The sequence below is a fragment of the Leguminivora glycinivorella genome, chromosome 1 (genome assembly GCF_023078275.1).
Source record: "Leguminivora glycinivorella isolate SPB_JAAS2020 chromosome 1, LegGlyc_1.1, whole genome shotgun sequence".
Taxonomy (NCBI): Eukaryota; Metazoa; Arthropoda; class Insecta; order Lepidoptera; family Tortricidae; genus Leguminivora; species Leguminivora glycinivorella.
In genome coordinates this window covers 10,794,725-10,938,458 of record NC_062971.1, presented here as the reverse complement: position 1 = coordinate 10,938,458, position 143,734 = coordinate 10,794,725, and the positions used below count along the sequence as shown (strand labels likewise).

Genomic DNA, 143,734 nt, shown 5'->3' with positions numbered 1-143,734 from the left:
TCTCGTTTCTCGATTCGACACATTCTCTGTTTAGTGTTTTACAATATTTCTATGAAATGACAGTTTTTCCGATGATTACCTAGATAAAGATACGTGTCAAGAGCATTCATTGAAGAGGGCCTGCCGTGAACCTTTTGACACATTTGTCGCACTTGGGAATCGTAAGTGTGACAGGGAAGCAATACGTCACCTTGATGCACCTACATTATAGAAATAACTTTTCAAAAAATTGGTTAAGGCATACGAACTAACATAATAAGCTACTTTTGGTTTACTGCCACTGACGTTGAGGAGGCGCGGCGCTAACGCGGCGTCGACGCCGCGCGGACGTCACTGCGACGTCGACGTTCGAGAGGCGCCGCAACGTCGCGTCGGCGCTGCGCGAGCGCGGCGTCAACGCCGCGCGGGCGTTGGAGAGGCGTCGACGTTCGCGAGACGCTAGATGTGGGGGACCCTTACATGTAGGGGGGGTACCCTAATGAAACATTTTTTTCCATTTTTTATCTGTGCACTTTGTCGGCGTGATTGATATACATATTGGTACCAAATTTCAGCTTTCTAGTGCTAACGGTTACTGAGATTATCCGCGGACGGACGGACGGACGGACGGACGGACAGACAGACATGGCGAAACTATAAGGGTTCCTAGTTGACTACGGAACCCTAAAAAGGGCCAAGTAGCCTATTAGGACACCACAGAGTAAACTATAATTATGTGCTGACTTTTCAGTGTTGGATAGTCTTTGACATAGTCACCTATAATATTTCATTACACTTCACTTTAGTTAACTGGGAAAAATTCAAAAATAGTGCGTCATACAAGTTCTATGCTAATTTTCGGTACCTGGCAAAATTTTTCGCATCTGAAACACATTTATTTTTTATTTATTTATCGACCAATCAGATACGGTTTTTAACCGCCGCCTCAAATCTCTCAAGGAAGGAGGTTTTCAATTCGTCTGTATGTTTTTTTTTAATGTTTGTTCCACGATATCTCCATCGTTACTCGACCGATTTTGAATTTTTTTTTCTGATTGAATGTATATGCATACAGATTGGTCCCATTTTTCTCAGAACCCAGTTCTGATGATGGGATCCCGGAGAAATCGAGGGATCTCCTCAAATCTGAAAGGCACACATATGATGGTTTTTGTGTGTTTTAAGAAACAGCATTTACGTATGGAACAGTGACATTTGGTGCAGTGGAACTGCTGATGAGGGTCAGAATGGAACTCCTCAAATCTGAACGGCACGCTTATAGTGATTTTGGTATTTTTATAAGAACAGCATCCACTTATGTCCAGAACAGTGACATTTGGTGCAGTGGAACTGCTGATGATGGTTACAACGAAACTCCTCAAATCTGAACGGCACCCTTATAGTGACTTTGGTATTTTTAAAAGAACAGCATACATTTACGTCCAGAACAGTGACATTTGGTGCAGTGAACCTGCTGATGATGGTCAGAAACGAACTCCTCAAATCTGAACGGCACACTTACAGTGACTTTGGTATTTTTATAAGAAGAGCATGCACTTACGTCCAGAACAGTGATACACTTATAGTGACTTTGGTATTTTTATAAGAACAGCATGCAATCACGTCCAAAACAGTGACATTTGGTGCAGTGGAACTGCTGATGATGGTCAGAACCGAAATCCTCAAACCTGAACGGCACACTTATAGTGACTTAAGTATTTTTTAGTTTTAGTTATGTTTGTTAAGAATATTGAGTCTTCAAGTCAAATTATGTCAAGCTTGGATTTCTTACAATCGGATTCATGAGGAATTGTTGAGGAAACTCCTCAAACCTTAACGGTATACGTATATTCATTTGTGTTGCCATCAAACAATTAAAGTATTAAAAGCAGTTCTAAAAAATACCTACACATTTCTACATAATCCAACATTCGCAAGTAGCTTTCACCAGAACCCCAAAGGCGGCGGTGTTTTTTTCTTAAAAATTATTTCAAACAATTGGTTGCCAAGTAATTCGATGTTGATACAACGGTGAACGACGCTATTAACATTAATTTTAACTTGAATGATGATATTTTTCGTCCATTGATGATGAAGATGATGACTCATACAAAAAATATTGCATACAATAGTGATATAATTAAGCTTTTCACTCTCGTAACTTTTCTATTAGGCCACTCAGCAAGCTTCGTGGCCTAAACATGGTACTCGACTGAAAAGCTTTGTATTAGGTATATCATGATTGTATAAAATACTATTGAAATCTGACGTAATGTGCTTGAAGCTAAGCGTAGACGTATGAAAATAATAAGGTTTTTTGGTAAGAAATCCGAAGTTTGGAGTATGGAAGTGCAATCTATGTTTACTTATAGTTATAAGTAGGTACCAATGGCAAATACGACGTCGATATTACAACTATTACTTTATTACTATAGATACTATCATTTGTAATGGCAAATATTTTACCTATTTAACCGCTGAATGCTTGGTATTGGCAAGATGTCTTATTTTTGATTGGATGACGCTCTTATATTTAATAAAAAGAATTGCCAAGCGTTAAGTTCTGTATATTTCATTCAGTAAAAGCAGAGGGCTACACTTAACAGATAGCTGTGTGCCACATTTTAAAGAATTAAATATTTTGACTTTTCCGTGCCTATACATTTTTGAAATTATGATGTTTATTAAAACAAACCCAACACTATTCAGGACGGTTTCCGAGGTATTTACTAGAGATTCCAGGTACCCTCAGAATCTATTTCCTGTTTTCGCAAAAACTGCCTTAATGCGCAAAAGTGTATTCTGCTTAGCTAGTAAGATTTATAACAAATTCCCTGTTAGTTTTAGAATGTTACCCTTAAATGAATTTAAACGTAAACTATTGACATTTTTAATTGATAATAATTGTTTTTATTCTATTTCTGAATTTTTGCTACATAATTTTAATGCCCACGGCCTGATATGAATTTCAATATTAATTATATTATAACTAATTATTACTCAATTTCCCAATTTATGTTGAATATAGTTACGTAAAATCAATTTCGCATGTTAGTATGTAAGGACATATAAATGAAGTTTTTGTACGCCATCAGGCGGAGTATAGTAGTGCTACATATATCATATTGTTTACCACCACTGTAATCAGTTTGACATATACTTACAAATAAAACACTTTGGACTTGGACTTAAAAGTTAAAATTGTTAAGTATGATTTTACTTGCGTTTTGTCAGAGTGGAATACCTACATATTATTATTACATTGAACCACTTTTATCGGTTTTATAAAATTGTGAATTGTTTACTTAACTGAAATTTATAGTTGTCATAAAAATAGTCACAATTGGTTTGGAGCATTTACATGAAATAATAAAAGAAATGGAGTGAAGTCTTGTAAATAGATTATTTGGTTTTGATATAATAAAACTATGGAAGGAAAACATGAAAACGATACTTTTAATTCGTAAGTGGAAGCCTTACTTTTATTTAATGTTATGTCTAGTTGCCATATTTATTCAATTAACCTTTGATACGTGGTCTGACTTAATATTTTTATTTCAGTGTATATTATTCGTACAAGTAGACCATCTTGCACACACTTTATACAAGTAGGACAAATATAATTATTAAATTTATTTTTGACTTTTTTAGTTATCGGATATGCATATAAAATCATTATTTGTTTCCAATTTTAGCCCGTTGATGCTTGCGTACAATCCGAAATTTGTAATCATACGTGGATTCCTATTTGCGGACAAAATGAAAAGACCTCAATGAGACGAACATTCGGTGACTTGTGTGATATGTTGGAACACAACTGTGATTTTAAAACAGGTTTGCCTCTTTTCAAATCGGTAAACAAAACTTAAATTTTCATAATATACTTAATATGCCCATAATTACTTTTCAGAATACAAGGAAATAAGCCGAGAAGAGTGTGTAAAAACAACCACTACATTAGCGCGTAAATCAATATTAAAACTCTACAGGGATATAACTACAGCTACATATACGAATGACGACGATGATTACCTTACTAATCTTCCTGTAAATGTTACAACGATGTCCACATTTTATTTGAGAGCGCCTGTAGAATCGACAGAGGCTATCACAGTTTTCAGTACAATCTCAGAAAGCCCACTGATTAACGTTCTCACACATGGGTCCGAATATCGGCGTCAAATCACAGATCCATCACCTCTTTCATTTAGAAAAAATGAGCCAATAGTTAGTGGAATGTGTACCTGTGGTGCACCTAGTACTACTACTCCTACGACTACGGTTATTTTGCCTACGGAGCCATATAAAGCATGCACTTGTTCCACGCCCACTAATACACCGAATTCTACTAAAACTACTACTCCGACAACCAATACAACTACTACTCCGATAACCAATACAACTAGCACATCGACGTCCGCTACAACTCCCATTAATATAATAAGTATTTTGCCTACGGAGCCATTAAAAGCATGCACTTGTTCCACGCCCACTAATACACCGAATTCTACTACAACTTCTACTCCGACAACCAATACAACTACTACTCTGATAACCAATACAACTAGCACATCGACGTCCGCTACAACTCCCATTAATACAATAAGTATTTTGCCTACGGAGCCATTAAAAGCATGTACTTGTTCCACGCCCACTAATACACCGAATTCTACTACAACTTCTACTCTGACAACCAATACAACTACTACTCCGATAACCAAAACAACTAGCACATCGACGTCCGATACAACTCCCATTAAAACAATAAGTATTTTGCCTACGGAGCCTTTCAAAGGATGCACTTGTTCCATGCCCACTAATACACCGAATTCTACTACAACTTCTACTCTGACAACCAATACAACTACTACTCCGATAACCAAAACAACTAGCACATCGACGTCCGATACAACTCCCATTAAAACAATAAGTATTTTGCCTACGGAGCCTTTCAAAGGATGCACTTGTTCCACGTCCACTAATACACCGAATTCTACTACAATTTCTACTCCGACAACCAATACAACTACTACTCTGATAACCAATACAACTAGCACATCGACGTCCGCTACAACTCCCATTAATACAATAAGTATTTTGCCTACGGAGCCATTAAAAGCATGCACTTGTTCCACGCCCCCTAATACACCGAATTCTACTACAACTTCTACTCTGACAACCAATACAACTACTACTCCGATAACCAAAACAACTAGCACATCGACGTCCGATACAACTCCCATTAAAACAATAAGTATTTTGCCTACGGAGCCTTTCAAAGGATGCACTTGTTCCACGCCCACTAATACACCGAATTCTACTACGACTTCTACTCCGACAATCAATACAACTACTACTCTGATAACCACTACAACTAGCACATCGACGTCCGCTACAACTCCCATTAATACAATAAGTATTTTACCTACAGAGCCATTCAAAGGATGCACTTGTTCCACGCCCCCTAATACGCGGACGTCTACCACAACTAGTACACCAACAACCACTAGTACATCAATGACTACAAAAGAATCTAATTTAGTCCATGGTAGAGCATGCACGTGTTCAACATCTACTCCTACAATAACAACGGGAACACAACAATCTACAACCTCTACAAGCACATCACCTAACTCTAGCGTGTCTACAGAGGTGTCTAGTGTAACGACAACAGATTCAACGCCATGGAAAGGGTGTGGACATCCTGGATGCGATATTGTGGCCACCTGGGCGACCACTGTCAAAGGTGAAACGAGAGACTATTTCCAGATTCTTAGAAGCAAATACGGCCACGTTCCTTTCAGAAGAAGGAAACATATTCAAACATTGAAATATGCCACTCGTTATCCTCCAGGATTTCGCTTTTCAAGGCCTCGACGTCGTTATCGCTTTCGTCCTTTGGGTCCTTATAAACGATTTTATGGACAACAGGTTGCAGGCTAGCTTTCATCTATCTATCACAGAATATATACTTTATGACGCAGATCTTGTGGCGTGGCCGCGTGGGAGCGGTAATGTCAAGGTGGGTAAATTAACTAAGCTCCGATTTTTATCGGATGAAACCTACATTAAGAGCCCAATTGCAACATAGAGATGTTGATATTTTAAATAGTTAAAATATTCATGCTTGGATTTTCATGCGTATAAATTATGTAACATTTCATTGTCAACTAATAGTGCTATTGAAAGTATATCATACAATCTTTAAAATATGCTTGCCATAAGAAAGTATACATAGCTTGTATGGCATAAAGAGAAATTAGAAATAGTAAGATGCCGTAAGATGCTTTTATATTCTGTACGATAATATCCGCGATTAGAAAAATATGTAAGAGTATCCGGTTTGACTGATTTAATATATAATGTGATCACTTTTTATGGGTAGGTTGCTTACATTAAAAAAAAAAACGAGGTAACATAGTTATTTATTTACAATAAAATAAATTTACGGAACATTCGACACTGTGTTTATTTTACTAAATCAATTCCCATCGGGTATTTCAAAATGTCATTCAACTCAATACAAGTTTTCAATTTAGACCACTGACACGTTTTCTAATCTGAAGAAGTATTTTACGGAACATATTATTTCTAAACGATTTTATTTAATACTGGGTGGTTTATGCACGCTTTACGATACTACAAGTGGGTATAAAGTATACTCACATGATCTTAGCCGTCTGACCTCGTTCGCATTACATTGAACTTGGTCAAGCATGTTGCCGGTTTAGGAAGTTCATCTCGGAGAAAACATCGTTGCGACGTGTTGACGCCACGAACTATATATATGAACTGGTGACGGACTAAGGGCCACTTGAACCAACGAAATTGGAGGGTTAACCCACCATTTTATATGGAATTCGACAGAGGATAGTTCACTAACCCTGAGTTAAGTGGTTGGTGCAAGTGGGCCTAATAATATTTATAAAATTCATGGAATCTTCTTAAATATTTGGCACTTAGGTAAAGCCCGGCGCAGGTTATGGTGTAATTTATAACCAGAGATCGGACGGATTTGCGACATTCTTAGTGACTTACGTCATTTTAATGACTTTTAGTATGAGATGACACACAAAAATCCGATCTCTGTTTATAAGTAAGTTGGTACCTACAGTTAAAGCTGCGCAGTTGATAGCCTCGTCTGTGCAAGGATTGAATTATCGTCATAATTTCTTAGACCTTTGACGTTTATAATAGTCCATGCGTCGGCGGGCGGGGTTTTTCAAATCGTTGCTAATATAACTTGGAATAACACCATAAGATTTCGCAAGTACAATACATAGGTATTCATATTATTTAGCACATACCCACCATGTTATATAAGTAAAAATAGAGTTATGATTATACATATATGTAGTTGAAATTATTGTTCGTGAGCAAAATAATACGACTACTTGGCTAAATATAACAAAATATAACTAAACTCATATAACAAAATTGGTTGCAGATAATATTCAATATAAGTACCTAAGTGACGTATAATGCATAATTTTATTGGATTAGCAAATTGGTCCATTAACACGCGTCTTTCCGGGTTTGATTTCCGATCACAACATATTTCAAGGTCTATTTGCGGATACGACGTAAATAGTACCTCCATCTGCTAAAAATTACTTAACGAAATCGATAAACGATGCTCCACGTTATTTGATAAAAATTTGACAGCAAAAGTACGCCATGCCAAGTTATAAGAATCAAGGGAAGAGGTCATACTTAATTCAAATGACACCTTACAAACTAAACAATCTAGAAACGATAACAGAACTTGCAGTTTTAAGCAGCTGTTTTGCGACATGCGATTTTATAATAAAAATGGTAACATACTTCATACACGCATTGTGGTCGTAGTCACTTCTAAAATTTTATGAATGAAAAAAACTCATGTATGCTTACTTATTTCTTTATGATCAAAAAATATTAAGGCAGCAGCGGAAAATTAAATTGTCGTTAGGTGAAATTAGCAGATTCTGTGCCATTAATTAAGCCTCAGACAAGTCAATATAATAAAAAAAAAAAACCGGCCAAGAGCGTGTCGGGCCACGCTCAGTGTAGGGTTCCGTAGTTTTCCGTATTTTTCTCAAAAACTAATAAACCTATCAAGTTCAAAACAATTTTCCTAGAAAGTCTTTATAAAGTTCTACATTTGTGATTTTTTTCATATTTTTTAAACATATGGTTCAAAAGTTAGAGGGGGGACGCACTTTTTTTCCTTTAGGAGCGATTATTTCCGAAAATATTAATATTATCAAAAAACAATCTTAGGAAACCCTTATTCATTTTTAAATACCTATCCAACAATATATCACACGTTGGGGTTAGAATGAAAAAAAAAATCAGCTCCCACTTTACATGTAGGGGGTACCCTAATAAAACATTTTTTTCCATTTTTAGGGTTCCGTACCAAAAAGGTACAACAGGAACCCTTATGGTGCGACTCTGTCCGTCTGTCTGTCCGTCTGTCACATTCCTAAATATCTCGAGAACTACTAATGCTATCAACTTGAAATTTGGAATAGTTGTGAACATTGTGAACCTGTATAAATAGAAGGTATAATTTTTTTAAATTTATTAATTTTAATTGTAGAAAATGGCCAAAATGAAAGGGGGCAAACTGTAAATTTCAAGTTACTAGGTCAAGTGGGGTATCGTTAGAAAGAGCTTAAATTGAACGTTAATAAACTATTTTTTATAATTTTTTTGTTGTGGAAAAAAAAAGAATTTTGAAGGAAAATGTAAAAAAAAATACCGTTCCCCCCCTTATCTCCGAAGTTTACCAACGAAAAATTATGAAAATTTTAGGAAACATTGGTTTTATGCTAAATATTACAGGAAAAATATAATCGTGTTTGTATCTTGAAAACTTTTTTTTTTATTAAAAAAAACTTTTCACATTTTTACTTTTAATTTACCCACCTTTGCGGATGTATATAATACTTCAAATTAATACGAGATGTTACGTAAATCATCTTCTTTCCAATAAAGTAAAAATTGTTTAAATCGGTTAACATTATAAAGAATAATCCCTGAAAAACCAACATACTATGGTCGCGCAAATTAGTTAGCGAATTCACCGAGAGATGGCGCTATACACAATAATGCTCATTAGTACCTATACTTTTGTCTTCTAGTCAAGTCGTTAGAGTTATGTGAAAACATGAGATTATTTTAACTGGGGAGTTTGAAAGTTTGTACGGAACCCTCGGTGGGCGAGTCCAACTCGCACTTGACCGGTTTTTTTTTTTATTTTTGCACTTTGTTGGCGTGATTGATATACATATTGGTACCAAATTTCAGCTTTCTAGTGCTAACGGTTACTGAGATTATCCGCGGACGGACGGACGGACGGACGGACGGACGGACGGACGGACGGACGGACGGACAGACAGACATGGCGAAACTATAAGGGTTCCTAGTTGACTACGGAACCCTAAAAAGGTACCTATGTCTCTTCTCAGCCGTAGTTGGCCTAGTTCACCAATCGTGCGCCGCGCCGTGCATCTCTTAAATACATCATTCACAATGACCTCCATACCGTTCAAAGCTTCGATACATTTTTCATTTTAATATAAACAAGAGATAACTTTGTTACATGTATATTGTCATATAACAAAGCAATGGTCATTCGGAAATTTATACAGATTTCACAGAAGGCTGCATCTACTGCCTCAGCTTAAAATAAAGCAACTGCAGCGTGAGGCTGCACATGCGTTTGCGCACTTGCGCAGGCTCACGTGATGCCGGGCAACGGCCATGGACCACATTCCCTGTAAATTGCTCCCGTTATCACCTCATTATTACTACGTTGATTACGGTAATTGTTATTATCTACTCTTATTAGATATCTGATAAAATAATATTTTAATAATAGTCCTTTCCAATTTGTATAATCAACTTCTGGGACTACATGCAACACAGTGTAAACTAACGCAGTCTCCAGGGCACCAATTCATATTGTTACCTACTCATTGAATAACGGTAATTAATTATCATTTAATACTAACCTATATTCATTAACATTAATGATTAGATTAGATTAGATTTCTTTATTTCATGATAAAAATTACACTATAAATTTGCTACATGTCAAAATTATGTTTATCTTCTCATCATGATCGTCAAAAATTACATAATAAATTCCAAATAAAAATAATTGTGTCTCCCATGTCATGGATGCTTTATAGTCTATACTGCACTGATGTAATAAAAAAATAATGGAACTACTCCTGGTAATCGTGTCATTGTATCAGTTGATTATGGTGCTCCCACACTGGTTGTTAAATGCTGTTATAAATGTTATACAGGGTGTAAAGTAAACCTAATACGGGCGAACCTCTTAACGGTGGTGAGTATAGGACGTAATTAGATAACACTGTAATTAGATAACACTGTGTGAACTGTGAGTGACCGCGATGGCATGCGGATCGCGCTGTACCTCTCACATTTATAACAGTCAGTGTGGGAACACCATTATACAGGTTGGTCCAAACCATAACTTAAAAAAATTTTTTTTAGATTGCTCACATCATGGGCTATCAGAATATACCCCATGTATATTAGCCGATTTTTTGTAGTTATTATTTTTTGTATTGACGTCAAGGTTTGGACCACTCTGTGTGTATTAGTTCTATCAGCGGAAATGGCATCGGCCATCAGTTAAAGTAAGCTTGTAAAAGGGTGTACATTTTAGCTTGGAATCGGCAAATACGACGTTTTGTCCACTAGATTAGTTCAGATCAGATAGCAAGGCGAACTACAGTGACCCAATTGTGAGATTAATCGAGTGCCGGCATTTTCTAATTGGGTTCGGAAATCGATTGCATGATAAATAAAAAATAAATTAATTAGGGCATGGGTACAGGTGTTGTGCTATTTGAAATTCATAGTTTCGGTCACTCTTTACAATCTTAAACAAAGGCCATGCCAGGATAAGCTAAGTGAATCTGCCCCAGAGAGTTTTGGCTTGAATTTTTTTTTATTGATTCGGCTTTGTATTAGTATCTAGTATGCTAAATTTCAGCTCCCAAAACTTTACAGTTTAGTAATTAAAAAAAAATGAAACGAAATTTAAACTTTCTTCGATATTTTTTTTTCTGGGCAGCCGATTTTGACGTTCGTCACGTATATTGTGCATGTAGGTAGGACAATTATATGATATTAATTTTGTGTTATATTGCCGTACAAAAACTTAAAAAAAAATCATTTTTTTTAAGTATTATCACGCAAGCGACACCTCCAGATTTTTCATCAAAGTAATCCTCTTTAATAAGCTACCAAATGAATATAAATACTTAATTTTATCTGTGGTAGAACAAGGTGTTTTTTTTAAATTTTACTCCCATACAGGCATACACGCTCGTTAAAACGAATCGCTGACAAACTCTAGAGAAACGTGCACGTTCGTCATAAACACTGGCCACTAATAAAAATTTAAAAAAATATATGATTATGTTTTTTTTTATGAAAAAAAGTCACAAATTGCGAAAAACATTTCTTATACAATTTGTATGAAAAAAAATTATTTTTTTTCCCATGGTGTTTTACTCGTACTGAAGCCAATCGATTCCATTCCTATTCAGTATCGAAAGTTTCTTTGAGCTCAAGTTGCGGTAATGTACTAAAGAGCCACAAATTGCAGAAAACTTTTTCTACATTTTCCCCATAACACAATGTATCCGTTGATTTGTGGGTTTTTAGTGCAAAGCTCGACGGTTTTTAGTGAAATGACGACTGGTCTGGCTCAGTCGGTAGTGACCCTGCCTGCTAAGCCGCGGTCCTGGGTTCGAATCCCGGTAAGGGCATTTATTTGTGTGATGAGCACAGATATTTGTTCCATAGTCATGGATGTTTTCTATGTATATAAGTATATATTTATCTATTTAAGTATGTATATCGTCGCTTAGCACTCATAGTACAAGCTTTGCTTAGTTTGGGGCTAAGTTGATCTGTGTAAGGTGTCCCCAATATTTATTTATTTATTTATTTATTTATAAAGCAAGTATTGATACTGGATAAGAATGGAATCGATTTGCATAAAAACAACTGTTCGTAAAAAATAGTTTTATTTTTGTAGATATGTAGGTACATACATTATACTATGGGTAAAATGTGGAAAAAGTTTTCTGCAATTTGTGGCTCTTTAGTACATTACCGCAAGTTGAGCTCAAAGAAACTTTCGATACTGAATAGGAATGGAATCGATTGGCATCAGTAAAACACCATGGGAAAATAGCTTATCCTGGCATGGCCTTTAGAGCATGAGAAGGTTAATTTTAACACGGTTTCACAAAATTTTGTTTCGAACAGTTTTTGAGTTACAAGCATTGGCATAATTCATCTTTCGCATAATCTGTTATAGCATAGTATAGTACGCATAATTTGTCTAGGCATATATTTGTTTGTACGAATATATTTCATGCATAAAGGTTATTCACCGAATGGTTTTTATGCATAAAGTATTTCTGCATAACATGGTTTGTCGAAATTTACCGCGCAGAATTTTCATCATAGGTTAATACTACTTACTGTTGCAATTCTAACCTAACCGAAATTCTTGACAAAATGTATTTGTTGAGGTCGCAGTTTTAACCTAACCAAACCGACTCTCTTGACAGCATTTAGTATCAGTGGATATTCTGATTTTAAGAAATATGCCAAATACAATTATGCGAATTAATTTTATTCATGAAAACAATCGGGGTAAACAGAATTTTGCGAACTTATTTTCGGACAAAGTAATATTCGTATTATTTTAGATTATGAAAAATAAGTTTTCTGCCAAATTAACATTCGGCGAAAATCTAAATGCGAAGTCTGTTATGCGAAAATCGTTTGGGACAATTAAAGTTATGCCAAATAGAGGGAACCCGGGTGGTCATTATTGGTCTATTTTCTTAAATTACTTTCTCTAAAATTACTTGACTAAATTTATTAAAAAAATATTTTTGAAATACTTATAAAAAGCTCTTTCATTTGATATGTAACACAATACATATACTTAGCTCAAAAAAATTTGATTTCTAATTTTCACTTTTACCCCCAAAAGTGGCCCTTCTTGATTAGGTTTCTTGATTTAAATACGTGTTCGTCTTTGGGTCACAGATTAACATACATATACATGTATGCCAAATTTCAAGTTAATCGGTTCAGTAGTTTTGGAGAAAATTGGCTGTGACAGACGGACAGACAGACGCACGAGTGATCCTATACGAGTTCCGTTGTTCCTTTTTGAGGTACGGCACCCTAAAAATATGGAGCGAACTCGGATTACACGCAATTAGAAGCTCATTATAATTTGAATGTTACGCGTGCATATCGTGTGATGTTTTCTGGATAGTGTTAATGTTAAAGTAGCAAGTATGTAAGCCAAGTCTGACTACTGTTCCCATCATATGGGCGGTATAAATAGCGGACCATGTTTAATAGGTTATATAATTAGCAATAATTGTTATTAAAAACATCCTTGCAAAGAGAAGATTTGTAGAATTCCCAGTAGGTAGAAGTGGTCCCGGAAGCTCGGCAGAAGGTTACCGCAGGCTATATAATAGTCGCGAAGCAGGCGCGGGCGCACTCAGTACGACTCGCGTTGTGACCGTGACTTTTGTTTTCAAAACGTAAGTGTTGACTGACGGTTTTGTTATAAGTTTGTTCGGGTGCGAAATCGTGAGTTTTGTTTGTATATTCTTGCAGTGTTCTATTTGACAGTGTTGACAACAGCTAAATTAGAAATAATTCCACTGCCTCTAGGGCACCGTCGTGACTGTGTTATATCTACATGTGTAAATACTCGTACCAGTTTAGGTCTAGTTTTTTATATAAGTAGCTATATCAATTCATGAAATCCTCATAACTATTATCTTGTTAATATTAACTGGCCAAAGAAAACGTTACTAATGAACCACAAACCCTTAAAATAAATTATGTATTTAAATAACATACTTTCAACTACGAATTTGATGATCTAATGATATTTTCCACTTATTCAGAATCATTCAGCTTGTATTTTGTATTTAACTAGAAATTTGAAAAACAAAACAAAAATATTTAATAAAATAATTTGATTTGTTCCCTACGTCGATAGAAATTTTACATTAGTTTTTGTAATTTTAGACAATGCGCTGCCTAATAGTCCTTGCCATCGTGGCCGCAGCGCACGCGCACCCCGCGCCCGTGCTCATCTTCACCCAGGCGCTCCAGCCAGTCGGCGTGGAGTACGCGGAGAACGCCGGGCCGCTAGTTCGGCCGCACCCCGCCGTCGCGCGCAACGCCGCCCGCGACGCTCAGCTGCCGCGCGAGCTGCTCAAGTCCGCGGACTTCTACGACAACCCAGCGATCGCTGAAGGCTTGGCCAGGGAGTCGTGGTTCGCCAACAAGGAGATGCAGGTCGTTGAGAGGGAGTCCGAAAAGATCCCTAGGGAGAGGATCTATAAAATTGTGAAGAGCGCTGGCTTCTTAGATCAGTAAATATTAGTATGATCGTGATTACATCGCTCTTAAGCTCATTATTTATGTTTGCCATGTTAATTACTTCCTTCACTAGGTTTGAAATATTGAACCTTACGTTAACTCACATGTCGACTAATGAGTTAATGAAGGTATCAACACTAATCTATCGTATTAAAATATCTTTATTACTTAAAGCAATCATTTGAATTATTTATCTTTTAGAATAATTTTAGTGCTTATTGGTTTTTGCCAGATATTCCTACGGCATTGAACATTTTTTTTAAATAGCCAAGAGTCAGTAGATAAGTAGTACTTATTTTATTTGAATGTTCTTTGTATTTTGTAAATATCGTCACCGAAAATATTTAGTAGGTTCGTAAGCTTACTATAGTTATAATGTATGTAAATATAATTACAAGATCATTTATAGAGACTATATTCTAAAGTAGAAAAAAGTATAAAAACTATTAAAATTAAATGTTATGCATTTTTACACTCCTACCAGTACTATACAAATACTTGATTGCATGCGCGCATATAATTTAAATGTTTATTTATAGTTTAGAAGTGTGAAGGTAACCATGCCCTTATGTTATTTGTTTGTCAGTTTCATCGTTGTATATATTTAAAAATGTAATGCGTTTTTATTTATATTGATTGATTATTGTGTATGTATAATTTAACCTCGTATTATGCAGGCATTGTAGAGAAGGTTGATGTGGATTAGAGGTATATTTTCAATAAGTCGTTATTAAATTTTTCATATGTTTTGAGAGTACCTACTATTGTGTTTAATTATGTACCTGTAGGTAGTCATACTAAAATATAATTCTAGTGATGAAAATGAAACTGTGATCTCGAGTAATAAGTACATTCATGTAAGTTATTGCTCTTAAATGAAATAAAACATTTTTGTGATAAATCAAATTCGTTTATTTATTTGTAATAGTTTGATTTTATTAAAAATATACATTCCTAATACGAGATATGGAGCAATACGAACAGGTATTACACAATGATTTTAAAAATTAGAAAATTGTTACAGAAAAAAATAATACAGCTGAGATATGAATTATTTGAGCTGCGAACTGAAACGTTTTTCATAAAATAAGTGATATTTTCCGAAATTCTGATCAATTGTCTCGTGTTTCCTGAAGTACCTATATACTTTTTTTTTAATATACCTTACTGCCTCATTTTAGCGTTTAGCATATTAAATTTTTTAGCATATTATTTTTTTTATGTTCCTTTGCGTTTACTCTAATCACAATGCTACTTACATATAGGTTCCTCTTTGAGCCATAAAACTACTTTATACTTAGAATTTAGTAGACCTATTCGTTCAGGTATGACGGATAAATTCATACTTTATTGATCCCGTCGCAACCCTCGCCATAGGTAGGCCTCTTGAAGGACCTGCCCCTCTTGCAGGTAACCCAACATTCATGAACTGGTTTTTGAACAAAATCTGAAAGAAAAATGGAATGAAAGACAGTTATAAATCGCTATAATACGTATGTAGATGATATTGATTATTTAGCGACTCGCGGTCCAAGTAATTTTTGTACTTGTTCTTCACATTTTACTAATTGTAAGGTAATTTACCTAGGTATATTGCTTATAAAATGTACCTACTGGTAAAATTGTCCTATTGGCCTACTTTGTGGAAACATTTTTTTTTATGAAAAGTGTTAATGGAATATTTTTTTAAAGTTCACATGTCAATTAATTGCGAGCAAATTATATTAACCAGGCACAAGGACATGTAACCATTATAATGAAGTGTAATCACACCAAATACAATTGAGATTCGCAAGGGCACAAGCTATTTATAATATTAAAGGGCAGTTGTACTACGGACCACAGTTAAATTTTATTTTTAGATTTTTAGACTTTATGACAGTGACTTTAATAAATATGTAATTTCTTGAGATTATGCCCATATTTTTACAACAGAATCTTTAATCCTTTGTGTACATACAAATAATGTCGTTTAACTGATACTATTTTGTAATTATAAATATTTATCTACTGGATTCGACTTTGAAGAAGATAATGTGTTGTGAGTAAATACGCAGCATTTCGAATATTTGTTTGTAGAATGATGTTTGCTTTTATTCTGCTAGCAAAACCTTGCATTACGTTAACTTTGTGGCAACAAACGATTTCACAATCATAGACATAGCATAGAAAATTTTTATTCAACATCACATGAAAATGTTACAAACAATGAAGTGTTACATTAGGATTTAATAAAGTAAAAAAACTTAAATCTAGACTAAGCATCTAAGAAAATGAGTTATACAGGTGAGATTAAAATATTCATGTGCGTTAAATAGGAGCTTGCCTCAGCATAATGTTGCAGCATGCTAACTACAACGCTGGTTTTCAGGCAGACCCTTGATATATTGTCACCTTACAGCTGTTAGTCGAAAACCGATTGGCTTGAAAATTGTGCTGAATGTGGAGTTGTGTGTAAATAAAGAAATGGTAGAATGGCATTTTGGAGTAGTGTTCGCAATAATATAATATATATAGTCACAAGATCGGAGTACGAGTAGGAAATAAATATAAAAAGAGAAATATTTATAAAATGGCAAAAACATATAATAATTTAATATTAATTTTAAGATACAATCAATATAAATATTGTTATAAATATGTCGGTCACATATTTAAATAGAGTGCCTGTTGCAAGATTTGCAATTGGTTTTAATGCTTTTAATTTTTTTAATGAAATCAGTACCAGCCACAAAAGTTGATGGCAAAATTAGCAAACGAGGATCCACAAGCGAATAACGCGAATGTTTTAGTATAGGTAGGTATATCATGCACAATTGCACATTGTACCACTTTATATAATCATATGATATAATTATGGTAATGAGCTTCAAATACTTGGACTCTTTCAAATAAATAAAACAATTTGTGGTGATTTAAATAAAAACTTACAAAATTTGTTATTTTTACAAACTTACTCGAAGAAATAATAGCAGGTAAATAAAAAAGTACACCTTGCCCGTAAAACGAAACCAGAGATTTATCTTAGTACGAAATTCTTTGCTTACTTGTGACGCGACTGACGCGAGTACAAAGAAATAAAAGCTATTTAATTTTAATCATACTACTGACGAAACATCACCGGATTATTCAGGCGTTGGCGCCAATGTGGGCGTCAGACTGTCCAGTATGAAATGAACTTAAAACCCTCTGTGAGTGCGTCTTACAAACACCGTATTTCATAGAGGTTAGAAATATTTTATGGCGGGCTTGAGGTCTTTTTACATCAGCTCATGGAACGGTGAGGAATGGGAGAGGAAGATATTATGATATTACAAACTACGACGTCATTCCTGTAACTGTATATATTGTAAACTCAGTTGAAAACCGAGATAGCTCTTCATTAAAGACGATATTTATAAACTTACTTGTTTGTTGGAAAATCTTCAAGGCTTCAATGGAAGTGAGTTTACTTTAGAATTTATCAAGAGATCGATCGTTTGCTTCTGACAAGTTTCTGGTTAGTACCCATCCATTCATCAGACAGTCATATATCTTTCTAGCTATTATGCGTGTATGCAAATATTAGGTAGGTAGGTACAGATGTAGTACGAAAAGGGTTCGTCCTTCATATTTTTCATATATTTATCATGCTAGTTCAGTCAATATCAGTACATCTTGTACTGAGACTGACTGAAATAACATGACACGTTCGTACGTATCCGTAACATACAACATATGAAGCCAAATCCTTTCGCACTAGATCTGTACCTATATTAAATACACCTATAAGTTATATATATACCTATGAAATACTTATGTTTACCAAATTGCTGCGACCTTCCCTGAAAACCCTAAAACACACGGTAGTAAATAATCAATTAAGCATACGGCCTGCCTGATGTTAAGCAGTCACTGTAGCCTTTAGACGTCTGCAACTCCGGTCATGCGCGTTGCTGACGCTCTAGAAACCTATCTCGTTCTTAAAGATGATTTGAACTAGGAAAAAACCTCGGCTGGGACCATACCCAGTCGGAGCGTCCACGGGAGGGAATGCCTCTTAAACCTCACAGTGAGCGACCATTGGGGCTCCAAGTCGTGAGGATGTCGACGGCGAGAGATGCAGTGATAGAAAGTGGCCGTTGGCATATTGTCAAATAGTTCTTAGTAGTTATAGCATATTATATTACCTTTCTTGCTGTCGCAGTTGAACTCGTGCATGTCGCAGGTGTCGATGAAGGTCCGCAGCTCGCCGCACGAGTCGATGCCGCACATCGGCACCTGGTCGTGACGGCAGATGTCCGCTATCTTACACTCCTCCTCCAACTGCCAGACAATGTTGTACATAATTAAACATTTTAGAGTAACACTGTAACTAACGTGGCTCAAGGTCACTACTGCCCAAAGAGGGTCTTGACCTCCTAAATAAAAAACGCCACTTTTCCGATCCTACGCCGCATTCTGCCAATTGTCGGATCGAAGCTGCCACAGATCAGCTTCAAAGCCCACCGGGAGTCACTAGTCGATTTTCTCAAGTGAAACATATGCAATTGGCTGTTATTAATGAAATCGAGTTGGATTCATATTAATGCAGTTTGAGGTCTCAAGTGTTTTGAAACCGTGGTTCATCCGAAGAGAGCGCTTCGGGATGAATCCCAATGGAGTCGATGTGTCTAGACGAGGTGCTCTATATCTATCTATAAATCTCTAATAAACTTCATAATTATTGTTTGTTCTCGTCAGGCAGACGACATTCTCAAGATTGCGGGTCATAAGATTGGCTAAAGGGACTGTCAAATTGTCAATATAATTGAATCGTATAATACTGCCAAATTGTATTTATTTCTATACTTACTAAAAATATTACGCATTATTCTATAAAATAACTTCAAGTATTAAAAATACTTATAGGTTTTGTACCTTAGCTTTTTCAATATGTGTGTTGCAACGCTGAATTATCAATATACAACATAACAGCTGAAGCAAAGCTTGCATTTCTGCTCATGTGCTCTTCATGTTTATTTTTCGTTTTACAAATGTTTACTTTTCCGTCGCGGTCTCAGTCCGATCATGGCGGTGAAGTTATCGGTGGTAATAAAATATACTACTTCAAAACTTTTGCATGTGCTAACTGACGTCGCAATTTTATATCAAAAATATGTTATATATGCAGAATAACTAGAATTTGCCAGCGTCATGCCATACATTATTGGTATTCCAAGTTACTTTTGAGTACCGATTGCCAAACCAATACACCTAATACAATATAGGAAATTTTATATCTTACCAATTTGATGATAGTACATTTCGAAGCTGCTGGTGGAACAAAAATATTAGCAGGGTCCATGGTTTTTGTGATCTCAGTATGACCTACACACACACACACACACACACACACACACACACACCGTAATTTATTGTAGACCATTAAAAATATTTTTCACCTCACTAGCTCGGAAAGGACTTTTTTATTCTTTAAAAACAGATAGCAAAATCGCATTTTATCCACAAGAGTGCAAAGAATATTTGAAATCCGAACGTGTCATTAGTTACTTTTTTAAAATATAATTTCTTGTAAAGGCATGTCCCAGACAGGACAATTTTCTCCTGTGCTTAAATTGTCATATCATAATTTATTGTAGCAAATTGACTTATTTCTGTGCAATTACCAGTTGTTTTTATTAAAAATATTTTGTATATTGAAAAGCCTTGGTTTTGCTCTATTCAATAAAATAAAACGCGTTCTAACTATTAGCAATAGTTTACATCCAAATCATCCAATCATAATATCAGAGTTGTATAGAAGCAGCCAAGGTGTATTCGAATATCTGAATATACCTCTTTGATACGTATCTTTTGTAACTACCTAATTCAATTATTTTGATATTGATATCCAGTCCCATGATGGTTTAAATTTACTAGGCGTTGGCTTTTTTAAACGTTTTCTCAGGACTCAGACAAGTAGTATTTAACAAGTTGTTGCGTTCATGGTGAGAATAAAAGTCAAGAGGATTAAATTCTAGCATTTTTATTATCTATATTGCAGTTGGCGTTAAACTCGGGTTTCTTGAAGGAGCGTCCGCGCTTGCACGTCACCCAGCACTCGTGGATCGGTCGACTTTTGTAATCTGGAACGTTCGTTTTGTATTTAGTTATTTTATTATTTATATTTTTTATTTTATTTTAAAATGGGCTTACTCTTGGCCACAGACTAGCCAAAGGCAAAGCCGTGGCCTACGATGGACTGAGATCGCCCAGAAGATGCCTGGCCCCGTATTCGAATGGCATTTCTACGACGCGAAACGTAAATGAAACGCCGCGAAAGATAGTCTGGCTCAGTTGCACCAATACGCAAGAGCGATAGAGATAGATCTACGAGCGTTTCGTTTCGTGAGCGTTTGTGCATTCGGCTACGCACACAGTTCACCCTTCACATACTTTATAATTAATTACTGCAACTGTAACGTAGAGAGTGTATAGTTTCGATCTAAAAATATTTTAAGCATATGCAATGGCTTACGACGAACGTCTTCGTAGCATTTCACGAGTAGTCGATTCTAGCGTTATCCCCATTTGTAGAGGTATCTATAGAGGTACAATACAAACAGAGGGTCCGGGCACGGTACGTTGAGCATTTACATATAAACTCATAGATAACCTACGTAAATGAAAGCGATTTTAGGTGTTAAAGGCCTTAAAATTTACCTTAAACAAGTCCATGGGAAAAGTGGATATAAAAGGCGATGAAAGGCCAGTCCTACTTAATTCCTTTGGAAAAAGACAAAGCGCGATTTCAGACCAGACTGGGACTGGGAAAAGTAGTGTCGTACGAATACAGAACTGCAAATTTTATGCGGAGAAAAGAGTCGTGGACTGTACCTACTAAGTTAATGTTACTGGACTTGTTTCTCTGCACAGAATTTTGTTGGAACCTACCTCTCTTGCTGTCGCAGTTGAATTCGTGCATGTCGCAGGTGTCTATGAAGGTGCGCAGCTCCCCGCAAGAGTCGATACCGCACATCGGCACCTTGTCGTGGATGCACAGATCGGCGATCTTGCATTCTTCCTCGTGCTATATGAACAGGTATTCGTTAGCCTGTGCTGTATTGTTATTAAATTCAGAGGTATTTATTATTTACTCTGCAATGGTACAGTTAAGTGCACAACACAAATAATCAGTGGGGAGTTGGATGAATTCTATGGTGTAGAAGACATGGGATTTGGCTCATTACTTAACTAACGCTCGAGTCTAAGATATTGTGCATAGTTGGTTTGGTATAGGCACATTTCTCGATATTTGTTAAAATTTACTTGGCAAAAAAAAAAAAAACATTTTTTTTGCATGTTTTAGTTCATTGCCGAGGCATCTATGTCCTAAATAGATTTCATTTAAATCGGAACATTTCATTTTTTGCGCGTTTGCATTTGTGACGCGTTGTAATGAAATAATGTGTCCATCTATTATTACGAGAATTATATGATATACCTACATTCATAGTAAGTAGTTGTTCGATCTCATCCAAACTTAAATACACCTAAAGAAAATTCTTTTCGTACCTTTATAGTTTCACTGTGAGCGATGACAGTAGGAGCGAGATATATTATTATTGCTGAAAACAGAAAAACACTTCTGACATTAAATTCTGCAGTAAGTTCGTCGTACTTCAGGTTACCTACTTACCTAATAATATGACCATAGCTCAGCTTCATAATATTATTGATCATTAAGTTATAATGCCCATACAACACGTACAACTCATAACTGTAGTGAAAAGTTGCAAATACAAGTTTATTCCATTTCAGTGCTAATAAAAACTTACGATCTGCAAGTAAATCATTTTCTATTGCGTTATACGTCTCTATTTCACTTCGCATTTTTATTGCATTTGAAATCATAGACGGCGATAGCTGCAAGGGTGCAAAGATTGCACGTCTATATTGTCAATCGATGAGTTTGTTCGAGAAAGGGTCCCACTTTACTCGTCGTCTTTTATTTCTATCTAGTTTATTTGCCATTCTCCGACTTTTCACAGATAAGGGAGCAGGAAGTATATTAATTTATTGAGGGTTATTAAAACTCATTTCATGAAATCAGTCAATTTATCCGTTAACTGAAAACAGATCGGAATGGAAAGACATTAGAACAGCCAGCAGTATCAATTGAAAAGCGAACACAGTTTTCCGATATATTATCAACATGAGTTTATATTATCTCTAATAATTTTAGACACCTCATCTGCATTGTTAGTACGTGTAGGTACTGCTGCTGGCTGTACCTACGGTTGTCACTGTGAGGAAGCGTAGCGAAGGCTATTATACTCGCGGCAATTTACTAGAAAAGCGTATCACCGCTCCTAATTTCATCAGGAGCGCTTAATAACTCTAAATCACATTCTATGATGCGTACGAAGACTTAATAGTTTTGATCCTTGGCTAAACCATTATCTTTAATTTTACAACTAAACGGATCTTTATCTTCTTCTTCCTTGCGTTATCCCGGCATTTGCCACGGCTCATGGGAGCGTGGGGTCCGCTTTGACAGCTAATCCCAAGATTTGGCGTAGGCGCTAGTTTTACGAAAGCGACTGCCATCTGACCTTCCAACTCGAAGGGTAACTAGACCTTATTGGAATTAGTAGCAATACAATTTTTAGTTAGACCTTATTATATAAGTAATTTATTATAAATAAATAAACGTCTGACGTAATAATACTTTATTTTTAACTAAAGTATACCTAAAAGTTTTTTGGATGTTCTTCAGCACAGTACTCTTGGATTCTATGACCTATTTACAGATAATGCAAAGACAATAAATAATGCGTCCCGGGAAGACTGAAGTAGGGAGCTTTGTCTTCAGTTATCCGTAACCCTTGAATCAAAGTCAAACTGTAAAGTTATTAGTTAGGGGTCACGTGTAATTACTAAAATCGCTGTCAATAGAAATTGTCAACAATGTAAACAAACCATTATATAAAATATCAATATTCTAGCACAATTTTATTATTTTAAAGGTTGAGGATCATAATGTGATATGAATTGATTAAATAACACATGGATTTAGCCAGTATCTGATGAGTTAGAATGGAAATTAAAGACATTTTGACTGCAAGGTTTGTTTACATTGTTCACAAGTTCTATTGACGGCGACTTTAAATAAGCACGCGCTCAGTCACGTGCGGCCTAGGTACAAGTGACCTTTGAATTTCCCAGGTTTTCATTTGATCCAGCTCTGATGTGGGCGTTTCTGTTTAATACAGTAGGTAATTCAACTCGAGCGTTAACCTGATTTAGCAAATGTTAACAGGAAATGTTATTGTGTTGTTTAATTTTATACTAAATATTTATACCTATTTAAGTAAAGACAGATAACTTTCTCAAGCTTTAATAGAAATGGTACGTATTATAACTTCCAGTGACATGCGATTTCGTAACTTAAAATGAGCCATATGTTTTCTCCCATGAGCCGTGGCAAATGCCGGGATAACGCAAGGAGGATGATGATGTTTTCACGGATTTTCAGAGGTGTTCGGGCGTTTTCAGAAACAAAAATTGAAAACTTTTTCAAAAATCTGCTACTTATAGTCATACTTGTTAGGGAGAATTTTTGGCCAAAAGCTGCACTTTTGGATGGAAGCAAGCCGCTTTGCATGGTGATAGTAGACATCATAGTAAACGATTTTTTCCGAGGATATCGAAATTTCATCCCTTAGGAAGCCGAGCGTAGCGAGGTGTTTTATGAAAATGAAAAAAATTCTATCTTTTTATTGTATCGTCAGATTTTGACAAAACGTATCTCAAATGAAAGGTATTGATTTGTGTAATTAAAAAAAAATACAAAGAAAAAAAATTTGAAAGAAAAGTAAGAAAAAAATAAAAAAAGTAAATTTACGTCTCGCACTGAATAACTTCAAAGAATGACAGACAAAATGTACAATGTCGATATACGAGTTTTTTTCAATCGAAGACAGATAAATTTTTAGTTGAAAACTGAAGACCGCATCGAAATCAGATTAGCATTTTTTAAGATACAAGTTGCCAAAGTTGGGGAAGATCGCTTTATATAGCCACTTTGAAATTCCTTTGCCAGAAAGTCAGAAATAATATGTTTTTCTGACACAGAAAAATACATAGTAACAGTACACATCAAAATAAAATTAAAAATTCCGAAGATATTATAATTTCATCCCTTAGAACGTCGAGCGTAGCGAGGTCGGTTACGAAAACCGAAAAAAAAATGTCATTTTTTTGTACGTCGTCCGATTTTGACAAAACATATTTCATTTGAAAGGTATTGCTTTATGTAACTTAAAAAAAAATATTGAAAAAAATTGGAAAAAAAATGTAAGATTTAAAAAAAAAAAACCTTAATTTTCGTATCACACTGAATAACCGCAAAAAACGGTAGACACGGTGTATAATTTCGATATATGATTTTTTAAAATTAAAGACAAATAAATGCATGATTATAAACTAAAAACCGAATCGAAATCGAATGAGTAGTTTTTAAGATGCAAGTTGTCAAAGTTTGCTTAGTTTGTTTATATGGTCGCTTATAAATTCCTTAGGCAGAAAGTCAGAAACATTATATTTTTCTTACAGTTAAAAGTATGCATAGGTAATAGACATCATTATAAACATTTTTTTACAAGGATATAAAAATTTCATTCCTTAGAAACCCTTAGAAAGACGATCCAATAAAAAAAAAACTGCCTTTTTTTGTTTTTCGTAACAGACATCGCTACGCTCGGCTTTCCAAGGAATGAATTTTTTATATCCTCGCAAAAAATTGTTTATTATGATGTCTATTATCTATGCATACTTTTAACTGTAAGAAAAATATAATGTTTCTGACTTTCTGCCTAAGAAATTTATAAGCGACCATATAAACAAACTAAGCCAACTTTGACAACTTGCATCTTAAAAACTACTGATTCGATTTCGATTCGGTTTTTAGTTTATAATCATGCATTTATTTGTCTTTAATTTAAAAAAATCATATATTGAAATTATACACCGTGTCTACCGTTTTTTGCGGTTATTCAGTGTGATACGAAAATTAAGGTTTTTTTTTAAAAAATCTTACATTTTTTTCCAATTTTTTTCAATATTTTTTTTTAAGTTAATACTTTTCAAATGAAACATGTTTTGTCAAAATCGGACGACGTACAAAAAAATGACATTTTTTTTTCGGTTTTCGTAACCGACCTCGCTACGCTCGTCGTTCTAAGGGATGAAATTATAATATTCTCGGAATTTTTAATTTTATTTTGATGTGTACTGTTACTATGTATTTTTCTGTGTCAGAAAAACATATTATTTCTGACTTTCTGGCAAAGGAATTTCAAAGTGGCCATATAAAGCGATCTTCCCCAACTTTGGCAACTTGTATCTTAAAAAATGCTAATCTGATTTCGATGCGGTCTTCAGTTTTCAACTAAAAATTTACCTGTCTTCGATTCAAAAAAAACTCGTATATCGACATTGTACATTTTGTCTGTCATTCTTTGAAGTTATTCAGTGCGAGACGTAAATTTACTTTTTTTAATTTTTTTCTTACTTTTCTTTCAAATTTTTTTCTGTGTATTTTTTTAATTACACAAAACGACTGAGCTTGACAAATCCAAATAGGCTACTAGACTCGTATCGAATTTAGCACATCAAGTTATTGTTTTCTGTAGTATTTGACTTAAGAAATCAATATTTATAGCTTGCGGGCATTAAAAGTGCGTGATGACTGCGTATTTTTAATTAAAGATGTGTGTATGTTTTTTTTAAATTATGGAGTCCGAAAACGGTGTTGGCCAATGGAGTGACGTCACATAATTCAGATCAACTATGGAAATTAGAGGTAGTAATCTGATCTCCATAGAAGCAACCTCTATTGTATTAAAATTCATAGTTCTTGACGGGTGTGACAATGTGAAATATTTTTTCTAAATATACTGACGTCATGTCATAGATATTCTATAAATTAATATGGCTGATGTTGTTTTTGCCTGATCACGTAAAAGTAAACATTAAATAATTTTTTTGCGGGTTTTTAAGTCGTAATAAAATATGGTACTATTTTTTTTCGTTTAATTAGACAGTAATTAATAATATAAGACATACTTTGAAAAAGGGTCAAGTAGCCTATTGCATCTAGTTTTCATTTCTGTACTATGTGGGAACGGCAGAATCTTTCATTCAATATGCTTGAAGCGTAAAATAAGGGGTGACTCTATCACAAATATTCAACGTGTTCTCGTATTTCTTCCATGACTGGTTCCGTCGTCACCTAGATATTGTGTTTCATGACATTTATGACGTGGCATTTGCCCGCGGCTTCGCTCGAATTAGAAAGAGACAAAAAGTAGCCTATGTCACTATCCATTCCTTCAACTATCTTTACTCAAAAAAACACGGTCATTCGTCGCTCGGTTTTGCCGTGAAAGACGGACAAACAAACAGACACACACACACTTTCCCATTTATAATATTAGTATGGATGTTTAACAAAGAAATGTAAAAGGTAAAAAAGGATCAAAACTAAACGTGGTTCAGATAAGTACAACGGCCGACACTATAAGTGGAGCAGCACTCTGCTGGCTATTCTTTATGCGACAAGCGCCATGCTGCCCCTATATCTTAGTAAGTTACACTTTTTCTGAAAATTCGTAGAATTTAGTTCCCTACGCCATTTTTTTGTGTTATCACATTTTACGCACACATTCTGTAGTGTCTAAAGGTTAGTCTGTAAAATATTGTTTGTTGCTGTTCAAATAATCTGTTGTATTGTTATTTATTCTATGTATTAAAGCAGATCTAAGTAATACAATGTCTCCAATGAATTATGGGTTAGCTGTATTTTTCTAAATTTTAATATTTAAAGTACCTAGGTTGGTAGGACATGAACGTTTATTAGTCTCGCTTTATTATTTATGTTGTAAGTACATAAAACATTTTTTTCAGTAGTAACATTGCTGTTGTTAGCAACGTCGTCTAACCAGGAGCTATTGGAAGAATCTGAGACGAATGATGAATATCTCGAGGACTTTCTGGTCTATCCTATAAAACCGCTGGTAAGTACGAAACTGAACAATATCCATCTCCACCATTACACTTCTTTACACGTTTAAAAATTTCGAACTATCCGTATTCGTATTGCTAGTAAGTATTTAATTGCTTTGCCAGAAAATACATAAGCGAGATGTGTCATCTCGGGGATCCCACGCTGACCATGACGCGTTTGTCGAAGAAAGTTGATACAGCACTCACAGGCATTGGAACAACTTCTGCGGATGCTCACAAAGAGTTCTTCAGTGACACGGCGATTGGTGGAGCATTTGAGTAATCATGTAGACAAACCATCATTGCCTGAAGAAATAAAGGTAAACGTTAATGGTAGACGGTCGCTCTCAAGTAAAAACGATACTCCTGTACTCGTACAGACCGAAAGCCCTCTTTGGAGGCTGGGCAGAGTGATTCCATTGTACGGAAATTATGTGAAAAATTTAGCAGAAAAGGAATTTAGTCATGATTCAGAGCCTCAAGTAATCGTCCAGAAACGATACGAAGATGAAAATGACACTAAATAAAATAATTTGACGGAAACGTCAAAATTAAAACTGGAGTCAGGTTATTAAATAATTATTGTGATATCGCAATACTTTTGCAGGTCATTGTATTTTGTTTGATATATCTTTAGGTATATCAGACGGTAATTTTCTTTAATGTTATTTTTAACACTGCTCTATTAAGTACCTAGTGCATACTTTTGAAGAGTTCTAAGTGTTTCAACAAATATTTAAATTTTTAAATAAAAGTTAAACACAGATTTCTTATTTTGTTTATTTCTTGACCTGTCGTAAACCCTTCATAATAATATTTAGTTACCAACTATGTAATAAATTGTCATATATATTACTCTATTGAAAGTATCTAAACTCTACTTATAAAATAGAGGTCATATATTATGGGCAAAAAAAAATACCTTAACTGTAGCATCACTTTTATAGGTCCCGTGTCATGCAGGTGTAAAAAGTTTGCAAGGAAACTTGATAAAGAATTATAATATTTTGGAAAGAAATTTCACATTAGTGCCATAATTTACACAGTAAATTATTTGCCGAATCATCATTTAAGTACACCAAAGGTATTTCATCGTTTCAGTTTACTAGGCGTTCGTCCGATGGCAAGGTCGAGTTGGTACAAAGCATCACGCCTACGGCTAAAAGCCATTGGTGCGAGCTTTCCGTGCTTTGTGCGCGAACTCTGAAGCCTATATGTGCCTTCGACGATAACTTTGGATACGGGAGGTTCTATGACCTCTGTCACATGTTCCAAGTTAATTGCTATTGGAAATATAGTAAGTACAGACTTGATTAAGCTGTTTTTGGATACAAATCAATGGTGAAAGTACTTAGTCTTTATCATTCCCTTCCCTAAAGCTGACATACTCAATACGTGTACGTAGTTCTAAGAATTTTAAAAAATTATTCTTTTTTTTTTTCAATTTTTTTTAAAGGACCTTTATAATATTCTTATTTGTTTTGTCCTATTCAAAGATAAATTTATCAAGATAGCATAAAGATCGTTTGAGAAGAATTTTGTTAGGTTTTTGTATTATAACGATACATTTTGTATTTCAGATTTCTCTATCGTGAAAAATTGCAAGCCAAGTGTTCTCGAAACATGAGGATTATTATACATTATGAATAAAAACATCATCATAAATTGAGCTTTTTAATTATAAAATATTTGCGTGTCATAAAACATTTTTAATGATAATTAAAACTCGTTTTCTTTATCTCAGCCCAATCGCCCTGGGTCAGGACACCGTGGTTCAGAGTCTGTCTCCTTAATCTTAATGTAAACTGAAAAAGAAAACAAACATAAAATGTATTATTTTTCCTTCTTGGCTAACTACCTACTTACTACATATTCATACTTTTTTTTTAATTAGCCTACATATTTGTGTCCCAATGCTGGGCAAAGGCCTCCCCTCGCTTTCTCCAGCTCGAAACACGTGTTTTTCTTTTCTTTAAAAACGCTTTGATATTCATAGTTAAAAATTCGAAAATATAGTGAGCACAAAAATAAATAATAAATAAATAAAAATTATAGGAATTCTTAATAATTCTTACATGATTGACTGAGAACCACGGTAAGCAGTGAAGAAGGCATTTTTTGTGTTGTGGGTACTCAGACAACGATACATATAATATATAAATACTTATATACATAGAAAACATCCATGACTCAGGAACAAATATCTGTGCTCATCACACAAATAAATGCCCTTACCGGGATTCGAACCTGGGACCGCGGCGTAGCAGGCAGGGTCACTACCGACTGCGCCAGACCGGTCGTCAAAAATATATGATATAATTGATTTTTTTGTACAAGATAGGCAACTATTACTGCAAAGGGCCTAGCGAAAAAAATTATCGTTCGCGCCGTAGCCAAAGCAACGGTCATCTTTCTCTACTAGCCTCTTTAGCACAACTTGCCATGTCGCGCGCGAGTCCATACATCAAGCGCGACTTCGAGTATGGACTCGCGCGCGACAAGGCACGTTGTGCTAAAGGGCCTGTTTTTTTCCATATTAATGCAATAGAGATACAATATTTGATATTTTACTTAAATTTGATGATTTTGTCGTCGGTATCGGGCTAGTAGATATGAAAATATAATCAATACTTTGTCCCTTAAACCTTAAATTTTAGGATTGTTAGTCGGAGATGATTTCATAAATTTTAGGTCCAGTTTTAGCCGATGTGAGTAGTGTAAAGCTAAAGCTAATGAACCAGTTGTTACGCACTTTGGTCTCACATAACAAAGACGTCTAGAAAAGTACGTATCTGCATGGCACCGCGTCAGCACACGTACACCTTGTTGTGGAAGCTTGAGTATGCGTACTCGCACCCCTTCTAGCTGACATGAGTAGTGTAATGAACTAGTTACATACTCTGGTTGGTCTCGCAGGAGTACTCGTACGGTCAACTGGGGTGACTTTAAAACTCAGGGGCTACTTTGAAAATGTAGTTTTAAAGTCATACTGTAAGTAAATTCGGGATTTTCTATGGTACATTTACAAGAATATTTATTGATCTAACTAGTTATATGAACAGTTTCAGTAAATAATGAATAATGTTAATTTTAAAGCCATTCAAAGATCATCAAAGTAACCCCAAAATTTCCTAAAGCCACCCCGGTACATATCGCAGACGCCGAAAAAAGTACGCGCCTGCATGGCGCCTCGTCCACACACATACACCTTATCGTGGAAGCATGAGTATCTGTACTCACACCTTTACTAGTCTGCTTGAGTATTATAGTGAACCAGTTGTTACATACTCTGGTTGGTCTCGCAGGAGTACTCGTACATGTCGCAGACGTCCAGAAAAGTGCGCGTCTGCATGGCACCGCGTCCGCACACATACACCTTGTCGTGGAAGCATGAGTATGCATACTCGCACCACTTCTTTAGCTGATCGTGTCCTTCCTGAAATGTTTATTCATTTATTAAATCTGACTTCCATTTTTCCGTCGGTGTAAACTAAATCAGAAAAACACATATCACATCACATGTATCTAGAGAACACCAAATCGTACTCCGGTTATTCAATAATGAAAACCAGAGAGAAATATTACAATATTTTTAGTATTCAATGTTAAAAAAACCTGACCGTTTCCTCCGGCGGCACTAGATGAGATTGAACGGATATAGCACAGATAAGAAACCAGAGCGACTTTCTGGGATACATGAGGTCCAATAAACTCATATTAAATACGTTGAGAACGCTCTGACGACGAGGGACTAATAACACTCGAAACAAAATACAATTACCGGATATTGTTCTACTTGGAAGAACAATATTGACTAAAGTCTGCGGATGACCTTATTTATTTATTTATAGTTTATTTTTCACGTACAAAAAGATTATTTCTAAAAAGAAATTTCTTCCAGCACACCTAGTAAGTGAGACTGCTTAGGTCTTTTATGGTACCTACTAGAGATATTTTATATCTAGAACAAAATACCTCTTCTGTTCAAGGCCGTGATTTTTGGGATACAAATTATTTAAAGCAAAACAATCTTTTGGAAGGTAAATACTCCTCGTAGGTGATGTGAAAAGCAGTGTGTAGGTACACGCGGTAGCAAAATTATTTCCACCTTGGGCGTTTCCACTTCAAACCCTCAAATAATTCAATAAAAGGCCTCGCCGTAATTATATCATTTTGCTCCCTCGTCACACAACCTACTATTCTAAACATCAATAGGGACGTCTACATCTACAACGAAAAGCTAGTCTTTGCTTGTAGGCGTTTCAATTTCCGTCAGTTGTGCTGAAGGATGTTGTTAATTTTGTCATGGAAATTGCTTCGTTGTTGAGGAAGAGACAATCTGCATTAAATCTAAATTATAGATTTACTTTTATTCATTCAAATAACAGTAATGGGTGTCAACTTTTATTCACGATGAAGACTGCGCATCACTAGTTGTCACTAGTAATTAGATATGCAACGAATAGTTTCTTGTATGCCATTTAACCATTCTACGAAACAAAGTTATGCTTATTATACTTATACCAATTCATCGTTATAACAATATACATTATGCGCATTAGCATTATACGAAATATGTTATGCGAAATAATGATATGCGTATTTAACGTTATGCGTAATAAACGGTATGCCAATTCATATTAGGGATCATCCACATATTACGTCACACCAAATTTCAGGTTTTTGGACCCCTCCCCCCCTATGTCACGCTTTTTTGTATCCCTTTAACAGGGATTGTCACATTTAGTATGCCCCCCACCCCCCCTTACACTGTGACGTAAAATATGGATGACGCCTTAGGAGTATTCAGTTATGCGAATTAATATAGACCCTGTTTGGCCGGATACCGGATACCGAATATTCGGCCTAACCATCGGCCGAATATTCGGTATCCGGCCGCCGAATATTCGGCCAGCAGAATTTTACCTACAATACCTACAATTTAAACAGTGAGCGGGCGCGTCGTGCAGGTTTTGACTTGTTTCGTAGTGAACTTCGCGCGGAGTCCGTTTTTGTTTAAATGTTTATTTTTTTAAATTATAAGTAGTATAACCGTAACTGTTTTTTTTTTATTTAATTTGTCTACTCCAAAATCATTCAATCAAAAATAGCACATCCGGTATCCGGCCGGATAGTACGTCACTATCCGGTATCCGGCCGAATATTAAAATAAGGGCCGAATAGGCCGGATACCGAATAGTAACCGAATATTCGGTGCATCTCTACTAGTAATAATGACATTATGTCTAATCTGTGCGTCACATTTCGTAGCTAAAATGGCGACACGGTACTGATTGAAGATCGAGTAGAGTAGGTATATTTGTCTCTTTCAGTATATGGCATACTTCACGAGAGTGTACAGGATGGCATAAAGTTAGATCTTGCTTAAAAGAATAGTCTACCTTAGTCTATGATTGATACCGCGTGCTTTACATATGTCACTTTGACGTTTATTGTGAAAGGTCCACAGTGGCCTAAGATTCAAATTAGTTGACTGTAGCTACTCTATAATCAAAAAGAGATTTATATTTTATTACTTGAGCCTGAGAATAGGGTACAGCGGGGCAAATCTCGACTGGGACCAAATTGTAACTAATCCATTTTTTCCATTATTACACTATGATGTTGAGATCTACATCTATCCAATGAACACGCCTACCAATAGAACCGGTGGACACTCTTTTTAATAATGCAAATATTGCAAAACGTGGAAAAATGGACCAGTTACATTTGCATATTTTCCACTTTGTAACCGCTGTACAAAGTGTTTTAAAAATGGTAACAAAGTTACAATAGTAAGACCAGTTACATTTTCCCCCCAGTCAAGATTTGCCCCGCTGTACCTTATTCATTATTTTTATCAGATATTGCTCATTACATGTGAATGACTAATTAATTTACGTTAAATGTTAAATCTTTTTCTCCCATGCATAGGGATGATTTTATTAATAAATAATATGTCAAGAAGCACATTAATCCCGCAAAATTGAATGGTCATTTTATAAGTCCAATGTGTGTCCATGACATCCTGTAGTAATTTTCTTTCTCGGTTAAAATTTACTTACTGTAAGTACTTGTAGTATTATAATATTATTATCAGTTAAGAAGATATGTAAATGGTAGGATAATATTTATTAATAGCCTCAGTTTAATTTGTATCATAAAATAAATTAGTTTTAATTAAAAATAAAACATGCTGCAGTAATATTTTTCAAAAGTACATTGACGAAATACAAACATTTCAAATGAATAAAGGAGTAGCTTCAACACTGCTATTCATCGTAATAAATGTTGGTGGGTTTTCTGGACGCGGTCAGGAAATTTCTGTCAGCTGGGCAGCTAGTTTGCTTGTAGTCTGAAAACAAAGGAAATTGGTAAAAATACATAGAGTTGTCGCAGTATAGAGGTGAATTGGGGGAGGAGATAATGACCGAACAAGATACTGTTCTGGAATTTTCGGCTGGAAAAGCAGTGAAACCTTCATTAAAGTTTTTCCTTTTCTCTTTTTTTATTATCCAACAAAATTGTATGGATATCGGGGGAGGATACTTATTTATAACCAAACCAAATAATGTATGTTGTTGGGAATCTCTACAACATACATTATTTATATCTATTTTTAATTTCGTCGCATTGTGTAAATTTTGTCCCTTAGGTACGATAATGGCACGTCTATATGAATTTCTTGGTCTATGTAAAATACGAGTAACTTTCACGATTCAGTATTTATATACCTACTGTTGCAGGCAATGTGTGTGTTCAGTCAATCAATATGTGTCCATCCTACTTTGCTTTATTTTCTTTCCATGGCCATTTTATTCTCTGGTTGGTTTCGACATCCTTTTAGTTTTATCTGCGCAACAACGTCAATTCGTTAAGTTGAAGGTTATTGCCGTTGTTTTATTTAAAGTTAGTTTTGTGTAGTACTGGTACTTGGATGTTTACATTCGGTTTTTAAATAAAATTAAGTTGAAACAACCGAATTTCATAGAGGACACTGCTTCTGAGATGTCCATTGGCGTATATTCTATAATTTTCAAAACATTTTTCTGATGGGAAATAAACATTGTTTTCTGAGATCTTTCCATTTTTGGAAGGTTTTGAATTAGATAGGTATTTGATGATATTAGTTACAAACTCCGCTTCTTGATGTGAACATAATAGCAGAGGTCTGCAAACCTTAGCCATCCTGTATCAATTGGTGCCATGTTAGAACTCTTAGTAGTAGTAGTAATCATTTTACTGTGGTTTATATACAGTTTACAGGAAAAGAGGTACAAAGGCGAACTTCTCCCTTATAAGGGATCTCTTCCAGCTCATCATCATCATCATCATCATTAGGCCTTATGGATCTTTACAGATGATTTAAGCAGCATCTCTAATCGAGCGACAGCGCCGCTTGTGGCTATATAATCCAATTCGTGATCGGCATAATCTAGCACATCTGTCACAATTAAAACTTAAATGGGAGTCCGCACAAAAGCGATCCTCGTTGTGCCTTATTGTTATTGCCCGTTTTCGGGCTAAGATTTGAAACCAGGACCTATCATGTACCAGCTACCATCTTCCAGCTAACCTTACAGATATTGATGAAGTGAGATACAAATTCCGTTTCCAGCCGGCGTATCATGTTTCTAATTTTATCACTTATCCACGTGGATAAGACTTCTGTCACGCTTTGGCAAGTATGTCAGTGTGAGAGTGACAGATGTCTTATCCACGTGGATAAGTGATAAAATTGGAAGCATGGTACGGCGGCTGATGCTGTTGAAGTCGGACCCCGCACACCGGCACGCGGTCGTGGTTACACACCTTGGCCGTGCTAGAACGTGTACACATGAGATATTGATGTAGTGAGATACAAACTCCGCTTCCTGATGCAGTTGAAGTCGAACATGTCGCAGAGATCGCGGAAGCCGATGATGTCACCGGCGTGGCTCACGCCGCACACCAGCACGCGGTCGTGGTTGCACACCTTGGCCATGCTGCACCACTAGCGCCCTGCTAGAACGTGTGTACATGAGGTATTGATGTAGTGAGATACAAACTCCGCTTCCTGATGCAGTTGAAGTCGAACATGTCGCAGAGATCGCGGAAGCCGATGATGTCACCGAAGTGGCTCACGCCGCACACCAGCACGCGGTCGTGGTTGCACACCTTGGCCATGCTGCACCACTAGCGCCCTGCTAGAACGTGTACACATGAGATATTGATGTAGTGAGATACAAACTCCGCTTCCTGATGCAGTTGAAGTCGAACATGTCGCAGAGATCGCGGAAGCCGATGATGTCACCGGCGTGGCTCACGCCGCACACCAGCACGCGGTCGTGGTTGCACACCTTGGCCATGCTGCACCACTAGCGCCCTGCTAGAACGTGTGTACATGAGGTATTGATGTAGTGAGATACAAACTCCGCTTCCTGATGCAGTTGAAGTCGAACATGTCGCAGAGATCGCGGAAGCCGATGATGTCACCGAAGTGGCTCACGCCGCACACCAGCACGCGGTCGTGGTTGCACACCTTGGCCATGATGCAGAAGCGCCCTGCTAGAACGTGTGTACATGAGGTATTGATGTAGTGAGATACAAACTCCGCTTCCTGATGCAGTTGAAGTCGAACATGTCGCAGAGGTCGCGGAAGCCGATGATGTCACCGGCGTGGCTCACGCCGCACACCGGCACGCGGTCGTGGTTGCACACCTTGGCCTTGCTGCACCACTAGCGCCCTGCTAGAACGTGTGTACATGAGGTATTGATGTAGTGAGATACAAACTCCGCTTCCTGATGCAGTTGAAGTCGAACATGTCGCAGAGGTCGCGGAAGCCGATGATGTCGCCGGCGTGGCTCACGCCGCACACCGGCACGCGGTCGTGGTTGCACACCTTGGCCGTGCTAGAACGTGTACACATGAGATATTGATGTAGTGAGATACAAACTCCGCTTCCTGATGCAGTTGAAGTCGAACATGTCGCAGAGGTCGCGGAAGCCGATGATGTCACCGGCGTGGCTCACGCCGCACACCGGCACGCGGTCGTGGTTGCACACCTTGGCCATGCTGCACCACTAGCGCCGTGCTACAACGTGTGTACATGAGGTATTGATGTAGTGAGATACAAACTCCGCTTCCTGATGCAGTTGAAGTCGAACATGTCGCAGAGGTCGCGGAAGCCGATGATGTCACCGGCGTGGCTCACGCCGCACACCGGCACGCGGTCGTGGTTGCACACCTTGGCCATGCTGCACCACTAGCGCCCTGCTAGAACGTGTGTACATGAGATATTGATGAAGTGAGATACAAACTCCGCTTCCTGATACAGTTGAAGTCGAACATGTCGCAGAGGTCGCGGAAGCCGATGATGTCGCCGGCGTGGCTCACGCCGCACACCGGCACGCGGTCGTGGTTGCACACCTTGGCCATGCTGCACCACTAGCGCCCTGCTAGAACGTGTGTACATGAGATATTGATGTAGTGAGATACAAACTCCGCTTCCTGATGCAGTTGAAGTCGAACATGTCGCAGAGATCGCGGAAGCCGATGATGTCACCGGCGTGGCTCACGCCGCACACCAGCACGCGGTCGTGGTTGCACACCTTGGCCATGCTGCACCACTAGCGCCCTGCTACAACGTGTGTACATGAGGTATTGATGTAGTGAGATACAAACTCCGCTTCCTGATGCAGTTGAAGTCGAACATGTCGCAGAGGTCGCGGAAGCCGATGATGTCACCGGCGTGGCTCACGCCGCACACCGGCACGCGGTCGTGGTTGCACACCTTGGCCATGCTGCACCACTTGGCGCCGTGCTGGAATGTTTTTACATTAGCTGTTTAGAGGTAAACCAATACTGTTCTTGTCTCGCCTTCACACAGTATTAACAATGTTAATTTTTACACCCTTAAATTTAAAACAAGATTGAAATAGATTTTATTGTTTCTGCGTAAATATACAATGTGATACATAATTAAACCGAAATGGTGTTGTTAGCGAACACACACAAGCACACACTTTTAAAAATAAATATCAAATGGTTTTTAATAAAATGGTAATTTACTATTATATTGTGCTCAATTTTAAACAGATTCTACATCCAGCAAATAAAAAATCCACTGAAGTTTTTTTTTTTTTTTTTTTTTTTATACTACGTCGGTGGCAAACAAGTATACGGCCCGCCTGATGTAAAGCGGTCACCGTAACCTATGGACGCCTGCAACTCAAACAGTATCACATGCGCGTTGCCACCCCATTAGAAACTTGTACATTCCCTTTTGCTGTGTTAAGTACACAGCAAAAAGGAGTGTACAAGTTCCAAGGAGGGTTCGGGTTGCCGACGACTCAAAGGACAATAAACGGAACAAGTTAGTTCCGTAAGTCTTCCCGTCATCAGCACACCGCACCCTCGTTGAGCTCTGGCAGCCTTACTCACCGACAGGAACACAACACTATGAGTAGGGTCTAGTGCTATTTGGCTGCGGTCTTCTGTAAGGCGGAGGTGCTACCCCAGTTGGGCTCTGCTCTAGATTCGAGCGAGACGATATCCGCTGTGCTGTGCCCTACCACACAAAGCGGAATATCATTCGCTATGCCCTACCTCCTACCAAAATTAAATACTTATAAATTAAATACTTATTAACCCCCTTATTCATAAAGGTTTAAAAAAATATCAAGCCAATAAAGTTCGTTTGTCCCTTTCCGTCACCGTGCCGTCAAAAGTCCGAGGTGAAGCCGTCTGCGCGATGATTACCTCTTGTGGTTTAGATGTGCCGGACCCCATTTTAACAGTAGGTAACGTCGTACTGCATTATTGATGTGACATTAGCTTATAACGAATACACTGCCACTTCGCCCAAATGGGGTATAGTCCCACAGACATTGTTCAGTCTTTAACAAAACACTGATTGTTCTGCCACTTTAGTCCACAAATTGTTTAATTTTTATTTAATTTAGTTCCTTCATTTTTAATTAATTACAACCTTGCACTCGCGAACACGAGGCCGCTGCCTTAAAAGGCAGGGTCGCCAAACGAGCGATGAATTTATCGGCTTGATACGTACTACTTAGGTAAATACATACTACATCACAGGGCAAACGAGCTTTATCGGCTTGATAACTTTAGTGTACGTTTATGAATAAGGGGGTAAGTAATTAATTAGTGTTTTTGTAAGATACCTTTTTCCCCATGGCGATGTCTTCTTGATCTCGCTCTTTAGGAGGGCCATGACTGGCTGCCAGTGACAGCAAGTAGCAGAATATAACAACGACTGGAACAATTAAGCCACATTTAACTCTTTTAGCAGGCGAATACAAGTGACAAATTTAATTTTTGACCCTTTCAGCGCACAAGACACTAATGAGCACTGAAAATGTGTTGTGCGCCCTAAAAGGGTTACGTCTGAAATTATTTCATATATATTTTTTGATAATATTAGAGCGTTTTACATATCCCATCCGATATCGGATGTAGAAAGGATGTCAAAGATGGCGCCATTAATATATAGGAAAATGAGTAGGTACTTACATAAGAAACACTAAGACAGATGTCTTGTTCAACATACGATACCTGTAATGATGTTGATTGATGGCATCGTGACAGCTTCTGCCAATGGTCCCAGTTGAAATGAGTCCAGGGCTTCAAGCTATTTGGTAAGTTGCTTAGTGTTTATGTACGAAAACCCTGTTGTCTATCCGTGATATAAACTTCCTCTTTGAGACTATGTACAATGGATTGTTGACGAAGTAAATACTTTTCATACATATTAATGACATCCGCCTAGTGTACAATTTGTAACAATAGGTTTTCCCTTTATTAACATTGTTTATAAAATATTGTGCCAAATAGTACCTACTGCGTTGCCCCATTATCAATCTATCAGAATGTATATACATAGTTACACTCTATAAGTATCGTATCTATGTAATGAGATGATTGAAGCAATTAATCTATAGGTACAGTGAACTGTAAAAATGCATAGCGAATTTATCAATGAATTTATTTCTAATTTTTCTATGCAATATCACAGTTCACTCTATATTGTAAAATATGTAGGTACATATTACACTAAATAGGCACTTATTCAAACTAGGAATAGCTAGAGCCAATACAATAAAAGAAAGCGATGATTCCGCATCTATATTTGAACCATTGTATAAATATTTAAATAAAACTTGCAGTATTAAAAGACTTCGATTATTAATCGATCTAACTCCGGGCACTTGTTTCTGGAAGTAACTTTAAAATCTGAAAAAAGTTAACATATATGGTGATATGAGAGTATTTTATTTTAATCTTTAAATATTCTAAATCTACTCTTAACTTGTAACTTACTGAAGGCACATATCATGAAGTAAGAATATAAAAGACTGGTTAAAAGTGAAGAGCATAGACAAACTAATTCGCATGACTGATAATAGAGAGACATATGGACATATGGTCGCCGACCTCCTGGACGGAGATGGCGCATGAAAAAGAAGAAGAAGAAGAAGTAGTAACTTACTGGTGGAAAATTTACAGTTGTGTTCCAGCATAGTGCACGCATCTATGAAAATGTTTATCTTCATGGTGTGTGAGTCTCGGCCACATACCTTTTGCCAGTTATGTCTACATGGCAGTTGGCAATCCTGTCGATAAATGCATTATTACTATGCTATTCTGTGTTTTCAATGTACGAAACAAATATTAATCTAAGTAATTGACGTAACGTAATTTTAAGTATACTATTCTTCTGACTCAGAGAGTCATAGTTTTGACATCTCTATTAACATAGTTTTATTTTAAATCGTGACGAGATAAGTTTACGTTATCGTATTACTTACTTAAAAGTTTTTATACATAATGCCTACCTAATAACTAAGTATAATCGAAAGATCATAACTGACAAGTAAAATTAGGGTGGCTTACACCTCTCCTAATTTTTAGCCCTAATTTTTAAGCATTTGGGTACTTCTGAACTCCAGTGTACTTAGTACCTACATTTCCGAGTTTACCAAGTTTACCCAAGTAAGATAGCATTTGAGTTTGTTTACCATATTAATATTTCTATTACTGGTTTCATTTAACTGATAACTAAAGTTGATAAAGACAAACATCAAAAATAGATTAACCACAGTTAGCATTTTAGAACATATTTCTAACTTTTTCAATCACCATTGTTACTACTTGTGATATTTTTATGGTTCCAAGTTTTAATCTAACAAATACTATTTTGTGCATTTTTACTGCTGTAAAGTTAAGTCTACCTACACGGTAGGTATGCTAAAGCTACGTTTAATCTAGTCTATTAAATACTGATACAATATTGCGTTACATACACCATAATAGTATTTATGCTACTTATTTATGTACATATTTACATACATAAAATCATACATACATAGTTTAATGACCATCAAAACGTTTACTAATCTTATTGGTGAAAACGTTTACTAATCTTATTGGTGAAAACGTTTACTAATCTTATAGGTGAAAACGTTTACTAATCTTATAGGTGAAAACGTTTACTAATATTATAGGTGAAAACGTTTACTAATGTTATTGGTGAAAACGTTTACTAATTTTATAGGTGAAAACTTTTACTAATCTCATTGGTAAAAACAAACTAATCATACTGGTAAACCTCTGGCAACTTAACTTAGTCTACCTAGGAGGTTGTCCGTTGATTAGGGGATATACTCGTATGTATTATGTATGTTCTTATAAATGTGAGAAAGCACTCATAACTATTTTTTTTTCTGAATCCGATTATCCAGTAACTAAACCTGCAAGCCTCACCACAACTGCCTTAACTGACATTGCACATCAACGGATTTCGGGAATAAAATTAATTTATTTTTATATCAATATGCGAGCACAAGCGAGATGCACAGTAAATAAATTGCAGCCACTTCATGTATAGTACATATTTATATTATATTAAGTCGTTGTCTGGTGGTAGCCGTGTAGCCCTTTGTGAACACAACCTAATGCTATTCTCTCGCCTCTACTTGTAAACGACAGAGCGTCGGATCAGAAATGCTCGGATTAATATTCCTCAGTAAGATACCTACAACAAATTTATTACTTTCAGTGTACATTAAGCTTTTGTCTGTCTACATAACAACTATTATTAAATAAACTCAGCAGTGTGATCTAGTGATACAAACTTTTTGTATACTTAATAAGTCCTTATGTTGTTTTTATTTTTGCAGTTGTCGCCACCGGGATTGTTTTAGATAGTGCAGACGGGGCCAATGTAAGTACTTTAGGTGTTAAGGATTAATAATAGGTTCATCATAAATAAATACTTATGTATAAAAAAATATTATACCCACTCATGTATAAAACGTGTAAATATCAATACCTACAACCTTATAGGGTAATTAAATTTATGTAGAATTTAATAAAAATATGACTCTTCTGTCCGTCTCTAGAAAAACTTGTATGGTTCTGATGTAATCTGAAATGGTATGTCATAAGTCATAACTCATAAAATTAACTAACATTTTTTTGTTTTTTTACGACTTTCTTAACATTTTTCGTCTGCCTAATCTTCACGAAGGAAATAATTTGTTTTTAAATCAGGTTTCTAACTGTAACTAGTTAATTACCTAATTAATAAAGTTTATATCGGTGTTTGTCAAATAAGGTATAGTAATTTTTTGTCACACGTATATTAATTCAATTTTATATGCAACTAGATATGTTTTGACGCCAAAATCTGTATCCATAATGCCGTTGAAAAGTGTGGCATAGACGCCGCAAAAGGAGTACGCCGGTTTCTCGACTCATGCGATATCACCGAATACAACTGCCAACACAAAACTGGTGAGTTTAAAATTCAACAGAGATACAAAATTCCATTTAATTTAAATAACAGAGAGAGAGAGAGAGAGAAATAAAGGAATGTAGGGGGGGCGGAATGAGACGCCAAGTAGGAACCAGTTGTTTATTGGTTTAACTTCCAATATTACAAATAATCATCATACAAGTGGAGTACCTAGCTAAACATGAGTTGAAGGTCCTCAGGGACGACCACTGCAAGACCAAAGGCCAACCGATTATGAAGCTTATGGGCGGTCCGTGTAGACGGTCTCGACCCGTGCTTCATTTGTTGGTTGGACTTGGGGCATAGCAGAGGCCGTCTCCCAAGCTAGACCACTAGCTAACAACTGACTGATCGGCGGCCGCGCGGCGCCTTTTATTACGGTTTCCCCGCCGCCTGCGCTGCCTGCGCCGCTCGGAGTACTTCGCGCGCGCTCGGGCCGGTCGATCCGCTGAGCGCGACGGGTGATGGTGTGCGAGCGAGAAAGTATTCGAGCCCGCGCGCTCGTGCGTGGTAATGTTATTCTGTCTCGCTACATTCTCCCCCTCTGGTACTCTTTAACGTCCCGTAAGAGTACCAGGAATAGCAGGAGTTGTTGTCTCTCCCTCTGGTACGTGAGTAGAACAAATTCTTCAGTTTAGTCATGTTACAGAACTGCTTGATAAGGTTTTCTTCGGAACCCTCCCCCTGGAGTGAAGCTGGTCCGATAGTGTCCATAGTGCAATTCAACTCTGTATCTGAAGATTCTTCCGTTGCTACCTCCTTTGTAAATAATTCGCCACTTACAGCCTTATTGTAGGGTAAGAGCGACTTTTTTTTTTCCGAGTGCGGGTAGTTTCCATTGTCGCAGGTCCGACAGTACATTTCATTCATGGGCCCCACGTTGGGCGCCAGAATGTAGGGGGGCGGAATGAGACGCCAAGTAGGAACCAGTTGTTTATTGGTTTAACTTCCAATATTACAAATAATCATCATACAAGTGGAGTACCTAGCTAAACATGAGTTGAAGGTCCTCAGGGACGACCACTGCAAGACCAAAGGCCAACCGATTATGAAGCTTATGGGCGGTCCGTGTAGACGGTCTCGACCCGTGCTTCATTTGTTGGTTGGACTTGGGGCATAGCAGAGGCCGTCTCCCAAGCTAGACCACTAGCTAACAACTGACTGATCGGCGGCCGCGCGGCGCCTTTTATTACGGTTTCCCCGCCGCCTGCGCTGCCTGCGCCGCTCGGAGTACTTCGCGCGCGCTCGGGCCGGTCGATCCGCTGAGCGCGACGGGTGATGGTGTGCGAGCGAGAAAGTATTCGAGCCCGCGCGCTCGTGCGTGGTAATGTTATTCTGTCTCGCTACAGGAATCCATTTAATTTTAATAACTAAGGGAGACAAATTATTATATTTAATTTTAATAACACTATGAAAACATTTATTGTTGACTTTTTGTTGATTGATTTTAAAATTAAATGTAATCGTAACATACCATTTCAGATTACCAGAAAACCGACATGGGCAAATGCAAGGATTTACCTCCAATTTTTCCGGACTAACCGGGCACTTGACTGTGTACAAATATAATGCTTCATATAAATACAAGTGTATTTTCATTCATTGATACAAAACTTTTGGTCGTCATTCAATAATTAGATAAAAAAAATACAAAGCACACGCCTTTAAATGAATATCTGTTTTGAAGCTACTTATTTGTAGGTTCCCTTTTTTGTCACGAATTGAACATTCATTGGTTAAGTAGGTATTTATATGTATGATTCATTATTAGTAAATACCAAAGGATTACATAGATATATACTTAATTAGAATACTCTTTATTGGCACACCTTAGCAAAAGATACAGCGGTAAAAAAATAATTGATCATAAAAAAAATAAACATTCAGTCGAATTGAGAACCTCCTCCTTTTTTTGAAGTCCGTTAATAAAGGCAGATAACATTCGGTATTATCGTTAAAGAGTGATCTTTTCTAGACAACCTTTGTATGTGAATCGTTACATTACAACATTCTATTGACATAATTTGCTGTAGCCATTTTGCTAGTTTTAGTTCCCATTCGCTGACAGGTCGACAGCCGAACCACTGCCGCAGAAAATACATAACCGAATATGTATTTTCAGTGACAGTAATTTATATTCAGTAGCCAGTGAAATCTTGTATTGTTTTGTCTACATAATTGGAGTCCTGCCGGCGTATCAACGCCGACAGAAATGCAGTCTAGCTCTGTCGCGCCAATACGCAAGAGCGATAGAGATAGATAGTTGCGAAACAAATATTATCGTGAGCGTTTCTGCATGCGGCTACGCGCATTGTAAACTGAAATATTTTGGTTGCACTCTAGCCGAGTAGAAAGTCAGCAGCGAACGACTACTGGTGCTACCGCGCGAAGTACTGCCGCAGCACGCGCGTGAGCGCATGCGCGAGAGACGTGCGCTTGAAGCTCGCCCGCTGGTTCCCCGACGAGTGCGCAGTCTTCAACTATAACTGCGATACTCAAACTGGTAGCGTATCTCTCTAACCCTCTCGGGTAGTAAAAACCTTAGATACTTAAAACAAAATTTATAGAATGTCCCTGCTAACCCTATGACACTATGAAATGTTATCAACTTATCATCATTGGACTTAGCGCAAACTGCATACTTGATTCGATAGTGAAATAAAAAATAATGATTTGGAAAAGCGATATGAAAACGCTCTTATTTATATTTCTCCGGTAGAAAAGGTGCAATACAATTTACAAGCGAATGTTATGCCAAATTATTTTTCTTGCGTAGTTTCGTCATGAATCGATTGTGAAACACTATTAATGTAGTATTTACTGATTTTATAGATTACACGGTAACTAGTGAGAAGCAGTGTAACACGCTCAAACTGACCAGGACTACCACGACAGAAGCTATGAGTGAAATTGTCACAAGAAAACACAAGATACGCAGAAGGATAGAAAGAACAACAAAATTCACACTACCAACCTTCAAATCTTAACAAGAGTATGTAGTCTGCCCTTACTCTTTAACATTAGCTCCTATCGCGATAAAAGATGGATTTTGATGGGATCATAGGGAAATTATTCATTTTAATTTAAATAATCATTAATAAAATGTATACGGATCTGTCCACATTTCATGTTTAAAAATGTCTACGTTACTTCTTGACAAAATTCTATATTACTTCTAAACCGTTTTGACACACAAAGATAACTGCTGTACTATCCTGTAAAATTAAGTAGGTATCACCAACCAAAAAGACTACCTAAATAAGTAGTTCTTTATCTTCTTTTCTTCACTGTGCAAGCCTCCGAATGCCTTCTATTGCAACTCGTTTGATTTGGATATCCATTAAATTTTTACATTAAACCATTGAAGCATGTTATTGTCTTTTATTTAATGTCCGAAACTAATACTTTTTCTAGTACAGATTTCTGTTTATTAGAGTCGCACAAAAAGTACTTGATCATGATGTAAATCAGAAAATAATGATTATAGCAAATATTAGTATGATTACCCAAAACTACGCAATGGGTACCTTACTAAATATATTTGTAATCATAGTTAATTAAATCACCCAATATTAAGTGATGGCAATGAATGAGAAAATTAACTAATATTTAATGATGTGACGTTTGTAATTTTATTTTTCTTTGCTCTAACAGTGAACAATATAAGCGTAATATTTTATATTTTTCATCACACTCGCAAACTAAATGTGATTTTTCATGCGCGCAGGCGGAGCGTGAGTTATAGAAAACCCGTTCTCCCAAGAGAGTTATTACAGTTAAAGCACCGTATTTAACATTTTTTTATCTTTTTACATATTTTTATATGGCAAGTGTGATGAAAAACATTGTGTGTAACTCGGAAGGTATGAATATCACAAACTCGAGTCTTTAAATCGCTTCGGCAAGCCGTCATGATTTAACTTACTCTCGTCAGTAATATTCAAGTTCCTCCCCACAATTATTATAATTAGTGAACAGATGCAAACAGGACATTATAGGAGGAACTAAAGTACCTACCTTAATATGAAAACCTACATAATGTCTTAACTTTACAGGATTCATTATTATTGTAATATATACGCCATACAACACACAGCAGGCATTTGTTAGGAGACCGGTAAGCAAGATATAGTGACAGTGACCCATAACGAACGAAATTATAAGTATAGTTAATTATGCAGTATTAATTGTTTAATTATGTAGCCTCCAGAAGAAAAAGTTTCTAATTACAATTGCTTTCGACTGAAGTCGTGCAATCCTCACGGGAGCCCAGTGTGTGGCTACAATGAGGGAGACGAGACCATTGCGAAGTTCGAGGACGAGTGTGCACTGTTCAGAGTCAACTGCAGGGGGAGAGGATATCCATGTAAGTTTTACGAGAACCTATATGTATACACTGCATAAAGTAAATACCTATTTTTTGAAGGCCTGATAGATTCAGGTTATCTCAGCCCACGTAAGTACGAGCTATATACTCGTATGGCTGTGGCCTGGGATTGCGGATATCATGTTATTTTTTCGTATTCTATGATTTCTATGTACCTACTTGTATATTGTACAATTCTAATGAACAGGTATCCAAGTTCTACAACAAGGATGTAATAAGTGTTCGTGCAATCTCTCAAAAACTCGGTGTACTCCTGCTCATCTTTTTTATATTTACCACTAGCTTTTGCCCGCAGCTTCGCTCGCGTTAGAAAGAGACCAAAAGTAGCCTATGTCACTCTCCAGTCTCCATCCCTTCAACTATCTCCACTTAAAAAATCACGTCAATTCGTCACTCCGTTTTGCCGTGAAAGACGAACAAACAAACACACTTTTCCATTAGTATTTACCATTTATTTCAGTGTTTAAAATAGTCGACGATAGTATCTGCAAGAAGAAGGTAGTTCCGAAGACTACAGTTCCAACAACCGTCACCTATCCCACCATCGATTACTACGAAGACCTCCGTCCGGAAACCGAGCCCGACACTAGCACGCACTACTGGCAAGACAGCCTCATGCTGGGCCGATACGAGGACGGAGGAGCGCTAAGAGACAAAGAACCGCCGAAATATGAATTCCAGGATTTAATGACTATTATATAGTTAGGTTTCTCATCAGAAGTCGGACAGGGTGATCTGTTTTTCATCTAAATGGGCATAAATAAACAAATAAATAAATTATCTGCGTATATAAACGTTAACGTATACCCATTTGCACTGAGGTAAAATAATGAGTTAATAAAGACCCATTAATTTATCGCGTTATTACTTAGGGAAGTTTAGGTTTAGCGGTTATATTTAGTGATGCACAAAAAATCAGGTGATCTTTTCAAGTGAAGTAAGACGAAGGCTTCACCAGCTCAAATGTAACAAATGCATAGTCTCTTTTCCACTCTACTCCACCATGTGGACCGAAGTCACCTAATGGTAACAACTATACCAGTGCATGTCAGTAATGTCAATATACATTTTCGAAAGAATGCATTTGTAAATCCACGCATTAGCATATTTATTAAAATATAAATAAAAAAATGATTCTGTTTGATTTCACTACAATACATTCAATATACGTAGGTATATAGATATAACTACTTGTAAATGTACAAAGATCAGCAATAAAAACTTTTTTCATATATCGCACTACATTTCTTAATAATAAAACTTGTAATATGTACTTACACGTTTGGGGGCAAAGTAAGTATATTGAATACACAAATAAGTAAAAAATTCAAGACGCTACTTTTAAAGTAAATATTTCATGGGGTTAGTGGTAAATCAGTGTTTAGTAGGTAAGATAACTTATGTCACTTATGTACTTGTATTGCTTATGTACTTACGAAAACACAAAAATCTCTATGTTCCTTTAAAATTTGAGGAATTAGTGGATAAAATGCTACTATATCATTTGTTATTTTAAAATATTAGGAGAAGAATTTACCGGTGTGGTGTAATATTATACATTTACTCACAGGATTTTCAATTCTGATTTTGATCGAGGGAGAACCTTTCCGCAAAGCATGGACAGAAGTAAGTCGTACAGTTTACTTAGGTGTTTCTGTAAATTGTGATATCTGCAGCCGACCACTCCACTCGTTTTGGCTCACATTTCGTGTGGTACATATGTGTATGAGTTAGACTGAGAGAGTAATACAGGTGCTGGGCATTCTTGCATTTCCTTAATCCCGTTCCAGTGCAATATACACCAGAAATCATATGCAATAACGCAAAGGCGTAGTTAGCACTTTTCCAAGAATACTGTGATGGTTTTGAGATGGGCTTTATAAAACTCTTACTTATTTCACTAAATTAAGATTTCCGATATCCGAGCAAGCGACACATCACTAAGGGCCAGTTTACTGACGATTCGCCAAAAAACGTTTCCCAAAGTTTCACATCCCAAACTATTATTCCCAAATTATCATTTCCCAAATAAACGTTTGGCAAAACAACTTATCGCAAAATTGACATTTAGCAAAACTTTTCTTGGCAAGTATTTGTTTCCCAAAATATTTACTTGGTTTAGTCAAAGGTATTGTTAGGCAAAAATTCCATTTCCCAATATATTGTAATTAAATGGCGCACTAGAAATTTGTTTGTTGATTTTATACTTTGTGTCCAAGATTTGTGTGAAATAATGTGTATGTCGTACTTTTTTTCCTCCTGCTGCAAATGCCAAGGATGACATTTTCACTTACATGTCCGGATACATTTTATTAAAAAGAAACCTTATGTTTTTAAAACTATTATGTTCTATTAATTTTTAATTACTTTAAAAAGTCATTTCCGGTTTGCTCACTGTCAACCTAACACGCTCCTCCTCGTTTCGCTCGTCGTCGCACCTAAACTGACCCTGTTGCACACGAGTTTTCTGTTACAATACTAATAAAATTATTACATTACATTTATGCCTTGTAATATTTATTGTCAAACGTGGTTTTGCATTGTGTAATTTGTAGAAACATTTTTTGACAAAAAAATAGTTGACAAAATAATTTTGTCCAGTAATTAATTTGACAAAAATAAAGTTGAGCAAACTTTTCTTGTCCAACTGAAGCCTTGGGAATAAAACTGAAATTATCATTTGACAATTTTAAGTTAAATTTGGCAAAAAAATCTTCGGTAAATTAAATTAATGCCGTAGATATGAAAATGCAAATGCCTAAATATTTTCGAAATTTGCGATGTGAAATTTTGACCAAACATGTTTTTGGGATATAAGTTTTGCCATTAAAAACGTTTGCGAAATAAAGTTTTGTCTAAATAAAATTTGACTAAGTAAAATTGTGCCAAATGATAATTTGACCAAACAAATTCATTGCGAAACATACCTTTGCCAAACAATACTTTGGGAAATGAAACTATTGCGATATGATTATTGGGAAATGAAATTTGACGAAACGTTTTTTGGCGAAACGGCAGGACACCAGGGCCACTTGCACCAACGAAAATGGAGTTTGATATGGAATTTGACAGTTGTTAGGCCACTAATCCGGAGTTATGTGGTTGGTGCAAGTGAGCCTAACTAATGTATTGAGCGTAGCGAGAGTTTCAAGGCACCAGGGGCTAAACAAACAGTGGTCCACAGTTTGTTTTACTCCACCAACGCGAGTATCTAATTACTAATTGTGAAAGAACGTGAATGATTAAACATATTTACAAATAATATAATTCAGCATGCGAGTATATGTATCAGCATAATGATCGCGTGCGCTACCCATGGACATCAGAAGAGTTTGAAGTGGAGTATGCTCTTTTCTTAAACATAGTATGGGTCCGAAAACCCCGCACGCGATAAACAGTAGAGTTAGTATCAATCTATCAATGTCACCTGTTTAAATTTGGAATCAATTTAGGCATTAAGTATTGAACAGGTTTAAAACGGTGTCCTGTATTTAAATGTTCTGGAACAGAATCCACTAAGGCAACAGTACACACAACAGTACACACAACAGTATACACAACAGCAGTACACACCAAAATGGGCGGTGCTCATGTCCGAATACAATTGCAACTTGTGGAAGCAATGCACCATTGGTGGACCGAGAGCCTGTGCGTGGGACGAAATTAATCGATTCCTGGCTTGGTTCCGGGACATTTGCGCTATGTATCAAGTCAACTGCCTATCTCGTGGAAGATACTGTGAGTACTTTAAGAACAAATTAAATTAGGTATTTTCATAGAAAATATTTCAATTTGACGACCGGTCCGGCTCAGTCGGTAGTGACCCTGCCTGCCAAGCCGCGGTCCCAGGAATTCGAATCCCGGTAAGGGTATTTATTTGTGTGATGAGCACAGATATTTGTTCTTGAGTCATGGATGTTTTCTAAGTATGTAAGTATAATATGTATTTATCTATTTAAGTATGTATATCGTCGCTTAGCACCCATAACGTATGCGGAATGAAATCTGGACAAAATTCAATGTCCTATAAAATTAATATAACATAGTTTATTTTTGATATCTTTCGTGATTTTAATTATATGTATTGAATATCGATAAATAAAAGAGTTAGTTTTCGCCAATGTGAAGCTTCTAACAGAACTTGTGATACTTTATGTCCATCGGTGTCGACAAAAGTTTTTTTACATTTTTTGACTTAACGGCGTAGCAGCATTTTCAAAGTTTTTTATTTTATTTTTGAAGACTATAGGTCTAACTTTTTTTGAATGTGTATGTCTTCGAGATAATTTTGATAACTTTCGCTGCCCCATTCGAATGCTGTCTCGGGCTCTCTGTAAGATTTTGTGCCTTAGGGGGCCGACATTTCTTTTAATCAAATCTCTCCCAGAAAACTTGCCAATGCTGTAATGTTTTCTTGAACCACGCTTTGTTGCGGTAGTTTTTGTAAAGAAAAAGGACGCAAAAATATTATAAATTGACTGTTAGCTTCTAACCCTTCCTACAAAACTTTCCTCGGGCTTTTGCATTCGGTCACAGAAAATTGGTATGTAGAAATTACAAACAGTTTCGCTAGGTCGTCCTTCTCGATTGACCATCATTTCGAGAAAAGGAATCCAATACTCATGAAACTTACCAGTTTAAATGACAGATATGTAAACTTTAATCTGGCATTTATACATTATTTTAGTTTATTTATTTACTTACTCTGTACGATATCAAAACTTTGTCCAGATTTCATTCCGCATACGTTAGTACAAGCTTTGCTTACTTTGGGGCTAAGTTGATCTGTGTAAGGTGTCCCCAATATTTATTTATTTATATTTGTATTTTTTTTGAGTAACCTGGATAGCCTAGCTAGAGTAAGGACCAGTTGCATCAATCACAGTTGACAGACATATCAACGTCAGGAAGCAGAAGTCTATGGAAATAATCATAACAAAAAAATTGCGAACGCTAAATTCGGTGACATATGACATAGTGCAACCATAAATTAAATATAACAAGATCATACCATCCCATACATTAAAATGCGACCGCCTAAGACCGCGCTTACACTCCACCACACATAGATGGCGCCACAAAAAAAAATGTCTTGTAGCTTTCGATTATACTTGTAGATGGCGTTAAGTATCACTTTTGACATAGATTTACGGCTCGGAATTGACACTTAATGCCAATCTACAAATAATCGGTGGCAACAAGGCATTTTTTGTGGCGCCATCTATGTGTGGTGGAGTGTAAGCGCGTTCGTAGGCGGTCGCATTTTAATGTATGGGATGGTATGATCTTGTTATATTTAATTTATGGTGCAACCGACCCTAAATATTATTATTATTATTATTCAATTCTAGGCGAGCAGCTATTCAGCTGATGAGCCTATGTCACACAGTGTCTCATGATTTATAGTTAGCAAAGTCATGTCACTATCTTATTATTTAAAAGCCACTTGTCTAGTCTGTTTTTAAACACATTCACTGAGGGAGCAGTATCAACACTATCCGGTAAACTGTTCCAAGCCGCATAAATATAAGTTGACAAAGATTTTGACATCCTCGCTAGTGCAAATGTTTAATTTAGCTTAATGAATTTCGAAACATATAATCATTGTTTTTAATGATGTGCTTTATCATTAACTACACAATATACTTACAGCATATATCGTTCAACACAACCAAGTCTGCTGTATGAAGAGAGACTTCCTGAAATGGAAATGGCAAATAAACGAATACGACCTACCCGTGTTCACGACTACGGCGCCGCCTAGACTGCATGGCGAGAACAAGACGAAGGACTGGTGGTGGGCGGGATCCACCACCAACCAATACCAATACCTTTACACGCTCGAGGTCGAAAAGAAAAAAAAATAGCCGCTTGCAATCTTGGACTTCTATGGTGGATTCTCCGTACTTATTGTTTTCTGTCTATCGCTCTTCAGTGTGCGTAGCCGAATGCACAAACGCTCACGAAACGCTCACAATAATATCTCTTTCGTATCTATCTCTATCGCTCTTGCGTATTGGCGCGACAGTGCCAGACTACATTTCTGCGGCGTTTCCTTGGCGTTTCGCGTCGCAGAAATGCCATTCGGCTACGCCCTCTGTACATACTGGCTATGCTTACGATAATATATCGTTATCGTAGCTAGCTGTCTTTATCGCTCTTCCGTATTGGCTCGACAGGACTAAGCCGGACTAAGTTACGATCGTCGTAGCGTCAACAGTTGTAATTTTTACTAGGCCGGCTAGCGCGACAGAGCCAATGCATATATTTTGCGCCGGAGAGTCAACGATTGCACGTTTGCCAGTTTAGCTAGATACCCTGCTAGTGTGGCAATAAAAAGCAAATACGAAGGTGCCATAGTGGGTCTCTATTGGTTCCCATAATTTTTTTAGTCCGATTTTTACAATCCATAACGTTGTTAGTAATAATTTTTAATAGTCATATTATCATTAGTCATAAAGTTGAATGTCAGAAATTGGAGGTCAGATTTTTGCAAGTCATCATTATTCTTAGTCATAAACATTGTTTGGCATAATAATCAAATTGAACTTTGTATTATGGACATAATGTTGAAAGCAATAAACATGTTTGTCATAATTGTCGTAAAGTATATTTTCGCAAGTAATAATGATTACTGTCCACATTAATTTTAATCATAACATTCAATGGGATCTATATTATTTTTCATTAAGTTTGAAGTCATAATGTTTGTTCGTGTTCACTATCGTTAGTCATAATTTAGTTTTTCACAGAAGATACTTTTTTCGTCTTTTACATGTTATGTGTTAAATTTTTTCATGTCGCTTTTAAGAATATTAGGCCCCGCCAGCGATTCGACGGAGCCCCGCTATACGGGGCTCCTATTTCTGCTCTGAATGACACAAGGTAACTAACGAACCTACCCGAGAAATGAAAATTTTCTCGTTGGGCTCACTGATTTTCCCGCCATTTCGTCTTTTACATGTTATGTGTTTAATTTTTTCATGTTGCTTTTAAGAATATTAGGCCCGGCCAGCGATTCGACGGAGCCCCGCTATGCGGGGCTCCTATTTCTGCTCTGAATGACACAAGGTAACTAACGAACCTACCCGAGAAATGAAAATTTTCTCGTTGGGCTCACTGATTTTCCCGCCATTTCGTCTTTTACATGTTATGTGTTTTATTTTTTCATGTTGCTTTTAAAAGTATTAGGGCCCGCCAGCGATTCGACGGAGCCTCGCTATGCGGGGCTCCTATTTTTGCTCTGAATGACACAAGGTAACTAGCGAACCTAGCTGAGAAATGAGGATTAAAATACTCAATGAGCTCACTGATTTTCCCGCCATTTCTTCCTTTGCATGCTGATTTTTGTGGTATTCGGCTTCGTCAACGAGTAGAAGGGGGGCAGGGGTCCTATTTCCGTTCTAATGGACGCGAGGTAAATGCGGACTACCAATAAAGTCATAAGGTATAATGTATCGATTGTCCACATTTTCGTTAGTCATAATTTGGTTTTTCTCAAAAACGCGTAACTTTTCAGGATTGCCATAAAACAAACCTAACCTAACCTATCTATAGGTGACCCTAATGAAACCGTTTCAGAATTATGACTAATGATAATCTGGCTAACAAAGGGATCCGTTTTAAATGTTATATTCATCAACTTTCTTAATTCTAAGATTATAGTATTCTATAATATGGGTTATTGTTAACGTTAGAACTATTAAACGTTATTCGTAACAAAGATTATGACTTATGAGGTTTATGCCTTAAAACTGTATGCAGAACAATCAGTAGGGCTTCAAAAAATATGCCTAGTAATATTTCTGGATAATTATTGTTATGCCTTTCAATTTTATACTCACCAACTTTATGACTTTTAAGGTTATGGCATCCAATATTATGGGTTTTTAATGTTAGTACCATTAAGCATTATTCGTAACAAAAATTATGACTAGTGATGTTTATGACCACAAAATATATGAATAACAACTTATGACTAACGAAATTCTGACCAAAAAGTTTATGGGAAAGAAAGGGGTCCCTGCCATAGTACTTGACATCACTTTTCTCAGATAACGCCACATATTTTAATTATCTACTTGTTATCACTTACATCCAGTATTAGGCGCCATCTCTTATCAGACTCAGAAACTGCTAAGTTAAATCTCTCAACTGCATGCGGACAAGTGAAAGCCAGTGATGTTGAATGTTCAAGTCGTATCGTTGTTAGTTTAAATAGCTAGGTAGCGCTACTAGTGCTAATTGTAAGAAAACTGATTCCTGTTTACGGTCGTTTTTTTGGGAAGATGTCATAAAAAATAGTAAAAAATAAAAATAAAAGTTTCCAAGATACCGACACGATTTTAGTTTTCCTGTAATATATGTATAGCATAAAACCAACGACGATTTAATACGGGACTGACAAAGCCCATATAAAAAACCGTACCCCTGAAATATATGGGCCTTTAGGCTTAACACTAGATGGCGCTGTTTCGCAGCCTGGAAGTGGCCAAAATCAATTTTTTCCAAATATTTTTGCGTGTTTTTATAAGAACAAATGACATATTTATTTCTTATTTTACTACTCTTATTTTAATATCATGATATCACGTCAATACACATTTTGAAAGAAGGCATCATAAGTGTAGTTATGATAGTATTTAATAGGTAGGTGGGGCTAAAAAAAATGAGGTACGATTCTTAGTATAAATAAAATAAAAAACCGGCCAAGAGCGTGTCGGGCCACGCTCAGTGTAGGGTTCCGTAGTTTTCCGTATTTTTCTCAAAAACTACTGAACCTATAAAGTTCAAAACAATTTTCCTAGAAAGTCTTTATAAAGTTCTACTTTTGTGATTTTTTTCATATTTTTTAAACATATAGTTCAAAAGTTAGAGGGGGGGGGGGGACGCACTTTTTTTCCTTTAAGATTAGCGATTATTTATCAAAAAACACACACACACACACACACACATACACATACAATCACGCCTGTATCCCATAAAGGGGTAGGCAGAGCACATGAAACTGCTAAAGTTACAGTGCCACTCTTGGCAAATAAGGGGTTGAAAGAAAACGAAACTGTGACATCTCAAACATCTGATGATCTGATGATCTGTGATGTGATGTGTGATGTGTCAAACGATCTTAGTAAACCCTTATTCATTTTTAAATACCTATCCAACAATATATCACACGTTGGGGTTGGAATGGAAAAAAATATCAGCCCCCACTTTACATGTAGGGGGGGTACCCTAATAAAACATTTTTTTCCATTTTTTATTTTTGCACTTTGTTGGCGTGATTGATATACATATTGGTACCAAATTTCAGCTTTCTAGTGCTAACGGTTACTGAGATTATCCGCGGACGGACGGACGGACGGACGGACGGACAGACGGACAGACGGACAGACAGACATGGCGAAACTATTGACTACGGAACCCGAAAAAGCCTTTTGGGTGGTGCATTTTTGGGTGAAGGCCTCCTCCATCGATTTCCACATGTCCCTATTTTTGGCAGTTTGGATCCAGTTTGATTCTTAGTATAAAGATTGTAAATCCTATATAAAACATCCTTGATAAAACCAATGTTTCGTGAAATTTTCATAAATTTTCGTTGGTAAACATCGGAGATAAGGGGGAGGGCGTTATTATTTTTTCATTTTCCTTAAAGGTAATTCGTTTTTTTACACAACAAAAAAAATATAAAAAATAGTTTTGATCTGTAGAATTTGAGCTCTTTCTAACCCCACTAGACCTAGTAACTTGATATTTGCAGTTTGCCCCCTATCATTTTGGCCATTACCTATAAAAAAAAAAACTTTCAATTTGTAGAGGTTGAAAATGTTCATAACTGTTCCAGATTTCAAACCGATAGCATAAGTAGTTCTCGAGATATTTAGAAATTGTGACAGACAGACGGACAGACTGGCACCATAAGGGATCTTTTTGTACCTTTTTGGTACGGAACCCTAATAATCAACTCAGTAGCTGGAACAAGGGTACCTTGCTTCTGAAAAACAGTGAGCAAAATAGTATTTGTCTCACTGAGTAAAGTTACATTCAACGTCAATACTGGACGTATTTAGTTAAAGAAACAGTAATGTACAGAAAAATCAATAAAGTATTTTTACATATCATATTTTGTAACTAACTATTTATCTGTAACCCTTATCCTATTTGTTAAGATTACGAGAAGGTACTTAATTACCGAATTTATCATCACGACATGGTTGATAATCAGTATAATCGCAGAATTACATTAGCGACGAGGGTTATTTGGCAAATAACAAACATTCGCCGAGTAAAGTGAAAACATCACTTTATTGTCTATAAGATAAGATAAGATTACTGGCGCACGCCTACTTCACCTGTTTTTCCCACGATCTCATTCTGTCTAAGGACAGGTATTAACGTTTGAGAAAGCAAGGAAGTAAGAGACTTGGACTTTAGGCAAGAAGCGCGGATCCAGCTTCGTGCCCAGGGGGGGGGGGGTCAAAGGCCCAGATCCCAGGGGGTCACGTGGTCTATTTGTATGGCTCCATGACCCCCATGACCCCCCCCCCTGGATCCGCGCATGACTTTAGGTCGGTTCAGGACTAAAATGCTACTCAAAAACTTGGTGTCCTATTAGGATATACCGTGTATGGAATACCTACTGCTGCCACCTTTGGCACGGTTCCGGCAAGGTATCACCTAGGGGCCGTCCATAAATTACGTCATTCTAAATTAGGGGGGGGGGGGTTTGGTCTGCGGATGACGGTAAATGATAGATGGGGGGGGGTGTTTCGAAATTGACGTCATTCTTATTTATTTATTTATAGTTTATTTTTCACGTACAAAAAGATTATTTCTAAAAAGAAATTTCTTCCAGCACACCTAGTAAGTGAGACTGCAAATGTGAGAGGCGGCTAAGGCGCATACAATACTAAAATAACTCATAATAAACATACATAAGTAATGCAACATAGATGTACACAAATACAGTAATAACTACAGATAAAATACTCTAACAATAATATTACATATAATACTAGCTGCCCGCCCCGGCTTCGCCCGTGGTACTTAAATGTATTATACATATAAACCTTCTTTAAGAATCAGTCTATCTATTTAAAAAAACCGCATCAAAATCCGTTGCGTAGTTTTAAAGATCTAAGCATACATAGGGACAGACAGCGAAAGCGACTTTGTTTTATACTATGTATTGATAATAAACACAATACTTAAATAATAACTACAACATTACATAATTAATAAAAGTACACAAATACTATACTTATACTTAAATACATGTCTTATACTAAGGAAAGATAATGTTCTTGTGATATTTTGCAAGTATTTAATGGTATTAATTATTGAACTCATTATTTATTTATTTATTTATTACAAGGTCAAGGCATGTCTACATTATTTTTTTAAACTATAAATAACATCGTACCTATGAAAATAGTTTGTATGCGACACTGTGTTTATTAAACGAAGATTGGCGGCGACTCGGCGAATAAAAGAAATCGGCGCTGTTTAAACAAAGTCGGCTGAAAAGAATGGGTGAAAACTCCGTGGGAGTTATCCAAAGAAAAGTAAAAAATAAGTAGTTATATTATATCAATGATTATTGCCAAAAAGATGATTCTATAACCAAGTGTTTTAATCATATAATACCCTATTTTTCTCAAATCTGCAATGTTTTATTTTGTCAAACTGGTAATGACGTCAATTTTGGGAGAAGGGGGGGGGGGTCATTAAGATATGACGATAGGATGATTATAGGGGGGGGTCTAAAATCTGAAAAAATCGATGACGTAATTTATGGACGGCCCCCTAGCGGTCCTGTAACATGTTACTCAGCGTCAATATTTCCTTGTTAAACGGCGAAGTGTCACTATCGGGCGACAATTGTCACTATTGTGAAATAGGCCACTGGTCGTGATAGAAAATCGGGCACAGACGTTATGATGATGACGATAACGTCGATAACTCAAATGTCATGTCAAGATAAAATTACAGATCCTGAAAACCGTCGCCGAGTTCCTTGTTTATCATTGTTCTATTGGATAAATTCCAGACCCCGTAGCCGAATTGCATTTCTTCGACGCGAAACGAAAACCCGCGAAAGCTAGTCTGGCTCTGTCTCGCCAATACGCAAGAGCGATAGAGATAGATATCTACTAGCGTTTCGTTTCGTGAGCGTTTCGTGAGCGTTAGTGCCATTCGGCTACGCACCCTGGGAGCACAAAAACTCCACGACCCATTCCCTCCTTCCAATTCCTAGTGCGGACTTCCAGGCGTGGGAAACGAATGCAATTGAACGTACTTAGTAAGTTTTGCATTTGTCCGTATAAAACGATTTCTTTTCTTATCGTTTCGGTTGCGGACTGCAAAGGGATGGAATGTGCACCCGCCATAGGTATGGCGCGCACGGAAATGTGCACCCGTCATGAAAAATATGTCCTCGGTCTTTTTAAAGCAAAAGTGAAAGGCTATCACTGAACCGGTGAGCTCAGACAGTGTTAAAACTGTTCTGTTTCATGCCATGATATTTCATAACTCGAAAAGCGCTATGAAATTCACTCAAATTATTACAAAGGTTGAAATAGTTATTTGTTAAACAAGGGTGCAAAGTTGTATTTTAACGCCGAGTGTGGAATTGAAAATCGAGTAAGCGAAAGGAATCTATAGTTGAACCACGAGCGAAGCGAATGGTTCGAGAATAGAATCCTGAGCTTGTAAGTTGCATTTGTAACACAAAACTTTTCCCCTCACTATAGCGAGGAAAGAACAACGCAAAAACCGCCTTTATCACTGCTTCCACAGGTGGTAAAACATCTTCATCACTAGATTAACCTACTTTTATCAATTTTAAATTTTTAAAGCAGAAAATTTGCCTCTATTCAAGGTCAAATTACTTTACCCACTAGTGGATAAAATGTGTTTTTACCCGCTGGTATTAAAGGACAAAACACGTGTTTCCGAGCTAGTGAGGGGAAAAAACATTTAATACATATTTATATAAAAGTAAAAGAATTCCACTTTACAATTTTACATGGCATTACATATACTCGTAGATCGGGTAAGTAATTTTTCTTTTAACCTAGAATTAAACTTTTCGTGATTATTAGTAGCTAGATTAGTAGACATTCAGTAACATAAACTCACACACAAAGTATCTGAATTTTTAAAGAATACCTTAACTTTGAAGAGAGATGTGTAACACGCTAATAATGTTTCTGTGTATGGCAAAAAGTATCCAATGCAACAGTGCCTTTACGATGCTTAAATATATGTATAAAGTAACAAAATCGCCTCCCTATTTCAGTATTAATCATTGACACGTGTTACATGTCTGAATAAATAAAAGTTGATATTTTTTAATTCCTTTGATCAAACATTCTAACGACGGGCTTCCTACATGTACGATGATTACTTTTATAAAATAAGTACTGTAAAATTCCTCTATTCTATTTTAATTTACATGCTCATTACTCGTACATCCTTCGACCGGAACCTACCAGCCTTACCACAGGATACCGACACAGACTCGGTTCGGAAATCGAAACACCCGTTCGATTTCTCTAACAGTCCCGAGGAAGCTAAACATTGATGGTATCGATACACATCAACCGTTACCGATAGGTACACGTTTTCGTCTAATTTTGAAGGAAAAAAAGTTAATTCATATTCTGTGGTGTTGTCCGAACGTGTGCCTGGAACGATTAGAATTAGAAAAGGCAATTTTGAATAAAATTATGTATTTACTAATCTTAAATTCAGGGAGCAAGCCAGCGTCGTGTATCGGCTCGGACACGTGGCAAGGAACATGAAAATCGTGCGTCTGCTTCGAGTGATTAGAGTGACAGACATTATAGGTATACATTTTATCGATGAACAATGCGATGATTCGAAAAATGGTCAGTGTATTACGCAAACGGATGAAAAGTACTCAATATGTACGAGTAAGTATTGTCAGTAGCAATACTTTTTTCAGCTCAGCCCCTTTAGTGTTTGGCGACATAGTAACTGGTAACTTACTTGTGATCTCTACAATTATGAAAACAAATATAAAAGATAAGTAGGTACTTATCTAAGTTTTCATAATACATACTATGTATCTTCGTATACCAGTGGATAAACATTTATTTAGTTATGTATGGTACCCCCCAATAATATAGTAGTGAGACTACTTAAAAAATACAAATTAAAATATTTTCTATGAGAAAATAGTTTAATTTGATCTAAGATTTCCATGGCTATCGGTTAGGTAAACCTGTATTAACTATTTATGGCAGGTTTGAACTTCAGGCGCGACAGAGCCAGGCTACCTTTCGCGGTGTTTCGCGTCGTAGAAATGCCATTCGGATACGGGGGCTGCCCTTATTAAAACAGAAAATGTATATCGACAATCAAAGTCTGTTTGAATGTCGATTGTCGATGATTTAATCGACACAGTCTCCTCCCTACTAATGAAGCCATCGAGTCGTGCTACCCCGACGATTGTTTTCAATATCTGTTCCGTTTAACACGAATAAAAGCTTTGCCGCTTCTTTACTGTAAACGCTTTTGTATTCAAAGTGTTGCTTCTACAGCGGTGACTTGGGTTTTTTGCAGCGTAATTATAGCGATTATTGATTAAATTATAACTTTTGTATGATAATGTCTCCGTGCATTACGCAATATTATTTATTGTTCAATAGCTTTTCTTATTGTGTACGCTACCTAGGATTTTATGATGTTCCATTATGCTTATTTAACGTAGAGCTGATCTTTATATTAAGTACTTAATAGGTAGGTGCTTAAATTAAGAAACAAATGTTTTTAAATATGTGTTATCATACACCTAAATGGATATGACCTGCACGGGTAGCATGGTCGCGCGATAGACGATAAAATATCAGGCCGTCCCTATCGCACTATTAGTAAGTGCGATAGGGACCGCCAGATGTTTTATCATTTATCGCGCGACCATAATTGCCTGCCTGAAAACAAGAGTTATTGAATAGCATAATTTTGACGCTTCTTTATTTCGGTCTGTTATAAAAAATGTGCCAGTTAGACCAAGATTTGAAAAGACAGCATACATTGAATTCGTTTCAAACGAATAGCCTTATCGTATTTTGAACAGGTCGAAATTATGAAAGACGCATGTAAAATTTAAGTTTAATTGCACAATAGTATTTTATACAATCGTGATATAATACAAAGCTTTTCAGTCGAGTACCATGTTTAGGCCACGAAGCTTTGCTGAGTGGCCTAATAGTACGGTACGAGAGTGAAAAGCTTAATTATATCACTATTGTATACAATACTTTTTCTACGAGTCATCATCTTCATCATCAATGGACGGAAATATCATCATTCATGCAAGTTAAAATTAATGTTAATAGCGTCGTTCACCGTTGTATCAACATCGAATTACCTAGCAACCAATTGTTTGTAATAACAGTCTCTGATTGGCCGATAACGCGACAGATAAAAAAAATGTGTTTCAGATGCCGACAAATTTGCCAGGTATCGCAAATTAGTATAGAAATTGTATGAAGTTCTATTTTTGAAATTATTACAGTTAACTAAAGTCAACTATAATGAGCTTATTATAATTGAGTCGGAACTGCCATAGAGTATCAACACTGAAAAGTTAGCACTTATAGTTTAGTCTGTGGTGTTCTAATTGACAGATTACAGTCGACGAGTAGAAAAAGTTATATTATAATACAGTTTAACGTCAGTGATCTTAGTAAAATAATTGAATCTTAATATAACTCTACCAAAATCCGCTGTTCAATCAAAAGCGAATTTCCTCATTGCATTTCCTTCAGTATGCATGTGTATCTTACATTTCCTGCTATTCTTCGCCCTCGTCCATCCTCCTACAACAATAGGCCCTCAGCTCAATAAATGTGATTGACCGCCTCACTTGGTATTACACACGCCAGTTCAAATTAAAATGCTTAGATATAGCGAAATCCGATCGGATACGCGATTCACGCAGATCAAAAATATTTACTAGATAGGATCCGTTCACTCTAGTATTTATAGTACCTACCACAATAGTTATTTGTTTTACAAGGGGGCAAAGTAGTTGTTTAACCGCACGTGTCAATATTGATACCTGAGCAAGCGAAAGATTCCAATATTGAACCGCGAGCGTAGCGAGTGGTTCAAAAAGTGGAATCTTGAGCGTTACGAGGGTACAAGGCACGAAGGTTAAACAAACTTTGCCGCCGAGTGAAACACAAAATTTTTCACCACACCAACACGAACAAAAGACTGACTATAAAACATCAAAATAAACCAAATCCATCAATTTATTCAATATTTATGATTCCAAATCATCATTTATAGGTAAAATCTAGCAGCCAGATTAAGACATCGAGTTAAAATTTGTATGAAATTACTTTGCCCCCTTGTGGATAAAATGCAATTTTCCTATCTGTTTTCGAATAGCAAAGAAAGCCTTGTGGTGAAAAAAGAGCTTCTCGTTTTTTCAAGACATTTAAATTTTCATGGTCTGATGCTTTACTGATCTATCCATACTTTACTGTTCGTGTAACGTACTGTTTGAATAATGAGTATAAACTCTAGTGCATTTTTTATTAGGTTATCTAAATTATTTAAGTGGAAAACATTTAAGAACCAAAGCTATACAGTAGGTAAAATAATATTTTCAATCAATTCTTCACTTAATTTATCGTGAAACTTACAAATATCTTGTTTTTAACAAATAAAATGATACGCTGACTATTTAAAAAAAAAGTCATCTCAATCAAGTTTTTCGTGATTTAGGCGTTTTTATGTTTTAAGTATTTATAATAAATCATAATTATTATTCAAGTAACTCCTAATATGCGCGAGCGTATTTACTATACTTACCTATTCGTACTTGATGTTAAACTTTGATTGAAAATATTAGGTGTTGAGTCCAATGTGATATTGATTTTAATTCTTTGGCAATCCATTCATCGGTGACATGTGAGAATCTCATAGCTGTTTTCCTTTTTCTATCGAATCCAGGATGTGTGCATATTTTGCATGAATATTTATCGTACACGCTGTCGGCGCAATCGTAAACTGCATTTTAATACATTTTTATACGACACTTGAGTGTTTTAGTTCAGTTAGTGACTCTCGAGATCATTACACTAGTTTTATTGCTGTTTTAGAGCCCGTCGTGAAATAATCGCGAACAATGCGCGTTCTTATCTCATTTAAGTGGTGGTATAAAAACTAAGAAAGTTAGTTATTACTTTGTAACAATTTAACTATATAAATTATTAGGAGGTAAAATTATTAAAGAAAACAATGCAGTCAGTTATTCACATATAATATTAAAAATGCAATTACCTAAAGCTGCGGAAAAAAAAGGGCATTTAATAGATGTATGCTTTAGTACCTATTCTGCTGCGGCGCGTGATTTAAGCATAAAATATACATAATAGTTATTTTATTATAAAACGTTTTAAAAAATTAACGAGATTATTTTAAATCGGAAATTAAGTTCCCAAATCCGTTTACAAACAATTGTCCCAGTCTGAGAACAGGAAGGACAAAAACAAATGACCAATTACTAAACCACTTACACAGTTCACTGATAATATGGAAGACCTTAGAAGCCTTAGGTACATGTTAGATATCCAGGCAGTACGGTGAAAAGTTATTTATAAACAGTTTGTTTACATTCCGCGTTCTATTCCAGAGATGTCCCACTTAGGGCCCATTTCCCACGCACGTGTGATCGGAAAACTCTACGAGGGCATAATGTAATGTGTCTATTAATTTGTTTTCTGTTAACGAACTCCGCTAATGCGAATCGCTGCTGCGCTTCTCATTTTTCTTAAAATTCCCTAAATCGTAGTCACCTTAAGTCCACTTAGATTTTTGCAGGTATATTGATTAGTATAATTTTTGTACCTCATTGTAACTCAGAGAGGAGCAGAGGCGCACGTAACCGGGGGTAAAGTGTCCTCGTCCATAATTCATCGAGCTGCAGTCAGTCAGACAAGCTTGCAATAACAATGGATAAGTTTCGCTGGAGCTGGAGCTTTGGCGGTGCAAGTTATAGGCGGATATATGAACGTGTTCTTTTTGAAAATGCACCTGCTTTTTATTTGTGTTATTATTTTGAGGTACCTTTATGTAATTACGTGTATATTCTATGTTTTAGGTTCTACTTCAATGACCTTCTCAACGCTTTTTGATTGTCACTATCTACCATATAATCATGAGCCGTCTTAAACAATAAAGTTATTCATATCGAGGCTAATATTTATGGTTGACTTCAAAATTAAATTTAGGCGAGGTTTGGAGACTGTATCCTAGTAGTTAAAATCCTCAGGTTGGATTTTAAACAAGTAGTAAGCATTTGTAATAATTAAAAAGTAAGGTAGCAATGTCATGAAAAGTTCTGTAGGTAGCTGGACATTTATCCCGGTGCATGCAATTTGTCATTTAATTAGCAACAGTTTATGACTTTCTCCATCGAAGTATGTGATTGACAGACGTAGCGCCGCTTATATAATCTGACCTTCCCCCCTCTACACAAACACCTGAAGGGACTCGTCCAAACGATATTCCTGGCCCCGTAGCCGAATGGCATTTCTCCGACGCCAAACGAAAGCGATACGCCGCTGGCTCTGTCGCGCCAATACGCAAGCGCGATAGAGATAGATATCTACTAGCGCTTCGTTTCGTGAGCGTTTCGTGAGCGATTGTGCCATTCGGCTAGCCACCCAGGTATCTTTGTATAATGGTTAATCGGGCACTGGTGCCGTGTTACATCTATTAAGAGGTCCGAAGACTTGTTTCTTAATGTAATGGGCTGTATTAGGCATTCAAATGATTCTTGAAACTGTGAAATAGATGCATGCGCCTACCTAGTGAGAATGTATTGGGTAACAGGATTATGGGGGCCTTGACTTAATATTAAGTAGGTAATTAAGATGTTCCCTATGTTGGTGGTCGTATATAAGAGGCAGTTATTTAGTCAAATTTCTTTCTTACGCATTACCATAAAGGAGCGTCTCTGATTATTTGCATCTCCTTATCATTGAAACTTCAACGAAATTAAAGGTTTAGTAGGTACACAACATTCAATAAAACGGCATTGGCAATTCAATTTTTTTAATTTTATTTTCTTAATATTATCATACGATATTTTACATAACTTATTTACTATCTACGATTGGATATGTACAAAATAGTTGTTTAAATAACGTAACATATTTACAAAATACAATAACTAAATTTTCCTTTGGAATGCACAGATATTTGGACGGAACCATTTCCATTGCTTACGCTATAATAAATGCTTACCTTACATTTATGAAGATTTTCTACTATTTAAATATTAATAAATACATAAAATACTGTTTATTTAACTTCGATTGATCGAAGGTAAAACTGAGATTGCACATTTGTTTTGCACTATAAAGTGTAAGTGCAGACAACATTTTTAAAAAATCGATAAGTAGGTACCTACGTTACATTTTTTGTAAAATATGCCTGTTACATTTTTTCAGATATGTATGGATTGGCAGTTTAATACCGCAAAAAATGCTTAAAACCTTATTTAAAAATGTGTATTTCCCTCAATAAGCTCTGTTTTATTTTACCTATATTCTTTTCGTACGGTACGTTACGTGTGTTTAATATTTTATGTTTTATTATCAACCTTCAAATGCACAGAAAAACATAAATGCAATTCGCATTTGGACATTGAAAAATTTTAAAGTTCGGGTCATTACATTAGATGAAAATACAAGTTGATATAAAAAAAATAGACATTATATTTGTTCCACAAAAATGGACGGCCCCTATAAGGGCTGTGACTGCGACGAGGTTTTACATAAAATCGAGGCCTTTGACTTCTTTTCAATTGTTAAACACTGTTTTAATCCTCACACCTATTTACTTATAACATATTAAGAGCTAAGCTTAGACTTGGCTAGACTTAAGTGACCATGGCCCGTTCGGGTGGCACGACGTGGTTGTAGCTGAAGCGCTGGTACTCTGGGGCTTTGAGGGTGTCGGACCAGGGCGGGCTGGGGTTCCACCGGTCCATGCCGTCCGTGTCCAAGGCCAGGGGAGCAAGACGCATCCGCTTTGGACTGGGATATTCCATGCCTGCGACAAATAAGTAAATTGTTACAAAATTGTAAAAAGAGAATTACGTGGTGGCAACGATTTTGATAGCCCCGCCTGTGCAAGGGTTAAGTCGCCAGAATGTCATAGGATGTTGAGGTTTACCCTAAAATCGCTGCCTGCTTGGTGTAACTATTTTTTTTGAGGTTGTTTGTGAATATTGTGATGTTAGGCATCACTTATTTGCGGCGAGAAAATTAATAATCTAATAATCTTAGTTCAGAGGTCTCATCGAAGTAATTAAAACCTGACCTGAGAAATATGTGACTACGCGCCATGATACGGAATTTCATTAGAACTGTTTTCTTCATACTAAACCACACCTCGGACACTGGCGATCAAATATATGAAAGAGGCGCGGTCCTATTATAGCACACATTCTAAGCTCGTGTAGGTGAACGCGTACTAAACTTGTATGAGTGAGATATGACAGGTCGACTGGTCGCGTTTTTGACAGGCGGCATCTGTGAGGTAACCGAGAGGGGTTGGGCGGCACTTTCAGCGGGGAGCGGGAGTGGCCATACTGTACGATATTACTCTTTATTATACTGTGACTAAACAGTGCCATCTTGACAACAGTCATATATTTCTGATCCATTGAGACTAATTATTTTTTTAAACTTTTCAGTTTGTAAGCCATACATGTTACTCGTATATAACGATCGATAATAATCACGCTGTGAGCAAAATTATATCAATGTGCGGATTAACGTGTTCTCCAAAACAAAACTGTACGCACCTTCTATAGCAGTACTCGTGCACGGCTCCTGCACGTGGTAGCCGACTCGGGGGTACTGCTCGTAATACTCTCGCTTGCCGGGGTGCGGGTACGTGTACATATTGCTGTTCACCACGATCTCCGGCGAAGGGTCGTAGTGGAGGGGAGATCTGCCAAAAAGGAGGTTCGCTATTATTGGCTGCTTGTGATTCACCAAATCAAAATATGAGGAAAAGGTATGTACGTGAAAACTTTAAGAAAAAAAAGCTCTTTCAAGTGGCGGTCAACCTGTGAGTGGTCAAATTGAAAAACAGTGAACTGGCGCCCTGTTAAATAGATTCTGTCTGCTATTCCGATAAGCATATAATAAGTTTATTCATAGATACAATTTGGAAGTGCCCGTTAATAAGAAACTGCGCAACAGCATCAATAACATGAACGCGAGATCTTTAGGATATATTTTTTAAGTTGACGTTTTCATATTTGGTTTACACTTAGTTGGACAATTTTACTAATGCGGTTGAAATTAGTAGAAGCTGTTTAAATATAGATCTTATGACGGTGTTGTTAATGAAGTGTCTTGAGGTTTGGAACGCATGCGCAAGTTGGGATTGAAGGTATACAATAAATATGGTAATGAAAGATGTCAAATTACGCGGCTGGCTGAGTGGCCGTGCGCTTGCGATGGCGGGGTGATGATTTTCATATTTATTTCTCGGCTGTGACATGACAGATACAAATTGTCCGAAGTGACCTTGAATTGGTTTTTGTTTTTTTAACCAAATGTATTCATTATTGAATGAATATTAAGAAAGAGAGTCAAACAGAGGGTCGGATATTATAATTACGAAGATGCAAAAATATTTTGTGTACAAACAAGATTTCCAATAAATCATTATTGACAGCATCAAATAAATTCTAATAAAGTGTTTTCTTTAATACATTAAACTTTTCGTACCTTTCTTCACTTATCGTAGACTGCGGGGAGTGAGTAGAATAGTCAACTGGCCCTCTTTCTGAATATGCCCTCTCACAGCCACTGAAATCTTCAACCATCTTCTGCGGCACGTATGAGGAGACGTGATACCCTGGATACTCCACTTCTTGGTTTTCTACATAAGGGTAGGCTTCTTGATACGCGTCCTGATATGTGTTCTCTCTTCTAAAGAACTTTTGGCACCTGGGGTCTAAGACTCCGCAGGGTTGGTTCTGGTAGCCGTAGTATTGGTATAGCCACGAGTTTGCAAGCATTATCGAAGCTTCCTCTTCACTGCAGATGAAAAGAATTAGAATTAGTGCCTACAATGTTTATAAAAAAATAACTAATATAGTGAAAAAGAAATATAAGTAGTTAGTGCACGTTGGTAAACCAAATTAGTATGAAGCAAGGATTATTTATATAGGATTTACATACTTCATACTGCAAATCGCACCTCGATTTTTTAGCGCCACCTGTTAAATACTATCATAACTACACTGATGATGCCTATTTATTTTCTTCAAAATGTGTATTGACGTGTTATCATGATTTTAAAATAAAGAAATATGTCATTTGTTCTTATTAATAACCACAAAATTAAAATTTTGAAAAACCCCCGATCGCGACATAGTGGAACGATTTTCATGAAACATGGCTAAGAACACTCCCGACTAACTCAGCTTTCAAACAAAAAAAACTAAATCAAAATCGGTTCATCCGTTCGGGAGCTACGATGCCACAGACAGACACACACACAGACAGACAAACAGACAGACAGACGGACAGACAGACAGACAGACAGACAGACAGACAGACGGACAGACAGACAGACACGTCAAACTTATAACACCCCTTCGTTTTTGCGTCGGGGGTTAAAAATAAAAACACGCAAAAATATTTGGGGAAAAATATGAATTTGGCGCATCTAGTTTTAAGCCTAAAAGGCCCATACATTTCAGGGGTACGCTTTTTTGTATGGGCTTTGTCAGTCCAGGATTAAATCGTGCTTGGTATGAAGGTACAGTATGGTGTGACAGAATATAGGTAATGTCTAATGCATTGATGACACAACTTTTAAAACTTATTTGAGTTCGACCTAAAAGTATCAGGCGTGGATGTGTAGCAATCTCTCAATTATAAGTGCCACATACAATTAAATATTACTTTTAAGACAGACAGAAAGACAATTCTGTGCCTATTCCTGGGTTGATAAATAACATTGTAACAAGCGTTTATTTCCTCGTTGAAAAGGCAAAGAACGGCGAAGTATCAAAGTAGGGCGAAAATGGTTACTATTGATTCTTACCTTAGCACTTGGTTAGTGGCGACGATGAACTGCCTCGGGGCGTCGGCGGCGTCCTTGACCTGCAGCATGGTGTGCGCCCGCAGGAACTGCCCGCTGCGCTGCTGCAGCTTAACCAGCAGGATGTAGCACTTGTCCTTCTTACCTTAACACCTGGTTAGTGGCGACGATGAACTGCCTCGGGGCGTCGGCGGCGTCCTTGACCTGCAGCACGGTGTGCGTCCACAGGAACTGCCCGCTGCGCTGCTGCAGCTTCACCAGCAGGATGCAGCATTTGTCCTGCTCCGATTGGGTTACTGTGAGGAAGACGGATCGGTTTCGTTATCGTTATATGACGATTGATATACATGTCGGAGCCGGTGACTCTACGAAAGCATCAGGGGCCTGGCACCAGCTCCATGGTGAGCGGAAACGGTGGGCATATCACGCACACAAGTCCAATAAATGTTTATGCAATAAATGATGTAACTGGTAACGAATATTACTAAATCACAACGTCAATTAATTAAGTTCCAAATCACAAAGAAATCACACCAAGTCAATAAAAGCTTTAACATCACCAAGTTATCAGAAACGGAAACGAATCCGTGGGTCAAGTGGTACAAGTCGGTACTTAAAGCGCACGCGTAATCTCACGGCACGGTTATGGGATAGGGCGCTGTCGCGCGTCTATATTCAACCATGTCCCAAACCTTAATGCCCTCTTGGCACCTCAAGGAATGCTTATAATAAACAACTAATTTCATTACGTACCACAACAGACCCACGGCTACGTTCGGCGGTGTTTATAATATCCGCCCCGTCTCAAAGAACAACGATATCACTGTGACAATTCCGCTAATGCTGTTAATCTAAACATTGGACCAGGAATGTGGGCCACCTTCACGGGCCTCAGCCACTATAGGGTTACAGGTGCCTTGCACCGACACGGCGATCCTGACTGTCACACGTCCCAGTGTGCCCAATAAAATCACAGGCTTTCAAAAGAAGTACAATTTTAATCACTCAATCTGCTCGGCTATCCTGTCATCAAGTCACAAAGAGTTCTATGACAGAAAGTTAAGTTCCCAAAATCAATGCCACAACTTATAATCCAGTTGTCAATAGTATCAAAACCAATATTCACACAAAGCACAGATCAGAAACAGCCCAAAATTGAATTTCACAAATTCGACCCAAATCAATTGTCTCAACATCAGTTCATCACGTCACCATTAATGGCCACACGCCAAAACAAACCATAAAGCAACCGTAATCCTCCTGCTTGTCACTACCACCGCGCAGTCTCCGTACCAGCTACACTGGGTTAGGAATATAACCTACGGCTACAGCTAGCAACCAAGGCAGTAGATAACGTTGCAAAACACAATGCCAACCATGTGACATCAAAACTCAGAAACACGGCATCCATGTGTATCATCACACCTCGCCGACACGGGCTGATCCTGACTGTTCACTACTTTCATCAACAGATGATCATTAACCATATTTCATGAGAACGTAACAATCTGGCATCGTAGCGCCACATCGCACGCACCTATTAGTGCATATTTTGTTGTTTTCAATGCACAAAATCAATCATGAGTCATCAAACCTATCATGAGTTATAAATGTTGTTGTTGTTGTAAAGCTAACATCTAGAGTTCATAGCTGATGAGGCTTCTGTACAAGTATAATCGCACACTTATGTTATTGCTTATAGAAACGGTACACGAATGGGTCCTTTTAGTATTTCTGTTGAAGCAAAATACAAGAGCCAGAGATTTTTAACAATTAATTAGATTAGAAAGTTTTAAAGTGTAGTAATGCCCGTATTGTTGGGTATGTTTTGAACTTTCGATATCTGAATCGAATTCTTTGGATTCGATACATCAGCTGGCCATGGATGAGGTAGGTATTTTGGTCCATTTGGCAGAGCGCTGCAGTATGGATCCAATGGCCACCGAGAAGCAGGAGCAGTTTTATAAATTTACTGAGTAATCCCAAAAAGACAAACTTTCTGAAGTTTTTTACTATCTTCTTCTATGATAAAAAAAGATGTGCGGTTACTTACTTAGTCTATGTTTACTTTGTGCTTCTCGTAAACTGTCCCAGTGTAGTAGCTGATACCACGAAACGTCAACTAATTCTGATTTCTTCCAGCCTAAGTACCATTCGCCACTGAAACAATGTAATCGAAATTATTGTAGATGTTGAGGCGAGGAATGTAAACTATAAAAGGAGAAATAAATGTCTTCACCAACATTGCACTCTATAACTTATTCAAAAATATTTCTTGACAAGTTAACATATTAAATATATGAGGCGGAGTGCAGCGTTAGGTAACTTGTATTTAAGTTAACCCTTCTCCTTCTCCCGTAATCACCGTGATTGGATGTACCTATTGCCAAGGTATGACTGCACAGCGGCAGGTACGACACGAAGTGCCCTCGCACTAGCACTACCTGGTCCCACAAACATAGCTTACTTGGCGTCGATGTGCAGTATCTTCAAGTCCATGGTGTGCAGCGTGGTGAAGACGTTGGTGGCGCCGTGCACGACGCACTCGCGCGTCTCGGGCATGGCGAGCGGCGTGCACGCCGCCAGGAACACCGGCTCGTTGCGGCTGCGCAGCGGCAGGTACGACCGAAGTGCCCTCGCACTAGCACTACCTGGTCCCACTAACATAGCTTACTTGGCGTCGATGTGCAGTATCTTCATGTCCATGGTATGCAGCGTGGTGAAGACGTTGGTGGCGCCGTGCACGACGCACTCGCGCGTCTCGGGCATGGCGAGCGGCGTGCACGCCGCCAGGAACACCGGCTCGTTGCGGCTGCGCAGCGGCAGGTACGACCGAAGTGCCCTCGCACTAGCACTACCTGGTCCCACTAACATAGCTTACTTGGCGTCGATGTGCAGTATCTTCATGTCCATGGTGTGCAGCGTGGTGAAGACGTTGGTGGCGCCGTGCACGACGCACTCGCGGGTCTCGGGAATGGCGAGCGGCGTGCACGCCGCCAGGAACACCGGCTCGTTGCGGCTGCGCAGCGGCAGGTACGACACGAAGTGCCCTCGCACTAGCACTACCTGGTCCCACTAACATAGCTTACTTGGCGTCGATGTGCAGTATCTTCATGTCCATGGTGTGCAGCGTGGTGAAGACGTTGGTGGCGCCGTGCACGACGCACTCGCGCGTCTCGGGCATGGCGAGCGGCGTGCACGCCGCCAGGAACACCGGCTCGTTGCGGCTGCACAGCGGCAGGTACGACACGAAGTGCCCTCGCACTAATGCTACCTGTCATCAAGGGACAAACAAAAAATTACGATTTGCATCAAAGAGTTTTTTACGTGCTTTTAGATCGTGAGAAGATTTTAAGCGTGGCTAAAATTTTAATATTTTTTTACGAGGTCAAAATTATCTTCGATAGAATTGAATATATATGTATATGTCGTGAAAAAACCAAAGAGAGGAATTCAACATGCTTAGTGCAAAATTGGGAAGCACTTACCTACTTCAAACATACCTACCTATTTTTTGAAAGTTGCTAATTTAGATTGAAATGTAAACTTACTTTTTGATCTCCAAATCTCATTTGTCTTCTCGCGTTTCTTGAAACGTTCATTCTACAGAAGAAATGCCTATTCTTTGGTACGTTTTCAGTCTCTCCATTGTTCCCTCTATTCAGTTCAGTTTGAACAGTCTGGTGATCTTGTCTATCTATAATGTCGTATACGCTATCCCCGTGTATTAATAAATCTTCCTGAAAATTAAGTTGACGTTAGTAAAAACAGTTATGTAGATAAGTATCGCTAAAATGTTTCAGTGAAAAAGTTGCTGACCATAGAGTGTCCCAGGTACTCCGCTGCATTTTCCGATATGTACAACAATTTCCCGTTTTGTGTCATCATCATCATAAAGCCGTTCATTGCCTGAAAAACATTGTAAGTAAATGTCAATACTGACTTTTATGGTTTCACGTTAAACGCTCATAAAACTTGAAAAAGTAAAATATACCTTTGAAAATCCAATATTAGGTGTTGGTGTAGCCTGCTCTTGATACTCATAGCTGAAGTCGTGACTTTTAAACACTAAAACGGAAAGAAAGACGTTATTATGGGTAAAGTTATAGCAACTGGAGATAAGATAGTGGCCTAAATGCATGTTAAACGTCTTAATATGCCTTGTCGTGACTGAAGGTGAGCTGACAAACTTTTGGGAGACGTTTTCAGAATGTGCCCGAGATTTTGGGATAAATACGTGATGGGCTTACGAAGTTTTTTAGTGGGAAAGAAGGGAAATTTTATAACAATATGGGTGCGATCTTTATCTGGGGTGGATGTTACAGTCAACATTTTCACGACTCGTACTTTTGTAGTCCTGATGGAATGGAGGCGGTATATACTTTTACTTAATTATACAAATGGATAGAAAGTAGTTGTTTACTTAAGTATATTGTGTACCAGAAATAAAAGTTGTTGTCACCTGTCACCTCAGTGTCTCAATGTAAATAGGTATAGGTAATACAAAGAAACATTTTTACATCTCCATTCTTGTTTGACCGCTTTTGCGTAAGGAGTTCGTGGTGCATGTGATGTGGATGAGGTATTCAATTGCCAATTTTGCTTTTGGGTATCTTAATTTAGATTTAGAGGGTAAAATATATTTCGATACTGTATCTACTTAACTAGAAGCTTAGTAAGTATAAAAAGGCATGCATTTAGAAACTGTTAGGTATTACAGCCCGACAACAAATTATGAATACACTGAAATATAAAATCAATATTTGCTATAAAACGCGACGAAACTAGTATGTTGCAATTTCTTGTCGAACTGTATACTTATCGAACTCCTGATATTGCATGGACTGAAAGTGGTATGTGGTTTGTTACCTTGTTGGAAGTAGTTCATCTTCCGCACGTAGACACAGACGAGGGCCATGAGCTGCAGCTGCGACAGGCGCTGGCGGGTGGAGGGCGGCAGCGGCAGCAGGTCGCGCAGGTTGGAGATCTCCGCGTTGATCAGGTCGCGCCGCATCTTGCTGGCGCCTTTTGTGGACTTTGTTGGCTCGAAACTAAACAAAAAACAATCAGTGATTGATTGTTTTCTCACGATTTTACTGAACGAATGCGTGTAGGTATAAAAAGGGTGAAAAAGATTGATTTCAGTACGTTAATTTTGTATTGAATATTGAGTTTTGTAATGTTACCTACTTTTGTTTCTCAATTATTACATTCTAAATTAATAATCTTGAATTTCAAACCTAAAAGTTAATTAAAATTCATTAAAAAAACAATAAAACATGCGGCACAGACTCATGAATTGACGACCGACGGATATAATGAAATTTAAAGGGCTACTTTTTCACTACGGAATACTAAAGAACTTACGGGGTACTACCCCTAGCATGAAATAAAGGTCAATGACCATTATGTGCTCATCGTTAGAAGTTAAAGGAACTACCGCGTGTCTATGTTAATGCGATCTTCAGAGAGCGCCGCTACACCTGTCCGGAACACAGTATCCGCACATTGTCTACAAATCCTAGAAAAACAACTTGTCTTTTTATTTAGAATCACATTATGAAAGATGAAATGCCTATTGCATTATAAAGAAAGGTGGACGGGTATTTTTATACCGATATTCGCCATATAAGATTATATTAAATTGAAGTAAGTAGGCAATATAATTAAATTAAAATAAATGTATGCAATACACTATTTCCGTATTCAACATGATAATTATAATACCTGATAATATTGTAATGGTCGAAAAATAATTGTAATCTTTTGCTTTCATTCGCGTAGTCTAGTTTTGCGCTTCAGGCAACCCTTAGTAGGTAACGGCAAGTTAGTTGCCGTCGTAGGCGTCACCTTTTTGTTTCTTATAAAATGCGTTATTAATTCACATATAATAGGTAATGGTATACTAGTACTTAGCCGATAAGATGTTTTCCATCTTTTGTAAAACATTTTTTTTGAAAAATCCTAGGTATTTAATATTGCCTATCTTGATTTTATTAATTTCATGACTTTTAGATTCTAAACAAACTTATTTGAAAACTTCTACAAAGTTTCAGTACAAAAATGGGTACCTACTTTATAGCATTCATGGACATACTTACATGTAACAAAAATATTGACGTTTTGTAACTTTGCAATTACAAGAGAATAAAAAAATGTAGCTTGAAAAAACCACGATCGTACATTACATACCTACTTGCCAAATTTTAAATTGAAGCCTAAAGCTTAAGACAAGCTTAAGATACGGTAGGGGTCAATTCTCCATACAAACGCTCTCGACTATTTCCTCCCTGGTTTTTGAAGATAGAGCAATGATTTTTTCAACACAGATTGTTATTATTTTGATCTGTGTCGGACCGTTTTGATTTTTTTGATATTCTGCTTTTTAAAGACTCTAGAGCCAATCAAAAATTTCCATAAACGGCCTTTTTCATTGTGGCGCAAAAAAAAGTGTGATACTTAAGATTGGTAACAATTAACCAAAAAATCTAAACGGTCCGACATAGATTATTTCATTGTTATTCAGGTTCTCAAATTTCGTTCCGATTTTAAAGATTTTTTTGAAATATCTTTTGACTGAGTTGTTCTTAATGGACAATTTTTTTTCGATAAATCTAACACTTGTATATTTAACTAAAATTCCCAAGTTGAAAGGGCCTTTCTATTTTAGCATTTTCGCTACCGTATCCTCTTAAAGGATTAACTTTTTTTAGTTTAGGCGTTTATTTGTGACAAAGATTGTTAATGTAAAGGAATTATAACCGGAAATATCCACTGTAATCAAAATATTTTCTGTACCTCACTGACTCGTTTAATCCAACGAGAATTTCTACAAGAATTTTTCCGCTTAATTTTAGTCTCATTTCAAGCATTCCAACTGGCATGAATGCGCTAATGTATCAGAATTTTCACGGTCCCTAACCGAGCGTGTCGCGAGCACGTTTGACGCACGTAAGGAATGCCGCTTTTTGTAACGCAGTGCGTAAACGATTACCATGTTACGACGCATTCTTGATTTGATATCACTAAAAACTTACGCATCAATTTGATGACTTGATTTATTGTAAAATTTAAGTGCTGGAATTTCCTTAGTACATGTACGTATTGTTCTTATGATTCAAATAACTTTATGGTAAAGGAAGGAAATGAAGGATGTACTTTTTCTGCCTCAAAAACTTATTATTATTTAATTTAAGTTTATATTTAACACTGTGAACTAGTACACTTATTCAAATTAAAGCGACCTAATAAGTTTTCTAGATGCTTATAAATTAAAAAAAACCGGCCAAGAGAGTGTCGGGCCACGCTCAGTATAGGGTTCCGTAGTTTTCCTTATTTTTTTCAAAAACTACTGAACCTATAAAGTTCAAAACAATTTTCCTAGAAAGTATTTATAAAGTTCTACTTTTGTGATTTTTTTCATATTTTTTAAACATATGGTTCAAAAGTTAGAGGGGGGGGGGGGGGGGGACGCACTTTTTTTTCCTTTAGGAGCGATTATTTCCGAAAACATTAACACTATCAAAAAACGATCTTAGTAAACCCTTATTCATTTTTAAATACCTATCCAACAATATATCACACGTTGGGGTTGGAATGAAAAAATATCAGCCCCCACTTTACATGTAGGGGGGGTACCCTAATAAAACATTTTTTTCCATTTTTAGGGTTCCGTACCAACAAGGTACAACAGGTACCCTTATGGTGCGACTCTGTCCGTCTGTCTGTCCGTCTATCACATTGTTAAATATCTCGAGAACTACTTATGCTATCGATATGAAATTTGGAATAGTTATAAACATTGTGAACCTCTACAACTTGAAAGTTTCTTTTTTTAAATTAATTAATATAAATGATAGAAGGTGTTTATTGTACCTGTATTTTTTAACAAAATAACAATGAAATTACCTGCTTTCAAATAGAGGCAAAATGGTTAAAATCGGTTCACGCAATAAACAATTATTCCATAAAAATCATCTTCCATACTAGCTCGCGCGCATTAGTTTACTCAATTTGCCGATAGATGTCGCTGTACGTTGATCGCTCATTTCCTACATCGCGTTTTTCCTGATATGATGAGGTCAGTTCAGGAGCATCCTTGCGACATGTCGTAAGTCGTAAACTATTGAAGTCGAATAGTCTTGATTTTATTTGGACGTTGTCTAACAATAAAATTGTATATTAAAATATTACTTGTTATGTGGGAAATTGAGTCTTGAGGGATTTAGTCAAATCTGTAGAGTTCTATGAATAACATTTTGATGATTCAACTATTGAAAGTTTGTACGGAACCCTCGGTGAGCGAGTCCGACTCGCACTTGACCGGTTTTATTTATTTTTGCACTTTGTTGGCGTGATTGATATACATATTGGTACCAAATTTCAGCTTTCTAGTGCTAACGGTTACTGAGATTATCCGCGGACGGACGGACGGACGGACGGACGGACGGACGGACGGACGGACGGACGGACGGACGGACGGACGGACGGACGGACAGACAGACATGGCGAAACTATAAGGGTTCCTAGTTGACTACGGAACCCTAAAAATGATCTAAATACTATACAGAGTGGGGCTTGTAACAAAGGCGAAGAATTGAACTGTAGGCTATTCTCCTTATACTGATCAACATTTGTTCAGTGACTTTTAAAAATTATGAAGTCTTTAAATTTTTAATTTTTCATACAAAATAAATATTAGCTTCAATGTACGCCATTATTGTTGTCATTGACGTTGTCTGTCACACTTTAGACTTAACAGAATTCGCAATACATTACCTCTTAGAAAAAACTTTCAAGGGTGATAAAAATCAAAATACAAGTTATTTTTAAAAGTCGCCGAACAAATGTTGATCAGTATAAGGAGAATAGCCTAGAGTTCAATTCTTCGCCTTTGTTACAGGCCCCACTCTGTATATTGGCACTGAAAATGTTAGTACCAAGCAAACAACTTCGCTTACAAAAACTTCATTACACTTTTACAAATTAATGATAACCTCCAAAAACATTAACTACAAAAATAAACAACATAACTCAATATAAAATCTCAAACAAATTAATAACCCGGCACCGAAGGCACCAATCATCCCATGTTTTCCCACAATCATATTAGTCGGTAAAAAACCTAATCACTCAAATAAGAAGTCGTCCACTTTAAAGGTAAATATCGTAACTTTCAACCCGGGGCACATTCTATTATGGCTTTTATTCCTTCATTGGAAATTTTAATTTGGATTAACCTTGGTAAAAATACACTTTTGTTTTAAGCGGTCATGAATTAAGAGTAATAAGTTAAAAACCGAATGTTAACTAATTTTGAACTGTATTTATTTGGTATTTTCGTCTGTAATTTATTAAGCTTCGTACAAATTCTGGGGTAGTATAGTGTGGTGGCGATGTTGGAAGGACTCCCAGGTGAGATGAAAGCGCCGCGCGCCGCGTGTTAACATGCCGCCCGCACCGGAACACTACTTCCCATAAGGATAACCGCATTTATATTCGGCTGACATGCTCATCGGTCACTATTAAATCTGTTACGTTATAAATATTTGGCAGTACATATATCACTTTCTAGTTCCGCAATTTTGAGGAATGTGTGTTTTTGATATTTATTATTATTTTCATCTGTGAATATAAGTAGGTATGGCTTTTAAATCATATAAAGCGTGTGTATTCCATACGGGCGAATATCTTAATAACGATTAGTAATTCGGACCTAAGGAGCCTAACTACATGGTTTTTTTTAATAGATGAGATTTTTTTTTTCATACATACCTAATAAAGCGCGCAATGTATTATGTCCACATCAATTAGCGTACCTACCTAAACGTCATTACGACATGACGTTTATGTCATGTCAAATTAAGTTAAACGGCGTACATTGCTGCTTGGCTAGATTTCAAACATGAATTACTCTTAGTTAATAACACTTTTTAATCCTATACGATTCGTTTTATCAGATACTACGAGTATAACCAGGCCCCGTAGCCGAATGGCATTTCTCCGACGCCAAACGAAAGCGATACGCCGCTGGCTCTGTCGCGCCAATATGCAAGCGCGATAGAGATAGATATCTACTAGCGCTTCGTTTCGTGAGCGTTTCGTGAGCGATTGTGCCATTCGGCTAGCCACCCTGATACTTTATTCGCCCGTATGAAATCCACACGCTGTGTAGAAATAGAGTATACTGTACACTTACTGCGCTCCAGACATCATTCATAATAATCTAGTTTAACATTGCAAATAATTGAAATAATGTACTTTTAGTTAAAAGATAATCAAATAAGAATGTTAAATTCCACGCCAGTCGACAATTTAGAAAGGAAAAACAAAACAAACCAAAAAGTTTTTTATATTCTGAAAATATTCATTCTATCCATAATTTGTGTATCGAGACATACCTGGGCCATTTTTTTCAAAGTTGTCCACCTCACTTTTTTTGTAACATGGGTATTTTTTACGTATTATATTTACCTATATTTTTTGAACGGTACAGATTATATTTAAAAAGATGCTATTAAACTTAAGGTACAGCGGGGCAAATCTCGACTGGGGGGCAAATGTAACTAATCCATTTTTTCCATTATTACACTATATGCTGTTGAGTTCTACATATATCCACTGAACACGCCTACCATATATAACCGGTGAACACTCTATTTAATAAAAATTGTAGCCTTGTTCTAAAAAGTAGTCCAGTTACATTTGCCCCCCAGTCGAGATTTGCCCCGCTGTACCTTATTATAATTATGATCGTGTCTAGTTGTAAGTACCTGGATATTGGCATGTACTAATGTTTATTTTCTAGAGCGAACTAATTAATATGTTTGTTGGTCTGTGTAGTATGTAGGTAGTGTGTACCCTCCGCCAGGGCGAGGCGAGGCGTGACTGCCTCGTTTGCGCCGCCGCTGTGGGTTTAACCACTTAATAAACTCTGACGACATTTAAAAATATCGGAAATACACATATTCAAAATAGCCTTCAAAGCTGTCTAATAGGTATCTACTTGGTAGATACATTTCTGCCATAGAATTGATAATGATATCTCCTAAGAAAACAAAATCACTCCACAATCTAAAACTGATGACAGTGATGACTATGTATAATGTAAACTATATTGCTTGATACATTATTTTGCATTTATAAACATTTGTATGATTGTTCAGTTATTCTATTTCTGGTAAAATTAAAAAAAATACTTGATTCGTTTTAAGCTTTACACTACTTAAAACACGCGTTTCTTCTAATGATAAGGTTATCATACGGTTATTTAATACGCTACTAGGTAGTAGCGTATTAAATATTCTAGATAATAATTATTTTTATTTAGCTGTAATTATGAGTTATTAAGAATATGTATAAGAATCCATAAAAGATATACAATATTTTTTTCTGTAACATTGTACTTTTGCTAATATTGTTTTATTCTCTACATGTACGTGAGCTTTAGGGTTTACTGACGATTGGCCAAAAAACGTTTCCCAAAGTTTCACATCCCAAACTATTATTCCCAAATTATCATTTCCCAAATAAACGTTTGGCAAAACAACTTATCGCAAATTGACATTTAGCAAAACTTTTTTTGGCAAGTATTTGTTTCCCAAAATATTTACTTGGTCAAATTTCATTTTACCAAATATTATTTAGTCAAAGGTATTGTTAGGCAAAATTTCCATTTCCCAATATATTGTAATTAAATGGTGCACTGGAAATTTGTTTGTTAATTTTATACTATGTGTCCAAGATTTGTGTGAAATAATGTGTATGTCGTACCTACTTTTTTCCTCCGGCTGCAAATGTCAAGGATGACAATTTCTTACATGTCCGGATACATTCTATTAATAAGAAACCTTATATTTCAAGACCATTATGTTCTATTAATTTTTAATTACTTTAAAACGCCATTTGCTCACTGTCAACCTAACACGCTCCTCCTCGCTTCGCTCGTCGTCGCACCTAAACTGACCCTGTCACACACAAGTTTTCTGTTACAATACTAATAAAATTATTACATTACATTTATGCCTTGTAATATTTATTGTCAAACGTGGTTTTGCATGGTGTAATTTGTAGAAACATTTTTTGACAAAAAAATAGTTGACAAAATAATTTTGTCCAGTAATATTAATTTGACAAAAATAAAGTTGAGCAAACTTTTCGTGTCCAATCCAACTGAAGCCTTGGGAATAAAACTGAAATTATCATTTGACAATTTTAAGTTAAATTTGGCAAAAAAATCTTCGGTAAATTAAATTAATCCCGTAGAAATGAAAATGCAAATGCCTAAATATTTTCGAAATTTGCGATGTGAAATTTTGACCAAACATGTTTTTGGGATATAAGTTTTGCCATTAAAAACGTTTGCGAAATAAAGTTTTGACTAAATAAAATTTGACTAAGTAAAATTGTGCCAAATGATAATTTGACCAAACAAAATCATTGCGAAACATACCTTTGCCAAACAATACTTTGGGAAATGAAACTATTGCGAAATGATTATTGGGAAATGAAATTTGACGAAACGTTTTTTGGCGAATTGGCAGGACACCGAGCTTTAGACAAATGTTTATCAATCAATCAATCAAAATATTCTTTATTCAAATAGGCTTACAATAAGCACTTTTAAATTGTCAACAGTGTACAATATTCATCTTATTCTAAATATCAGAGCAATTTATTGGTGCAATAAACAATATTGTTTTAAAACTACATTGATTTAATAAAATGATATCAATCTAAATTGTATAAAAAAATACTAGTATAAAAACTTCTAGAATAAATTCTAAATGTCAAAAAAATTGTATAAAAATACATTGAATTATCAATAATTATCATCATTAATAAGCTATATAATTAATGGTTTTCAACAATACTTGTATCCCATGGTGTTTCATCATTCATGTAGTCTTGTGTGCTGTAGTAGGCTTTAGAGATCAGTATACGCTTTACATAATGTTTAAATCGATTAAAAGACAGTTCAGTGATGGCATTAGGAAGTTTGTTATAAAATCTTACACAATTACCCATGAATGATTTTTTAATTTTATGGAGCCGAGTGAAGGGCACTGCAAGCTTATGCTTATTTCTAGTGTTTATATTATGTACATCACAGTTTTTCTTAAATTTACAAATGTTTTTATGTACATACATAATATTCTCATAAATATATTGACAATGCACTGTCATTATATTAATGTCCTTAAACTTATCTCTAAGTGAGTCTCTATGGTTCATTTTGTATATTGCTCGAATAGCCCTCTTCTGCAGAACAAATATGGTATTTATCTCTGAAGCACTGCCCCATAGTAAAATACCATATGACATAATGCTGTGAAAGTAACTAAAATAAACTAATCGAGCTGTTTCCACGTCTGTTAACTGACGGATCTTGCTCACTGCAAATGCTGCAGAGCTCAGTCTATTCGAGAGGGTAGCAATATGGGGACCCCACTGAAGTTTAGAATCTAAAGTTATGCCAAGAAAAACTGTACTATCTACCAGTTCCAATTCCTCATCCTTCACAACGACACTTGCTTGTTCATTTTTAGCATTACTCGTTACAAACTTAATACATTTAGTCTTTTTCTCATTTAACAATAAGTTATTAACACTAAACCAATTAACTACTTCGGAAATAGCATTGTTTACATTTTCACAAGTTTGTTGCTGACGTTTGACTTTGAAAATAAGGGAAGTATCATCTGCAAACAATACTATATCATGGTGGGTCTTTACAAGATATGGCAGGTCATTAATGTAGATAAGGAACAGGAAAGGCCCCAATATTGATCCCTGCGGTACACCCATAGAGACTAGTGACCCCGGTGAGCGCTGTCCATTCACGTCGACCCTTTGTATTCTATCGTGTAAGTAAGATTTGACTAAATTCAGTGCCGATCCTCGCACTCCATAGTAGTGCAATTTCCTGATCAGTGTTTCATGACAGACGCAATCGAAAGCCTTAGATAAATCACAGAAGATACCCAAGGCATCCTGTGACTCCTCCCAGGCATCGAAAATCTGTTTGATTAGCTCAACACCAGCGTCGGTTGTTGAGCGACCCCGTGTAAAACCAAATTGTTTATTGTGCATTAGATTATTGATGTTAAAATGTTGCAATAGCTGAAATAACACTAACTTTTCAAAAATTTTGCTGAATGTCGGTAACACTGATATCGGTCTAAAATTAGTGGGATCGGATGTGCTACCAGATTTAAATAATGGAATGACTTTACTGTGTTTCATAAGATCAGGAAACTCACCACAATCAACACTGTTATTAAAAATAACTACCAAGTCAGGCGCTACAATTTCTATTAAAGATTTAACACCATGGACAGAGACTCCCCAGAGGTCACAAGTTTTTTTAACATTAATTGATTGAAATGCCTTAATTATATCTGAGGTACTAACATGTTCAAATACAAGGTCTCTACTACATTCTGTGACATTATCTTCTAACAATGTAACGGCAGATGCGGGTGATGAATTTAAGTGCCTAGTTGTGAAAACTGGTATATCAGTGAAGAACTTTTCAAATTCTGTTGCTACTTCTAAATTGGAATCTACAATTTTGCCATCAATTTTTAATTTCAGTTCATTTGTTCTTTGCTTTGACCGACCAGTCTCCACGTTAATTACTTTCCACGTTGCTTTAATTATATCGGAACTACTTTTAATTTTCTTGCTTAAATAATTACGTTTAGCGGTATGACAATCTAATTTAAACTGTTTCGAAAATTGTTTGACATGTTCTTTAAATTCATCACTCGTATTAAACCGCCGTTCCTCATACAAGGCATACAATGCACGTCTTCGTTGATGTAACTCTGCAGTTGCCCACTCACTAAAAACTGATGCATCACTAACCGTGACCGTTTTTGTTGTAAATATCGTATTATAATTTTCCATATATGTGTGAAAGAATGAATTATACATATCATTAGGACTCATGTTTGGAGACAGAACGGGTAGCGCCTGAACTAAACTCTGTTTCATTCTTTCCACGCGGTCCGAGGTTACTGGTACAAAAGTTATCTGTTTTTTCCAGGTATTTTTCCTAGCAGCTTCAAATACCATTAATTGACCTAAATGGTCGGACTCTAAATTGCTGATTACATTTTTTGTAATAGGAAAAATATCTGTGAAAATATTATCTATACAGGTTGCACTAGTAGCAGTCACTCTAGTAGGCTCCATAAAAATGTGGTTCAGATTACATGATTTGAAAAATTCAACAGCCTACAACTTAATGTCGAATTTTCTAAAATATTTACATTAAAGTCGCCGCAAATAAGTAATTTCTTGCTGGAAGGCGATATTTTCAGTAGCACAGATTCCATTATGCTTTCAAATAATTCAAAATTACTTAATGGCGGCCTATACACGCACACAACAATAAATTGCTCCAATTCTACTGCACTTAGTTCTATAGTCCGTTCAACAGACATGGACACAATATCCTTGCGTTCCTTAAATTTTAACTGATTATTTATTATAATTAACGACCCACCATGTATGGAACTATGCCTGGTGAACGAACTTCCTACCTGGTGATTAATAAATTGAGGCATTAATTCATTATTTTTTAACCAGTGTTCAGTAATACATAAAATATCTATATAAAAATCCTTCATAAAAAGTTCAATTTGTAAATCTTAATTTGTAAATTTGTAAATTTTAATTTTTAATATTAATATGAATAATTTTAATTTTAAAAACAAGATAAGAATATAAAGTAGGTATCTAAGTACCTAAATAATACTTCTGCATTAATCTATAAATATTGAACCCGAAATTTTGTGAGTCCTATAAGTAAAATAAACCTATCTACTGATACCTGAAATATTACGTATTTGGTAAACATATTTCCATACAAGGTTATATATCTCAAGGCGCAATATATATTTAGCACTTAGGTAATAATACGGCAGCAAGTGTGCTAAAAACAGAGTATTGCTACTGATGGGCGCTTCGTTTTTTATATATTTGGATTTATCTAGTTTATATGAAGTGTTTCATAATTATGGAAAGTTAATAAAAAAAAATGAATTCATAAATTCATGTAGTTTCATTTAAATTCCACTATCATGACCCGCTTTAAAATGCTGGGATAACGCAAGGAATAAATAATAAGAGAAAGAAGAAGTTTAAATAATTTTCCTAGCGAAATGCCCATTTATTTATTTTAGGCGAAAGTAACAAATTGTATACTTACAGCACTTCTAAACGATACATTTTTGACATACTTTCAATTCTTATATGAAAAGCTTCTGAGCTTTTCATGATAAAGACAATATGGTATGATCTTATTTTTCTGTTTTCATAAAGATTTTTGTAACATAGAGAAATAAGCCCCCCTGAAAAGACACACCGCAATAACTCTGCAGAATTTGTCTAATTGTTTTTAAAGAATAACTACGTAATCAGAAATTACTTGTGGAAGTGGTAAAATCTCGGCTCAGTGCGAGTTCACCGCCATAATGCCATATTGCAATTTGCATTTGTTATTCAAGGTGCATCGTATACACTGTGCATTAATAACAATACAAGTGATTATTGCACTCTGCTTGCATAATAAATTAATTATTGTTATAATTTCATTTCGGGACGAATTCGGATTGTTTCTTTCATGTATTAGGTGATTGCAAGTAGCGTGATTGTAATATTATAGTATAAGTATGTTACACAACGCGGGTCGCAAAATAACTGGCAGGACCTTATTTTGTGAAGTCAAAAGAGCGTGTCGCATACTTCTGAGGTATTTGAAGGATTGCATATTATTGGAAACTTTTTATAACAAAAATGAAGTGTAATTAAGGATAAAATATTTCGCAAATTATCTAGTCGAAATAGATGAGCTTTACTAAGCTTTTTACATTACTTTACATAGTATATTATTATATATACCTGCTTTCTCTAATATTTACCCGTGAGATAAAACTCTATCAAAGTTAGATAAGTATTTATTCCCCATATTCCAAATACATGTTATGTAAAAGCGATGAATTAGTTTAGGTATTATTTTAATTACATATTATAATTAAAACAATAATAATAGAACACCTAGTAGTTACAAATTATAATTACAAATACACTTTATTGTAAACTGAAACGTTTTGACGACAGATTCATGACGTTTAACACTTGTGATGTTGGGACTTGAACAAAAATATATTAATACTGTAGGTATATACATATAGGTACCTAGAAAGTACCCAAGACTGGAATATAATAGTATAACATTTTATACATAGCAACCCTATCGTCCGACGCTGCGCACGTGCGGCTCGTTTCTTTGTTAGAACTTTGTAGGCATTTAAAAGGCGGCATTTCGTGAACATCAAAGCAGTGGGCCTTCTGTACTTGTACTATTATATATTCTGTGGTTTAACTCAAGTTTTTCAGGGAAGGGGGAGCAACTGCGTATACGCTTCCCTGCTTTATGAAACTGAAATATTTTCAAACACTTTCTGTATGCAATAGTATATAATTATTTATCTAAATCTAAATTATATAAAAACTTACATTAAGTTTAATGTTAGTATTATAAAATTAAAGGTAGTAATTATTAAATTATTGAGTTAATTATTTATGCTATTTTGTAAGTAACTTACCTTAAGAACATTTTGAAGCGATGAGTAAACTGGGTAATATGAAGGTACTAGAATACACTTATGCACAATTATTATAATTAATCATTGTTATGCCAATTGTAAAAAAAAAACACGACCACACAGTTCGGATGATCAAGCCTTAATGATTGCTCAATAAAATCGTCAACCCTTTTCCACAAAATAAAAATCACTAAACGTCATAATCCGTTCATAAAATAAACGATAAAACGCACGTGCCGTCCATAGTAAACACGTATGCAACCTCACAGCGCGACGTCACTACACACTGTAAAAAACTATTTTAAATTTCCAAGTTAAATGATAGCGCGTCAATATATGCGTAAGCTTTTTATTAGAATAAGATTAAGGCTCGCTCCTAAGCTCCGATACCGCCGTGCGCCAGCGCATCGGAACAGCGACTATAAAAAGCCTCCACCAAACCTCTCTTTCCCGCGAGCCTTATTTTCTTTTTGTTGAAAAAACGCGCCCGCGCCTAACGAGTCCCTTCGGGTGGAGGGGAACTTCCAATTTCAAAACTGTTCCAACTTTTGCCTTGTCATTTTGAAAAAGGAACTATCATTTAATTTTGAAGTGAAAAAAGTAAACGCTCGCGACGACTTTATTTTCGAGCGTTCCGAGTGCATTGAAGGAGGATGGGTATAGTTCTGTCCGTCGCGTTTTTCCGCGGAGCCGTCGTTTGTTTCGCGCGAAAGAAATGGAAAGAGCGGTTCGTTACCAGCGTTACTTGAGATTAATGAGTTCGAAAGAGACGTAGGTAATGGCGCGGTAATTACGGCAGTTTTGCGTAAACGAGACGAAACTATAATGATTGGGCGAAATGACAGTTATTGATATTGTCATAATACGCGTCGATTTGTGCGCCAGCGTGGGACGGGGCCTGCGCGTGCACATGCGGATGGTAAACGTTAATTAGAATTTAATGACAGCCCTCTTGAGTCGAGATTCGTCGTTTTTGCTGTCCGATGGTGCTTTAATTGGAGCGATCGATTAGCGGGTGTGCCGTGTCTTAGTTGATCTACTTATAATGCTTGCTGTAATTTAACATAAACGTCTGTCTTTGCGCATGCTCATTTTTAAACTACTCTGTACTTGCCTAGGTGAATGAGCTGCATACATTTTATAAAAAAACGTATCTAATTAATTAGTTTATGTACCTATAAATATGATCTGAAAATGGTTTTTTTTGCACGCTAATGCAAAATATATGGACAAGCGGCAGCGTGACAAGCATCATGTATCATCAATTTTAATGAATTTGCAGTACAATCAAGAAATGTTGTTATTCTATGCCTAACATAACCAAAATTATTTCTAGAAGTCGAGTGGTTTTTGTGATACACATTTAACAGTAACTTTAGTATGTTGGCAGGAGGTATAATAGAGAGTGATGGCCGCGTATAACTCACGGTGAATACCCATTGGGCACGCGGAGTCTGCGGAGTCTTATACCAGCGGCAGCGGTGTGATGAACTCTGCGTTCAAATCTGACTTTCGGGCCGATTTGAAAGTATTTATTTACATGAAATTTGGCACTGGATAATCAGATAATGCGTTAGTGTCAAAATAGAAGTCTTGAGAATCCAAAATGTAAGCTTATTTAAGCCAATTTTATAATTTAAATATATGTTACGAGTTCAAATCTCACAGTTTAATTAGTAGTATGCATCATGTTACTCACGTCAGCCTGAAATTTCCATAAAATACTCGTATACTCTGTTCTAACTGGATCACCTACCTAGCTGTCTAAGAAGTTTTGGATCATTCCACGCAATAGACTTGTCCCATACAATCTCGAAATTTCTAAAAATTGGTTTATGTACGAGGATCTTTGTCTAAGGCAATGTGCAGAATTATGTACAGAAAAAATATCGCCTGCTTTCAACGCCGAAAAAAGTCGCAAAACGCGAATTATTATAATTCGTTTGTAGGAGACAGCCCATGATACGAGTATAGGGAACTTGACTGTAGTCAAAATAAAATGTTTTATACAATGCACGAAATAAAGCATGAGATAAATATAAGAAAAACATGGACAGAAGTTATTTTTAAATCCAATTTCTATTTATTAAGTCAGGTAGAAATAAATAAAGTAACTGAGTTGACCGTGACGTCACTCAATTCGATTTCATATTAATTCCATATTAACAAGTCGTTAAAATTCGTTTTGACAGTTCTTAAAAGGAAGCTGATTTGACTAGGAGCCTAAGGCTACGTGCACGACAATTACGCCCACTACCATGTAAACTTGAAGTGGAAAATATCAAAAAATGACATGTAAACAAACATTATATTTTAACGATTTTTCGTTAGTTTTAAATAAATCGAATAACAAGAGCTACTATTTCAAGTGTAATTTAGGTAGATAGATTATAAAGACATGGATATACTTAATACCAAAAATCAGTTTCCAAAGCATTACTCACGGTATAAACTTCCAACCTCAGACTCCAGAAAGAGTCAATAGATTGGTGCTGGCAGGGCATAGAAGGAATCTTGAAGAACATAGGAGTAATGGTACAAGTTTTGTTTTGACATGTCACTTACGTTTTCTTTTCACCGTAGCTATCCATTTAGTTCTTTGATCCAATTTCCAATGTGCTCTAAGAAACGCATATAGAACGTGCAACGACTATTTATGCCATTATTTTTACAATTAACAACGAAACAACATTGATGCCCCATATCAAACATTACACAATGTATTATATTTTATGAGTTTTGATAGATGACAACCACAATCAGTGTCGATTTTGACCACCGCAAATACTGCGATCGCTTTGCTTACCCCCTCCATGCACTTCGCACGAAGCCGCGGTTTCTCAGTTGCTTGACAATAATAGGCTACTTGCCTCCTAGTCAAATCAGTTTCTTTTTAAGAACTGTCTAAACGAATTTCAACGTCTAGGTAATATGGAATTAATATGAAATCGAATTGAGTGACGTCACGGGCAGCTCAGTTACTTAATATATTTCTACCTGACTTAATACTCGTAAATAGAAATTGGATTTAAAAATAACTTTTGTCCATCTTTTTCTTATAATTATCTGATGCTTTATTTCGTGCATAGTATATTTTTATTTTATTTTAAGTACAGTCAAGTTCCCTATTGCCCACGTTTGTGCACCTCATGCGTTAATAAAGTTAGCATTAAAGTTAAAAGCATTAAAGGTTGGAGGGTCGGGATAAAAAGTATAAAGTTTAGGGGCACGTCGCCCGCGGCGGCTCCCGCGTTACGCAGATAACCACCGTAATCTCGCATCTACACTGTATGCCATGTTCCAACAAAAACGATCAATACGGTTTACAAACTTCATTAAGGGGCTCAGCCGTGAAATATCCTTTTTTTGAGGGTCTGGGCTTGTTTAAAAATAGTGACCAATTGGACTTAAGTTCCCATACAAAAAAAATGTTTATACAAAGTTTCCATAAACCTATATTTATTGTTGTTTGTACTCTTTTTAATAGTGTGGAAAAGTTATTTTTCATAAATATTCAGAGGATAGGACTACCCTGAAACATTGCTTATTCTTCCGCAGTCTCGCATTGCGATTTTCAGTCTTCGGACTTCGGACATTTTTTTCATATTCAATGTATGAGGTACCTATTGAAACTAAAATTATTTTACAGGTCAAGTTCTATTAACGCAAGTGTCTATTTTATTCAATATGAATATAAAATTTAGAGCAACTTCTAGCCGGGCTAATGAAATTCGTGTTTATAAAATGATAATATGTAACATTTGTCGGCTTCCAATGGGAAAATACTCTAAACATAGAACTTTACTAAGTACCTATAAGTATTTTGATTTTATAAATTTTAAGATTTTAATTTTTGACTTATTCCTAAAGTTGGTCGAAAACTTCTAAACTGCGCAAAAAATATGTTCCAAATAAGTATACGGTCATATACCTACTATTTGTTCTTAAGAGGCCTTGTGCTGACCTACAGCCTACCACGCAGCATGATACCATCTCAATTGCCTACTTAGGACTAAAACCGCCGAAATCGGTGCACCCTTTGCGATAACGTCTTTTGGGCTTTGAAAAATTCCTAGAAGTTCACGGTGGGCGACACGAATTTTTACAATTTTTGATTCTGGTAGACTAGTGTATTTCAAGTTTAGCTACGATACGTTTTGAATATATGTATAAGTAGGTACTTACTTACCTACTTACCAACTTGGGAATAATTGACAACGTTTCAAAATTTTCAATGTCCCTAAATCGAGAACCATTTCGAGATATACGCTTGTAGATCACATAAATATATTTTTAAATTTTTTCCGTATTTTTAGGATAAAAAATCTTAAAAATAGCTTAAAGGGGAAGTGACGTCAAATAGCTGATTTAGAGCTGCCACTATAACAAAAAAATCTTCCAGTTGGGATGTCCCTGGAGTTTGACAGTGACCTGTGACACTTATCACTATTAGTAGCAAAGATAATAAAAATTTCATGGCTTAGTCATTCACTATTGGTTGACAGCACTGTTAGCACTGTCAGAAAAAAAAATAAAAAAATACGGAAAAAAAAAATTAAAAAAAATATTTATGAGATGTACAAGCGTATATCTCGAAATGCTTCTCGATTTAGGGACATTGAAAATTTTGAAACGTTGTCAATTAAGAAAATATAGATACTAGAGAATCTTAATGACGAAATAAAACAATGATTTTGTCGTTTTCTTAGGTGTATGAAACAACACATGTGACGTCACGAAGCTGTTGTCTTGACGTTGGCAACTTACGCTCTTTCTGCTCGAAGTAGTAATAAGAAGGGATTTCCTCATTAAAATAGCAGTTTTTGGAAAAATAAAAAAATACGTGTATATTTTAGTATTGAGTTCTTTCAAACCAAACAATAAAAAGTTGTATTCAAAAATATGAAATGTTGTCAATTGTTATTATCAATGTATCTAAATTAAACCACTTTTCATAGATTTGGATTTGGACGGCAAATGTCTGATTTTCCAGACATTTATATAGATTATTTTGGATATACTCCTATCTGCTGTAGCTATTATTGATAATAATAGCTACAGCAGATAGGAGTATAAACACCTTGAGTTCTGACCACTGTGGACTAAAAGCCTCTTTTGGCGGGAAGATAGAGGATATTCCACAAGACACTGTGTGCAGACTGATTTCCGAAAGGCGCTTACAGTCATTCAATCGTAATATTAGGAACAACTTACCTTTTCTTTCATGTAACCGAGAGAACCCTGACTGTCTGAGTTCTGAGTTGTTTAACTGTATAAAAAAGGAATTTGATGCCTGCTTCATCCCCAAGAAGATGCAGGGCAAGGTCAAGGTTAAATTTAGCGACTGGGCTACGCCGGATATTCACGATAAGAGACGCCGGCTCTATGATTTGTATGATCTGCGAACAACTGATAAAAGGCCGGAATTTATAGAGTACGTAAAGAATTTCTCGAAATCTTTTAAAAGGATGTGTGTCGCCGCTAAAGCTGATTATTTATCCAAAAAGATCTTAAATTCCAGCGATAAAGTTAAAACTACATGGCAAGTGATCAGCAGTGAAACAGGAAAGCGTAAAATAAAAGAACGGCACTACAACCTACGAGTTGCTGATACTTTAGTAAGTTCCGACCGTGAAGTGGCAGATCACTTCGAGCGATTTTTCTCGAATATACCGGCAGAGACAACAAAGTCTCTTAACTCATCGCCAATTGTCGCTGAAGAAATGCTGCAAGCTAATGTAGAAGAATGTTCAGAAATATTCACATTTTCTTATGTTACTCCGACCATAGTTATTAAAACGTTCAGATCTTTAAATTTAAAGAAAACTGAAGATCTATGGGGCTTGTCAGTATTACACTCAATAGTAGAATCAATCGCACCCTATTTAGCTGAGATTTTCAACAGATGTATTGAAACTGGCATTTTTCCTGATATTATGAAACACAGCAAAATTATCCCGCTGTTTAAATCAGGAACGAAATCAGACCCGACCAACTTTAGACCTATTTCAATATTACCAGCGCTAAGTAAGGTCTTTGAGAAGCTTATTCTTAATCAACTGTTGTCTCACTTTAACAGAAATAAATTGCTTGACAATAATCAATTTGGTTTTACCAGAGGTCGTTCAACTACTGATGCCGGTGTGGTACTTCTAAAACACATCTTTGACGCCTGGGAAAGAGCTCAAGATGCTGTTGGAATTTTCTGTGATCTATCAAAGGCCTTTGATTGCGTTGATCACGAGAATTTAAAGAGAAAATTGAGCCACTATGGGGTTAAAGCTGCTGCCCTTGACCTTGTTTCATCGTACCTTTCCGACAGAACTCAGCGAGTTGTTATCAATGGGACTCAATCAGCAGGTTCACCGGTAGCACTTGGAGTGCCTCAAGGTTCAATTCTCGGTCCCTTCCTGTTCTTAGTATACATTAATGATCTACCGAAACTAGTGCAAGATAAACATGATATAGTGTTATTTGCTGACGACACTTCTCTTATATTCAAAGTTGACAGAAAGGAAAGCAGCTTCGATAACATCAACGATGCACTGTCTAGCATAACAGACTGGTTTACGGCGAATAACTTACTTCTAAACGCCAAGAAAACCAAGTGCATCAGATTTGCGCTTCCGAACGTTAAGCAGGTAAATAACAGTAAGATCCAAATGAAAGGTGAAACGCTGGAATTTGAAGATCGAACGGTTTTCCTTGGAGTCACTTTGGATTCAAAACTGCAATGGCATGCACATATAGCCACTTTAGCTGGCAAACTTAGTTCTGCAGCTTACGCAGTAAGGCGAATCAGACAACTAACAAACGTAGAGACGGCCAGGCTGGTATACTTTAGCTACTTCCACAGTGTTATGTCATATGGGATCCTGTTATGGGGAAAAGCTGCAGACATTCAGGCTATTTTTGTGCTGCAAAAACGAGCAGTCCGTTCAATCTACGGATTGGGCGGTCGAGCATCTTTAAGAGAAAAATTCAAAGAGGTGAACATTCTTACCGTTGCCTCTCAATACATATACGAAAATATTATGTATGTTCGGAAAAATATCCACGAATTCAAGCTTAACAGTGACATCCATAACTATAACACAAGGAACAAACATAAACTTGCTGTGACCGCCCACCGTCTCCGTAAGGTTGGTACGTCTTTCGTCGGGAACTGTACACGTTTTTATAACAAAGTACCAACCGATATAGTGGATTTGCCATTTGACAAATTTAAGGCACGCATTAAGCGTTTGTTGTTATGTAAGGCGTACTACACTGTGAAGGATTTTATAGATGATAGGGATGCCTTTAAGGTGGTTGCTTGTCAATAGATGAATGAAGTCGTATATATTTTTTCATTTTCTCTGCATTGTGTAATTAAGCATACTAGTGTTCAATTGACGTATGAGAACATATTCTCGTCTGATTATATTGTTTTTATTTAAGTTTAGTTGTGGACACTTGGAGACCTTATACATCTCCAAGATTATGTGTTTAATGTTTAATGTTTATCTTACTTTAATTTTATTGTATAAATCTATATTTCCTTCCTTTGTAACATACGAGCACAGAATATAGTGTCTTACAGCTATGTTTTATTATTTGAATATTTAATTTAGCCTGGCAGCTTGAACATGTCATGCACACTTAAAAGTCTTTGCTGCGGTGGCGTCGTTGATCGGGTCGCCACCTTCCCGAATAAAGGTTGAGGGAGGCGATGGCTGAGATACGCGTCATACTCGTGAACGGGTGCCGTCTGTGAAGACCGGTCTGTTTAAGCTTACTGGGGCTGTTATAACTTAGTAACTTTAATTCTAATTTTTATTAAATTAGGACACTTTGTTCGGTTGTCGTTTGTTTCCTTTCTTTTAGTGAATATTTTAAATATATGATTTTGACTCATGGAGACCATATACATCTCTAAGGAGAATTAGATTAAGTAGATATACATTTTATTTTTAGTTGTGACATTTAGAGTCATTTGCACCTCTAAAGTAATTTTAGACTTTTTTTTTGTATTTGTACTTTTTATATTAAAATTTAGTGTAGTTCTTGGTTGTAATTCGACATTTAGAGACCTTCTACATCTCTAATTAATTGTATAGAGTTAACTTTAGTTAGAACTTAGAATTAGTATATAATAGTATCAATTGTAATTTCAACTCAATTTTAAATATTTTTTTAAATACCTATGTACATGTGACGTGTAAAAGTGCCCCTGTGGCCTATTTGCTGAATAAATTATTTTGATTTTTTTTTTTTTGATTGTAAGAATAAAAGCCAGATTCGAATCTCAAAATTGTGATATTTTTTTGAACCAAGACGTCATTTTGACATCAGAACAATGTTACATCGGATCAGATGTAACACTGTTCTTTCAGGCAAGCATGGTCGCGCGACCAAGCTTATATGCCAGATCTGGCAGTAGGTCAGTCGCGAGAAACATCCGTGATTGTACATCAAGCTTGCTCCGCTTCGTTTCGCTGTGCACCAATCGCGTGGACAAACGTCGAGTTTTCCCAGGGGTTCCGTTTTCCAACACGGAACTATCGGTAAATATCTCCCCGTAGTACAAAGCCCAGCTGTTGTCCTCCGTACGCGATAAGCATCGTCTAGCCTAATGACCGCGGGCCCTTTGTCCATTGTTTACATCGGGGTGAGACGTGATTTCGGGAGGCTCGCGGCTCCTTTACGGACCTCCCCGTGGTTCGGGTTAAACGTCACCGTTACGCTCTACAGGGTGATATCATAGACTACTTAATCAGTTTACTTACGTGAAAACGATGGATTATTTATTTATATTGTATTTGTTTAAATTTATTTTCTTAAAATCTATAAATATTTTAAGGGTCATTTGTAATTTTAAACACAATTCATAGGCAATTCTTATTTCTCGCTTTTGTACCGTAATGTTAGCCACAAAATTGATTTTATTTAAAGGTACCAAAAAATAATAATTAAGGTTATGTTTTCACCGACAACACAATGTAGTGCTATCCAATCAAGTCCTTTTAATAGTCGACAGTCGATCGTTACTGTCGGCCACCCTGTACACTCGCTAGGGGTGTCGCACGTGGCGCAGGTTAGACGCGTGCGCGCGCGCACTAATGCCGCCGCCCGCGCCGGACGTCGCCGCTTTGATCCGCCGATTCACTTTCGCTTTCTGTTCCTGGATTTGATAAGGCCGGAACTTTTTTATGTGCACCTACATGTGGTTCACGGTATTAGTGTTTTGATTGTGCGGAAAAAAAGTCAGAAAATATAATCTATACATTTTTGATTATGATGGCGACGCGGCCTGCACAGGTCAAATCAATAGGTGCATACATTCCCCGATTCTTCCTTTGCCGAACATTATAACAAGCGAAATATTCCAGTACTGATACACTTTCCTTTCAACTCTTTAATTGCTAAGAGTGTCACTGAAACTGAGCGGTTTCATGTACTTTGCCTGCCTACCCCTTTTGAAAATATAGGCGCGAGTTTGTGTGTGTATAAAGTGGCTATTATTAGAGCTCAGTACCGAACCCACCACCATCGATTTTAACCCGAATGCGGCGCGAACCGTGGATAATCTTTTTCTTTATTTTCGTAAACCTCGACCTTTCGTTTTCATTTATTTTCTGGATCATATTTTAGTAACACTTAATCTCAACCAGCGGTTAGTTTTAAAAGGAGTAAAGCTAAACCCATTAACGTTATATATTCTAACAACAGGGCTGGTTGGTATGATTAGGAAATTATAATTTTATTTGTTGTTTCAAAATTGAAAGATTACAAGGCGTCCGAATTTAAATTACAACCTATTACAGTGTTTCATTGGCTCCAAATATTTGTTAATTTTCGTCAAAATCACCAGAAACGGTTAAGGTGAGTCATATTAAAAGATATAATTTATCTCAAAATCCCGTCGATTCTAGAACTACAACGTTGTGTTCCTCATATTTCTAAGAACCTAACCTTAGAAAAATACGGTAGTGGTCTATTATTATGTTAAGTGATTGATCAAATCCGGTAAGAATAATCAAACGTTTAAAAGAATTATGCCTATTATGGCTTGGCAGCAAAACAAAAGTATCTTTCCCAAAATTTTGCTTACCTACCTAGAATCTCTTTCAGCGCAGGTTGCACTCTTGTTTCACTACTAATCGACTTTCTCCTTTCCCTAGAAGTGTTTAATAGATCCATGCTCAATGTGTGTCTTTCGGTATCCAATGTATCCATCGAAATTGGCTTGATATTGCTTGCCCTTTGTATATAAATAGGTTTTAAGCTCAATCGAATCATCAATAATAATTAGGCTTAGGACTTTTCGTGGAATAACGTGGTTCTTAAATCCTAAGAAGCTGCCATATGTGAAATTTTCATACTTGATAACCAACATTTCAGGGTTAATAACTGCTTGTATAAATATAACCTCTATACATGTAAAGCTAGATCTTCTAGATATTCAAATATCTCTCCGGGAATCGTTATCGCTCCATAAATACGACAGCTTGTTGTAACATCGACTTATTTTCTCACCTATACCTATTTCAAATATGAACCACTTGGAAAATGCAGCCTTGCGTTTCAGCTTTAAGGTGGTTAGTTATATGATGACGGAGTGAGATACCAGGTTTAGAAGTCGAGTGGTAGACATTTGTTGGTGTTCGTAAGTAACTGATATCGGATAATCGGATATAGGCGATTTTATCTGTGCGACAGACTTTGTCTTGCCTTCACCAGTCTGCAGGAGACCTAAAGTGCTAACGCACTTATAGGTAGAGATAAATACGAATGTGATTCCTTTAATTGTATTTTCCACAAACATTTCCTGCTGAATAAAATCCGGAAATAATATTATTGAACTTAGACACTTATATGTAACGCATAACGCAAGTGAAATGTAAGAGTTTTGAATGATTCACGGTTATTTTCATTAGACTTATATTGACCGGGATATAGACCGTGCATCATGACCTCGGAAAACGGGAGGGGATATCGGGATCGGGAGCTCGACAAAAATCAAAAAGGTAATCACTGAATCAGGGGGCCGATTTTTGAGTCTCACGGCGTTCGAATTCAGAAAATTGTCACTGAAAATAATAGGCAATTCACCGTTTTCAACCGGTATTTTAGTGACAGTGAAACTCAAAAATCGGCCCCTAGGTCTACATATATCCCGGTCAATATAAGTCTAAGTGAAATGTAATCTTTAGGTATAGATAAAAGTTTTGTTAAAGGTATTAAACTTTTAAAATAATTATGTTAATTATATTCGTTTAGTGGCTTATATCTATTCAAAAATATTCTGTCTTTGTAAAATCTATTCAGTATAAGTTTGTCTTTAATAAACAGGTATTTGTTTGTATTTGTTGAAAAGGGACTTAACAGTAGGTTTATAAATAAATCGAGACAATATGCCGGAATAATGTAACGCCACCCTGTTGGCACGCATGATGCTCCAGACTGCCTACATCGTTGGCAGCGAATCAACTGGCCTTATATTGGCCTTAACTAAATTGTACCTTACTCACGTATAATACATATGGTACTACTTAATAAAAAGTACAAGGTACAGCGGGGCAAATCTCGACTGGGGGCAAAAGTAACTGGTCCATTTTTTCCATGTTTTACAATGTTTGCATTATTAAATAGAGTGTCCACCGGTTATTTATGGTAAGCGTGTTCAGTGGCTATAGAAGTCAACATCATAGTGCAATAATGGAAAAAATGGATTAGTAACAATTGCCCCCCAGTCGAGATTTGGCCCGCTGTACCTCGCATCTTTTTTTGGGCGGTTGTGTAAAATACTCGTGAGTCAGGAACATTTAAGTTAATGCACTTGACGAGATTCGAATCCAGAACCATGGGCTTTGCAGATATTATGTTACTATCGAGTAGGCCAGGTCGATAATAGAAACAAAAAATACGTGACTATGAGTTTTCACTTATAAGAGAGACAATGATGATACATTTTTCTCTCGAAGCACCTACCTATCTCTTATAAGAGGATCTGCTTAAACCAATTCCCTGTCCTTGACCCCTGAAATCCACCTGTTTCGAACTTGAACCTCGCATGGCTCTAATCATCGGCATCGCTACAAGCCGTTTTACACAGACTGGTGAAGAACAGCTCTATCACTTTTGTTTGCTAAGCTTTTCATAAGTGACATTAATATTCTAGGTTTAATATTTGTGATTGACTGATTGTTCTTAAACAGTATGTAAAAATCATTTTTCCATATTTAAATCTTGTCATTCACGATAACGCGAAGATTGGTCAAATCAAACCTTTATTAACATGATAATACGAATCAAAGCACGCGGTTTCGGGAATGGTTTCCATTATTTATTGCATTACCTAACTACTCCGTCTCCGGCCTCCATTAACCGTTAAAAATATATACCTGTCTGAGAATAAAGTGTTGTTTTATATTAAATACATTTGTGCATTGTTTTATTTCTTCAATTTCTTAAGGTATTAAGCACACTCTATATATTTATATCCAGTTAATTGTGTCAAAAGGCACATTTGAAAGATAAAGTCACGAGTGAAGTATCTGTGAGCCGCTGATTTGAGGTTGGTCGGGCGGCGAGGCGGGGGCCGCCCGTGATTTAATACAGCACTCGCTAATTATGGCCTGTTCAAATTGTACCTTTCTCACGGATCGGCCCGGTTGCACCAAGGCCAGTTAAAAAATCTTACCGAAAAGTGAATAGAATATTGAAAAAAAAAAAAGAAGTCTTACATTGATTGAAAATTAGAATAACGCTACATGTTGTTGTTACTGATAAATATTTTTTACATACATACATTATATATTTAAAATATAAATATGTATTGACTAAAAACAACGCTATTTTGTAGGGATAGATTATTATGCGATTTGATTAAATTTATTGCAAACTTTCAATGAACAGACATTATCTTAAACATATTACTTATGTAATGGCTAATCCTCAGACCAAATTACTATACATAGATAAATCCAAAATCCACTTGTCCAATGTACTTACGCAAATTTACAGTATACAATAGTCATATTTATCTGCTGCAGTTTTACTGAACTTTGTATGTATGTCCATGTATACCCTTGGTGTGGCAGCATGCCAATAATATTTTCATGCAGTTTGAGTAACGACTATTGACGCAGCTACTTAGGAAGGTCTTATGAGCTTTAGTGCTAATATTTAGTTCCTAGTATTGGTTTTGCAAATGTCTACTGGGCATAAGCACAATGTTGCCAATAACATGTCACTTGGTATACTTACCTATTTCATTTTCTGGAGTTTGTAACATATAATTAAACGGATACTAATTTATAACTTATGATAGTTTATGATATTTATTGTATGGAATTTTTATTTAAATGTTATTAATAAAACCATTTTATTCACAAAAAAAAACTTATATGATATATTTATACTGTCCTGACCTCAGTCATATTTTAGTGATTTCAAAAAATATTTTTTGTGTAAAATTAAAAGATAAATTGCCTCGTTTACAAAAAAAGTTAAACATTGTTTAATCCAAGTTTATTTTTTCGTTTCAACCATATCAAGATGCGCCCGCTCCAAGGTACGTTACTGCATTCGCTATACTTATTCTGTCTGCCCAACCAGTTACCCGGTCAACCTTCGAGTGTTCCCTCTCGCTTCATCGCACTTAACCTCTCATGCAGCCATCTCTCTCCTGCAATCTCAGGTCAGGCCAGAGCACATTACCGTAATGATACTTAAACACATATTTAAGTAAAGTCTCGTTTTTGCACAAAAAGTTTGCATTCGAAATTTTCACAGGATAGTGGATGATGTTCTAATTTATAACACGAGGCAGAATATTGTTCATAACAAAAGGTATTATTATACAATGGAATGTGGGTTGGATATTTTATAAACAATATTGGTCTACGTGGTTTGAACATTTTTAAGAATAAGGAAAAATAAGGCAAAAAAGTAGGTACCATGGTAAATTATAACTAGACAATAAGGTAAGTATTAATTTGCAGAATTAAAATTATGTCATATTTGGACAGCCTTCGACATCGGGGGTGTGCCTCCAAACTGAAAAATTAGACAAAATATATTAATTACTAATTAATAACAAATATAAAAATCATATAAATGTTACAACTAGGGAACAAATCAAATTATTTTTTTAAATATTTTTTGATTTGTTGTTTTTCAAGTAGTCACACTACTACATATATATAAATTATAAACTGAAATAGATATCATACACGAAAGAAAAAACGACAAGCGGCACCATCCTGTAAAGGATTCGTATAGGAGGTGCAAGCACACATTGCTGGCCCTTAGAGTTGGTCAAAGGCGCCTAGCCTTATCAGAGATAACATACACTAGAGAAGTTTCGTCGGGTACCACGGCGGGCGGGTGGTGTAATGGTAAGGACGTTAGCCGCGTAAGCTGAAGACCCGGGTTCGATTCCCGGCTTGGCCACCAGTGGGCCTTGTCGTTTTTTCTTTCGTGTATGATATCTATTTCAGTTCAATACAATACAATACAATACAAATGGTTTATTCCCAGTAATATGGTTACAAAATATACTAGATAGTTCTACATATTACACCTTTCCAGGCGTGCGAATTTTAAACAGTCAAGAATTCAAAATTCTTTAACTCATATATATAAATGTTGTTCCAGATTCATAGCTACTACGAGTCGTTATATAGATACACAATGTTACATGTAGGTGTATGTATAGTATTAAGACTGTTGGTAGCTCGGTAGGTACAATACAAGCACAATGAGGACATTGATACATACTATATGTTATTACATTTAGCTAGTTATATGCAAATGAATAATGAACTGACTAACCTTCTTCATTGTCACAAGAATATTCAAACAGATCGCAGAGGTCCCAGAAGGTCCTTTTCTGTTCGGAGCCGGAGCTGCTCTTACCACAGATGGGGATAGTGTCGTGGATGCACCTCTTAGCCTGGTCACACGCTGCCTCAATCCTATTCTGTAAACGCAATTGACTGTTATGCATATGTGTTAGACTTAGAATAAATTTATTCTATTTGTAAACCTAGTGGCATCGAACTGAGCAATTCCCGTTGAGTTTGTACATTTGGATCACGTCTCCGATTTTGATAAAAATTGGTAGGCTGATAGAGTCCATGATGCTGAGCAAGATCCACTAGGTTTCCCAAAATGTCCTATGTAGTTTGTATGAAACCTTCCTTTTTTGTTACCAGATTTCTATACATTTTCGGTGTACTGCAGATGTGTCTGCTAATCAGAAGTGAACAACTTATATGTATTTGTATGTGTTTTATTTTAGTCAACAGATCAAGGATGATATCTGGATTCAAGGTTGGTCTGATTGGCAAGTGTCTGAATTGACATTTATTCAACCAAAATGTTACTTGTCTTGACACTAACCGATCCGAGCCAAATCGAAAACATATCTTATTATTGAAATCAGAATACTCGCACATTTGTTGCCTGTATTAGGTATTTACACCGTGTCCAATAAGTCCGAATACTCACATTTTACCTCAGTTCTAAAGATATAGGGATCACAGGCCATCAAATTCTTATTTAAACTAAAGAGTATATTCCTCTTAATAAAATACAAGCACAAAGTACATGAAATTTCCGAAGTGTCTAAGAAAAACAAAGAGGTAAAGTGCCAACAAAATACAATACTTGCTCGGCACGCAGGTGACGAGTTATTTTTTATAAGGAGAATCTGTATGTGATAAAACAGACGCCACGTGTCCAAAATAAACTATTATGGGTACCGAGGAAAGATAACGTTCCAGGCAACTAGAAAAATGTGCCTAGGTTCCAGAGCTCACCATCGGCCCAGGTGTGGGATGCAGTATGTAAGCGAGGTAAACTACCTTCAGTACTTACAGATAAAAGCGTTAAAATCAACGTTTTTTTCTTTAAAACCAAGGTTTTGGAGAAAAAAATGCAAAGTTAAAAAGGATGCTTGGGAATGAGTATCATGTGTCCCAACTCCCAACAAGACGCACCTCCAGCACATTCGGCAAATGGTATTCTAGCGTAGTTTCAGACTAATTTGGCAGTTTTTTATCCGAAACATGAGTGGCCACCCAGGCCTCCAGGTTTAGGCGTATTAGACTATTTTGTATGGTCATACATGCTTTGAAGACTAAATTTTTATAAAATCATAAACCTAGATCATTTCAAAAAGGTTATCGAGAGTATTTGGGATGAAATGTGAAGAAAACGGTGCGTGATGCCGCGTGTGATCCGTTTGAGAAGCGTTTGAGGCTGGTAAACAAGTTAATGCTGGAGTTATTCCAAAACATTTGTTGTGAATGTAGTAAATAAGAGTGCCATTCATAAAATATAATAATAATGTAGTAACTATTTGTTCATTTTGTTTTATTGGCTATTTGTGCTGTAATCAAACTTATTGGACACGGTGTATATTGTATTGCATATATTTTGCATTTCTTCTGTCTGTTACCCTCCGTGAATCTTTCTCACTTGATGGTCTCATCGGAAGATCAGCGCTGGAAGTCACCAGCAACACGCTGAGATGAGGCCATTTCGTGGCACTTCATTACTTTCTGTCTTGTTGTTATTATGTGTTCTTTGTCTTGTCTGTGTTCACGAATAAATGTTTATTCTATTCTATTCTATTCTATTCTATTCTATTCTATTCTATTGTATTTTTTACACTAGATATAATTTTAGGAACAAAAAAGGTTATAAAGTATCTATGGATTCATTGAATATTAAAGAAAAACGTACATACCACTTCTTTTTCAATGTAGGGTGGAAGGTGACAATGAACCACCATTATGAAATGTAGCCATAATAAACCTAAAACAAACAAAGTTTTGACATTGATGTTACGTTACATTGAATACAAAAAAAATAACAACTGCATTGCAAAGTTTATAAAAGCATCCGAAGGAGTCCACCAGTTGTCATAGGTATATAGGTACTTTGAGGACAGTCAATGTCCTAATTATATTTGTTCCCTTTTCCATGTAGGTATACAGCTAGTTAGTAATAGTAACGTGGATTCTTAAATATTTTATTCATAAATATTTATTCGTAGTGTCTTAAATATTTTAGAGACTAGCTAACTATGAATGTTAAACAACCTGGAAAATTATGCAATAGAATATTAAAACATACAAATATATATTTTTCAGCGGTCGAAACTAAATAGAACTTACAATGTATAAGGACTTTCAGCCACATAACGTGCCCGCGTGTAAATCCAATAGCATCAGTAGCCAAATAGTAAACGAGGCATTGTAGCAGTGATCGCACGGCCAGGGGTGACAAACCTCACCATCAAGTAACTACTTACCTATATTATAAATCAATAATAAAATAACCTCATTGGTAACTGAAAATAAAAGACAAAAATGAAAATAAGTGACGGTCCTATAGTGCCCTTTGTACTCCGTTGGCCGTTTAGTAACACGTGACTAATATTGACCTACATTTAATAGGTACGTGTTAGTTACTTAGACTTCCTTATTTAAAAAAAATCACAATTTCAAAACGGTGTCACTCTAGAAGATCTTAGTGACAAAACAAATACCTATTAATATGTTTAAAAAAAATATTTGGCATTACAACCTAAATCACCTTTTATGTATAGTTAGAACCAGATCACGCGTTAGCCACCCCTGACAAATAGCTTCTCGAACAATTGGTCTGACTCATAGACGTATGTTTATCCATAATTTCCTGCATCAAATCAAAACAATAGATAGGTGTCAAGTCATAGACCCTGCTTCGTCGCATGCGCATGTTATTTGAGCCACTTGTGCTGTAACAATGCTGTTAAGAAGAGCTGTCACGAGTTAGCACATATTTATTTATTTTGCTTTATAGAATCTATTTATAAAGTAGAATTGTTATGATTTTTCTGTTTTTGTTGCAGGTTTGATATTCATCAGATTGGCAACAGTCTGGTGTCATGTAGAGTTAGAATCTGAAGACTATTTTTTCCCTTTAGAGGCGGTAAGCATATTGACACATTTCATTTTTTTTTTCTTTAATCCAGCTGCAGATATCCGGTGCTTACTGAGTAAACGACACCGATGGCGATGTAGAGGCTGAAATTTGACAGTAAAAAATATTTTATTTAAATAAATTATAATTGGCGACTTCGTGAAAAACAAACTCTTAGTAGTCCGAAATGTCATCCGATAAATAAGACAAGTCTTCTTATAACTTTGTACTCGAGGACAGCTCAGGGAAAAACTCAATGCGGTAAATATAATAACGGCAGTAATATAAAAATTGTAAATACAGACGCTGAACTACTGCAAGTTGGCAGACGAGTGTCACCACGACCGCGTGCCGGTGTGCGGGCAGGACGCCAGCGGCAACTTCAAGGCCTTCAGGGACGACTGCGACCTCTACGAGTACTGCTGCGATGAGAAGAAACGTAACTACCTTGTCATAGTAATATAGCTGTAGGTTACAACAGACGATAATCTACTGCAAGTTGGCAGACGAGTGTCACCACGACCGCGTGCCGGTGTGCGGGCAGGACGCCAGCGGCAACTTCAAGGCCTTCAGGGACGACTGCGACCTCTACGAATACTGCTGCGATGAGAAGAAACGTAACTACTTTGTCATAGTAATATAGCTGTAGGTTACAACCGACGATGATCTACTGCAAGTTGGCAGACGAGTGTCACCACGACCGCGTGCCTGTGTGCGGGCAGGACCAGCGGCAACTTCAACAAGGCCTTCAGGTCTGCTGCGATGAGAATAAACGTCATTTTTCTTTGCAAAATAAGTTGCCTGCATAATTCAGAATTATGATTCACTTTCCATGTCATCCATCGTCCCATCACTACTTTGTGTAGTCGTCATATATTGTTTCTCACACAGTCCAACCAACCACGATTTTCCACCCTTCCTCATCACATGCTACTTTTTGAATTTTTTATTTATTTTATATGAATATTTTTTCTTGATTTTCAGAATATCGTCACGTAGAAATAGACATTTGTGCCGGGGATCCTGCGCTTTCGCGGTAGAATAACTAATGTAACCATTTTATTATATTTTGAATTCAGCTATCTTCTACATTTGTACATAATATACTTAATGATACACTAGAAAATCGGCCATGAACTGCATTATTGTAAGCTTCTTATATTTATGTCATATAAAACTACCTGTCGTTAAAAAAAGTGTAATAGGATTATTGAAGTGAAACGGATGAAGCTGAAAGCGTTTCCTGCAGTTAACGAGAGCACCGCGGGGACGGCGCACTGGCGCAGCTCGTTAGAAAATGCACACTCAAAGGAAAATTCCACTACTTCTACCTACGACTTGAGTGTGAATTAAAAAAAAACTGGGAGAAACAATAAATGTTTGTCAATTGCGTTTAATAAAAGTATATAAATTGTAAATAGTGTTCTGGTTTTATTTGTCCTTTATTTTATTTTATTCCTGATAATATTTCTAAACATTCGGCAATGCGTAAACTAGTAACACCTCTGGAGTTAGTTGCAAGCGTCCATAGGCGGCACAGCATCAGGCGGGCCGTATGCGTGTTTGCCACTAGGTAGAAAAAAATATATTCTGATCAGCACGGGTAGCATGGTCGCGCGATAGACGATAAAATATTAGGCCGTCCCTATCGCAACATTAGTAAGTGCGATAGGGACGGCCAGATGTTTTATCATTTATCGCGCGACCATAATTGCCTGCCAGGTCTGGATAATGTGATAATGTCATTTAGCCTCGAGTCCCCACGATGTACCAATCTTAAGATCTAACATTTTGTTACGTGAACACTATTATTTATGTAAGGTAACTGACCCAATCATGGACAGATTAAGATAAAGTTTTGCCTATTTTTGATATTTCACTGATATATCATGATACCTACAGGTAAAAATTCTACCGCTAAGCGTGTTAAGACTTGAATGTCCTATCATTATTTTACATTTCAAGCGTATTGCAGAATAGATACTGCTATCGGTTTCTTCATAGTTAACAAATTAAAACGAGGTGTTTTTTCTCCAGTCATCCCAATTAACCGATCCCAATTCTGCAGTCAACCGAATTAAATGAAACTTCAAAATTAAGTAGCTCTATGACGACTATGACTCTTGTTTATGGTACAATGCCGTCAGTTTTTAGAAACTAATTTTAGAAGCTTATTTTTGTTATTTTTGTCCAATAATGGCATCACCGTCCATAATAAGGTATTTTACATTAGAGGACTGACGTGGATATTCAATTCAGTGGAAAATTACGGTTTTATACGATTAGGAAGATGTAATTACCACGCAAAGGGCATCAGTAAACAAACCAAACTTTGCCATGTTTTTCTCCAAACGAAACCTTGTCTAATTTAGTAATGACTGTAATGAGTATCTTATTGATATAACTAGGTAATATACATAAGTGATATACTTTATCTTAAATTTACCTCAGTCGATCAAAATGCATAGAAGCTGCCTTAGATGCAGGTCAAATCACAAGAGCTGGCACAAATGGAACGAATGAGTGAATGAAAGAAATATGCATATGTGTAATAGATTAATCAATAAAATGGTAGCTTTTGACAGTTACGACTGTATACTGATGGTGTCGTGTCACTCATACTCGTACAATCAAAGTTCATTCCACTGAAAAGCATTAGAATTTCATGCCTAAGATTATGTGTATGTTTTGCTGCTTACTTTTCCAAGTTTCGGGCTAACATGGTATTTTATACCTAATATTCCTGCCTATATATGTATATATACCTACTTTTTATTATTAGGTAGTTTAGGTTTACAAAATTAAGTCTGCCCTTGCCTTGTCAGTTAAATTTTACTAGAGATTAGAGTGTAGGTACTTTACAAATCTTACAATATTTATTAATAAACAATAATCTATTCTGACAGGCTGTATATTGTATAAGTACAGTTCACAAATATATATGAGTCGTTATTATAAACATGCGTATTACATACTTCAGCGTATGTTTATCCACAGTTTCCTGTCTTAAGCTATAACAGTTAATAATTTATGTAAACTATCGACTTCCATTTGGATTACGAGTGTGTCTAGCTCAGGTTTCATGTTGGAACTATGAGATTACGGAGAGCTATCACTGGTAAATTAAATTTTTTTAATAGTTAGGTACTATTGTTTCATGGAAATAAATCGATTTAATCCATCAACTGATGGGTTTTATTTATACTGGACATTTGTGTTACAATTAATTGTGTTGCAGGTTTATTAATTATTAAATATGCATGTCAAGTGTGGTGCCATGTGGAAGTGGAAATGGAAGATTATTTTTTCCCACTAGAACCGGTGAGTTAATTATGACTGTTTCACGCGTGATGATGAAAATAGTTCGCAGTATGTTTACTCCTAGTGACGCCCGAGCACAAAAGATACTTGAAGCAAATTCTTAATGCACAAAAATTAAGTGTAAAAAGTCATCAAGAGAACGAATTTAACTCGCATTATACAGGCACATGAATAGCGGTTACTTATTTTTACATTTTTAGTTATGATTTATTAGATTTGCGTTTAAGGGCCGGTTGAAAAACTGGAAAATACAACGACATATTTAAAATCATAATTCTGTTAATTTATTTTATTTCATTTTTTATTTAATTTTGTTACATGGAAAACCAACAGCGCTATATGTATCTAAAAATTACAATAAAAATACAAAGCCAATTACAGTTTTCACTTAAGTATAGCTACATAATAAATTATGAAAGAAAAATGCATGCCCAACTTAATCATACATCCAAATTCCCATAGCATCATAGTAGTGGATACGTACAGATGATATATTTATACTAAGCAATAATGTAACAGAAACATAAAAAAAGACCAAAAAAATAAAGAAAAAGAAAATCAACTTGTGAACTACAATACCAGTATGTTGGTTACAGGTGATAAACTTCTGCAAGCTAGGCGACGAGTGCCAGCATGACTTCGTTCCCGTGTGCGCGCAGGACTCGCTCGGAATCACGCGCATGTTCAACGACGTCTGCGACAGCTACGAGTACAACTGCGACGAGAACAAACGTAATTATATTATTATACTATATTATTGTGTGACCTGCCACTCCACGGTGTTGATGCAGGTGATGAACTTCTGCAAGCTGGGCGACGAGTGCCAGCATGACTTACAGCACGACTACAACTGCGACGAGAACAAACGTGATTATATATTTATACTATATTGTGTGACCTGCGACTCCACGGTGTTGATGCAGGTGACGAACTTCTGCAAGCTGGGCGACGAGTGCCAGCATGACTTACAGCACAACTACAACTGCGACGAGAACAAACGTAATTATTTAAGATATCCCATCATTTCAAACCCTTTACAGCTTTATAATATATTTCCATAGTTTTGTTTTATGAGTAACTATCGCGCTAACCGATTACAAATTTATTATAATCAAATATTGTCTTACTAAAAAATAAATTCTCTGCATTACAGAATACCGTCACGTCCACATGAAAATGTGTAAATATGAATTCGTACCTGCTCCGTATGAATGGGGCAACCTGGGGAAGAAGAAATAAAACATGCAATGAATACATTTAATCAGTACGAAATAACACTGCACATAAAGCGAAAATAAAGCACCTATCAGAAATTATGCTGTTGTTTCAGAGATGACACGCACACGACGCGACTCATACATTGATTGCACTAACTGTAACTTTGGATATTGTTCTTCTAGCACCGAAAGCGCCATGATTTAAATCACTGCGATAATTTATCGAAGCTTTGCTGTATTTACATTCACTTAATTAATAAAAAATTGTATGAATTATAGGTATTTATGGAACCCGTTTAGTTATAAGTTATCATAACATACATGATACGCACCACAGCATTCACATGATAGTAATAAACATAAATAGAACGTTAAAAATCTTCTTCTAATTTCAATAAACTGCCATTCTCATTTCATACTAAAAATGTTGAATTGAATCTGACTATAGCAATAAAATAATCTTAAAAGACTATTCTAGAACTCCATAAACGCTTTATAGTTAATTTATTTGTAACATCGCGGTTCATGTATCTTCGTAAGAAAGCTTTGTGGCGATTGCATTACACCTCAGCAATGTTCAATTTAATAATTACCACTGCTAGTGTTTCCAGACTATGTTGAAGGGAGCCACGAATAATACAGTACTTATATGTAATAATTTAATAAACAATACCTTCTTCTTCCATTCAGATTTTTGATCAGTTTTTTATTTTAGTTAAATTTATGTATTTCACTGAAAATCCATACTAATAATTTAAATGGGAAAGTCTGTGTATCAGTTTGTTTGTCCGTCTTTCACGGCAAAACGGAGTGACGAATTGACGTGATTTTTTAGGTGGAGATACTTGAAGGGATGGAGAGTGACATAGGCTAGTTTTTGTCTTCTAACGCGAGAGAAGCCGCGGGCAAAAGCTAGTGTTATATACAGAGCGTATTTATGACATTAGCGTGACCCAGATGTAAGAAATGTATAAGTAAATAATATAATTATTGTAAAACTACAATCACTGCAGCAATTTTGAAAGTACAGCTATTCCCGACGGGCTTACATCAGAATTTAAATAAAAATACCAAATAATAATTAATTATTTAGCAACCAATGTGTGCATATCAGCATCCAGGACCTCCCAAGGCGTAACTAACGATGTTCCCGGGCAAGACGTATCGCCGCCCGCGCCGGTATCAGGTCGCCAAACCAATCACTTTGCCAACAGCTACGGCGGAGACCATTGCGACAGTATAGTAACTTATTAGTTGTAAATACTTGCTGAATTTGAATTTGTAATTAGTAAATGCCAGTGAGAATAAAACTGTACAATGACATTTGACTCATTTTACGATAAAGTTTGATGAAGATGGAAAATAATAAATAATCTTTTTTTCTTCTACTGATAAGCGCATTGTAACTAATGTATTGTACCTATTGTGTTGTATGACTGCTGAATTACTTAGTTATCAAAAAACTAGTTTAGTTGTGAATATTTGTTACATACAAAATGGGGAAAATAAAAGGTAAAGTGAATATATAATTCTACATAAGGCCACGTGGAAGGTAGGTCTTAGAGGAGCCCTATGATATGACAAGTGGCCAGTCTACAGATGTCAATACTAATGGGTATCTATTTTATTTTAACATATATGTAAGTGAACATTTATTCTTACTTACCAAGTAGGATATTGAGAAAATTATAAAACTTTTATACATATTAGGTCAAAATTAAATTTAATGATTATTTTATTTATATTTTCGATATAGGTAGGTAGGTAGGTACTCCATAATTTGTTTTATTATAAGGTGATTTTAAAAAACGAAGTAGTTAGCGCTATAACGCCACGAGACACTTCAATAAACATAATACTTTACGGTCGATATTTCTAGCTAAGTCAATTAAGTGCCAAGTTTTAATTGTAGACTTGCGATTAATCTGTTATTACAACAAACGTATTTACTTACCAGTTGGCATTATTTGCATTTCACTATTCCTGTCCGTATGTTATCGGTTGCAGCCGTTGGTTTATCGTGAAGGGTGTTGAGTTGTATGACAAGTGCTAACCGATTTATTTTGTTGGTTATACGATTTTGCAAGCTATGAGAGTTATTGAAATAGAACTTTGCATAATTTAAAATTATACTAAAGTTATACAGCTTCTCCTGGAATAAATACATTGGGCAACGTGGGACTGAAGTTAAAATATTGTAAATGGGAATTCAGTTTGCAAGCAAGAGCGTGTAACGACCCGATGTCCTCGCCTCTTACAAATCTATGTATATAATTATATGAATAATCTGACTTTGTTTCTTTTAGACAATTGTCTATGTTAATTTTGTGTTGTATGATTTCATAATAAGTAATATTCTAATCAAATAGTTACACTATTTGAATGCAGTATTTGTAAAATTAACATATGCTTAGAAACAAAATTCCAGGAAATTAAAAATAACAATTCTCGGAATTGAAGCACGTACATTCCGTACAACGATCACTGTTGCTACCCGCAGCACAAGGCCACGCTGGGGAGATCACACGATAGAAAAATAATAATTATTCCCGGAATTCAAACGTACATAATTTACAAAGATCAACATTTCTAAAACTATTGCCAAAAGCGTTATTATCGAGGAAAGCAGTAAATCGGGATAAAAATATGAAAGTTAGCGTAATTTACAAAATCAAACATTCCTTACACTATTGCCGTAAGCGTTGTTATCGAGGAAAGCGGAACTTTGGACGAAAAACTTCAACCAATGAGACGCTAGAGCATAGGTTCCCAAACTTTTTTGGGCCACCGCCCACTTGGGTATCTAAACAAAATTTCAGCGTCCCCCTTTCATAAAATAAACGATTTATTTAGTCATTACTTTCAAAAATCATACATTAGTCTTACCCAACAACAACACACAACCCAAACGATTTAGAATACGTACTTAAGTACATGTAAAGCAGAACGAAAAGTTATATTCAACTTTTTGAAGATGCTTCTATTTGTCGCTTAAAAACAAACAACATACATGATTAGACACTATTTATTTATTTTTTGCACTATTGTCTTTATTGAAAATATGAAGTTATCTACTGAGTTTATTGAACAATCAAGATTTCAATGTGAAGGATGCGATTTTGTTAATTTATTTATATCTGGTTGAATTTTCGTTATAAATAGCCGAAGGTCACCACGTTCAGTAACTTGCAGTTTGCTTCTTTTTTTTGTAAGCTATGTGAGAACGGCACTGAAACCTCGCTCAGCTAAATACGAAGATGGAAACGCGATTAGAAACTTCTGTGCCATTTCCCATAATCCAGGGTACAGTTGAGGTATTGATTTTTGGAGCCAGAACTCCTGGTATCCCATTTTAAATTTCACTTTAAGTTCTTCATTTGTTGTCAGTTCAATTAGTTCTTCTTCTAAGTTTGGTGACTCTGCTGTATTCAACTGCGAGAATGGATTTAAAAGCCAATCCGGTATGTTCATTTCAAGAATATCTTGGAACTGCTCATTGAAGTCAGCATGAAGAATTTGTAAATGCTGACAATATATTCGCCTCTACCTAACTTACGCTTGAACAGAAGGATTTTTCCCATAAAAGCAGCAATAACATTTTTGGTTTTAATTAAATTCAAGTGATCACCCTGTAATTGAAGATTAACATCCGATAGGTGCCGATGTGGTAAAATCAATTCTTCGCCAATTGTATGTGGTTTACCTGTTTTTGCAATCAACAGCGAAATATTGTAAGAAGCTCTCAGTCCGTCATCATCTTGTTTTAAAGACGACGCGAAGAGGTTCTCAAATGGTAGGCCGCGTATGAAATTTTTTTTCTAGCCCTTGAAAATACGACAAATCTTTGTCTTTTTTGTCAGCATGCATTTTAGTCAAATGCTCTTGTAACCGAGAGGGCTTCATTGCCTCATTTGAGAATACCTTCTGGCAGATCACGCACATGGGTAAAGTTTGGTTGGTGGGAGATGAAATAAAGCCATATTTCAAATATTCAACACTATACTGGGGACATTTTTTCTTAGCCTCCGACATTGTCGCAGCAAATCAAGTCCAATAATATAATTATGTATTCACATTTAACACCAACAAAAGTCGTTGTTCGAGTTCACTTGTAATCACAAAAACATTATTCAAAATGTTCAGTCGCTTTGTAACAAAACTGGACAGTTAAACTTTTTTTTATTTTTTATTTTTTTATTATAAATGGGCTTACTCTTGACCACTCTTATTACTATAACCACCATTAACACTCCCGATAAATAACTTTATGCGCAGTAAAATTAATCTAGGATCCCCAACGATGAGCTCAACTAGAAAGATGTGGATTTACTGATTGCAAATAAAGCTGTGCACTACGCGGTCCATGTGTAACGGTCACCCAGATGGACCAATATGGAATAAGGACCCGACAAAAGATATTAGACAAAACAAAAACAAACCTAAGGTAATAAAACAATGTTTGCTAACGGCGGGCGCGGCTTATTGTATAATAATACAAATGCGCCGAGACAAACGACCAGATGGAGTTTAACAATAGGCTTTACAGTTATTATTTTAAGTTTTTTTCCTCATATATGGGACCGCCCCCCTGTGAGGGACGAACGCCCCCCAATTGCTTTCGAGCCCTCTACCGCCCCCCTGGAACTCCTCAGCGCCCACTGGGGGGCAGTATGGACCACTTTGGGAACCACTGCGCTAGAGAATCGCGTCCCGGGCGTTTGGGGAGCGTCACCAAGAACAGCGCATGCGTCATATTCGGGGGAATAAAACTCTGAGCGCAGCGTCAGATGGAGCCATTAGGTTCGGGAACGTTGAAGACATAACATTATAAGAATAGGTAATTTGTGACTACGGAGGAGGCTGGAGCTAAGGTTCGCATAGTTCAGAAAAAGGAGTTTTGGTGAGTAGGCCAATAATTATGAAGAATGGAGGAGCTTGGAGCTAGTCATCGAAGGCGACATAAAGAAGACCTTCCGACATTAAGAAAACAGGTACTAATTATTCTTTAATAATTTTAGTGCGCAAGTGAACTACATAATTAATTACGTGACGGTTTTTCATTGGCATTTTTATGTGTGTTATTTAAATAATACTATAGAGTTCGTGTGTCATAAACTTAAGGAACCCGCTTTAAGTATGTAATTGCAATAAAACTATCTCAGCTAGATAAATACCTTTGTACGTTTACATTCCGTCGGGACACTAGCTTGCTTTTATAGAGAAAATATTTCACTAAACAATTCACTAAGACACAATCACAGCTTATAAACAATACTTATAGCTTTCCATTATCTTTCACTTACACAAAAAGTTAATAAAGTGTTGATAATTTAAAGATTTAACTATACCTCCCGGCACTGTGTTGTGCCTACAAAATAAACAAGTAAGTCCGTAAGATCAGATCTTCGCGAATACAATCTTAGTTCATTTATTACACTGATAGAATACAAATATACTTTCACCACGTAGTTCGCGTTCGCGTTGTATTTGCCTATCATTATGTATCAATTACAAACAATTTAGATTAATAAGACATCGCGTTAAACCGAGCGAAAAACGACATGCGATTTATTCCTGTGACGTAATAGAACTAAACCGCTCGTGCATTTGATACCAGCCAGCGCGGGTCTTGACCTTCGAATTTCAAAAATGGCGGATGATTTTGATCGCGTATCGCGAGAGGGCGCGAATTCTGTACTTTCGATATTCTATTTAACGTACTAATATATATTCTGTGATTTAATCCAATATCGTGTTTCAATGCGATCTAGTAGTTGTTTTAATATTTACTGTGTATATGAATAGTGATTTCTTAGTGTATTCCTAAAAGTCGATAATAATTTGGATTGCACGTTCGACGCGACGCGAGGCGGAAGGCCATTTTAAATTACACTGTGTCTATTGGTGGATAACTGAGCGCGTCGGGATCAACTTATACTGGGCGTGTTGTTACTGTGTTTACTTGAATTATGTGTACATTAAGTAAGTGTCATTCAATTATACGTATTTTTTATACTACGTCGGTGGCAAACAAGCATACGGCTCGCCTGATGTAAAGCGGTTGTTAAAAGAGAACGCTTTAGCGTTGGTAATTAGGTAAATTATTTGATTTGATTTGATTTACAATTAAGCAGTTTTACTTTTGATTATGAATTATAGCAAGACTGAGCAATCTTGATACTGTAGTATAAATTTAACGATGATAAATAAATTGTGAACAAATGTTACTCGTCAATATAAACAACAAATACGATGAGTTAACACAGACTTATTGCATTACTCAAATACAATGAATATGGGGAATTATGTCCCAAATGATATATTTAATGTGTACAAATGTTACTCGTCAATATAAACAACAAATGAGATGAGTTAACATAGACTTATTGCATTACTGAAATATAATGAGTATGGGGAATTATGTCACAAATATTATATATAACATGTACAAATGTTACTCGTCAATATAAACAACAAATACGATGAGTTAACACAGACTTATTGCATTACTGAAATATATTGAATATAGGGAATTATGTCATAAATAATATATTTAATGTGTACCAATGTTACTCATCAATATTAACAACAAATTAAATGAGTTAACATAGACTTATTGCATTACTGAAATATGATGAATACACTATGCAACATATTACTAAAAGTTCTTTATGGGGAATTATGTCCCAAATAATATATTTAATGTGAACAAATGTTACTCATCAATATTAACGAGAAGTTAGATGAGTTAACATAGAATTATTGCATTACTGAAATATAATGAATACATTATGCATCATATTCCTAAAAAGTCCATATGTGGACAATCCTCTCTCACGTATGTTGAATAACATCATTGGTATAATTTTACCATCTATACTATTTTCTTTTCTATATTATTATTAGCTGTTTCTACTTAGAAGATTTTGAATATTTGATTGAAATTAATTTTGATAATGTTTTTTAACATTTATGAAATATCAGTTCATTTTGATGGCACGAAGTAAGATCTTTATTATTTCTTCACTGCTGTTTGATATGAAATATCAGTTCATTTTGATGGCACGAAGTAAGATCTATGTTATTTCTTCGCTGCTGTTTGACATAATGTTCAGGTGGACATTTTATGGTTTAAGTGCACTAACCGAGCGGAACGCAGAGTTAGGAGTCGTACTGTATAATAGAAACAGTCGATTCGCGCAACTTATACCTAATGAATTGTATTCCTGACTAAGGTCATATTAAGGCTAAGGCCTATTACAATTATTACCTAAGGGTATAAAAATGATCTACGGATCTGCCATCAAAGCTTCCAGGCTGACTAAGGTCATATTAAGGCTAAGGCCTATTACAATTATTACCTAAGGGTATAAAAATGATCTACGGATCTGCCATCAAAGCTTTCAGGCTGACTAAGGTCATATTAAGGCTAAGGCCTATTACAATTATTACCTAAGGGTAAAAATGATCTACGGATCTGCCATCAAAGCTTACAGTCTGACTAAGGTCATATTAAGGCTAAGGCCTATTGCATTTATTACCTAAGGGTATAAATTGATCTACGGATCGGCCATCAAAGCTTACAGCTTTTGGGAATGGGTTATGGGATTAGCTTAGAGTGAAATGAAGTAGGTAGGGGTTTCTGGTGAATACTTGACGTTTCAATCATCGGAATACCATTAGGAATTGTGAAACGTTTTCTAGCCATTCGCTGAGTCTTATACTCCTAGGAATAGGGAGGTAGGGATTAGGAAGCCCAATCAAGGGACTTTCCCACAGTGATTGGTTTAGGGAGACTCCATACCCCACCTAGTATAGGAAGCGTTAGTTTTAGCATTCAGATTTTATTAGATTAAATTCCATAACTTTAGAGTCACTTCGGCTTATCCGACGCTTCTCGTGCGACAGGAGTCACAAGTAGGAGTTGGGGATTTTTACCAAAAACCTTTTTTATGTTTATGTATTTATTATCTACATCGTTGCACCTGGAAGGACTACAAGGACCATTGTTTCTACTCCAGCTGAGCTACTGCTATTGTCAACCAACTCCAACGACTGACGAGAGTTCCAGTATCCAGATTCTGCAGTATAGTACAATTACATGAATGATTACTTAACTAAATTATTAATGTGTTTGTTATATTACATTGATTAAAACATGTTCTTTGTTACTTTGCTTTTGTTATTTATCTACTTCTCATAATAACCTAACTTTAATATAATCTAACTTTCTAAGATCTAAAACTTTATAGTAAATTACCTTTAATTAATTATCTTAGTTTCATTAAATTCCAGTTTTGTAAGGTATGCAACTCTCCTCCTTGTTAAAGAACCAGGGGTTACTACGCACAACTACGGAGTCCTACCACTTACTAGACGATCACATCACTTTTATGGCCAAACGTTTAAATGCAAGACAGAGACAGATAGTTAAAGTAGAGTTCCTTGAGATTTAGGTTAGTTATTGGGTAAATGGGTCTTTGGGAGTAAGGTAACGTTTAGGTGGGGCGAGGGGGCTTTTACAATTTGGTGCCGTGACCAGGATTATTATTTACTGAACTTAAAATTATTACCATTAGTAGGATGTATTTAAATGTGTTTCGATTTGTTTGTGTCTTTGTTTTGCTAGTGGCACGCGAGTGTCACAATTTGTTGCCGTGTTACGGATGCAAAGAGTTGAGAGTTGCATATTTATTATTACCTTTCTAACATTGTTTTTATATTTTTAGGTCTACATTACTAACCTTGTTCTTGTGAAAAGATGGGTCAAGAGTTTACTAAAAGTGGGGGCAGGTTAATTGAAGCTATATACTGTGATGTTATTCCATTATTTTCTTCTTCATACATAGTATAGGAAAGCTAGGAGTCTCAAAATGAAGAAGATATCAGGCAAAAGATATTAAAAGTAACAACAATTGGTAAGAAGATAAATGAAGCCAGACTATAATATAGCAGTTTATATTTTATCAAGGTAGGTGAGCATGTTTGTAATATTTCTTATTCGTGTTTACTTACGTAACTTTATATATTTATCTTACCGGATTTATATTGTATTCGATTACAATGGAATTTTTCTGTGGATAATTCTACTGCATAGTTGTCGTTTTGATATTTCTACTTTTATTTGAGAAGATTACTTGTGTTAGTTTGTCGTAGCTATTCTTGAAAACGAGAGACATAAAACAATTCAGCTTTTCAATTAACAATTCTATGAAAATTATGATCTTTACATACAAGAGGACATTTATAAATAATATATTTAGAGGCGAGTGATTTAGCAAAATATTTCAATTTTAAATAGTCTCTTAAACTAAAGTAATTACTTGTCGGATCATAATTATTAGTTTATTATTTTGAATCAAGTATACGTAATATTGCATTTCAAAGAAAAATATTTTTCACATTTTAGGAATTTTACGATGTGTCGACTCAGTTACGCAATAATTTCACTACTCTGTTTGACTACTATCATATCGTGTTCGATTATTTCATATTTGTATGTTTTGGTAAAATATAAAAAATATGTAGAGATCGGAGGATCTAGTGGTGTCAAAGTTTAACTCATTGTACCTGTCAGTAAGACACAGATAATCAAGTCAGGTAAATGTTAATAGTGTCATTATTGTCATTCTACACCAATTTCACAAACTTAAATAAACTTTCATTAAAAGGTTAAAGAGTGAGAAAAAGAAATCAATATTAAACTTAAAAGGGTTTAATTTTCAGAGTTGGTTGTTTGTATGTATGTATGTTTGGAATCACTTAGAATTTATTTACCATCTATTCAATTTTATCAAAATCGATGACGTGAATAATTATTTAGATTTGAATACCAACTTAGCAATAACCTCTGTTTAGAAATTTACAATTGTTTCCAATTTACAATTTCAAATCTAAAACCAATCAATAACCACTGTTAAGCATTTCCTATTTTTATGGTTCCTGAATACCATCATTTTCTATTTTTATAGTCTTTTAATGTCATCAAAATCTAAAGATAGCTTGAAGGAAGAAAGTAGTGCAATAATTTCAGTTTAATCGGCATCTAATTTGGGAATTTAGGAATAGTTATTCGACGTATATGATTATTCAATGACAGATGACAAAGTTTAGTTAACAAGGGGGCAAATAGGTCAAAGTATAAAGAAATCAGTTGTATGGACAATGTAAATGTATGTGTATGTATGTTATTTTTGTTTTTGTTTGCCTCAACTGGTAAACTAAATTCAGTTAGCAGGGGGCCCATATTGCCAGCAATTATAATTGCAAGTAAATAGTTTGTGCATGCAACAGATACATTGTAAGTGTATGTGTATGTTATTCTTGTTTCTGATTAACTTAATTAAGTTAACTTCATCATCATCATCGTAAATATAATATAATGGACTTATATCATAAAATTATTTTAAAAACAAGTCGTAGTAGTTTTATATTTTTGAATTATCATTTTATAAGAGTTAGTTAATAGTGTAAAACTTGCGATGTCATGGGGGCAAGTTTTATTACGAAGTAACTTTCATTAACATATCTTTTGAAATATTTATTAGAGAAACGTTTATCTATCAATAATTGAGAGTAGACTATAAAGTATAAAATTAATATGTTTCACAATTTTAATTCAAGTCGAACTTATACTGAAAACGTTACGCTGAAACAAAAGAATCCCGAATTAATCATAGCTACTGTTACAATTATTTGGGTACAGGAAAACACTAAAAGGAGAGCGATTCGTAAATTAAAGAAAAATATAGTAGGTACCTATACTTATGATATAAGTATGTATATTATTTTAAATTTCTGATCAATTTGAAAAATTTAAATAGCAACAGGAAAAAGAGAGAGCTTTTTAATTATGATATCATACATTATTTTTACTGTCATTATCTGAGTGGACTTGCAGGTATGTCAGAAACAGTAAAATTGGGCGTATGAGGAAGGATGAAATCTGAACGAGTAGTATAGATGAAATTCGCATAATAGAAAGAAGAGAGGTTTAGCTAGATGAATGGATGAAGAGTCGTTTGAAGATATGAAGGGTTTCCTCATGTTTGCAAGTTTGAGAATAGTGACGGCAGTTATTGGAATTTTAGAATGGGGAAAGGGTTACACAAACTTGTTATCACGAGAGTTATGTGTTAGGATAAATAATTTATACCTTTTACAGGTACATTCTTTTGGTAACAACATACTCTACATGCCGCTAATAAACGAACTAAACACACACCCTGTGTCTTTATGGGATAAATCAGATAATTTTGTTTGTCATAAAATGTGACTTAACATTATCAATAAGATTGAAATATTGATTGTCTGATTACTCTTATAAATATACATAGGACATATGCCGAGAAAGGAGGAAAATTATTGACTAGTATTGAGTTGTGGACTGGTTTTTCGAACTATGGGAAGAACAATTGTCGGTGGTTACCTGAGAAATTGAAAGGCTTTTTCATTCTAGTAAAGAGATTCAATTCAATTCAATTCAAAATATCTTTATTCATGTAGGCCTAGTTACAAGCTCTTATGAATAGTTCATTACATATATATTATGATCTTAATCTAACCTAATTATCAGAGCAATTTATTGTTGTAAATTATTGTTCATAATAATATTGAGTCTATAATATACAATATCATATAAAAATAATCGTTAAACAAAAAATATATAATTAGGTATATGTATATATAAAAATACATGTCTAGAATATTTCTAGGAAAAATCCAATGTCCAAAAAAATACAATATTAATTTCATCAACAATAATAATAATAATTAATAAACGTAAAAATAAGAAACCATTTCGAATAACAATTAATCCCACGTTGTTTTATCATTCATGTAGTCTTGTCTTGTATTTTTGTAGGTTCATAATATCTGGGCAATGTAGATAGCGGGTTACCTAATCGTGCAATGTGATTTAACTACCCATATGAGGATGCAAAAATTTTACCATTAGGGTACATTTGATTCACAACCAAATGCTTTATTGGAATGGGAATTCTGGCTGGTGGCAATTTGACTCATGTGTCTGGATAACCATTAAGTTCATAATTCGTGCTGGATCAGTGAGGTTCCTTTGAATATTGGTCACTTTTACTCACCACAACTACGAAAAGGGGAAATTGAAAATTTCAATAACTGAATTTATTTTGCTGGTTATTTTTGACAAACATTAATCAAATTATTTACTATATTTCTCTCTATCTAGGAGAATTATTAAATCAAAATAAGTTTTGTTCACAAAAGTTGAATCATAATTAACACTGGCCTCGAGAATGGCAGACTTTGGAATCATCATTCCATTCTTATAATACTACATACTAACATAAAAGTTACCCTGGAAGTCAAACAATTCTAGCACTGACTAGTGTAACACGATGTCAGGTGATAAATCCGCGATACTAGGAAAGTGGAGTATCACATGCATATAGAATTTATAGTTTGGAATCTCGGACAACTATCGATGGCCATGGCCAAACCATTCAACACATTTCACACCATATGGCAGTTGAATCTAAGGATTTGTCATTCAAAAGGCTAGTTCAAAAAGAATTTGTCTTAGTTTTTAAAGATAATCAAAAATGGATACCGAAATAGATATTCAGTTTCCTAGACAATTCAGGAATTAGTTGGAGCGGCTCTCATATAGAGGTTTAATTTACCGAAGTACTCATCCCGGAAACATATCATATTTTACCGGAATTAAAGGGTTAAGACAACGATATCTCATTTTGAATAAAAACATTTGTGCTCCGAGTCAGGTTTGAGAAACCATTCTCTATGCACAAATGTGGGGGCAATTGTAACGACCCGATGTCCTCGCCTCTTACAAATCTATGTATATAATTATATGAATAATCTGACTTTGTTTCTTTTAGACAATTGTCTATGTTAATTTTGTGTTGTATGATTTCATAATAAGTAATATTCTAATCAAATAGTTACACTATTTGAATGCAGTATTTGTAAAATTAACATATGCTTAGAAACAAAATTCCAGGAAATTAAAAATAACAATTCTCGGAATTGAAGCACGTACATTCCGTACAACGATCACTGTTGCTACCCGCAGCACAAGGCCACGCTGGGGAGATCACACGATAGAAAAATAATAATTATTCCCGGAATTCAAACGTACATAATTTACAAAGATCAACATTTCTAAAACTATTGCCAAAAGCGTTATTATCGAGGAAAGCAGTAAATCGGGATAAAAATATGAAAGTTAGCGTAATTTACAAAATCAAACATTCCTTACACTATTGCCGTAAGCGTTGTTATCGAGGAAAGCGGAACTTTGGACGAAAAACTTCAACCAATGAGACGCTAGAGAATCGCGTCCCGGGCGTTTGGGGAGCGTCACCAAGAACAGCGCATGCGTCATATTCGGGGGAATAAAACTCTGAGCGCAGCGTCAGATGGAGCCATTAGGTTCGGGAACGTTGAAGACATAACATTATAAGAATAGGTAATTTGTGACTACGGAGGAGGCTGGAGCTAAGGTTCGCATAGTTCAGAAAAAGGAGTTTTGGTGAGTAGGCCAATAATTATGAAGAATGGAGGAGCTTGGAGCTAGTCATCGAAGGCGACATAAAGAAGACCTTCCGACATTAAGAAAACAGGTACTAATTATTCTTTAATAATTTTAGTGCGCAAGTGAACTACATAATTAATTACGTGACGGTTTTTCATTGGCATTTTTATGTGTGTTATTTAAATAATACTATAGAGTTCGTGTGTCATAAACTTAAGGAACCCGCTTTAAGTATGTAATTGCAATAAAACTATCTCAGCTAGATAAATACCTTTGTACGTTTACATTCCGTCGGGACACTAGCTTGCTTTTATAGAGAAAATATTTCACTAAACAATTCACTAAGACACAATCACAGCTTATAAACAATACTTATAGCTTTCCATTATCTTTCACTTACACAAAAAGTTAATAAAGTGTTGATAATTTAAAGATTTAACTATACCTCCCGGCTCTGTGTTGTGCCTACAAAATAAACAAGTAAGTCCGTAAGATCAGATCTTCGCGAATACAATCTTAGTTCATTTATTACACTGATAGAATACAAATATACTTTCACCACGTAGTTCGCGTTCGCGTTGTATTTGCCTATCATTATGTATCAATTACAAACAATTTAGATTAATAAGACATCGCGTTAAACCGAGCGAAAAACGACATGCGATTTATTCCTGTGACGTAATAGAACTAAACCGCTCGTGCATTTGATACCAGCCAGCGCGGGTCTTGACCTTCGAATTTCAAAAATGGCGGATGATTTTGATCGCGTATCGCGAGAGGGCGCGAATTCTGTACTTTCGATATTCTATTTAACGTACTAATATATATTCTGTGATTTAATCCAATATCGTGTTTCAATGCGATCTAGTAGTTGTTTTAATATTTACTGTGTATATGAATAGTGATTTCTTAGTGTATTCCTAAAAGTCGATAATAATTTGGATTGCACGTTCGACGCGACGCGAGGCGGAAGGCCATTTTAAATTACACTGTGTCTATTGGTGGATAACTGAGCGCGTCGGGATCAACTTATACTGGGCGTGTTGTTACTGTGTTTACTTGAATTATGTGTACATTAAGTAAGTGTCATTCAATTATACGTATTTTTTATACTACGTCGGTGGCAAACAAGCATACGGCTCGCCTGATGTAAAGCGGTTGTTAAAAGAGAACGCTTTAGCGTTGGTAATTAGGTAAATTATTTGATTTGATTTGATTTACAATTAAGCAGTTTTACTTTTGATTATGAATTATAGCAAGACTGAGCAATCTTGATACTGTAGTATAAATTTAACGATGATAAATAAATTGTGAACAAATGTTACTCGTCAATATAAACAACAAATACGATGAGTTAACACAGACTTATTGCATTACTCAAATACAATGAATATGGGGAATTATGTCCCAAATGATATATTTAATGTGTACAAATGTTACTCGTCAATATAAACAACAAATGAGATGAGTTAACATAGACTTATTGCATTACTGAAATATAATGAGTATGGGGAATTATGTCACAAATATTATATATAACATGTACAAATGTTACTCGTCAATATAAACAACAAATACGATGAGTTAACACAGACTTATTGCATTACTGAAATATATTGAATATAGGGAATTATGTCATAAATAATATATTTAATGTGTACCAATGTTACTCATCAATATTAACAACAAATTAAATGAGTTAACATAGACTTATTGCATTACTGAAATATGATGAATACACTATGCAACATATTACTAAAAGTTCTTTATGGGGAATTATGTCCCAAATAATATATTTAATGTGAACAAATGTTACTCATCAATATTAACGAGAAGTTAGATGAGTTAACATAGAATTATTGCATTACTGAAATATAATGAATACATTATGCATCATATTCCTAAAAAGTCCATATGTGGACAATCCTCTCTCACGTATGTTGAATAACATCATTGGTATAATTTTACCATCTATACTATTTTCTTTTCTATATTATTATTAGCTGTTTCTACTTAGAAGATTTTGAATATTTGATTGAAATTAATTTTGATAATGTTTTTTAACATTTATGAAATATCAGTTCATTTTGATGGCACGAAGTAAGATCTTTATTATTTCTTCACTGCTGTTTGATATGAAATATCAGTTCATTTTGATGGCACGAAGTAAGATCTATGTTATTTCTTCGCTGCTGTTTGACATAATGTTCAGGTGGACATTTTATGGTTTAAGTGCACTAACCGAGCGGAACGCAGAGTTAGGAGTCGTACTGTATAATAGAAACAGTCGATTCGCGCAACTTATACCTAATGAATTGTATTCCTGACTAAGGTCATATTAAGGCTAAGGCCTATTACAATTATTACCTAAGGGTATAAAAATGATCTACGGATCTGCCATCAAAGCTTCCAGGCTGACTAAGGTCATATTAAGGCTAAGGCCTATTACAATTATTACCTAAGGGTATAAAAATGATCTACGGATCTGCCATCAAAGCTTTCAGGCTGACTAAGGTCATATTAAGGCTAAGGCCTATTACAATTATTACCTAAGGGTAAAAATGATCTACGGATCTGCCATCAAAGCTTACAGTCTGACTAAGGTCATATTAAGGCTAAGGCCTATTGCATTTATTACCTAAGGGTATAAATTGATCTACGGATCGGCCATCAAAGCTTACAGCTTTTGGGAATGGGTTATGGGATTAGCTTAGAGTGAAATGAAGTAGGTAGGGGTTTCTGGTGAATACTTGACGTTTCAATCATCGGAATACCATTAGGAATTGTGAAACGTTTTCTAGCCATTCGCTGAGTCTTATACTCCTAGGAATAGGGAGGTAGGGATTAGGAAGCCCAATCAAGGGACTTTCCCACAGTGATTGGTTTAGGGAGACTCCATACCCCACCTAGTATAGGAAGCGTTAGTTTTAGCATTCAGATTTTATTAGATTAAATTCCATAACTTTAGAGTCACTTCGGCTTATCCGACGCTTCTCGTGCGACAGGAGTCACAAGTAGGAGTTGGGGATTTTTACCAAAAACCTTTTTTATGTTTATGTATTTATTATCTACATCGTTGCACCTGGAAGGACTACAAGGACCATTGTTTCTACTCCAGCTGAGCTACTGCTATTGTCAACCAACTCCAACGACTGACGAGAGTTCCAGTATCCAGATTCTGCAGTATAGTACAATTACATGAATGATTACTTAACTAAATTATTAATGTGTTTGTTATATTACATTGATTAAAACATGTTCTTTGTTACTTTGCTTTTGTTATTTATCTACTTCTCATAATAACCTAACTTTAATATAATCTAACTTTCTAAGATCTAAAACTTTATAGTAAATTACCTTTAATTAATTATCTTAGTTTCATTAAATTCCAGTTTTGTAAGGTATGCAACTCTCCTCCTTGTTAAAGAACCAGGGGTTACTACGCACAACTACGGAGTCCTACCACTTACTAGACGATCACATCACTTTTATGGCCAAACGTTTAAATGCAAGACAGAGACAGATAGTTAAAGTAGAGTTCCTTGAGATTTAGGTTAGTTATTGGGTAAATGGGTCTTTGGGAGTAAGGTAACGTTTAGGTGGGGCGAGGGGGCTTTTACAAGCGCGAGCGGCTTGCAGGAGCGACTTAAAGACCTCTGTTAGCAATATTCTTTCGCCCGAGTCGCAGACAATATTTATCATCACACTTGCAACAAAAACATATGAAAGACGATAAAAAAAGTTAATTGTGGTACATATTTGAAATTTCAAAATTTCCTCGGGAGAACGTTTTTTTCTATAAGTACTGCGTCTGCGTACAACTGCACAATTATTTGTTTACATACAATGTTGGTTATATACATCTCAGAGTAGAATAATAAGAAACGACAACGTCCTTGACGAGTAACAGATGTAACACTGCCATGAGAACGGATGCCCAAAAGCGGTAGTATGTACTAAAGGCCTATGATACGGTTTCCAATAAACCAAATACGATCGTAAACGTCACTTGTCATTGATTAGCATGATCAAATTTTCTACGCTATGTATGTCATCGTAGAGTTCACTTATCTGAAGAAAAGGTTGGTATTGTATGACTTTTTTAAAAAGCTTTAATGTTGTTTACATATTTCGTTTGAGAGGGACCGGGCACCCGCGCCTCCTATTACCGAAGCAGTGATAATGTTTTTGTGGATGCCGTATTCTGACGCCGACTTTAGTTGACACCACTTCGGTACATTTCAAAAGTAAAATGTCGTATTTGTTCAAATGAGCCATAGGGCTACCTAAGTATCCGCGAAGCATATGTCACAAGGAGATGTTGAATAAACTGGTTAGCTTGAATTTATAATTTTATTGTGAATTTTCAGCAATATTCATGATCTTATTATGTTAAGGATAAACTAGAATGCCATGCATTATAAATAATTATGAACTCTCAAACAAACATTTATTTAGGTAAAGGGTTTAATACTTATAACATTTTGGTTTAATGTAGAGATCGATAACCTGCTCCTGGCCCCGTAGCCGAATGGCATTTCTCCGACGCCAAACGAAAGCGATACGCCGCTGGCTCTGTCGCGCCAATACGCAAGCGCGATAGAGATAGATACTAGCGCTTCGTTTCGTGAGCGTTTCGTGAGCGATTGTGCCATTCGGCTAGCCACCCTGTTTAGTTAGTAAGTTTAATTTCTTAGATAAATACAGGCAGGGACGCAGCTTTGCCTACAAAGTCCCGAAAGTGTTAAAAAGCGGGCGGTAAATATTTGCTTGTCAATATTGAAAGGTTATGTCAAAAGTGTAACACTCGGTTCAGAAGCACTGTTTACTTTATATTATTAAATTCTGGGTAACCTCGTATATTGTTACCGTATGATCGTTAAGCGGTGTTGTGCTACTTGTCATACCACATACCTACATACCTACTAAGGCACAGCGGGGCAAATCTGGACTGGGGAAAATGTAACTGATCCATTTTTCCATGGTTCACAATGTTTGCATTATTAAATAGAGTGTCCACATACTTATAACTTATTGACTAATGAAATTATGAATGTTTTACATAAACATCTCTTTTCTTTAATTTTTAATGTCGATTAAAATGGATTTTTTGTATTAAAAAACAGTGGGGTAGCTACTGACCGCCTCCAGGGTACCCCCTACATGCAAGTGCGGATCTACATAATATGAGAAGGTGATACAATTTTAGTAAGTCGTTATTCGTACGAAGAGGTTGCATGATCAGACTTCCGACGAAGCCCTGGGTACGTAGGCAAATGCACAAACGCTTACGATAATATCGTTATCGCAGTTAGCTATGTCTCTCGCTCTTACGTATCGGCGGGACAGAGCCAGACTGCATTTCGATGGATCAACGATTGTCATTTCGACAAGGCCGGCAGGCCCCAGAACCCTTGCTTGCTTACATACCCCTTATACATTGTCAAACTCCATCCAACAATGTATTCTAGAGCTTCGTAACCTTGCTTCCAGCCCTCAGCGCACGCGCACAGTCCCCACTAACTGTGCGCGTAAACACTCGTCTTGTTAACCCAACCAGTTAACGAGGCTCCGGCACTTAGCCGGCCGGCGATAACGCAGTGGACAAAGCCCGGGTGTGTTTGCGCCTAGTTGCGCCTTAAGTGCCCTAATTGCTCGTAGAATGTCACCTGCTGACGTGTGCCGATTTTAACGTTAGTTTAAAACTGTTATTAAGGGCCGGTTGCATCAAACCATCTGTCACCGTTAAAGCGTTCGTTAAATTTTATTGTATGGGAAGTTCCATAAATAAACGTCTGTTGCGTGACGATGATGTGACTGTCAAATGTGGTTGATGAAGAAGCTAAAGTAGATTTGTGAGTCCTGTACAACATGTTTTTCAACCTATAGTCATAGGCATACATTTACAAGTTAAGGTCACTCATAATAACCTAACCACAAAATTAAAATTTTGAAAAAACCCCCGACCGCGACATAGTGGACCGATTTTCATAAAACATGGCTAAGAACACTCCCGACTAACTCAGCTTTCAAACAAAAAAGACTAAATCGAAATCGGTTCACTCGTTCGGGAGCTACGGTGCCACAGACAGACACACACACAGACAAACAGACAGACAGACAGACAGACAGACAGACAGTCGTTTTTGCGTCGGGGGTTAAAAATCATGAAAAGCAGCATTAACTATGGTATAATTTCTTGACACATAAAATAATTATCATAACGCTATTTTACCAGTCTTTTTGATGAACGTGCATAATTTTCAGAAATTCAGATTGTAGCTAATTTGTTTCTAAATCAAACTGCTAAATTACAGACAGTACCTTTTTATGAAGATACCATATTATAGATCTTACGATATAATTATTTACATTTTGTAATAATTATTATGTTTTAGTTAAGTTTTATGGCGCATTGGATTGTTCGGTCAAGCCATGTAAACATGTTTTTTCCAAATAAATAAATAAATAATAGAGAAGTTATGATATGGATAAAGTTGATTGAATAATATATAATTACTAGCTTTTACCCGCGGCTTCGCCCGCGTAATAAAAGTATTCTTATTCAAACGTTTACAAAAAATAAGATTTTCATTTGGATCCGTAGGTTTCTATGTAGGTACATTTGTCCGCAATTATTTCGATTAAGGTGCAGCGGGGCATTATACTTCTACATGTATCCACTGAACACGCTTACCATATATATTCCCCGTCCCCGTCCCTCCCCTATCCCTATTTCTATCCCTATCCCTATCCCTATCCCTATCCCTATCCCTATCCCTATCCCTATCCCTATCCCTATCCCTATTACTATACCTATCCCTATCCCTACCCTTATCCCTGTTCCGGCTCGTCCCCTCCCGTCTCGTCCCGTCCCGCCCCGCCCCGCCCCGTCCCTGTTCCTGTCCCTGTCAAATTATCATGTTAGGCGGTGAATTTTGAAAAATCCTTTCTTAGTGCTCTTCTAAGGAACTTACGTGTAATTTGAAATCTCTTGAACCAGAAGTAAACATAAAAAAGAAATCCATATGGCTATTTTCGATATTTAAACCCCATTGCACCACAACAGGGGAAAAGGTATTTCACTTCCGCCACGTCAGATTTTAAAAACGTTGTATTTATCGTGATCAGCGACCCGATAAACCATAAAAACGATACCCATATTGGTTTTTTGACATTATCACCCCTTTTCACCCTTTTAAATGGTACATTTAAAAAAAACTTGAAACACGTATTTAGTCATATGTCTTTAGCAATCCTCCTGTGAAGTTTCGCATAAAACAGTGAAACTAACATTGTTTCCCCATACAAACTTTGAACCCCCATTTGACCCCCTTAGGAGGCGAATTTTGAAAAATCCTTTCTTAGTGCTCCTTTACACTATATAAGGAACCAACGTGCCAAATTTGACATCTCTAGGACCAGCGGTTTCAGCTGTGCGTTGATATGTCCGTCAGTCTATATATTTTTTTATATTTAAACCCCATTGCACCACAACAGGGGAGAAGGTATTTCACTTCCGCCTCGTTAGATTTAAAAAACGTTGTATTTATCGTGATCAGCGACCCGATAAACCATAAAAACGATACCCATATTGGTTTTTTGACTTTATTAACCTCTTTTGACCCTTTTAGGGGTAAAATTTTCAAAAAATCTGAAACACGTATTAAGTCATATGTCTTAAGGAATCTTCCTGTGAAGTTTCGAATAAAATAGTCAAACTAATCTTGTTTCCCCATACAAACTTTGAACCCCCATGTGACCCCCTTAGGAGGTGAATTTTGGAAAATCCTTTCTTAGCGCTCCTCTACACTACATAAGGAACCTACGTGCCAAATTTAAAATCTCTAGGACCAGTGGTTTCGGCTGTGCTTTGATATGTCCGTCAGTCAATATATTTTTTTGATATTTAAACCCTTTTGCACCACAACAGAGGAGATGATATTTCACTTCAGCCTCATTAGATTTTTAAAACGTTGTATTTATCGTGATCAGCGACCCGATAAACCATAAAAACGATACCCATATTGATTTTTTTACTTTATCACCCCCTTTTCACCCTTTTAGGGGTTAAATTTTCAAAAAACCTGAAACACGTATTCAATCATATGTCTTAAGGAATCTTCCTGTAAAGTTTCGAATAAAATAGTCAAACTAATCTTGTTTCCCCATACAAACTTTGAACCCCCATTCGACCCCCTTAGGAGGTGAATTTTGGAAAATCCTTTCTTAGTGCTCCTCTACACTATATAAGGAACCTACGTGCCAAATTTGAAATCTCTAGGACCAGCGGTTTCGGCTGTGCGTTGATATGTCAGTCAGTCAGTCAGTCAGTCAGTCAGTCAGTCAGCTTCTTCTTTTATATATTTAGATAGAATACTTCACCACCACCTAGTAGTTAACATCCTATATCATTAAAAAACCCGAAGTAGTCTGATCACACGTTGACGGCCATCACGGAATGCAGACGCTACAATCAGCGAGGTTCCGTAATGCTCGGCGCCTGCGTACGCGCCGTAAGCCAATACCTAGCGCGTGTGGACGTGGACAAGCCACTATTTAATACTACAACCCTAAAGAAGGGCATTTGATCATATGTTGACGGCCGTCAAGGCACGCAGACGCTCCAATCAGCGAGGTTCCTAAAGTAATGCTCGCCGCGTGCGTACGCGCCGTAAGACAATACTAATGCTTACCTTTTGTGAGCAGCGCTAGTATGGACATACCATTATGGTTTTCTATTATTGTCATAGACAGTGACCAGGCATCTACTTAAGTTCACTTTTCAAACTAAGTTTGTTTTATGGTCAATAAAATGCAAGAAAAAAACAAATAAAAACTTTTAACAATTAAAAGGATTACGGCATTGTTTGTAAGTTATCTTGATTAGTTTAGTTTAGAACTATGGTTTAGTAAAATAATTACACAATACCAATTCAAGGGTTTTAGGCAAGGCAGGTAAAGAAGTTCAAAGTTCAAATGTTGTTCCACATAGTAGGACTTTTAAGCCGTATCCACTTATCGCTCGCCGATGATAAATACATTAAATATAAATTTTATAAGGCCATTAAAATTAGGGCGGTCGGGCCGCGAGCAAATTGTTGTTGTTGGCTGCGCCGGCGCACAAAGGACGCCGACTAATCAATTGCCTCTGCGGCGGGCCCGCCGAGAACAAACCACGTAACTACGCTTTCGAGGATTTTGTTTGTTTTTACATTTTATGAGCTGTAAGTACATAGGTGAGTGTTATTGTTGTAATACAGATATATTTTTATCCATCGTGATTTTTTTTCTTTACGTTAAACATCTTTTTAGCTAATTTGAATTCTTTTTATGTATTTTCAATATTTTTTTCACATTATAAAAGTAAAATATAGTACGAATATATATTAAAACAATGTTAACATAACACATTATGTGCCGCCAGCAGCGGGACAGGGTACAAGCTGCCTGTGGTTAGGGCTGCATAGAGACCCTTGATTCTATCGTTTAGCGAGAGTCTGATGATGTTGGAAGAGTTAATCTGAGTTATTTTTACAAATTATAGATAAAAGGTTACCCATCCTGCTTAATTACATAATAAGTATCATACATATATAAATGTTGGTCACAAAAATCCAATATTTGATTACTATTAGGTACGTGAAGATTTCGCTATCATTTTAAAGCTGACTGGTCAATAAATGTAGGTTTGTCGTGAGTTTTATGTAGATTTCTAACATACTCTATTTTACCACACCCGCCTCATCGTACTGAGATTCTCATTGCCGACTCTTCATTTATTTTATTAGCAGGACTTGGAGGCATTATAAGTCACTCGCCTAATACGTTTATTTATTTGTAGTGTATCTTTAATTACAGTGTTTAAGGCTTTTAAGTATGAGCGTCGATGCGTGGGAGCGGGGCGGGGATCAACGGCTCGGATTGATCGCTTGCCCACTGATTGATATAGCACTACTTTTTATACTGGCTTTTGTTGACCCCTTGTACCTGTGCGGAGTAATGCGTTGACTGTAGCAGGTAGGTACCGATCGGTGATGAGTGATGACGTTGAATTGCTTAAGACGAGTTTGCAGGGCTAAAGTTCCTTTATCTTACCTACCGTCTGATTTCAGAAAAAAGTGATATGAACAGCATACATGAAAGTGCGGTGCATATTTAATAAAAAAAAAAAATGCCTGGTTCTCTGGTCAAAATTAAAATACAACTTTGTAAAGCCTGCCTTAATACCCTGCCCGAATTTATTACACTCAAATTTATGTGTATGGATGGAGAGAGAAGCTTTTTGGCAAAAGAAAGAAATGCAACAGTTGAACAATAGTTATTTCTTTTACAAGGGGGCAAAGTTGTTGTTTAACCGCACGTGCCAATATTGAAGCCCGAGCAAGCGAAAGATTCCAATATTGAACCGCGACCGTAGCGAGTGGTTCAAAAAGTGGAGTATTGAGCGTTGCGAGGGTTTCAAGGCACGAAGGTTAAATAAACTTTGCCGCCGAGTGAAACACAAAATTTTTCACCACACCAACACGAACAAAATACTGACTATAAAACATCAAACTAATTCAAATTTATCAATTTGTTCAATATTTATAATTCAAAATTATCATTTATAGGTAATTTCTACCAGCCAGCTCAAGATATCAAGTTAAAATTTGTATGAAATTACTTTGCACTCTTGTGGATAAAATGCAATTTTGCTATCTGTTTTCGAATAGCAAAGTAAGCCTTTATCAGTTGGTGTGGTGAAAAACCATTTTGTACATATAAATACACAATGTCTCCTAATTAATCAGCCTGTATATTTTATTTAATACCACAACCCGTAAGAACTTATAATAACGTACTATAATTGCAAACGTTACCAATATTATTTTGAGCATCTATTTAAATTACAATGAGAATAATTATAATTTATTTGACCAAAACAGCATCAGAATCGCTTCTTTATTTAAATTAAAACAAGCATAATTTTCCTCACCCTTTCACGAGATACATTCATGCGCTCAGCGCTCCTCGGAAAAGCCATTAGCTGGTACATTCATGCACATTTCATTGATGCACGCTGCACGTGTATAGGCCTCCGGACCTACCCCACGAGTGCGCAAGGATCGATGCGCGCCGCGCAGCCGCGCATGCGTCACGTCGGGAATGGCGAACGGGTAAGTGCTTACCGACTTGGGTAGGGAATGTTATGTTTTAGAAAAAAAAATAGCCATGCTATATAGGCATTATTTAATGTAAAACAACATAAGGTGTACATATGTTTGAAGCAGTGCTCTAAATTTCGAGACACAATTTAGATTTTCCGATATAAGTATGTAAGGTACAGCGGGGCAAATCTCGACTGGGAGGCAAATGTAACTGATCCATTTTTCCATGTTTTACAATGTTTGTATTATTAAATAGAGTGCCCACCGGTTATATATGGTAGGCGTGTTCAGTGGATACATGTAGAACTCAACATCATAGTGTACTAATGGAAAAAATAGATCAGTTACAATTGCCCCCCAGTCGAGATTTGTCCCGCTGTACCTTATGCGTTCCATGCAGCTTTAAAATGTTGGTACTGCAATCACTCTGATATTTTATCATGCTTTAAATGAAATAAAAATGAATGAAAAATTACAAGTGATACCTGCCTCCAAATGAAATATTTATCACAAAATCATAAGTTATAACTAGTCACAGCCTGTGTACCGGGGGCAATTAAATATAAAATTGTTCTTTGTTTTGTTTTTGATACGTCGAAATAATGGAAAGCTCGTGAAACACTTGTGTGCGTGAGTTCACTGCGGCCGGCTTCAGTCGTGCTTTGCGGCAACAGCGCGCGCCTGAAAACCTCCGTTGAAAGCTCCCCACCTCCCGCCTACACTTGCATACAAAAATCAGCGGTTTCGGCACCACAAATAAATTTTTAAAGAAGACAAAGACATGTAAGTAAAATCTCAGAAAGACACAATGCATGACAAGTCTAACGATGACACCGATAAACCTTTTGTGTGAAAATCCACATGTTGAATATTTTAATAAAGAACTGTTGCTTCATTTTTTATAAGCTCCAAGCAAGAACTATTTCAAACTATACTTAAAAAATGTATGGCACGATTATACACCTGATGGTGACCTGCAAATGAATTAAAGCCAATAATGATTTTTGGTCATAGTACAAAAAAACAATAGTTTTGAATTTCCATTGGCAACCTTCCAATTTCGAAGAACTTGAATGGCTGTACACCTTTTTCCAACAAAACGTAGTGTAATAACTAAATTATGTGATATTTTAATAAGTTAACCTGTTGCTATTGTTTGAAATTTTATACAAGTTATTGGTGAACATTTTAACAAATAGGTACAATAAAGAGTATGCCTATATTTTATTAAATCCAGGGATAATCTAAGTACCTAATTAATATTGTAATAGGTATATAAATATGAACGGTCATAGTCATAAATAAATTTTATTAATTTAGACTAACAGGATATTTCACAATGGTTTATTGTATATCATATTTAAACAAAGTAAAATTGTAAGTGAATAGGTAAAATATTAATATTTTCATTGGCAACCTTCCAATTTCGAAGAACTTGAATGGCTGTTACACCTTTTGCCAAAAAACGTAGTGTAATAACTAAATTTTGTGATACTTTAATAAGTTTACCTGTTGCTATTGTTTGAAATTTTCTACAAGTTATTGGTGAACATTTTAACGAATAGGTACAATAAAGAGTATGCCTATATTGTATTAAATCTAGGGATAATCTAAGTACCTAATTAATATTGTAATAGCTATATAAATATGAACGGTCATAGTCATAGATAAATTTTATTAATTTAAACTAACAGGATATTTCACAATGGTTTATTGTATATCATATTTAAACAAAGTACAATTGTAAGTATTTAAATAGGTAAAATAACTTGAATAATTTGAAGGTTTAATATTTATTTTAAATCTACAATGTGTCTTGTTCCATGTTGTTAACACATTTACACGACACAGAAAGTAAATACTTTTCACTTCATCATAATTTTATTATAATTATTTCAAAATAATAATATTTTCACGTTGTCAATTTGCCATCTGTTTTGATATTTACTAGTTCGCAAATGAATCGACTATAAGACGTGGCATTTTGCCAAGAAGCGTATCGATTGGCATGGTTGTCCTTAAACTTAACCTGTCATTAAGTTTACCACGATTGCTGCCTGGGAAATGCATTGATTACCTGAACGATCGATAACCAGCATAATGCACATTACCCATATACAATGGAGAGAACTTACATACAGAAAAGTATTTTTAGTAATAGTTTTATAAATTAATTAATGTACTGTTGCTAAATATGTATTCACATCGAAACTACATACAATAACTGTTATTACATTTTCATTCTCCAGACTTCGGAGGTAGTGACAAATAAATATCTAAAGAAAGAAATATTATAAAAAACCTAACTAAAATTCAAATCTCCCAAATATGGTCCAAAATTCAAATATGGTTCTAAATATTTCGTTTAGGTGTGTCTTTTCTTATATTTTTTGTAACTGCTGACCTGACTTTATATAAAAGGATGAACATACTCGGACTAAGCCAAAAAAAAGGACCATATTGGTATGAATGAATGATACTTAAATTCATTTTGAAATTGTGGACCACAGTTGCAGTATTGTACTATAGTTTGGGCAGTTTTACGGTACATAGGACATTTTCTTACACAGACATCCGACCGACCGATCATGGCGACCGGTCTGGCGCAGTCGGTAGTGACCCTGCCTGCTGCGCCGCGGTCCCGGGTTCGAATCCCGGTACGGGCATTTATTTGTGTGATGAGCACATATATTTGTTCCTGAGTCATGGATGTTTTCTATGTATCTAAGTATTTATATATTATATATATCGTTGTCTGAGTACCCACAACACAAGCCTTCTTGAGCTTACCGTGGGCCTCAGTCAATCTGTGTAAGAATGTCCTATATATATTTATATATTTATTTAGACATGTCGATGACCTTGACCGTAGGTACACGTTAGGAGCTGTCTGCGTTAGAACTTATTGTATTGTCTTTTGTCGCGTTTGTTTGACGACGTTTATAAACGTATCATGGTTATTATTTAGAAATAAGTCGTGTGTTTACTAATATGTTCGACATGAAAGCTGTTTATTTATGTAGGTATCGGTCATTAAGATGCGTACCTATTCAAGTTCTATTTTCTGAATATTATTATGGAATAATTTTTATTTTTTAATATAGGTATTTTTATTTTCATCTTTCGTGTGAGTTATAATGGATTATGGATGCTTAAGAGAAACGGGGGTGACAAGTCTAATCGCAGCTCTCAGTTTCGTTTTCGAATATTTCACATTATCGAAAACATTTTTCCATAGTTTGATGAACGCATTAGCCATAATTAGGCCCTTTTATCTGTAGCCAAAATTTTTTTTTATAAAGGGCTACTTTATTAACAAATTACACTTAAGGTATAGCGGGACCAATCTCAACTGGGGGCCAAATGTAACTGGTCCATTTTTTCCATGTTTTACAATGTTTGCATTATTAAATAGAGTGTCCACCGGTTATATATGGTAGGCGTGTTAGTGGATACACGTAGACCTCAACATCATAGTGAAATAATGGAAAAAATGGATTAGTTACAATTGCCCCCCAATCGAGATTTGCCCCGCTGTACCTTACATACATTTTGAAATATTAACTCTTATGATATGATGATAAAATATCCATGAGAAGTCCAGGAATCGGTAAGACTAGTTAATCGATGTAATGTAAATATTTAAAGACGAAAATAGGGACTTACTTAAATGCAATACATTTTTTCTTTTATAACACCTGAGTGATAGATCGTATATGTTGTATCATTCCAGGGCTGCTCCAGAAGGGGCACCCGGCATGCCGCCGTCGGAGCCGCAGACGGGCCCCGACGGGGAGATCATCGGCGGCCCGCGGAACATGCAGCAGGTGGCCGCGCAGCGCAGGCTGCAGCAGACGCAGGCGCAAGTTGACGAGGTATAACCACTTACATTCTATTTGAATCCTGCAAGCGAAGTTCTATTTATAAATATGTTTCAATTTGTGGGTAAACACATCTTCATTGATTGCATCTTGTTAACTAAAGGGGCCTGTTACTAAAGCGAATGATACTGACAATGTCAAATAACTAACGTAGAAAAAACTTACGAAAATAGTTATCACGTATAGATATTGCAATACTCGTAATTTATTTGGCTTAGGTAAAGTCAGCTTTTTGAAAGTCAACATTCCATTTTTAATAATATTATTGTTAATAATATTATTTGCACAAGAAATTTTACATAGATACATACATACATACAATCACGCCTGTATCCCATAAAGGGGTAGGCAGAACACATGAAACTACTAAAGCTTCAGTGATACTCTTGGCAAATAAGGGGTTGAAAGAAAACGAAACTGTGACATTGCAGTGACAGGTTGCCAGCCTCTCGCCTACGCCACAATTTAACCCATATCCCATAGTCGCCTTCTACGACACCCACGGAAAGAAAGGGGGTGGTGAAATTCTTAACCCGTCACCACACAGGCTAATTTTACTTACCTATATATGATTTAATTTTCTAGGTGGTGGATATTATGAAAACCAACGTCGAGAAAGTTCTGGAAAGGGACGCGAAATTATCAGAATTAGATGACAGAGCCGGTAACTAGACATTTATTTTTACAAAAATGCTTTCTTATGTACGAGTTAAATAGTTACGCAACAACGAAATTCATTCGATGTATATAAACAACACAGTTTGATATAGTTTGTTCATTATTATTTTTTAATTAATCTGTAAAAATCTTTTATTCGATGATACAGATATGTAATGTATATTCATTACAGATGCACTCCAGTACGGTGCGTCGCAGTTTGAACAACAGGCCAAGAGCTTAAAGAACAAATTCTGGCTTCAAAATCTAAAGGTAATAATGACACTCCATATATTAATATCACATATAATAACGTTCCTTTTTTGTATCAATGACTTGTTGCTTGAATTAAACCTTAAAAAGAATAGGTAGCCAATTATAATCGTATACTTTCCAACATGAGCAAATCCACTAAAAATAAATATAATGTATTACGTGTCAACTGAAAATGATATTATAATATTTATACATAATTTAAAATTGGTTACAGATGATGATAATAATGGGTGTGATTGGAATTGTCATAATAGGCTTGTTGTTTGGTAAGTCATGATACAATAAAAACAGAATCCTCAATGTTGTCGAGTGACCGAAGCTTAGTTAACACAAAGTTAGATTTCAAAAGCAGTCAGAGTTGAAACACAGTTTATCAGAATCAGAATTTTAATTGGTTACTATTATTTCGTATGTCAGTTTCAACTCTATTGCCTAAACCCGCTGTTATTATATGTTATGATTGGCTGTAATTTAATTATTATTTTATTAGGTGTTTTGCAAATTTCCTTCCCAGCTGTTAACTATTTACGTGAGAATTTCCTATAGAGTAAGAATTCTCATGATATTTCGTCAAACCTTCTATTCTAATATATTTTTATAAGAGGATGCATCGACACTGGTAACGTCATCCGACACTTTTTTTTACACATTACAATTTTTGTTCTACGTAAATGGAGCTTTTAGGTGTACTTCGACTCTGTACACGACATATTAATTAACATGTTAAAGAACCATCTGCCTGGTTATACGTCACTTATTTTGAGTACATCAGTGACTATAACCAATTATACACTCACAACAATAAACGTAGCAAGCCTCCCTTCTAGTGCTAAATTTAGTTGACTAAAACAACACTATCCTAAGGTAGAGGGTAGCTGCTTCGAGGCAATGTTCCGCTTATGGCTGTTTGCAGGTGATAACATTAAACAAATATTTGGTTAGTTCGATACCGCGGCACCCCGACTATGACTGCCATCCCAGCGGGTGTATCGGACATAGCCAGCAATATCACTATGTCAGCTAATACTATTCATTGTGAGTAATGTTAGTCCTTCTGTCTTTGTCTCTTCGACTTCCTTCCTTCTTCAACATCAGATCTTATGCTTGCGCATGAATGGAGCTTGAATTACATGTTGCATGAATCTGGTCAACCCCAGGTGAGTAATATATTTAAACACACATATATCAACATAAAACATAACAATTCATCGTATCTACTTATTGCAGATGTCTACAATTTTTGGTATCAATTGATAGTAGAGCACTCATTCACAATTTACAACACATTTAACTTTTACTCTTTATTAAATAATATCTATTTATACATTTCTCGCTTACATAACACTATTTTAATATTATATTTATATATATTGTTACTACCATAAACACGGGATTCTGGTAAGATACCCCGTTTAAATTATTTTTATGCATAACTTTTTACTTAATATGTACATTTTTAACAAACAGGTGATTGGATTGGTATGGTAGTATGTATTTACCTGGTTACTTACCTACATATAATTGAATTCGACACACTTAGCTCGATCAGCTTAGGGACTTGTAATCTATTCTAGAACACAAGGTGTACCAGTTAATGACTTGCCACAGAAGCACATTTTTCATTTAAAATAGATGGCATATTGATGTTCTTATTTATTTTTCAGGAAAATACATGTAAGTTTCTTATTCAACGCATCTGTTGGGTTCTACTTAAACCGGGAAGCTGTCTCCAAAATACATGCTACGTAAAAACTAGGTACTTTATATTCTACTATCTACTTGGTAAATTAGGTAGCAACTTTAGAATCTAGAATACCTAATAATGGAACAAAATGGGTAAATAACAACGTTATGAAATACATATTATATACTTAGATACTTAAAGAAGAATACCAAATACTTAAAGTGTTAACTTGATGTTACCTAAAGTTGAACCACTTAATGGGTCTAAGGTACTAATTTCATTTAAGTACCTAACCATTGTAAAATTTTAATATTTCTTATTCTATTATTCGTTAAAATGTATGGGGTAAAAAGTATATCAAAGAAATACTCAAAATTCTGGTAATATTGTATTATAATTTATTTGCGTGCCTTGTTCTAGGATACTATCTATGTACAAGTCCTAAATAAGCGTAACATTTAAGTTCTGGTTTGAGACCTCGCTGCGCGCTGTGACGCTGCTTTAATTTTAACTCTAAATCGGCCTATGAATGCTAGAAAAAATGAAAAATAAACTTATATTAGTGAGCGCGTTCTTCCAATAGTAGTCGAACCTTTATCGGTATTAAATATAGCATTCTTATTATAACCCACGTACTAAAACAGGATAAATAACATAAATAATCACGATATTGGTTGTTTATAAACAAATGCAATAAAATACGAAATGTAAAATCGTGACACCAAAGTTAGCCGAAATAGAAATAAATGGAATTGAATTATTAAGTGATAGGTGTATAGAATTAAGATATATCTTGTTTATTACAAAATTGCATATCCGCTCTTTACTGATTGGCAAATGTAGTCGGAATATAAAAGTAGCTGAGGGAAAGAGAATGCGAACCTGCGTGCCGTCAGATTATGGACTTATGGAGCCTCTTGAAGTCAATTATTTGCAAATGTATATGTTACACGTTATTAAGGCTATATCATTATTTGCTAGTATCAATGTCAATTAGGAATTTAATTTAAAATCAAAGAAATTCTGTACTTGAGGTACATTCTTAAGCGATGTCTAACATAAAGTTATTTTGATTAAAATGGACTGTATTTATAATTTTTGTGTAAATCGTAGGTGTAATCTTAAAAAAATTGCTTTTATTTATTCTTGTGCCTTCGATTTTATACGAACTAGATATTTTCACCCTTATATGAGTTAGACGATCTTAGAATTCGATTGTCAGTTAGTTTCACAATTATTGTAGGACCTAGCTGTTATTTATTTTGAAATATTGAATTATAAATTTAGATGAAAATTGTGAGTATAGATTAATAATATGGTGCCATTGACAATATTAGTTCTTTTATAATAACTGTGGAATAATGCGTGTTTCTACTGTATCCATAAAATGGGAGATTTTGTGGGTATCTATAACTTTTGACTTTTTGGTGTTGTGCATATCACATAATATTATAGATATTCCTTAAATCTACTTTATATGCACTTATGTTTAGCAGATTATTATGAATACAATAGAGTTTACTCAATTCGTTTTAATGATTAAATCTTTAAAGATACATATCTAGTGATATTCCTACTACCTATGAAACTAATGAAGATCATATTTCTTACAAGCAGATCGATTCGTGGTGCCCCAAACTAAATATTGAACCTACATTTTGTAAATACATACTCAAACTTTTTGACCTTCATGTTGTTTTTCATAACCAAAATCATATCAATAAATAAATTCAAGGTTTTATAGAGTTATACCTATTTATATTACAAATTTTGATTCAACGAATAGAAATAAAATACTTACAATTTAAATTTATGATGTTGTGATTGTACATATTTAATCTTGGACTTATTTTTGGCCTGAAACACTAAATTTTCAAGGGTGAAAACTGTTCTTATTTTTTGAATATCTGCACAGCAAGGGCGTCGTTTGACGACATTTTCATAGGTGTTTATTATATGTAATAGAATACAAAAAGTAAACAGTTTTAGGTTATACAATAATGTGATTAAAATAATTACATAATTAAATTGTTGTTTTAACTATTCCCATCCCCAGTCTCAGGTTATTCATGATTTATTGCCAGAATATTTTGAGTAATGCAATCAAAGAAGCAGTTTTGATCCTACCTAAGTATCTAGTTAAAAACGGAGTCCAGAAAAATGACGATATTACATATATAGGTATAAACGGTCAAACAATTCTTGTCCTAAAAAAGCAAAATTCAAATTTAATAAGTATTTCACGATAAACTTTCGCTCCTACATTTTTCAAATTTGCCTCCTTTTTTAGCGACAATATTTACTTGATCGTCTATTATTCATTAAGATTTCGATTATATTAATTTACTAGAGCTAAATGTACAACATACTTCTTTCGTCACTTTCGTCAGTAGGTACTCTTTATCGCCTTTGATCATAATACGAGTATGAGTTGTTGGTCCTTTTGTGAATTTCGTTATTCGTCATGATGACTTTTGGCATTTTCGTTGTTTAATGTAGGTTCCAGTAAAAAATCAATAAAAAAAAGTACTTAAGTAGAAAGTACTGCTGTTAGTGATTTCGTTCTGTAATTATTTAAAAGTCGTCAAGAAAATGAATTACGCGCAGAAGTGGCAACTATGGAGGTTTTAATTTTTTTTTATTTATCTTTTCACTTAGGCTAGG

At 36.0% G+C, this 143,734-nt stretch overlaps 14 protein-coding genes and 1 long non-coding RNA gene across 24 annotated transcripts; 9 read left to right on the top strand and 6 right to left on the bottom strand.

Annotated features, from left to right (window-relative positions):
• The first annotated feature begins 2,486 nt into the window (after positions 1-2,486).
• Positions 2,487-6,408, top strand: LOC125230492 (mucin-2-like). Of its 2 annotated transcripts, XM_048135661.1 has the most exons (4): positions 2,487-3,442; positions 3,541-3,587; positions 3,675-3,813; positions 3,890-6,408. In XM_048135661.1, the coding sequence occupies exons 1-4, from the start codon at positions 3,421-3,423 to the stop codon at positions 5,920-5,922; spliced, it is 2,241 nt and encodes a 746-aa protein (XP_047991618.1). In that variant the 5' UTR covers positions 2,487-3,420; the 3' UTR covers positions 5,923-6,408. The 2 variants fall into 2 exon arrangements, with proteins under 2 accessions (XP_047991618.1, XP_047991627.1); XM_048135670.1 differs by lacking the exon at positions 3,541-3,587.
• Positions 6,409-13,518: 7,110 nt separating this feature from the next.
• Positions 13,519-15,348, top strand: LOC125227738. 2 transcript variants are annotated; one of them, XM_048132048.1, is made up of 2 exons: positions 13,519-13,589; positions 14,086-15,348. In XM_048132048.1, exon 2 carries the CDS (start codon positions 14,089-14,091, stop codon positions 14,437-14,439), a length of 351 nt encoding a protein of 116 aa, XP_047988005.1. In that variant the 5' UTR covers positions 13,519-13,589; positions 14,086-14,088; the 3' UTR covers positions 14,440-15,348. The 2 variants fall into 2 exon arrangements, with proteins under 2 accessions (XP_047988005.1, XP_047988014.1); XM_048132057.1 differs by having other exon boundaries at positions 13,551-13,638.
• A 52-nt stretch (positions 15,349-15,400) lies between these two features.
• LOC125227750 lies at positions 15,401-19,536 on the bottom strand. The gene is made up of 3 exons (XM_048132067.1): positions 19,342-19,536; positions 18,612-18,747; positions 15,401-15,889 (listed from the first exon to the last, which is right to left on the bottom strand). The coding sequence occupies exons 1-3, from the start codon at positions 19,414-19,416 to the stop codon at positions 15,783-15,785; spliced, it is 318 nt and encodes a 105-aa protein (XP_047988024.1). The 5' UTR covers positions 19,417-19,536; the 3' UTR covers positions 15,401-15,782.
• Positions 19,537-20,433: 897 nt separating this feature from the next.
• LOC125224586 lies at positions 20,434-22,244 on the bottom strand. The gene is made up of 4 exons (XM_048131435.1): positions 22,103-22,244; positions 21,979-22,031; positions 21,358-21,493; positions 20,434-20,549 (listed from the first exon to the last, which is right to left on the bottom strand). The coding sequence occupies exons 1-4, from the start codon at positions 22,116-22,118 to the stop codon at positions 20,434-20,436; spliced, it is 321 nt and encodes a 106-aa protein (XP_047987392.1). The 5' UTR covers positions 22,119-22,244.
• A 4,757-nt stretch (positions 22,245-27,001) lies between these two features.
• On the top strand, positions 27,002-29,136 carry LOC125232523. Its single transcript, XM_048138230.1, has 4 exons — positions 27,002-27,051; positions 27,373-27,482; positions 28,573-28,768; positions 29,052-29,136. Exons 1-4 carry the CDS (start codon positions 27,033-27,035, stop codon positions 29,096-29,098), a joined length of 372 nt encoding a protein of 123 aa, XP_047994187.1. The 5' UTR covers positions 27,002-27,032; the 3' UTR covers positions 29,099-29,136.
• Positions 29,137-29,153: 17 nt separating this feature from the next.
• On the bottom strand, positions 29,154-31,197 carry LOC125232531. The gene is made up of 3 exons (XM_048138240.1): positions 31,092-31,197; positions 30,760-30,907; positions 29,154-29,276 (listed from the first exon to the last, which is right to left on the bottom strand). The coding sequence occupies exons 1-3, from the start codon at positions 31,185-31,187 to the stop codon at positions 29,212-29,214; spliced, it is 309 nt and encodes a 102-aa protein (XP_047994197.1). The 5' UTR covers positions 31,188-31,197; the 3' UTR covers positions 29,154-29,211.
• Positions 31,198-33,618: 2,421 nt separating this feature from the next.
• LOC125232452 lies at positions 33,619-45,574 on the bottom strand. 4 transcript variants are annotated; one of them, XM_048138135.1, is made up of 6 exons: positions 45,524-45,566; positions 39,963-40,086; positions 39,029-39,706; positions 38,638-38,729; positions 37,136-37,274; positions 33,619-33,826 (listed from the first exon to the last, which is right to left on the bottom strand). In XM_048138135.1, exons 3-6 carry the CDS (start codon positions 39,051-39,053, stop codon positions 33,744-33,746), a joined length of 339 nt encoding a protein of 112 aa, XP_047994092.1. In that variant the 5' UTR covers positions 39,054-39,706; positions 39,963-40,086; positions 45,524-45,566; the 3' UTR covers positions 33,619-33,743. The 4 variants fall into 4 exon arrangements, with proteins under 4 accessions (XP_047994092.1, XP_047994099.1, XP_047994082.1 ...); XM_048138142.1 differs by lacking the exon at positions 45,524-45,566 and adding an exon at positions 40,492-40,505; XM_048138125.1 differs by lacking the exon at positions 39,029-39,706 and having other exon boundaries at positions 45,524-45,574.
• On the top strand, positions 41,413-45,640 carry LOC125232486. 2 transcript variants are annotated; one of them, XM_048138180.1, is made up of 4 exons: positions 41,413-41,498; positions 41,653-41,696; positions 42,142-42,268; positions 43,752-43,897. In XM_048138180.1, exons 1-4 carry the CDS (start codon positions 41,477-41,479, stop codon positions 43,808-43,810), a joined length of 252 nt encoding a protein of 83 aa, XP_047994137.1. In that variant the 5' UTR covers positions 41,413-41,476; the 3' UTR covers positions 43,811-43,897. The 2 variants fall into 2 exon arrangements, with proteins under 2 accessions (XP_047994137.1, XP_047994128.1); XM_048138171.1 differs by lacking the exons at positions 42,142-42,268; positions 43,752-43,897 and adding exons at positions 44,613-44,772; positions 45,102-45,640 and having other exon boundaries at positions 41,437-41,498.
• A 43-nt stretch (positions 45,641-45,683) lies between these two features.
• Positions 45,684-47,748, top strand: LOC125232469. 2 transcript variants are annotated; one of them, XM_048138161.1, is made up of 4 exons: positions 45,684-45,792; positions 46,325-46,386; positions 46,518-46,635; positions 47,117-47,748. In XM_048138161.1, exons 1-4 carry the CDS (start codon positions 45,747-45,749, stop codon positions 47,356-47,358), a joined length of 468 nt encoding a protein of 155 aa, XP_047994118.1. In that variant the 5' UTR covers positions 45,684-45,746; the 3' UTR covers positions 47,359-47,748. The 2 variants fall into 2 exon arrangements, with proteins under 2 accessions (XP_047994118.1, XP_047994110.1); XM_048138153.1 differs by having other exon boundaries at positions 46,473-46,635.
• A 2,004-nt stretch (positions 47,749-49,752) lies between these two features.
• On the top strand, positions 49,753-52,636 carry LOC125233942. The gene is made up of 3 exons (XM_048140119.1): positions 49,753-49,767; positions 50,166-50,394; positions 52,309-52,636. The coding sequence occupies exons 1-3, from the start codon at positions 49,753-49,755 to the stop codon at positions 52,521-52,523; spliced, it is 459 nt and encodes a 152-aa protein (XP_047996076.1). The 3' UTR covers positions 52,524-52,636.
• Positions 52,637-65,743: 13,107 nt separating this feature from the next.
• LOC125228504 (neuronal PAS domain-containing protein 4-like) lies at positions 65,744-87,719 on the bottom strand. The gene is made up of 11 exons (XM_048133094.1): positions 87,390-87,719; positions 74,644-74,825; positions 73,769-73,842; positions 73,594-73,683; positions 73,326-73,514; positions 72,864-73,048; positions 71,828-71,934; positions 69,920-70,070; positions 68,451-68,762; positions 67,514-67,662; positions 65,744-66,756 (listed from the first exon to the last, which is right to left on the bottom strand). Exons 1-11 carry the CDS (start codon positions 87,398-87,400, stop codon positions 66,584-66,586), a joined length of 1,623 nt encoding a protein of 540 aa, XP_047989051.1. The 5' UTR covers positions 87,401-87,719; the 3' UTR covers positions 65,744-66,583.
• A 17,560-nt stretch (positions 87,720-105,279) lies between these two features.
• On the top strand, positions 105,280-106,760 carry LOC125232757. Its single transcript, XR_007177779.1, has 3 exons — positions 105,280-105,359; positions 105,654-105,789; positions 106,335-106,760. It is a non-coding gene; the product is annotated as an uncharacterized LOC125232757 (long non-coding RNA).
• Positions 106,761-108,397: 1,637 nt separating this feature from the next.
• LOC125224960 lies at positions 108,398-110,548 on the top strand. The gene is made up of 4 exons (XM_048128502.1): positions 108,398-108,468; positions 108,589-108,671; positions 109,268-109,403; positions 109,825-110,548. Exons 1-4 carry the CDS (start codon positions 108,444-108,446, stop codon positions 109,908-109,910), a joined length of 330 nt encoding a protein of 109 aa, XP_047984459.1. The 5' UTR covers positions 108,398-108,443; the 3' UTR covers positions 109,911-110,548.
• A 2,381-nt stretch (positions 110,549-112,929) lies between these two features.
• On the bottom strand, positions 112,930-113,920 carry LOC125233932 (protein ZBED8-like). The gene is given in 3 exon segments (XM_048140109.1): positions 112,930-113,430; positions 113,433-113,706; positions 113,810-113,920. Coding segments are annotated over 3 exon segments (828 nt in total). The 3' UTR covers positions 112,930-112,987.
• A 21,323-nt stretch (positions 113,921-135,243) lies between these two features.
• On the top strand, positions 135,244-143,092 carry LOC125226698 (vesicle-associated membrane protein 2-like). 3 transcript variants are annotated; one of them, XR_007177113.1, is made up of 7 exons: positions 135,244-135,355; positions 138,306-138,447; positions 139,039-139,117; positions 139,304-139,383; positions 139,601-139,652; positions 140,300-140,421; positions 141,051-143,092. XR_007177113.1 is itself a non-coding variant. In XM_048130763.1 (7 exons), coding segments are annotated over exons 1-7 (450 nt in total). In that variant the 5' UTR covers positions 135,244-135,353; the 3' UTR covers positions 141,053-143,092. The 3 variants fall into 3 exon arrangements, 2 of the variants coding, with proteins under 2 accessions (XP_047986720.1, XP_047986733.1); XM_048130763.1 differs by having other exon boundaries at positions 140,329-140,421; XM_048130776.1 differs by lacking the exon at positions 140,300-140,421.
• Positions 143,093-143,734: the final 642 nt, after the last annotated feature.

What these genes read in the sequence shown, in the direction of transcription:
- LOC125224586 (XM_048131435.1), bottom strand. An exon ending in CTCACAGTGAAACTATAAAG is followed by an intron (nt 21,494 to 21,978) that starts GTACGAAAAGAA and finishes CTGTTCATATAG; the next exon opens with CACGAGGAAGAATGCAAGAT. An exon ending in CAACTGCGACAGCAAGAGAG is followed by an intron (nt 20,550 to 21,357) that starts GTAGGTTCCAAC and finishes CGAACGTTCCAG; the next exon opens with ATTACAAAAGTCGACCGATC.
- LOC125230492 (XM_048135661.1), top strand. Translation starts at nt 3,421, where the DNA reads ATGAAAACGATACTTTTAATTC. An exon ending in CTTGCACACACTTTATACAA is followed by an intron (nt 3,588 to 3,674) that starts GTAGGACAAATA and finishes TTCCAATTTTAG; the next exon opens with CCCGTTGATGCTTGCGTACA. An exon ending in CAACTGTGATTTTAAAACAG is followed by an intron (nt 3,814 to 3,889) that starts GTTTGCCTCTTT and finishes ATTACTTTTCAG; the next exon opens with AATACAAGGAAATAAGCCGA.
- LOC125227738 (XM_048132048.1), top strand. Translation starts at nt 14,089, where the DNA reads ATGCGCTGCCTAATAGTCCTTGCCATCGTGGCCGCAGCGCACGCGCAC.
- LOC125232452 (XM_048138117.1), bottom strand. Translation starts at nt 40,581, where the DNA reads ATGCTAACTGTGGTTAATCTATTTTTGATGTTTGTCTTTATCAACTTT. An exon ending in GTAATAGAAATATTAATATG is followed by an intron (nt 40,087 to 40,491) that starts GTAAACAAACTC and finishes ATTTATCGACAG; the next exon opens with GATTGCCAACTGCCATGTAG. An exon ending in ACATCGCCATGGGGAAAAAG is followed by an intron (nt 37,275 to 38,637) that starts GTATCTTACAAA and finishes AAAACATTCCAG; the next exon opens with CACGGCGCCAAGTGGTGCAG.
- LOC125228504 (XM_048133094.1), bottom strand. An exon ending in CTAATATTGGATTTTCAAAG is followed by an intron (nt 73,684 to 73,768) that starts GTATATTTTACT and finishes AATGTTTTTCAG; the next exon opens with GCAATGAACGGCTTTATGAT. An exon ending in TGAGATTTGGAGATCAAAAA is followed by an intron (nt 73,049 to 73,325) that starts GTAAGTTTACAT and finishes CCTTGATGACAG; the next exon opens with GTAGCATTAGTGCGAGGGCA.
- LOC125232523 (XM_048138230.1), top strand. An exon ending in TCTATCCTATAAAACCGCTG is followed by an intron (nt 27,483 to 28,572) that starts GTAAGTACGAAA and finishes TCATCGTTTCAG; the next exon opens with TTTACTAGGCGTTCGTCCGA. An exon ending in TAATTGCTATTGGAAATATA is followed by an intron (nt 28,769 to 29,051) that starts GTAAGTACAGAC and finishes TTTGTATTTCAG; the next exon opens with ATTTCTCTATCGTGAAAAAT.
- LOC125233942 (XM_048140119.1), top strand. An exon ending in CCTATCTCGTGGAAGATACT is followed by an intron (nt 50,395 to 52,308) that starts GTGAGTACTTTA and finishes ATATACTTACAG; the next exon opens with CATATATCGTTCAACACAAC.
- LOC125232469 (XM_048138153.1), top strand. Translation starts at nt 45,747, where the DNA reads ATGATTATAGCAAATATTAGTATGATTACCCAAAACTACGCAATGG. An exon ending in AGGCATTTGTTAGGAGACCG is followed by an intron (nt 46,387 to 46,472) that starts GTAAGCAAGATA and finishes TTAATTATGTAG; the next exon opens with CCTCCAGAAGAAAAAGTTTC. An exon ending in CAGGGGGAGAGGATATCCAT is followed by an intron (nt 46,636 to 47,116) that starts GTAAGTTTTACG and finishes CATTTATTTCAG; the next exon opens with TGTTTAAAATAGTCGACGAT.
- LOC125226698 (XM_048130763.1), top strand. An exon ending in AGAATTAGATGACAGAGCCG is followed by an intron (nt 139,118 to 139,303) that starts GTAACTAGACAT and finishes TATTCATTACAG; the next exon opens with ATGCACTCCAGTACGGTGCG. An exon ending in CATAATAGGCTTGTTGTTTG is followed by an intron (nt 139,653 to 140,328) that starts GTAAGTCATGAT and finishes ATATTTGGTTAG; the next exon opens with TTCGATACCGCGGCACCCCG.
- LOC125224960 (XM_048128502.1), top strand. Translation starts at nt 108,444, where the DNA reads ATGAGATTACGGAGAGCTATCACTG. An exon ending in ATTACGGAGAGCTATCACTG is followed by an intron (nt 108,469 to 108,588) that starts GTAAATTAAATT and finishes ATTGTGTTGCAG; the next exon opens with GTTTATTAATTATTAAATAT. An exon ending in CAACTGCGACGAGAACAAAC is followed by an intron (nt 109,404 to 109,824) that starts GTAATTATATTA and finishes TCTGCATTACAG; the next exon opens with AATACCGTCACGTCCACATG.
- LOC125232531 (XM_048138240.1), bottom strand. Translation starts at nt 31,187, where the DNA reads ATGAGTTTATTGGACCTCATGTATCCCAGAAAGTCGCTCTGGTTTCTT. An exon ending in TAGTGCCGCCGGAGGAAACG is followed by an intron (nt 30,908 to 31,091) that starts GTCAGGTTTTTT and finishes TAAACATTTCAG; the next exon opens with GAAGGACACGATCAGCTAAA. An exon ending in CTCCTGCGAGACCAACCAGA is followed by an intron (nt 29,277 to 30,759) that starts GTATGTAACAAC and finishes TTTCTTTTTCAG; the next exon opens with TTTACATTAAGATTAAGGAG.
- LOC125232486 (XM_048138171.1), top strand. Translation starts at nt 41,477, where the DNA reads ATGCTCGGATTAATATTCCTCA. An exon ending in GCTCGGATTAATATTCCTCA is followed by an intron (nt 41,499 to 41,652) that starts GTAAGATACCTA and finishes TTATTTTTGCAG; the next exon opens with TTGTCGCCACCGGGATTGTT. An exon ending in TAACTGCGATACTCAAACTG is followed by an intron (nt 44,773 to 45,101) that starts GTAGCGTATCTC and finishes CTGATTTTATAG; the next exon opens with ATTACACGGTAACTAGTGAG.
- LOC125227750 (XM_048132067.1), bottom strand. Translation starts at nt 19,416, where the DNA reads ATGCAAGCTTTGCTTCAGCTGTTATGTTGTATATTGATAATTCAGCGT. An exon ending in CACATATTGAAAAAGCTAAG is followed by an intron (nt 18,748 to 19,341) that starts GTACAAAACCTA and finishes ATTGTCTGGCAG; the next exon opens with TTGGAGGAGGAGTGTAAGAT. An exon ending in CAACTGCGACAGCAAGAAAG is followed by an intron (nt 15,890 to 18,611) that starts GTAATATAATAT and finishes TTTTTCTTTCAG; the next exon opens with ATTTTGTTCAAAAACCAGTT.